This window comes from Pelobates fuscus, chromosome 2 (assembly GCF_036172605.1).
Source record: "Pelobates fuscus isolate aPelFus1 chromosome 2, aPelFus1.pri, whole genome shotgun sequence".
Lineage (NCBI taxonomy): Eukaryota > Metazoa > Chordata > Amphibia > Anura > Pelobatidae > Pelobates > Pelobates fuscus.
Genome location: NC_086318.1, coordinates 274,626,792 through 274,770,970, shown reverse-complemented (window position 1 = coordinate 274,770,970; position 144,179 = coordinate 274,626,792). Strand labels below are relative to the sequence as shown.

The 144,179-nt window shown below is 44.9% G+C and overlaps 1 protein-coding gene across 1 annotated transcript; it reads right to left on the bottom strand.

Moving 5' to 3' along the window:
* Positions 1-90,387: 90,387 nt before the first annotated feature.
* On the bottom strand, positions 90,388-92,992 carry LOC134585345 (uncharacterized). Its single transcript, XM_063440749.1, has 3 exons — positions 92,743-92,992; positions 91,110-91,524; positions 90,388-90,572 (listed from the first exon to the last, which is right to left on the bottom strand). Exons 1-3 carry the CDS (start codon positions 92,773-92,775, stop codon positions 90,388-90,390), a joined length of 633 nt encoding a protein of 210 aa, XP_063296819.1. The 5' UTR covers positions 92,776-92,992.
* Between the last annotated feature and the right edge of the window lie 51,187 nt (positions 92,993-144,179).

The following is a 144,179-nucleotide window of genomic DNA, read 5'->3' as shown; positions in this document are numbered from 1 at the left end:
ATAGGAACAGGATGCGTGGGAGGATGTTCATTTTAACAGAGTTAATCCGTCCGATCCAGGAAATAGGTTTGTCCGTCCACTTCTCTAAGTCTTTGGTCAAAGTTCGAAGCATGGGGTCGTAATTAGCAGAGTATAAGCGTAGAGGGTCAGCCGTAAGTTGTATGCCCAAGTACTTCAAGGCCTCTCTTTCTACTTTCAGGCCGTAGGTCTCTCGGATGTGGCGTATGTCGGCATCTGGCATGTGAATCGGCATAGCACTGGTCTTGTCCATGTTGGCTTTATATCCCGATGTCGCGCCATACTCGCTGATAACATCTTGCAGAGCAGCCATGGATTCCAAGGGGTTGGTAATGGTAAGGAGGACGTCGTCAGCGTACGCCGAAACAGTGAATTCACCGTCTCCCACCCGTACTCCCCGTATGTTCGGATGTTGCCTTATAGCTTGGAGCAGAGGTTCCAGCGCCAGCACAAATAGGAGGGGGGAGAGAGGGCAACCCTGTCTGGTTCCGTTAAACAGCTGGAATGGCGTCGTAGGGGCTCCTGTAATCTGCACTTGTGCCCGTACGTTATGGTACATGGCCTTCGTGGTTGTTACGAATTCGTCCGGGAACCCTAGATGTTTCAGCACCGAGAACAAGAATTGCCACCGCACTCTATCAAAAGCCTTTTTTGCGTCAACAGCGACCACCAGCGTTGGCATATTTGAGGTCACTTGCTTCCAGATCAAGTTGGCGTTCCTCCGAGTGTTCTCAAACAGCTGTCTATCCGGAATGAAGCCCACTTGGTCGGCGTGGACCAGAGAGGCCAGCAGCGGATTCAGTCTGTCTGCTTGTATTTTCGCTAAGATCTTAAGGTCTTGGTTGATCAGTGAGATAGGCCTGTAGTTTTCGGGAGCGAGTGGGTCTTTACCTGGTTTGGGTATCAAAACGATTGTAGCGAGGGCCATGGTCGAGTCCGGCTGGCCCCCCTGCCTGAGATCGGCAAAGAGCCTGGTCAGTGGAGGCGCCAGTTCATCCTTAAATATTTTGTAATAGGAGCCATCAAAGCCATCAGGTCCCGGTGCCTTATTACCTTTCAAGTTGGAGATGGCTCTATGTACTTCCTCCTCGGATATATCAGCAGCAAGAATGCTCACTGCCTCCTTCTTGAGTTTAGTCAGCCCGAGTTTATTGAGGTAGTCGAGTATGGTCTGTTCCTCATTTTCATCACATGTCTGCGTATCTGGAGTATGGTTGTATAATTGCTTATAGAAGTTTTCAAACACCCGAGCAATTTCATCAGACCTCGTTTTGGTCGTGCCATCCGGGTGTCTTATGGCTGTTATATGTGATCGTTCCTGTCTGGGAAGCAGAGTCTTGGCAAGGAGCGAATCCATTTTATTGGATTTTTCGTAAAAAGTCCGCCTCGACCATACCATGGAGCGCGCCGCATCATCTAATAACAAAGTCCGAATATCCCTCCTAACCACCTCCAATCGTTCATAGGTCTCCGTATCAGGAGCCGTTTGGTGTTTCAGTTCAAGGGTCCTCAGCTGTTCCAGCAAAGTTTCCAATCTAGAATGTTTCAATTTCTTTCGTCTGGTAGCCAGCTTTATGAGAGATCCCCTGATGACAGCCTTATGGGCCGCCCAGATCGTGCTCGCTTGAACGTCCGGGGTGTCGTTTGTGTCGAAATATTCCAGTATTTCTAGTCGGATCTGTTCCCTCAAGGCGGGATCTTGCAATAAGGAGGTGTTCAACCTCCAGTTCCATGGAGAGGCCACGCAGAGGTTGCCCAAGGTAATGGTCACATCGGCGTGGTCCGACCATGAGATGTAACCGATTCTCGAGGCGACTATCTTGGGCATTCCCACGGCGTTGGCTAAGAAGAGATCAATCCTTGAGTACGTTCCATGCGGCGCCGAGTAGTACGTATAATCTTTGTCCCCCGGGTGGTGGGCGCGCCAGACATCCATCAGGCCCGTGTCCGTCAAAAACCGGTTGAGCAATCGGTCTGGGCCCCCTCTGCCTTGGGACCTCGGGGTTCCGTCTCGCGTGCTCCTGTCGACGGCCGGGTTCGGAGTGGCATTGAAATCCCCGCCAACATATATCATACCGTAGGGCAATGCCGCAATTTTCTCCTGAATATTCTTCCAGTAGGCCGGATCCGGCTGGTTTGGGGCATACACATTAACGAGATGGATCGTATGTGAGTGCAAGATGCCCGAGACTATAATATACCGACCCTCCGGGTCTGCCTCTTGGGCAGTTTTCCTGAAGGGGCAGCTGTTTCTGACGAGTATGGTCACGCCGTTACGTTTGCGAAGCGACCTGGCTTCATAGGAACCTTTGAAGACATGGTCCTTCAGGCCAAACTTGGCCTGTTTAGGGAGATGTGTTTCCTGTATAAGTGCTATATCTGTGCGTAGTCTCTTAAGTTCCTTGAACAACATGCGACGCTTCCTAGGAGCGTTGAGACCCTTGACGTTCAATGTAGTGATATTAAGTGTCTGGAATCTGGGACATTTGAGTCCCTGCCCCGCGCCCCGCGCCCCCCAGATCCGCACCTCTTAGAGAGAGAACAAAGAGAGAGAGAAAGGAAAGAAGAAAAGGAAGAGAAGAGAAGAGCCAAGGCATCCAAATCCATTCGGATGAAGAGAAGCACTGGTCTCACCAGTAGCCAGTGTATTGCGGGTAGCGTGTTCCCCCATCTCCCACCACAATCATAGAAACATAGAAACATAGAATGTGACGGCAGATAAGAACCATTCGGCCCATCTAGTCTGCCCAGTTTTCTAAATACTTTCATTAGTCCCTGGCCTTATCTTATAGTTAGGATAGCCTTATGCCTATCCCACGCATGCTTAAACTCCTTTACTGTGTTAACCTCTACCACTTCAGCTGGAAGGCTATTCCATGCATCCACTACCCTCTCAGTAAAGTAATACTTCCTGGTATTATTTTTAAACCTTTGTCCCTCTAATTTAAGACTATGTCCTCTTGTTGCGGTAGTTTTTCTTCTTTTAAATATAGTCTCCTCCTTTACTGTGTTGATTCCCTTTATGTATTTAAATGTTTCTATCATATCCCCCCTGTCTCGTCTTTCCTCCATGCTATACATGTTAAGATCCTTTAACCTTTCCTGGTAAGTTTTATCCTGCAATCCATGAACCAGTTTAGTAGCCCTTCTTTGAACTCTCTCTAAGGTATCAATATCCTTCTGAAGATAGGGTCTCCAGTACTGTGTACAGTACTCCAAGTGAGGTCTCACCAGTGTTCTGTACAATGGCATGAGCACTTCCCTCTTTCTACTGCTAATACCTCTCCCTATACAACCAAGCATTCTGCTAGCATTTCCTGCTGCTCTATTACATTGTCTGCCTACCTTTAAGTCATCAGAAATAATCACCCCTAAATCCCTTTCCCCAGATGTTGAGGTTAGGACTCTATCAAATATTCTGTACTCTGCCCTTGGGTTTTTACGTCCAAGATGCATTATCTTGCACTTATCCACATTAAATGTCAGTTGCCACAACTCTGACCATTTTTCTAGTCTACCTAAATCATTTTCCATTTGGCTTATCCCTCCTGGAACATCAACCCTGTTACATATCTTAGTATCATCCGCAAAAAGACACACCTTACCATCAAGACCTTCTGCAATATCACTAATAAAAATATTAAAGAGAATGGGTCCAAGTACAGATCCCTGAGGTACCCCACTGGTGACAAGCCCAAGCTTCGAATATACTCCATTGACTACAACCCTCTGTTGCCTGTCACTCAGCCACTGCCTTACCCATTCAACCATATTGGAATCCAAACTCAAAGATTGTAGTTTGTTGATAAGCCTTCTATGTGCAACAGTGTCAAAAGCCTTACTGAAATCGAGGTAAGCAATGTCTACTGCACCACCCTGATCTATAATTTTAGTTACCCAATCAAAAAAATCAATAAGATTAGTTTGGCATGATCTCCCTGAAGTAAACCCATGTTGTCTCTGATCTTGAAATCCATGTGTTTTTAGATGTTCAACAATCCTATCCTTTAACATGGTTTCCATCACTTTCCCCACTACTGAAGTTAGGCTTACTGGCCTATAGTTGCCCGACTCCTCCCTATTACCTTTCTTGTGAATGGGCACAACATTCGCTAACTTCCAATCTTCTGGGACTACTCCTGTTATCAATGATTGGTTAAATAAATCTGTTAATGGTTTTGCTAGTACACCACTAAGCTCTTTTAATAGCTTTGGGTGTATTCCATCAGGTCCCATTGACTTATTTGTCTTTACTTTTGACAGTTGAAATAGAACCTCTTCCTCTGTAAACTCACGTGTAATAAATGACTCATTTATCCTTTTTCTTAACTGAGGTCCCTTTCCTTCATTTTCATCTGTAAATACCGAACAAAAATATTCATTGAGGCAGTCAGCTAGACCTTTATCCTCATCTACATACCTTCCTTCTTTTGTTTTTAATCTAACTAATCCTTGTTTTAATTTTCTTCTCTCATTTATGTATCTAAAAAAGGTTTTGTCCCCCTTTTTTACTGACTGTGCTATTTTCTCTTCTGTGTGTGATTTGGAAGCTCTTATAACTTGCTTAGCCTCTTTCTGCCTAATCTTATAGGTCATTCTGTCTTCCTCACTCTGGTTTTTTTTTATAATTATTAAATGCTAACTTTTTGCTTTTACTGACAAGCCTAATGCAATTTTCTGTTGCCTTCAGTAGTGCAACTTTTAAATAATCCCATTTCTTTTGGACTCCATTTAAATTGCTCCAGTCTGATAATGACTTCTTTACACATATTCTAATTTTGGAAAAGTCTGTTTTTCTAAAGTCTAAAACTTTTGTTTTTGTGTGGTGTGACTCAGTCACTGTTCTTATATTAAACCACACTGACTGATGATCACTGGATCCTAAACTTTCACCTACAGTAATATCTGATACCAAATCTCCATTTGTTAACACTAAATCTAGTATGGCCTCTTTACGAGTTGGCTCCTCAACGACTTGTTTTAGAGACAATCCCAGTAGGGAGTTTAGAATATGTGTGCTCCTGGCACAAGTAGCTATTTTTGTTTTCCAATTTATATCAGGAAGATTAAAGTCACCCATGATGATAACTTTCCCCTTCATTGTCATTTTTTACTTATTTAATATTTTATTCTTTTTCTTATTATATAAAACATATACAACATCATATGCATTACTATTTCCTCATGTTGCATTGCGTGATACAATTTTCAAGTGTATACATATCTGACATACAATACATTAACTATACATTAACAAGAATTAACAAAAAGTCCAGACTGAGGGCTCTCTTGAGTCAGAATAGATTTTAATTTAGTAATTTTACACTCCTATTATAGCATCAAGCTATCTTTATATCGAATGTAAGCAGGGTTTATCTATAGACTAGTTTTCCTGAATAATACCCAGCCAGTTTTTCAAAGTACTTGGTTCTTTAACTAGCCCTATCTCCATTTTCAACTGATAGATTAATTGTGATTTTACTTCCTCCCATATTGGGGTTTCTCTGGTTTTCCATTTCCTAGCAATTGATATTTTAGCTGCTAACAATATATGGATTATCAAGACAACATATTGATCAAAATTCTGAGACATATATAGTTGTAAGAAAAATAACTGTGGTTTCTTGTCAACATTAATTCCTGTCCATGATTCAATATTCATAGTTACCATAGACCAGAATCTTTTTATTAAACCACATTCCCACCATATGTGTAGCATTCCTGCCTTGTGTTCCCCGCAGCGCCAGCATTTATCCGATGCATCCGGGTACATTTTAGCAAGTTTATCTGGCGTTAAATACCTATTCATGATTTTGTATTGGAGTTCCACTAGGTTCAGACAATGTACATTTTTTATGGTCAAATTCAATGCTTTCGTCCAGTCATCGTATCTTATGTTATTGTCTATTTCCTTTTCCCATTTTGATATTACTAGGCCAATAATTTCTTCCGGGTCTCTTTCGATTAAATTAAAACACTTTGAAACTAACTTTTTAATAATATTATGGTCTTTTAATAATTGTTCCAGTATTAAATGTTTCGCTGAATATTTTTTTAATAAGTGCTCTTTAAGATACCCCTTTATTCTTATATAGGTAAATATCTCTTTAGAATGCAGCTTATATTCGTCTGTTAAAGTGTTAAAATCTTTTATCTTACCATTGTCTATTATATTGTTAATTTTGTTAACCCCTGCATTAATCCAGCTCTGGATGTTCAGGTCCATAATATTTTTTTGTAGCTGTCCAATATCAATGCTAGTAAGCAGTTTATCTTGTAAGTCTAGATCTTTTCTTAATTTATACCATATGGGGATTATATTGTTTAGGATCAAGCCCTTATCATAATTGTCCTGTCTAAGGTTTTTCCTATGATCTGTCTTCCAGAAAAGAGAATATATATCCTCCTTTATTTCATCGTTAAGTAGACTCTGTTCCATTTTAAACCAGATTTGTTCTTTTGCTAAATCGGATTGGGTTTTTATTGCTTGTGCTATATTACAAACTCTCCAAGTATGATTTAATTGTGGAATTCCCAGTCCACCCGATTTTATCTTAAACCTTGAATGGTTTCGACTTAATCTAGGACGTTTTTGACCCCAAATAAATTTATTAATAATTGATTGTGCTAAAGATAGCCATCTTTCTGAACAGTATAGGGGTAGCATGCGGAAAAGATACACCCACTTTGGGTATATATAGAATTTTATAATATTTATTCTCCCCCACCATGATACTTCAATTCCCTTCCAATTATTCAGGGTTTTTGCTGTATCTTTCATTAGCCTTAAAAAATTTTGTTCCATCATATTATTCGGTTCATTAGTAATTTCTATGCCCAAAACTTCCATGGTATTTTTTTCACAATTAAATCCGAATTTGTCAAATAACTTTTGCTTAATATTTAACGTGAGATTGAATGAAAGTGCTGTAGACTTACTTAAGTTTAATTTATATCCTGAATAAAGTGAATATTCCTCTATAGAATCCATGACTTTTTCCATGGATTTCACGGGGTCTCTCAGAGTAAGTACCACATCATCTGCATACATTGTGAGCTTTAATGATTCCTTCTCTAGTTCTATTCCTTTTATAGAGTCATCAGCTCTGATTTTGTGTGCTAATGGTTCGAGACTAATCAGGTATAAGAGTGGGTACAGGGGACAACCCTGTCTTGTTCCATTTGTTAACTGGAACCATTCGGAAGAAAATCCGCTTCCCACTACCCTAGCTGTTGGAGTTGTATATAAAGCCATAATAGCCCTGGTGATATTACCTTGAATTCCAAAGCCAGATAGGGCTTTCTCCAGAAACTCCCACCTTACCCTGTCAAAGGCCTTTTCGGCATCTAATGACAGGGCAAGGAGGGGGATCTTGTGTCTGGTTGCCAGATCTACCACATCTATCAATCTCCTAATATTAGAAGTTGGGGCTCTACTGGGTATAAACCCCACCTGGTCCTGATGAATAATACTTGTTATTACATTAGATAACCGATCTGCTAGAACAGAAGAGTAGATTTTAATATCACTGTTAAGTAATGAAATAGGTCTATAATTTATTACTAGTTCCAAATTTTTCCCAGGCTTTGGAAGTGGAACTATGTGGGCCTTTAACAGTTCGCTGGGGATATTTCCGTATGACATAAAGTCATTAAATAGTTTGGTAAGTGGTTCTATTATATTACCCCTAAAGGTTCTATAAAAGCAATTACTGAACCCATCAGGTCCTGGTGCTTTTTTTGATTTTAATTTTTTAATTGCAGATTCTACTTCATTTTGTAAGATAGGTTCATTTAATACTTTCAGTTGAGCCTCTGTTATACATGGGAGTTTGAGTTCTGTAAAGAATTTGGAAATATCATCAGTACTATTTCCCCCGGGTAGATTATATAGTTCTGCGTAATACTTTTGAAATGCATTACCGATCTTCTCTGGCGACAAAACTACTTCTTCTCCGTTTATTTTTAATTTAGAAATTATTTTTTTAGTTTTTTCCTTTTTTAATCTATTTGTTAGTAGTTTATCCGCTTTATTCCCTTTATAGTACCAGTTTCTTCTTAGACGTTCTAACGCAAGGTTAGATTTGTTTATCAAAATATTATTAATACTTTGTTTTATTTTTTTTAATTCTTTACTTATTTCAAGCGATATTTTTTTTTTATTCTGTTTTTCCAATCTATCATGATCTATATAAAGTTGTGCCAAGTTTTGTAAGTTTCTTTTTTTTCCTCTGTGCCCACTTTTATAAAACTTCCCCTGATTGTACATTTAAACGCACACCAGAGCGTAGATGAGGAGATCTCAGAATTATTATTTTCTCTGAAATAATCTTCTATAGCTTTTTGTATTGTGTCCACATTTTGTTTTTTTTTAACAAGTATTCATTCAATCTCCAGTTAGATCTAGTTTTAACAAATTCTTCTTTTATTTCTAGAATTAGAGCATTATGATCTGACCAAGGGATATTAGTGATCAGAATTTTCTTTACCCTTCTAACAATGTTTATTTCTGTCAATATGTAATCTATTCTTGAATATACCTGATGCGGGAAGGAAAAACAAGTATAATCCCTTTCCATAGGATGCCATATGCGCCAAATATCCATAAGGCCTGCCTTTTTAATTGCCTCATTAAATTTTTGGGAGGATTGTTCTAACTGTCTCTTGTTCTCATTTTTTTTAAATTTATTTCTGTCCATATCAGGATCTAGTATACAGTTGAAATCACCCATATATATTATTTTCCCTTGTTTAATTTTTTCGACTTTATTCACCAGTTTATTTAAGAACCTTATGGGAGCTTTATTGGGCGCATATAGATTTACAATTGTGTATATCTGATTGTTTATCTCTCCAATTATTATGAGAGTTCTTCCTTCGTCATCTGGAACTTGGTGTATTAACTTAAAATCTATCTTCGCAGAAATTATAATTGCTACCCCTCTTTTCTTGTTCTTGGGCATAGAGGACCTAAAAATATGTGGAAATTCTTTTGAGCCAAACCTATCTTTGTCATTTTTTAGCCAGTGTGACTCTTGTATTCCACATATGTGTATTGACTCCTTCCTAATAAAATCGGTGAGGATAACTCTTTTCTGCGGTGTATTTAACCCCCTTACATTCAAAGATGCTATTCTAAGCATAACTTAATTCTATCTGACCCCTTTCCCCTCAGTCTGGACAACCAAAAAATAACATAACATACAAGACATTGCACCCCTACATTTAACATTAAAATAAATGGTTCCTTTCCCATAGGAGCCATAAATATCCCTACGTTCCTTCCCCCTGTGTGTCAGGAGGGAAGAAATTTACAAATTAACCACCCTATATGGTTAGATGATGGGATATACTAACAATTCTGTCAAACGTATAAGAAATCTGCGAGTTACCCTGAGTTCAAGCGAGAATAATAATAAGAGAAAAAAAAAAAAACAGACATTTTCCTTACATTCTTTACCTAAATTCCTTCTCTCTCCTCTCTCTTTTCCCCTATATTATTTATCTTAAGTGCTCATGTCCAATATTATTTACTTGAAGTGTGATAAACTCCCTCTGTTTATTATTTATTTAATTTCCCTGCCCTTCTCCCTTACTATTTATACTAATAATATCTATTCTTTCAGTGCTCAAGTGCACCACTCCCTTGAATTTCTCTTCTCTTTAGCTGGAACTACTATCATTTATTTGTGTGATATTCAAAAGTGTCTTATATTCCTTCACTTCTAACCCCCTTTGTCTTACTCCTCCTCTTCCTCTCTATTTCCTTTCTTTCTATATCTTCTTTTATATTTGTGTAAATTATTTAATCATGTGAAATTCTATTTCTATTTCTCTAATTTTGTTCACCTCGTGTTAGTTTCTATAAAAGGGATTATATTAACTACCCTACTTTCCTAAATTTCTTATTCTTTGTTTCAAAACACGTCTTTACATAAGCTGCTTATCAGTGTTACCATTATATTTCCTTCCAACCAAAGTCTCCCATCAAGGGAAAAAGATAGAGGAAAAGAGCTCACGCGGGAGAAAAAAAAAAAAAACCCACAGAAACCCTTTATAGGGCTACATTAGAGTTACCTCCTCCCGTCCCCAGTTCCGGGGGAGGGGGGGGGGGGGGGGGGGAGTCCAATGCAGATCCTTACATCAATTATTTAACAATTTCCGGAATCCGTTTCCACTTTTTCTCTATACCCTTTGTAGGGCTACTTAGAGTTACCTCTTCCCATCCCTTGTTCAGGGGGAGGGGGAGGGGGAAGTCCAATGTAAGCCCATACGTCAATTATTTAAAAGTTTCGTGTATCCATTTTTGCAAACTCTGAACTTCTCTAAACACTTCCGCTTTTTCTCCATACATGAATCTTAATCCAACTGGGAACAACCAAATGTACTTAATTCCCATTTCTCTCAGTTTAACAGTACATGAGGTAAAATTTCTTCTAGCCATTCTGGTACTTCTAGATAGGTCATTAAATATTTTAATGGATTCATATTTAGAGTCCTGTAGGGATTTGGATCTCATTGCCCTCATAATTTCTTGTTTGAGTCTATATGAGTTTAAAGCTGCAATGACATCTCATGGATGCTGAGCTGGAATATTGCTTGGGTTTGGGATTCTATGTATTCTTTCCGTGCAGTATTGACTATTAATTTGCTGGACCCCCAAAAATTTACAAAGCTCTTGTAGAAATTCCTCAAGTCCTCCTGAAGACACTTCTTCTTGGATTCCTCTTATTCTGATGTTTTTTCTCCTTGCTCTATCTTCGTTATCCGAAATCTTAGCCTCCATTAACGCCATTTTTTTTCCATCTGTATAATTCTTTCTTCATTTATACCTTGTTGTAATTTTATATGATCCATTTTATCTTCCATTAGATTTATCCTGCCCATTATTTTGGCTATCTCTGTTTTGAATTCCCCCATCATTAGGTGTATCTCTTTCTTTATGTTTTCCAGTTGCGCTTGTAGGCACTCGTTCAAGAGATCTTTTCCAATCAGGCCAGTGTCTTTACTTAGAGGGTCCAACGTTTCGTGCTCGGGATTCATTTGTATTATAGGTTGCATTATGGGTTGGGCTACTCCATTTATACTATTTCTTCTTTTTGCCCTCTCCTTGTCTTGAGGTGGGAAATAATTTGAAAGTCTTTTTTCATTTCTTTGGTCGGACTTCTTTTCTCTTTTGTTTCCCAGCTTGAGTTCACCTTTTTTGTTTGCCATTCTTGCGCTTTATTGCGCATACGTGTCAAAAGGTAAAAGGGAGAAGAAAAAAAAGCGTTTTTTTTTTCCTTTTTCCTTTGTGTTATTCAGTATTTCTTTCGCTTGATTTTATCCGATATCTTAGGTTCAGATGCTAGTGACTAGGGTCTCACAGCGTTCCACGGCTTTCAATTTTTATCTGGCGTTTTATCCTTAAGCTCCAATTATACAATTGTCTTAACCTTCAATTAGTGAACATTAGAGCGTTTAGAAAGGAAAAAAAATAATATTTTATCCAATTAATCCACAGGTCACCAGATGACTCCAGGACATTTACAAAATAGTACTTTTTCTTCTTAAAAGACTATTTTAACCATATGCAGTGAGGGTTAAAGATATTCCATATTATTCCATATATTCTGCATTATTCCATTTTTTTTTATATCCGTCTTAGCTATTTTATATATATCTATTAGATTAACCGCGCTTATCCAGAAAATACAACTCTCTCAACCAAATTTCGTTTGAAGCCTTTACACGCTTCTGTTAACGGAATTTTCAGTGGTAATAAGTTAGTCATATATGACGAATCTCTCAGCCGGGATTGATTTGGAGCCTCTCCACGCTCCTACTTATGCAGTTTTTTAGTGCGCCTATATACCGGTATATATCAGTATATCTTAGCTGAAATTGGTTTGGAGCCTTTACATATTCCTATTAATGGAAATTTCTATAAGTCTATATAGCCATATATAACAGGCATGTGTCCAGTATGTTCTCTGTATGCCGGTGGAGGGCTAGAAATGCAGTTTTCTATTGGTTCTATTAATTATGCAGACTTATTCAGCTTGTTTATATGCTTGCTTATATGCTTATATGCAATTTGTGTACTTGCGGTTATGCTTGCGGTTAGGCTATCCTCTGCCTGCTGATACCGCCATCCTTTTTTTCCCGGCCTGCCGCCGCACTGGACGTTATACTGTTATACTGTGCTCGTCTGTCCGTCCACCTCGCGCATCTGCTCTTTTCGTTCCCCTCCACTGCATCGGCTCCAGCTTCAACCCTCACTCTGTCCTGGATCTCCACGCCATCGGAGACTCTCCTGAGCCGCCTCCTGAGCCGCCTGGGTACTGGGTACTGCTCACGGTATATCCGTTCGTCCGTCACCGGCCACCGCCATGGATCCTCGGCCTCAGGTACCTCGCAGCTTCTCTAGTTTTTTCGCGGCTTTTCCCCTCACCATCCGCGGGACGTGACCAGCGTGCGGCGTCACGTCATCGCCCCTCCCCCCCAGTTGACCCTTCATTGTCATTTTAGCTATTTCTTCAACTAGTAGATTATCTAACTCTTCAATTTGTCCTGGGGGCCTATAAATCACACCTACACGAGTTACTGTGTGATTACCAAATTCTAACGTAACCCAAACTGACTCTATGTTCGCCTCACTAACCTTTATTAGGCTAGATTTTATGCTATTCTTTACATACAGGGCCACCCCTCCCCCTTTCTTGCCTTCCCTGTCTTTTCTATATAAAGAGTACCCTGGTATTGCTATGTCCCAGTCATTTTTCTCATTATACCATGTCTCAGTAACAGCGACTAAATCTACACTATCAGTTGCCATTATTGCCACAAGTTCATGGATCTTATTCCCTAAACTGCGAGCATTTGTAGACATGACTCTAAGCTTATCATTTTTTAACACACTTGCTACAGGCACCTTCTGTCCTTGTTTTGGGGGACAATTGGATTGATGTTTTATCACCCTTTTGCCCCCCCCCCCCCCTCCTAGTTTAAATACATCCTCGCAAAACCTCTGAACTGCTCACTGAGAACATTTGTTCCCTTTTGAGAAAGATGCAAACCATCTTTTTTGTACAGTTTATTTCCATTCCAAACAGAGCTACCATGAGCAATAAAGCCAAATCCTTGCTCCCGACACCATTCACCAAGCCACAAGTTAAAGTCCCTAATACGCATCCGCCTGTCATTCTGAGTGTTATGCACAGGCAGAACTTCAGAGAATGACAATGTGGAAGCAACCTGCCGTATATCATTGGCAAAAACACTAAAAACTTCCTTAACCTCTGAAACCTCATTGCAAGCCAAGTCATTTGTCCCTAAATGGACAAGTACATCCAATTCCCCTTCCTGCTTTGCTTGCTTAACAATATTACCGATACGTCTCCTGTCTCTGTGAGCAGTAGCTCCGGGAAGACACCTCACAAGACCATTGTCTATCTCCACACCTCTTATGATGGAATCCCCCACCAACAACTGCTTTCTATTAGGCCTCACCAAGCCTCTCTGCACAACACCACTAGCCTCAGTGCCTCTCTGCACAACACCACTAGCCTCAATGCCTCTCTTCACAACACCACTAGCCTCAGTGCCTCTCTTCACAACACCACTAGCCTCAGTGCCTCTCTGCACAACACCACTAGCCACAGTGCCTCTCTGCACAACACCACTAGCCTCAGTGCCTCTCTGCACAACACCACTAGCCTCAGTGCCTCTCTGCACAACACCACTAGCCTCAGTGCCTCTCTGCACAACACCACTAGCCTCAGTGCCTCTCTGCACAACACCACTAGCCTCAGTGCCTCTCTCCACGACACCACTACACTCTGAAAGTGCAGAAAATGAATTATGTAGAGCAACAGACTGTGCAATATGCCTTTTATCCACAACTCCAAGTCTACCAGATCCTACAGTAATCCATCTGCCATTCCTAGTATGTCTCTGCGGCAGTGGCTTTGCAGCAGTTCCAGCCTGAGTTTGTTTACCAGATAATTTACAAATCTCAGACTTCAAAAATACAATCTCCTGCCGCAAAATAGAGAACTGTCTACAGATTAGACAACAACCAAACCTCCAAAAAGTGTAACGTGAAACAAATGCAAAGCAACTATTACACTGAACTAAGTCTGCCATTCCAATGAGGTGAATAATGTAAATCAAACAAACCTTAACTTTTTATTTATCCTCCTGAATACCTCGGATTACCTCCAGGTTATCTCCAGAATATCTCCAACCACACACACACTTAGAAGCAACACTCTCCAGAATATCTCCAACCACACACACACTTAGAAGCAACACTTAGATGAAGCAACCAAGCTCTATTAGCCAAGCTAATGACAACTACCCTTATATACTCCTAAAATCACCTCCCACTAGGAATGTTTAACACCTGGGTAGGCCTCTGCTTATTGGCAAACAATAGCTAATTTAAATAGCAATCAATAGCAAGTAGCTACCTAATCCAATCAAATGCCTTATAATTACCAACAGGAAATCAAACCTTGTGCAGTCAGTAACCTTTTCCTACAGATGAATCTTACCTGTAACAGTAAAAAAGAACTCTTAGCACAGCTCTTAGACAGTTGAAGCTTCTGTAAAACTCTCCAGAATATCTCCAACCACACACACACTTAGAAGCAACACTTAGATGAAGCAACCAAGCGATAAGGGAGCAAGGATCCCTGAGCTCACACTCCATCGCGCCCCCAAAACCTATATAGACCTAAGTAGGACCCCATCCTGTTATAAGTCGAAAAGAATCGGGAAGTCTACCCCTGGGTTCCCCTGTCCTGTCCCTGTTCTACCTCCCGTCAATGGGGCCCATGTGGCCGCGTCAACCCACCACCCATCTAGGGCCTAAACTAGGTCAGGTCGGGTCACCTCTTGACGGCGAGACTCGGTGTCGGATCCCAAAATCATCTCCCCCCAAGGAGATCTACCTGTCTCTCCGTAACAGAGTAACTTCTATAGGTAGCTCACCGTAAATAATACATCAAATCGGAAATATGGACCCCATCGGAAGTAAGTACAAGTCAGAAATATATACATATGCCAAACATTGGGGACAGTGCGTATAGCGCAAGTACATAGGTACGGCTGCTACTAGCCTCATGCGTTGCATGGTAGGTGAAGCGCCACCGCCAAGCGAGGGGGGGGAGGCAGAGTTCGCCCCACAGGGAGCATCCCGTGGACCGCCACGCCCCCCAGAGGAAAAACCCAGTAGGGCGAAAGATTTAAAAAAAAACAAACAAAAAAAAAACAGGGGGTGCAAGGCGCCCCCCCCCCCCCCCCACATGCCAGCGGCGCCACCGTAAAGCGTGTCAACCCTATTAATATAGGCTGAGGTATGCCCGATGACAATGAAGCAGCAATCAGGTGCGCATCGGCAATTTACAAACTGTAAGTCGGAGGGATCTTATGACGTCCTCCTATCTCTAGAGTGAGGTGTATCTTAGAGCTATATACAAAGCTAGCCCATGCTAAAAGCCATGTGTAAGAGTTTAACACTAGTCGTCTGGAGGTCCATCTACAAATGCCAACATTCTAGTCAGATCTGTTCCCCCATGTGTCTTTTGTTTGTTTTTCTCAGTCTATTTAAAGTGTTTGTTAATATACATTTCTCTTTTTTGTTTTTCGTGTCAACTTCGTATGACTTAGCATATAGGCTGAGTGGTTTGAAAAGGTGGAAAGAAACTCGTAAAATCAAGGGCACTATCAATTGTCCCATTCTAACTTTTGTTCTCTCTTTTTATTTTTTATACTTTTATTTATTTATTTATTTATTTATTTTTGATTTTTCAAAATCCTTTTTTTTTTTTTCTCATATATTGTCTTTTACCATACGCTTCTCTTTTTTGTTTTACGTTTCAATTTGGTAAACTGTAAGTAAACAGACTGAGCGGTTATCAAAGGCAGAGAGAAACATGCCAAATTAAGGGCACTATAATTTGTCCCTTGTGAACTTTTTATTTTTTTTTAATTTTTTTTTAAACCGATATTTTCAGTTATATGTTTTTAATAATAATAACTTTATTTATTTACTTTTTTTTTATTTTTTTTAAAATTTAACTGTTTCTAGTTATTAGATTGACCACTCTTAACTTCCTGTCGCCCCTGTGTATGGAGGTATTTTAGGACTGTGTTGGAAGAGAAGTGTACCATAACCCTCTTCTGAGGCAATTATACTCTTGAGGGGGAGGGGGGGGAGATGAAAAAAGGGAGGGGAGGGGGGGAGGGAGGGGAGGAAAGGGGGGGAGAGGAGAGGGGGGGGGGAGGGGAGGTGTAGGAGGGGGAAGGCGAGGGCCAAGGGAAAGGTACAGAGAACTCATATCATAATCGATATTTCAACACGTTAACAGAGTGTCCATAATAAAACAAGGCTGGATCAGGTCCATCCCGATGTAGCACGACTTAGGGATGGTGAGGGCTGTGGCAGGTTGCCCAATAGACTAGCGACCTCGGTCCAGCACCCTAAGCCCATTGAAAAAAACGAGTGCCAGGAGACCCCCAGCCCCAATCCCTCCCAAAGCATTCGAGGGGCTCCCGGGCGGCTAAGGAGATAAAATCCCCCAGTCCATGACAGAAGTGGCAGTTTCAAACTCAGGGAGAATAACGAAATGGGGGCAATAAGTATACGTGCGGAGGAGTCTGGCAAGGAAAAGCTTTAAGTAAATGCAGAAGGGGGTAGATAGTCCCATTGAATCTGGACCCAGCCACAGCTTTTAACGCCCAGCAATGACCCCATCCCTACAACCCGTTCCCCGACCCAAATAGAAGGCGGCAACCACCCTGGCCCATGTAGACCCCCCCATCAAGCCCCCACCCCAAGTGAGGACGCAAAAAGACATCCCTCCGGGGCCGGCCCCAACAGGCCCACCGTGTACGGTGTGAGGAAAGCATACGATACCCTCCGGTCGTCAGCGATGGCTCCTGGCTCCGGCAGCACTCCAGTCGTTCGGCAGCTGAGGGAGGTCATCAAGGTACAGGGAGACATCTGGAATCTCTGGGGGAGGTTGCACTCCCAGGTTCCGCAGGAAACGTTGAGGGTCGCCACCTGGTGTCAATATGTGCGCCCGGTCACCCCGGAACACCAGCAACTTAAAAGGGAAGCCCCAGGCATACTTCAGGCCTGCTCCTCTTAAGGCCTCAGTGATCGGCCGCCACTCCCTCCGGCGTTGCAGTGTAGATGGTGCAAGATCGTGGTAGAGGGAAATAGACGCCCCGTCGTGCCGGATGGGCCCATCACGGCTTTTTCGCATGAGGGCCTCCTTAGTGCCAAAGTATAGAAAGCGCACGATGACGTCCCTCGGGGTGTTGGTGACAGCCCTCTGAGCTCGCAGGGCTCTGTGCACCCGCTCAACGTGCCACTGCTCTTCAGGGAGGTCTGGGAGGAGAGGCCGCAGGAGGGAAAGCAGGGTCTCCCGCAGATTCTCGTCCCGCACTTCAGGGAGCCCCCTAAGGCGGAGATTGTTTCTTCGGGACCTATTAGCCATGTCTTCCAGAGCCAGGTCAGTCTCAACCATATGGGCCGCCATCCGGTTCACCCTATCGATTACATCGCTGTGGGCCCGTGCGGTAGTATCCATGCGGTCCTCCAGGGCTGCAGTGCGCTCTCCCAAGGCCCCTATGTCTGCCTGGAGCACGGCCGTCGACCTGGCTATTTCTCCAGCCAGGAAAGCCCTGACTTCAGCCAGTTTGGCCAGGACAGTGTCCTGTTCAGTGGTCGACGCCTCAGTGTCGGCCCGATTCGGGGTGCGCGGGGATCCTCCGTCGCCATCTTGGCTTCCCGTCCGACCATGCCGCTGCATGGCGAAGTGATCGAGGACGGAGCCCCCGGATTCCGCGGTTTTTTTCACCTGCTTCTTGGATATCCTCCTCTCCATGGTTGGGGACCCTTTGTGGGGTGAATAATATCAGAATTAGGTCGCTTTTGTGTGCTTAAGGGCGCGAAGAGTGCGGAGCTCTACAGAAGCACGTCTAGGCTCATCGACGGTCCGGCCACACCCCCCTCGTTAGTACCATTTCTAAGTCTGCTGGTGTTGGATCAAAAAGCCTCACAAATTCTTGACACTCCCAGGGAAGGGCTTCTATTACTTTAGCAATGTGTTCTGGTGAGCCCAAGACCAGAGGCTGTTGAGGTTGGCGTAGCGTATACCAGAACAATATCCTTTGAGCTACCTCTCTAGGACCATCGGCTGGCCTCATCGTAATATTAGCTATTTCTTTCTCAATGCTGAGTAAATAGAAATTTGTTGCAGCAATTCTTCCTGCCTGATCAGACACACTGTTATTAAATCCAAATAGTCTGCTAGACAAAGGACCCATAGCATATTCTAACAGTTCTGTCCATTCTTCTAAGTTAAGACCTCCTTTTTTCGCTCTATTTGCTCCCCTCATAAACCAATGTGTAAAGGTGTTAGTCGTCAGTTGGCATACTTCCCCACCATTTCTGGAAATTATCTTTGTCTGTGATTGACATAGTCCTTGTCTGTCTAGAGAAGCTAGTAGGCATTTCTCTTACATTAAAATGTTCAGTTATTATTATAGGGGCTTGTGGGACACAATTCACAATTGGCACATTTCCATTGTGTTTTGTTCCCACTACTGGATCTTTAATAAAATAAGACTGGCCTGGGCATACTCTAGGAATCTCCTTATCCCATTTATTTGTGTTTACTTTAATTTTCATTTTATATTCCATGACTAGGTCTTGGAGTTCACTGATCTTAGCACTATATGCATCTCTCTGTTCTATTTCTCTTAACTCCTTTTCCAACCCCTCAATCATTTTGTTTGTTCTTAGGGCAGCTATTTTAACCCCTTAACGACGAGTGACGGACGAGGTCTGTCACTCAGGGTATTGCCTTAACGACGAGTGACGGACCTCGTCCGTCACCCGTTAAAATTAACCCCAGATCGCCGCAATCGCGGCGATCGTGGGGTTAATGGTGCTCCGGTCTGCCTCTGCATTAGAGGCAGACCGGGAGCACCGGATCCGGCTGTCCCAGTACATGTGCCCTCTATACTCACCTCCGCCTCCCTGCACTTCCGGGTTCAGTGTGAAGTGCAGGGAGACGGATCAGTGCTGATCCTGCCCCCTGGTGACAAAACAATAAAGTTGAATTAAAATCCCACCCCCCTTTACCCATTTTAATAAAAAAAATTAACCCCTTCCCTGCCAATTGATCACTGACTACAGTGATCAATTGGCAGGGATTACATTTTACTATGATCTGATTTTTTTTTTAACCCCTGTGGGTTAATTATTATTTTTTTTTAACCCTCAGGGGTTAAATTTATTTTATTAATTAATTTAAATATTTTAAAGTTATACATTTAGCTAGCTGGGGAGGGTGGAAGTTAGTGGGGAATTGGGGGATTTAGTATTAGGCTAACTAGGGGTTAACGTTAAAAAAAGTTAAAAAATAAGCTTTAAAAAGTTAAAAAATTAAGTTAAAAAAAAGTTTTAATAACGTTTAAGTAAAAAATTTAAAAAAATAAACCCTTTACCCAGTCCAAATAAAAATTAACCCCGTCCCTGCCAGTCGATCACTTCCTACAGTGATCAAAATACAGATCACAGTATTATACTGTGATCTAATTTTTTTTTAACCCCTGACGATTAACTTTTATTTATTTTTTAACCCTCAGGGGTTAAATTTATTTAACTAATTTAAATATTGTATAATTAAATATTTTGCTAGCTGGGGTGGGTGGGAGTTATGGGAAAATTGGGAATTTACTGTTAGTGCTGCTTACTGCTAGTTAGGGGTTAACGTAAAAAAAAAGCTTAGAAAAATGTTAAATCTGTAAAAAAAAGTTTTACGAAAGTTTAGGAAACTGTTTTAAAAAGTAAAAAAAGTTTTAAAAAGTAAAAAAATACATTTAATAATGCTCATTACCACTACACCTGGTACAAGCTAGCGGAAAAATGATCCCACGCTAAGGTTCAAAATATGCCTTTTGAAATACCCTGGGATGTCTTCTTTAAGAAATGGTATGGCTTTATGGGGTATTTGGATTATATAGCCTGGTAAAATACTCTAAAATGGGACATGGGCACAGCGTAAAAATTGAAAGTTGGAAAATAAAATGGAATGGCTGTGTCCCAAATGTGCCCCTCCGATGTCCACATATACCTGGCAAAGGTACATACGGGGGTATTTTTGTACTCAGCAGACATAGCTGAGCAACATATGAAGTATTATACAGTGGTAGTACACATATGGTTTGCAAAATATACTGTGCAAACTCACTTTGTGTGTCAAAAAGGCAGAAAAAAAACGCTTATTACCACTACACCTGGTACACGCTAGCAGAAAAATGATCCCACGCTAAGGTTCAAAATATGCCTTTTGAAATACCCTGGGGTGTCTACTTTAAGAAATGGTAGGCCTTTGTGGGGTAGTTTGAATTTAAAACCTGCGAAGATGCTTGGAAATTGCACTTAGGCCCGGCGTCAAAATTCAAAGTTCGGTAAAAACTGATATGGCTTGGTCTCCTATATGGCACTGTAGCTTCACGAAATAGTGCCATAGACATACAATGGGGGTGTCCTTTTACTCAGAAGACTTAGCTGAGCATAATTTGGGGGGTTTGAACTTAGTGGCACATATGAAATATACAAAATGCCCAGCAAAAATGCAATCCGTATGTAAAAAATGCGCAAAATTATTTTTTACCACATACTTTGGCATGTAATGGTAAAAAAATGGGGGCATGTTAAGGCACAATATGCACCTTATGAGATACCCTGGGGTGTCTACTTTTACAAATGGTAGGCCTTTGTGGGGTTAAACTGTTATAGTAACCCAAATGGAAGCATAGGCTCATTAAATCCGTCTCTCAAAATTCTACTGTGAATACTGAAAAGGACAGGTCTCCTGTATGGCACTGTAGCTTCACGAAATAGTGCCAAAGACATACAATGGGGGTACCGTTGTACTCCGCAGAAGTAACTGAACACATAATAAAACTCTGTACAGGAATAGCACACACCAACTTTACAAAATACACATGAGAAGTTCTTTGTTATAAGTGTGCGAAAACCCCCAAAAAACACAATTTTACTCCAATATTTAGCAGAGGTTGGCGGTAAAATGGCTACGTAGAAAGTGTCAAAACAACCTTAGGTAAATAGCCTGTGGTGTCTACTTTATATAAATATATACTTTTGTGTGGCAATTTTGTTTTCTTTTATGGCTATAAAGCTTACAAGACAAACATACCAAATTCTAAAATCGCTCCATATTAAAAGTTTATTTTACTCCTTGTGCTTTGTGACCTGTAACTACCAAAAAAAAACTGAAAATCCCAGACACATTATATATTCTGTAAATCAGAACAACTAAATGAATTTATTTTTAATTACTTTCCTTAACCTGCACTAATTAGGCACACATTATTATTGCAAAAACTGTAAAAAAAAAATCAAACAGTTTCATTTTTTTTGCATTTTTTTATAATAAATAAGCATGTATATATATATATATATATATATATATATATGTTACATCAAATGAAAGCCCTTTCTGTCCTTTAAAAAACGGTATATAATATGCGTCGGTGCAATAAATTAGTCAAATGCAAATTGCAGTTGAACGCAAACAGCAAAAAATGCCGTTGTCACAAAGTGAAAGACAAGCTTCCGAAGCTCTGTCCTTAAGGGGTTAAAACAATCTCTTTCATCAAGAGCATCTTCCATTTTAGTGGTTACTAAATTAGCTTGCTGCAATTCGAGTACCATGCTTGCCAAACCCCCTATTGCAGCAACAACCGCTTGTGCCACCAAGCTTTTCCTTTTCTTAATATTGCACTTTTTATTCGTAACAATCTGTGTCAAAACATCCATAAAACCTTTATATTTTCCACAATTGGGGCCTGCTGGTTCTGGAAGCTCATATGGTCCACCATGTTTGTCAATGTCATTCTTGAAGTACTCTACTTCTACAGAAAAATACTTAGTACCCAGAAATGACATTTTAAAACTGAGCTCTCCCTGAGTCTTTAACAATGGGATTAATAAAAAAAAAAAATGAAACTGGCTCCAAAGAGATTAACCCCTTAAGACCGCAGCTAAATGTACGAGTTGTGATCCAAAAAAACCGTAAACAAAACCTGGCATTTGCGCTACATGTCTGTCCAACCGTAATTCACCTCTTTCATATTAAATGCACCCACACTTATTATATATCATTTTATTCAGGGGAAACAGGGCTTTCGTTTAACATCAAATATTTAGGTATGGAACATAATTTAATATGAAAAAAATATTACAAAAATGAGAGAAAATAAGATTTTTTTTAATTTTTTTAGTTCTACGTGTCATTCTAACTGTGAATGTCATAATACTGTTTGCTTTTACTGCAATACAATACACATATTTGTATTCAGCGATGTCTCACGTGTAAAACAGCACCCCCTATGTATAGGTTTTATGGTGTTTTGGGAAGTTACAGGGTCAAATATAGCATGTTACATATTTCAGTTTTTTCACATTGAAATTCGCCAGATTGGTTACGTTGCCTTTGAGACCATATGGTAGCCCAGAAATAAGAATTACCCCCATGATGGCATACCATTTGCAAAAGTAGACAACCCAAGGTATTGCAAATGGAGTATGTCCAGTCTTTTTTAGTAGCCACTTGGTCACAAACACTGGCCAAAGTTAATGTTAATATTTGAAAATGCAAAAAACTAATTTGAACGCAAATTTTGGCCAGTGTTTGTGACTAAGTGGCTACTAAAAAAAAAAAAAAAACATACCCTATTTGCAATACCCTGGGTTGTCTACTATTGCAAATGGTATGCCATCATGGAGATAATTTTCATTCCTGGGCTACCATACGGTCTCAAAGGCAACCTGGCGAATTTTAATGTGAAAAAACTGAAACGCAAACCTTATATTTGACTCTGTAACTTTTGAAAACACCATAAAACCTGTACATGAGGGGTACTGTTATGCTCAGGAGACTTCACTGAACACAAATATTAGTGTTTCAAAACATTAAAACGTATCACAACAATTATATCGTCAGTGTAAGTGCCATTTGTGTGTGAAAAATGCAAAAAATGTCACTGTCACTGACGATATCGTCGTTGTAATATATTTTACTGTTTTGAAACACTAATATTTGTGTTCAGCGAAGTCTTCCGAGTAAAACAGTACCCCCCATGTACAGGTTTTATGGTGTCTTGGAAAGTTACAGGGTTAAATATAGTGCTAGCAAATTAAATTCCCTATAGTTTCAGCATGGGTTGTCAGGCAGGTCCCGCTAATTGTAATTAATAAAATGACCTAATTATGTAAAATTATTACATAAATATATGCGTAGAATTATTATATATATAGGTGTGTGTATATATATATATATATATATATGTGTGCATATATATGTATATAATTTTTTTTATTTTTATTTATATATAGGTATATATTTAGTGATATGTACGTATATACTTATGTATATAGATATATATTATTTCGTTCTACATGTATTTTGATATCAATATATATATATTAATTTTAAAATACAGTTAGAACGAAATTTTGCATGTTTATATATTTTTTATCTATTTATTTTGTATTATTTTTGTATTTTATTTTTTAACGTATTTATATATTTATTTATTTTTATTATATATAAATATATATAATAAAAATTATATATATATTTAATCAATATCATTGTACGTGTATTTTGATATTAATATATATATATAATTATGTATATATTAATATTAAAATACATGTAGACAGTGTATGTATATTTATGTGTATATGTGTATATGTGTATATATATATATACTTAGATCATATATATAATAAATATATATATATGATCTAAGTATATATAATCTTATTTTTACACTGTTTTAACAGATTTTATTTGAACTTTCAGACAGCAGGGGGAGTACCTGTCATTACAGGCACTCCCCCTGCTGGCACTGCCTTGGACGGCTATGCCGTCCATGTGATCGCGGGGTCCTCGCAAGGACCTCGCGAACACATGGCCCTGGGGGGCCGAAGAGGACGGAGGGGGACTCCCTGGGCTCCCAGGTAGGTCCCCCATACCGCGATCGCCGGTGTGGGATCGCCGGCGACCGGGTAAGTACATAAGACCGCAGGACGTTCTATGCCGCCCTGCGGATTTTAGAGCCATCTAAATAAGGACGGCATAGAACGTCCTGCGGTCTTAAGGGGTTAAACCATTTGAGAAACTTAATTACATTAACCTATTCAAACAAACTCTTGTCTTTTAAGAAAAAAACTTCACAGTTTCAATACAACAAATGCCCACAGAAAGCAACCCACAAAACCACCCTTTTGCCTTTGTTTAAGTGCAGTAGGGGGGAGGAGGAGGGAGTTACAAATAAACAGAATGATTTAAAGGAAGAGATGGGAACTGGAAAATACCTGACTGTAACTTCAGCACAATGATAATTCCCAACCATATAACAATCTAACATAGGCACCTTTACTTCATAATATTTACCTCAAATACAAACTGTTCATTTTCTATTAAACACACTCCAGTGTAAAAATGGAAATGTTAACCTGGCTAAACAATAGCCACCACACTGTATTAGCCCCAATACCTTTATCATGTAAACACAATGCAAATTATATTTACCTTAGTATGGTGAAGGTAATACTTGCTAATTAACTTCAAAACCAGTAAATTAGCCTAAATTAGCATATTAAAATATAATAGCAAGGCCTGGAGGGTAGGAGTTATACCTAAACTAGATTATTCAAGACACAAAAAAAGTATAAAGTATGGAAGCCTATAGTGTATTAGAATGCAGGCCTGAAAAAAAAAATTAACTTTTTTTTTTTTTTTTTTTTTAGGCCTGTACTATGATAGCCAAAACACAACAAAACTCAACTCAAATATATGAAACACACAAAAAAACAATAGTATGTTCAAAATTGAGGCCTATGCTGGTAGTGTATTAAAATAAAATAAAACGAAGGCCTGAGAAACTACTAGGCCTGAACTATGGTAGTCAAAACACAACACACTCAGGTATTTGAAACACACAAAAAAAAACTAATCAGCATTCGAATACAAAAAGAAACCGCATGGAAGCCTACTATAGTGTGTTAAAATGCAGGGCTAGGCCTGTACTCTGATAATGAAGGCCTTAAAAACTACTAGGCCTGAACTATGGTAGTCTAAACACAACACACTCAAATATTTAAAACACGCAAAAAGACTAATACTCTATTCAAAATTGATTCCTGATGCCCAAGCTTGTATAAAGAATCAAATCAGCATTCAAATACAAAAAGAAGCAGCATGCAAGCCTATTATAATGCAGGGCTAGGCCTGTACTCTGATAGCCAAAAACCCAATGTAGTGGAGAGCTGATTTCTCGCAGCTATTCTCCACTTCGGATCCTAGGAAGGCTCAGGAACAAGTCATTAGTAAATCCACAGCAGAGTTTCCAGCAGGTAAAAAGGTACAGCAATATCCCCACAGCACTCCCAATAACTGGACGACACACAGTTTCAGGAGTAGAACTGACAATCGTTTATTCCAAGGTTTCTTATAAAGCCTGCTCCCATGCAAGGGAGGGATTTACCGTAATTAGGACAGTAACCAATACAGTGCTTGTTACCTCCCACACATCTCCTCCCCTCAGAGTGAGTCATATTCCCCTTAACTGGCACAGTAATTTACCCCGAACCTGGATGTACCCCATAATATTAGGGTACCGCTAGGTAGCCCTGATCTGGGTGACTATAATATCCAAAATTCACCCAGATCGGACCAGTAGTTCGGTAGTTACGGGGAGGTGAAGTTTGACCGACCGCCCACGAGTTGGTATCCGAAAAGGGTTCCATAAGATTGGGCCCTGCGGTCGGTCTCCGTTCGGCAGTTAAAACATACATTTATAATTGCCATCCACACTTAAATTCACATAGATGTTGGTTCCCTCATTCGGTACTTTGTTTCTACCGAATGGGGATTCGTTAGGACTCTACGTTCGGCAGTTACGGAGCTCTGGAGGTCTCAGCGGTGTTCGGTTGTTTGAGTGTCCGATTTGAGTTCCAGACACTCGACGACCAAACACCGCTGAGATTTTCATGCGTAAGATGCCCGCCGCCACGTGTACGCATGCCGAATGGCGGCCACCCAGATACAATGTTAATGAGCCGGTTAACTTGCGGTTTAGAAGGAATGTGAACTTTAATTGCTGGCACACTTCTCTCTGGGGTGGTCCCTCAGTTCGGTAGTTTCCATAAGCATATGGTACGGATGGAAACTACCGAATAACATACACTTCACATAGTAAATATTCGAATGCAATTTAAACACAGGCAAAAAATAGAACGAATACAGTCACACAGGCATGTTATAGGACAGGCTTACTGCATTCCGCTACACTGCTCCCCCTTGCCCACAAGCCGGCATACACAGTCTGATCCCACACGGATCGGCTTGGGGATGACCGGGGTGCTCACGGATCATTTCTCCAGATCAGTTTGTCGTGACAACCCGTCGGCGTTTCCAATTTGCTTACCCGGGCGGTACTGAATGTTAAAGTCAAAAGGCTGCAGCGCCAAACTCCAGCGCAGCAGCCTGGCATTGTCCCCAGCCACCCGGTTCAGCCAGACTAATGGGTTGTGATCCGTGAGCAGAGAAAAAGCCTGTCCATATAAATAGGGTTGCAATTTCTTCAAGGCCCATACCACAGCCAGACATTCCTTCTCGATGGCGGCGTAGCTTACTTCCCGGGGTAAAAGTTTGCGACTGATGTAAGCTACGGGGTGTTCTCCGCCATCGGCCCCGACTTGGCTCAGTACTGCCCCCAATCCAAACATAGAAGCGTCTGTGTGAACAAGAAAACGTTTAGTTGGATTGGGAGCGGCCAAGACAGGGGCATTAACAAGTGCATCTTTCAAGAGTTGCCTGCTCACACTCCGGGGTCCAGGTTACTTGGCGGGGAAGGTTTTTACGTGTCAGGTTAGTGAGGGGTTTGGCCAGGGCACTATAATTGGGGACAAACTTCCGGTAGTACCCTGCTGTCCCTAGGAAGGCTAACACCTGGGTTTTAGTTTTCGGGGTAGGCCACTGTGCTACTGCCTCTACTTTGGCTGGTTCCGGCTTTTGTTTACCGCAGCCCACTCTGTGGCCCAGGTACTGTACCTCGGCCATCCCAATGCTACATTTAGCTGGTTTTAGGGTTAAACCAGCCTCCCTGATCCTGTCTAGAACCGATCCTACATGGGCCAAGTGCTCCTGCCAGGTATCGCTAAATATGGCAATATCATCGAGATATGCTCAGGTATAGTCTTGGAACCCATCTAGGAGGCGGTCCACCATCCGCTGGAAGGTAGCCGGCGCGTTTTTCATCCCAAACGGCATGACCTTAAATTGGTACAGGCCGAATGGGGTGACAAAGGCGGACTTAGGGATGGCGTCCGGGGCTAAGGGAATCTGCCAATACCCCTTACACAAATCAATCGTGGTAAGGTATTGTCCCCTGGCCATCCGGTCCAGTAACTCATCTATCCTAGGCATCGGGTATGCGTCGGATACTGTCTTCTCATTCAATCTCCTGTAGTCCACGCAAAAGCGGGTCGTGCCGTCCCGCTTTGGTACGAGGACCACTGGAGAAGCCCAGGGGCTATCTGAGGGTTCAATCACTCCTAACTGAATCATCTCCTCAATCTCTTTGCGCATATTCTCCCGTACCGCTTCAGGGATGCGGTACGGGGTCTGGCGCATGGGAAGTTGTCCTGGGGTTTCTACTCGGTGGGTAGCCAGAGGGGTGTATCCAGGTACATTAGAAAAGGTCTCCTGCTTCTCTTGCAGTAGTTGTTGTACCTCGATACGCTCCTGTGGGCTCAACCGATCCCCCAATACAACTGCTCCTAAATCCCCAGCCAGCTGTCCGTCTTCTAACAGATCGGGGAGGGGTAGGCTGTCGCCTTCTTCAGAGGTGGGTGCGCAGATAGCTGTCACCTCCTCTGAACGTTCCTGGTAAGGCTTCATCATGTTCACATGGATCATGCGTCGCCCCCCAGTCCCTGCGCAGTGGCCAATTATATAAGTGGTGTCACATCGTTGTTCTACCACTTTATAAGGGCCTTGCCAGGCGGCATGTAGCTTATCGTGTCGGACAGGTTTTAAAATTAAAACTTTCTGCCCGACCTGAAAGCTGCGGTCCCTGGCGCCCCTATCGTACCAGGTGCGCTGACGCGTCTGAGCTGCCTGTAGGTTTTCCTTTACCGTCTTTGTGAGTGCTTCCAGGCGATCTCGGAGGGCCAACACATATGGTACAATAGGGGTGCCGTCGGCGCTACGGTCTCTCTCCCAGTGTTCTCTAATCAAGTCTAGGGGTCCCCTTACCCTCCTCCCGAATAGCAGTTCAAAGGGGGAAAATCCCGTAGATTCCTGCGGCACCTCCCTGTAAGCAAACAGTAAGTGCGGCAGGAATTTTTCCCAGTCTCGGTGAGTCTCTGCGAAGGTTCGGAGCATCTGTTTTAAGGTGCCATTGAACCGTTCGCAGAGCCCATTAGTCTGGGGGTGGTATGGGCTTAACTTTACAGAACTTCCAGAGCTGTTGGGTGACCTCTGCCGTGAACTGAGTGCCCTGATCCGAGATGATCTCCCTGGGTAACCCATCCGGGAGAAAATCTGCATCAGCGCCTCAGCCACCGTCTCGGCATGTATGTTAGTTAAGGCTACCGCCTCGGGGTAGCGAGTGGCGTAGTCCACTACGGTCAAGATATACCGTTTGCCCGATGGGCTAGGCTTCCGGAGGGGGCCTACAATATCTACTGCGACCCTATGAAAGGGTTCCTCGATTATGGGTAGTGGGTGCAGCTTCGCCTTACGCTTATCCCCCCTCTTTCCTACCCTCTGGCACGTATCGCAGGTGTTACAATATCTGCGCACCTCCTGGCTAATCCCTGGCCAGAAGAAACTTTGGGTCAGCCGATATCTGGTACGGCTGACCCCCAAATGTCCGGATAGCGGAATATCGTGCGCTATCCGGAGTAATTCGGTTCGGTACCTCTGAGGTACCACCAGCTGCCTTGCAGCAATGGGGTCTGACCCAGCTATCTGTTTACTCGTCTCTCGGTATAATAACTGTCTGTCCCACACAAATCTTTCTCCCTCCGCCCCCGGTTGGTTAGAGGTGACCTTGTCTCGGTATACTTGTAAGGTAGGGTCAGTGATCACCTCGGCTACAAACTCGTCAGGAGGGGCCCAAGGGATACAGTCTAGGGAAGGGGAGGAATCTCTTACCTGGACCTCCGGCAGTGCGTTGTTGTGCTGGGTGCGGGCCTGTTGCCTGGTGACTACTGGGTGCGCTTCCTCAGTAGTTTGGGGCTCAAATGCGGAGGTGAGTTTGCCCAGATCATTCCCCAGGACCACCTCAGCAGGTAATTGCGGCATTAGTCCCACTTCTACATTCCCGAACCCCGCACCCCAATGCAAGTGTACCCTGGCTGTGTCTAGCCGATACACGGCTCCCCCTGCGACCCTGACAGCCACAGTCTTATTCAGTTTGGCCTTGTCAGAAACCAAATGACTTTGAACCAGGGTGATGGTGGCTCCTGAGTCTCTGAGCCCCTGCATAGGCTTCCCTTCTAGATACACGGTCTGCCTATGGTGCTGTCGATTGTCCGCCATGTGCCTGTAAGGGGTTGGCCTCATGCAGCACTTCCCACTGTTCCACAGTCGTGACTGGAACTGCAGAGCTGTAGGGAAGTGGTACCTCGTCCTGGTAGTGGTGCGCTGCTGCTCTCGGTGGTGGTGGTGGTGGCCCTGGCCGGATCCAGGTGGTGCGGTCTCTAGACTGTCGACAATCTCGCTGGAAATGTCCCCACTTCTGGCACCGGTGGCATTGCACAGAAGCAGGTGTGCGGTATCTCGGTTGTGCGGCTGCTGGTGCTGGTGGAGGGAGTTGTCTTGGTGGGGGTTGAGGGTTAAGGGAGAAGGAATTTCCTCCCAGCGGCCGCATGGCAGGTTTAGTACTCACTGCCTTGGTTTGTCTGCGGGCATCCATAAAATCATCTGCCTTTTTGGCAGCCTCGGTGAGGGTGGTGGGGTTACGATCCCTCACCCATTCCTGCAGTTCTGTGGATATCCCCTCATAAAACTGTTCCAATAGTAGCATTTGTAACAAGTCCTCCATGGACCGCGCTTTACTCGACTGCATCCACCCAAGGGCTGCCCTTTCTAGTCGGCAAGCCCACTCTGCGTGCGAGTCTTTGTCAGCCTTTTTCAGTTCCCTGAAGCGCCTCCGGTATGCCTCTGGTGTTATTGCATACCGGGCCAGGATAATCTCTTTTACCCGGCTATAGTTCCTAATTTCAACATCTGGTACAGTGCGGTAGGCTTCAGCTGCCCTTCCTGACAGCCGTCCTGCTAATATGGGTACCCACTCTTCCCTTGGTATGTTATGCAGCGTACATAGTCTCTCAAAGTCTTGGAGGAAGGCATCTATATCCTCCTCTGCCTCCACATACGTTTTAAAAGCTTGATAGGGAATTTTGGGCTTACCCTCTTGTGTCACAGCTCCTGCTGCACTTCTTTCCGGTGTTTGTGGTCTCCTTTTGCTCATCACAAACTCCTACACCTCTGTCATGGTTTTAGAGATGATCTCTGTTGGTGGGTTTTCCCCATAAAAGACCAGTCTGAATTGTAAATGCCTTTGGAACTCCTCCTGTTCTGTTTCAGGTCTTTGTTCCGTGGCCTGGACCTCCTCTGCTCTGTATTCTGCCATTACTTCAGTGATAAGCGTTGCTTTGGATTTTCTGCTAGCTGAAACACCTTTCGCTTCCAGAAGTTCTTTCAACGTGGATCTCTTTAGAGTAGAAAGGTCAATCTCCATTAATCCTTGTTCCTCTGTGAGTCTGGATCCCAGCGCTGCCAACCAATGTAGCGGAGAGCTGATTTCTCGCAGCTATTCTCCACTTCGGATCCTAGGAAGGCTCAGGAACAAGTCATTAGTAAATCCACAGCAGAGTTTCCAGCAGGTAAAAAGGTACAGCAATATCCCCACAGCACTCCCAATAACTGGACGACACACAGTTTCAGGAGTAGAACTGACAATCGTTTATTCCAAGGCTTCTTATAAAGCCTGCTCCCATGCAAGGGAGGGATTTACCGTAATTAGGACAGTAACCAATACAGTGCTTGTTACCTCCCACACATCTCCTCCCCTCAGAGTGAGTCATAATCCCCTTAACTGGCACAGTAATTTACCCCGAACCTGGATGTACCCCTAAACCATCACATAACATTAATATTAGGGCACCGCTAGGTAGCCCTGATCTGGGTGACTATAATATCCAAAATTCACCCAGATCGGACCAGTAGTTCGGTAGTTACGGGGAGGTGAAGTTTGACCGACCGCCCACGAGTTGGTATCCGAAAAGGGTTCCATAAGATTGGGCCCTGCGGTCGGTCTCCGTTCGGCAGTTAAAACATACATTTATAATTGCCATCCACACTTAAATTCACATAGATGTTGGTTCCCTCATTCGGTACTTTGTTTCTACCGAATGGGGATTCGTTAGGACTCTCCGTTCGGCAGTTACGGAGCTCTGGAGGTCTCAGCGGTGTTCGGTTGTTTGAGTGTCCGATTTGAGTTCCAGACACTCGACGACCAAACACCGCTGAGATTTTCATGCGTAAGATGCCCGCCGCCACGTGTACGCATGCCGAATGGCGGCCACCCAGATACAATGTTAATGAGCCGGTTAACTTGCGGTTTAGAAGGAATGTGAACTTTAATTGCTGGCACACTTCTCTCTGGGGTGGTCCCTCAGTTCGGTAGTTTCCATAAGCATATGGTACGGATGGAAACTACCGAATAACATACACTTCACATAGTAAATATTCGAATGCAATTTAAACACAGGCAAAAAATAGAACGAATACAGTCACACAGGCATGTTATAGGACAGGCTTACTGCATTCCGCTACACCCAATAAAACTCAACTCAGATATTTGAAACATATATTCAAAATTGAGGCCTGATGCCTAATCTGGTATATTAAAATGGAGGCCTGATGCCTAATCTGGTACATTAAAATGGAGGCCTGAACTAGACTCCAAACACAATCCGCCCTGGATTTCCCATGCAGAGGATAATTAAACAAAGTACTTTTTTTTTTTCTTCCTCCCCAGAAAGTAAATCTGACTATCTATTAATGTGTTATTACCTCATAAATAACCTTTGTAGAAGTCTAAAATTCGTTGGTCACCATATGTGGTGTATCACCAAATTAATATAAATATTACACAAGGTTCGTCTACATTAAAAGGTATTTATTTAGAAGACAATAACACAATACTATAAATGTATCACAAACACACAGCCCAGACCCACGGAGCAACAACCCTTTTAAATCTATCTATCTATCTATCTACCTATCTATATAGTAATCCCCTTCCCCACACGTTTGATCTCACCCACGGTTAGGCCTTCACATCTAGTAAATGGCTCACTGCTGCAAGTCCAACATCACATCCACCAAGGAAGAAAAGGAAGCAATAGAGTATAACATGGTTCACCAAGATAGCACATGGCGTCTGCACATCTGCTCAGTAGCACAGCCAAGAAGGAACAGAAAGGAATGAGGATAGAGGGGGGAGTGGCTCTTTCCTGACTTGTAAATTACCATATCAATTACCATATCAAAGTAAAACTTATCCCCCTGTAAGAAAGATCTACATGAACTTGATCACATGACCCCTGGTCACCATGCTAGTTTGATGACAGAATGTCACCACACCACTCATATCTGGTGTGACTATAGCGTGCCTTTAAAAAGTAAAAACGTTTTTCACTGTAAGCTAATAGCAGTCAGTGTCCTTAAAGCGGGTGTCAGACCTTCAGCGTGTACTCTGCCAACCTCTGCCAGTCCACATTGCCACTCATATCTGGTGTCACAATAGCGTGCATTTAAAACCAAAATTCAATATAAATTGAATAGCAGTTAGTTGTCTTCAAGAGGGTGTTTCAGGCCTACAGCGTGTACTCTACCAACCTCTGCCACTGCACAGTGCCACTCATATCTGGTTTCACAGTAGCTTGCACGCATAGTACCACTAATTCAAAAAAAAATGACAGGCCGAGGCAGGCCACCCTGCAGGGGCCATCGTGGTCGTGGTGCTGTGATTCCCTTTGGCCCTAGAATAATGCCCAGTTTTCAGAGGCCACGTACCCTGAATTTGAAAAGTTCTGAGGACATAGTTGACTGGCTAACACAGGACACCCAATCTTCTACAGCTTCCGCTCGGAACCTTGACGCACCATCCTCCTCCAGCTTAGCTTCGGGCACCTCTCAAGATACCATTCACCCGCCTGCCGCCACCACCAACACTAGCACCACAGCCGCTTCACTTGGTATGTCAGAGGAGTTACAACTCATTGAAGAAATGAGTGATGCGCAACCATTATTGCCAGAGGATGTAGATAACAGGGATATGTCTCAGGCAGGCAGCATTACACACATGGACGTACGGTGTGATGATGATGATGTTGTACCCGCTGCTGCTTCCTTTGCTGAGTTGTCAGATACAAGTGAAGCTGTTGATGATGACGATGCGTCCATGGATGTCACGTGGGTGCCCGCTCGGCAAGAAGAAGAACAGGACGAAAGTTCAGATGGGGAGACAGAGAGGAGGAGGAGGAGACGAGTTGGAAGCAGGGGGAGGTCGTCGCAAGTCACAGTCAGACAGCATGCATCGGCACCCGGGGTCAGCCCGACAGCACACAAATCAACGCATGCTGTGTCCACCACCAGAATGCCGTCATTGCAGAGCTCAGCAGTGTGGCAATGTTTTTGTGTGTCTGCCTCTGACAACAGCGATGCCATTTGCAACCTGTGCCAAAAGAAACTGAGTCGTGGGAAGTCCCACAGCCACCTAGGTACAACTGCTTTGCGTAGGTACATGATCACACATCACAAACACCTATGGGATCAACACATGAGTACAAGCAGCACGCAAACTCAAAGCTGCCATCCTCCTCCTGGTCCAGCATTTTCAGCCACGTCAACCACTGCTGTCCTCCTTGCCCCCTCTCAACCATCCGCCACTCCGTCTCTCGCCTTGAGCTGTTCCCGCTCATCTGCCCACAGTCAGGTGTCTGTCAAGGACATCTTTGAGCGTAAGAAGCCAATGTCAGAAAGTCACCCCCTTGCCCAGTGTCTGACAGCTGGCTTGTCCGAACTATTAGCCCGCCAGCTTTTACCATGCAAGCTGGTGGAGTCTGAGGCGTTCAAAAAATTTGTAGCTATTGGGACACCGCAGTGGAAGGTACCCGGACGAAATTTCTTTTCACAAAAGGCAATCCCCAACCTGTACTCGATTGTGCAAAAGGAAGTAATGTCATGTCTGGCACACAGTGTTGAGGCAAGAGTCCATCTGACCACTGATACCTGGTCTGCAAAGCATGGTCAGGGCAGGTATATCACCTACACTGCGCATTGGGTAAACCTGCTGACGGCTGCCAAGCATGGAATGCGTGGCTCTACAGAGGTGTTGGTGACACCGCCACGACTTGCAGGCAGGCCTGCTGCCACCTCCTCTACTCCTCCTACTCCATCCTCTTCCATAACCTCCCCGGCTGAGTCCTCTTCTGCTGCTGCAACTTGCTCCACATCAACGGCACCCCCCCAGCTCCCCAGGTTCTATTCCGCATCCCGGATACGGCCGTGTCACGCCGTCTTGGGTTTGACTTGCTTGAAAGCAGAGAGTCACACCGGACAAGTACTCCTGTCCACCCTGAACGCACAGGTGGAAAAGTGGCTGACTCCGCAGCAACTGGATATCGGCAAAGTGGTTTGTGACAACGGAACAAATTTGTTGGCGGCATTGAAGTTGGGCAAGTTGACACATGTGCCGTGCATGGCACATGTGTGTAATCTGATCGTACAACGCTTTGTGCATAAGTACACAGGCTTACAGGACGTCCTGAAGCAGGCCAGGAAGGTGTGTGGCCATTTCAGGCGTTCCTACACGGCCATGGCGCACTTTGCAGATATTCAGCGGCGAAACAACATGCCAGTGAGGCGCTTGATTTGCGACAGCCCGACACGTTGGAATTCAACATTTCTAATGTTCGACCACCTGCTCCAACAAGAAAAAGCCCTTAATGAATATTTGTATGACCGGGGTGCTAGGACAGCCTCTGTGGAGCTGGGAATTTTTTTGCCTGTAGGCTCATGCGTCCTTTTGAGGAGGTGGCAAACCTAGTCAGTCGCACCGAAGGCACCATCAGCGACATCATACCATTTGTTTACTTCCTGGAGCGTGCCCTGCGAAGAGTGCTGGATCAGGCCGTAGATGAGCGTGAAGAGGAAGAGGAAGGATGCAGCATTTGGAAAATAAATTAAAAAGTATGCTTTACACAGCGTATAAGGGTGATGTCACAGCACAACGGGAATCTAACAGGGAGAAGAGGTGAAAGTCATCCTCCTCCTCCCACGACCACGCCGGCAAGGACAGGACACTTTAAAGACGTGTTGTTGATGGAGGAAATGCGGAGCTTTTTAAGTCCTACGCATCGCCACAGCCCTTCGGGATCCACCCTCAGAGAACGACTCAACTGACAGGTAGCAGACTACCTCGCCTTAACTGCAGATATCGACACTCAGAGGAGCGATGAACCCCTTGACTACTGGGTGTGCAAGCTTGACCTGTGGCCTGAGCTATCCCAATTTGCGATAGAACTTGTGGCCTGCCCCGCTTCAAGTGTCCTGTCAGAAAGGACCTTCAGTGCAGCAGCAGGTATTGTCACTGAGAAGAGAAGTCGCCTAGGTCAAAAAAGTCTAGATTACCTCACCTTTATTAAGATGAATGAGGGATGGATCCCGAAGGGACTGACACTGGGCGATACATTCGACTAAAATAGGCCTGATGAGATGAGCTGCTTTGGGCTAAAAATGGTCCACACGCTGCTGTATTTTAGCTCTGAATGCCGGTTGACTTGCGTGACTTATCCGCCACCAACTAGGGTTCAAGCCGCAATGTTTTAGGGCACTTTCTGCCTGGGAAACAAACATCAATTTTTATGGCTGCTGCTACAGCAGCGGCTGCAACAGCACCTAATTTTTCAGGCATGTGTACATGCCTAATTTTTCGGCCCTCTGGTGCTGCACTGTGGCTTCAAAAACCAAACCAAAAAAAGGCACATAACAGGGATTAAACTGATAGGACTAGTACTACTTATCACACCACTCCTATCTGGTGGCACATTAGATTGCACGTAGGACTTAAAAAGCTCCGCATGTCCTCCATCAACAAAACGTCTTTAAAGCATCCTGTCCTTGCCGGCGTGGTTGTGGGAGGAGGAGGATGACTTTCACCTCTTCCCCTGTTAGATTCCCGTTGTGTTGTGACATCACCCTTATATGCTGTGTAAAGCATACTTTTTAATTAATTTTGCAAATGCTGCATCCTTTCCGACTTGTTGTAATTCGGTAACATTTCCACCACTTTCTGCTTATACCGGGGGTCTAGTAGCGTGGACACCCAGTACAGGTCGTTCTCCTTCAGCCTTTTTATACGAGGGTCCCTCAACAGGCACGACAGCATGAAAGACCCCATTTGCACAAGGTTGGATGCCGAGCTACTCATTTCCCGTTCCTCCTCCTCCGTGATCTCATTGAAGGTATGTTCTTACCCCCAGCCACGTACAACACCACGGGTACCAAATAGGTGACAACGAGTGTAACTGATCACCTGGCACCCCGACTTGGTACCTCCGTTAATGGATGCTCCTAGTGCTTCCTGAGGACTCCAAGCACTCTGGCAGACACCACAATCACCGAATCCGAGAAACCTTTTAAATTCTCCCAAGTAAACTGTCAAGGCAAGATGTCATATCCATACAATATCACTTGCACATCATAATACCTGATGAATAAGCAAAGTCTACAGATCTTATGAAGACCTAGTATCTAGTATGTACCTAAACTAAAAGGCATTGACGAAACATAATTACAACACAAACATGATGAATAAAAATGCACACAGACAATCATCACCAAATAATAGAAATAACCTTTTGTAACGGACCGTTTCACTTACAAGAGGATAAAACCCAGTTTAGGCGATAATCCCCTTTCCAGATGCACAGGCAGCTACTGCAAACACCATTCTCCCGACTGGAGACACACGAACACTGGATCCGAGAAACCTTTTAAATTCTCCCAAGCATATGAATGCTGTAGACCATTGAATAGGAACCATACGAATAGGCTTGTACTCCTAGCAGTCAACTGGAACAGCATGCAATAAATCCTTCCCCCCAATAATAAGACGACACATCACTTTGAGGGTTAAGCAGGAACTCTGGACTGGCACATCCAGCCTGGCCTTTATTTCAAACTCACACATACAGGCCACACCCAGGGGGAGGCATAAAAGAACCAATGACATAGATGTTACCTCCCACACATCCCCTCCCCTTAGTGTGACACATAATCCCATCATGCATGCAGTTTAAAATATACTTTTACACAACTTTCCTAACTCTAAAACCATACATCACATTCACATAAAAAATACATATCCACAATCAATCCATTCAGGGGAACAACATATTAAAAAATGGCATGGATCAGACCAGGGGTTCAAAAGTTAGTAAAGTATCTTTTAAAACCCCTGGCTTTCCAGCTCAGACTGTTTTTTTTACAGAGCCTTCTCTGTGCTGGAGAAGTAATCTAATTATCTCCAGCACAGAGACAGACTCCATTAACCACATGGTTACAGAAAGACATAAAACACTTTAAAATACAGAAAGTTACTTTTTATCCATAACACACAGACATCTCACATATCCCCAGATAGCTGGGATCTGAGCGCATAAAACTACCGAATAGCGCGCAGATCCTATTCACACAGTACAATTGCCATGAAACTAAAGTCTTTCCCATAGTCTTTCATTATATGAATAGGCTCCATGGTATAGCTATCTGGGGTATCACATTCCCATAAAGTCTGGTCCATAGTCCAAAGGCAAGAGGCGGGCAAACAGCCCCCTCCAAGGACACGTGGCGAGGTCGGTTTCGCCACACCTTTATTATGTAAAACAATGCATTCACAAAACATAACTATATCCCCAATTAATTATAAGACCCAAAACCAGGGAGGGAACGTAAGAAATGGGGGGGAAATATTCGCCTCCTGTCTTTAATAAAATTTAGATTATTCCCTCACCGAGGCTAGAATAATCCCTAATTTTATGGCAGGACAGGAGGCTTCATATTTGCAATTTTAACGCCCAAATAGTAGAACCAGAAGCAATATGACATGGAGGACTGAAATAAAAGGAGAATGGAAAACCCATTCCCTAACCCAAGCAGCGGTGTATAGAAAAAGTAGAAACAGTCCAAAACGTCCGTACGCAGAAATCAACAGCTGTCCATGAGTAGATGGAGGAAAGAACCAGATCCTGGATCTACATGGTCGTGTACAACCTGTCAACAGAGCCGTGGCCTATCCGGAGAATAGGGGTACAACACAGAGAACGAATAGAAATGAAATATGTGTGGAGCAGAAACCGATGTACTGAACGGCAAGAAGGAAGAAGACACTACGTCGATACCATGACGTCAGAACGCCATGAAATACAAGATGGACTGGGGAAAACCGTAAGCGGAAAAACTGGCGCAAGGCAAGTCCTTGTCATCAGGTCATTCCTCATGGAAATGCAGAACACACGATACCACTAGACTTGAGGAATAGCAAGAGATAGGGCTCCCGTAAGGTATACTCCTCTTGGTAGACTGCAGACCACGAGATCCTTACCAATGCCAGAATCTTGCGAAAACGCACATGAGTCGTCCTCTAGCTGACATAGGACGTGGATGGCCCCATACGATCCTACCCTGAGAGGGCAGCTCAGCCAGACAATGGGGACAGCCATAGGGACCCAAACATCTCTCCAGACACCAGTCATGGCAGGCCACCCCTGTGGATCCCACACAGGACATGGAGACAGGGAGTCATAGATTGCCTTCCCACGGCAAACTCCAGCAAAAGGGGAAAGCACGGAGGACTCCTCCGAAGTGGTGTGGCCAGGCGAAACGACACTCCCAGGAATTCGGTCTGAAGCAAAGCCCGAAGTATCCTGGAGGTAAAGAGGATGCGTACGCCCCGAAGGAGACCAAGCTTGGAAAACGCATCCCTCGCCTTGCTGAGGGTCCGGCAGCCAGCTGGAGAACCGCTTCGTATGGCAGTTCGCACCGAATTTAATCATGCCAGTACTTGAGACCCCGGAGGGTGAGGCAACCAATCACTGGGGTCTCTCCATGGTCGGATGAAGCCGTCCGCCACATGAGTGTCTCGTCCCGCAAACATTGTCACAAATGACGAATACTTGTCCAGACGCTATTGTCAGGATCGGGACAGGGATCCAACACGCAGAGTACAAACAGTAGCCAGATACGTATACCGGACCTTAGAATGGCCGGACTAACGTAAGTAGTACAGTATAGAATGGTCAAAGACAAGCCGAGGTCGAGGGTAACAGAAGACAGGTAAGCGAGAGACAAGCCGAATCAAGGGTAACAGAGATAAGCAGAGTAAGGTAAACAAGCCGGGTCAAAACCAAAAGGGATAATAGAATACACAAGCACTGAGTGACTAGAACAAGCTAGAACCACGACAGGGCAATGAGCTAATGAAAGAAGCTCTGTTAAATACCCTGTTCAGAGCAGTAACCACGCCTCCAAGGCGTCCTGATTGGTCCTGCAGCAATTGAGTGACAGGTCGTTCCGGAGGAGTGTCCTGATGACAACTTCCTGCCTAGATGCTGTAAAAGGCAGTCACTCCCTCGCGGCCGGCCTTGCATGACCGGATAGACCGTGGGGAAGGGAGCCATCAGGCCGTCTGGATGGAGGAACAGCTAAGTCTCTACCTCTTTCGGAGGTAGAGACCACAGGTACCCTGACAGCTATAGATAGCGATCCTACGTGAGATCCGACTGCAGTCCAAAGTGGGCAACCAGTGATAAGTCCAGGCCGGAAGGTAGCGAGCAGTACTACTTCCCCTGAGGAAGCTGTAAACGTTGAACAAACCTGCAGATAGTTCCATGCAGTTGGCGTGAAGAGGTTCCTCCTTTGAACTCCAGAGTCCAGGCCGAAGTTGGTTGGGGTCCGAAACTCCTAGGTAGGCCAGGTCCCCCTATGTCGGAGTCATCAATTAAGTTTTAGATGATCTTCGTCCGACGGTCACATGATATGGTCATACCAGGCCGAAGACCCGAGAAATGCGTCACGCTGGAGCGGCTGATAGTACCGGATCCTGGAGGTATGGCCTCGATGGCGAATAACAACTGGTCAATCGACCGAGTTGGGCCCCTAAGTGTGACCCGCAGGTTGCGGAGCATATGCCTGGCATTTTCCTTGAAGACAGACATCTTGGTCCTCGGGTGGCGGAGCATGCCTGGACCGAATATCCTATGAAAGACCAGAAACTGGGTTGACTGGGAGTGAGTCAGATTCAATATGTCTATGTTGATGGCAAAATCCATGTGGGTTCCTCTCATGTCCAGTTGAGGGAGAGAACCATTCATCCACGCCGAGCAGCTCTGAGGGGATGAGTGCCCTCCGTCTCAAAGTGTCCGCAGGCGACATATGCATTGGGAGCATGTAGGATGGGGATGGGGCGGGAGTCCACTCCGCCGCACACTTCGCCCAGCATGGCAACTTCGGAATGGACGCCTCTTTTGGTCATGCGTATTGCTCATGGAACGGTCCAAGGTTCTGTAACCTTGATCCCCGTTTTGCGGTTCTCAGGGGTAGAAATCAACTAGGCGATACCTATAAGTCATATAGGTACATTCCAAAAGGGAATTTAGTATTATTCGCTTTCCAAGCTCTAACGTGCCATTTGTCCCGAGGAAACATCTGTGTCCGCGTGTCGTCGACATCCAGTGGTTAGTCCCGGATAGAGTGCAAACCCTGTATCAGGTGTCTGCGGGGACCTTTCCGGACTCCGTCATGAAGACTGATCCTCTAGATAAATCCATCCGTTAGCCAACGCGTGCCAGGGGTGCTTGGTGTAGCGTCTAGGATGGCCGGTGGAGTGTCCCCTGTAGGGTACCGATGGTTTCTGGCAGTGAGGACAGCGGGGTGGCATGAGGACAGGCCAAGTGACCTTCTGGGCACGGGAGATTTGTCCTTTAGTCGTGATTGCATAACTGTCATAGAGGTAACACTGTTGGAGTGATACCTGGTGAGGCCAGCTGGGGGTCACCCAGCGTGCAAGATGGGGTCACCCAACAAGCACAAGCATATTATGCAGTATAGGCCAGCAGGGGAGGGGGTCACCCTCAGTCTGAACATAATCGGACACTGTAGGTACAGTAGTGCCGTAGTGGTTGGCCTTCAGACGTGATTGCATAACTGCCATAGAGGTAACACTGTCTGAGTGATACCTGGTGCGGCCAGCTGGGGGTCACCCAGCGTGCAAGAGGGGGTCACCCAACAAGCACAAGCATACTATGCAGTATAGGCCAGCAGGGGAGGGGGTCACCCTCAGTCTGAACATAATCGGACACTGTAGGTACAGTAGTGCCGTAGTGGTTAGCCTTCAGACGTGATTGCATAACTGCCATAGAGGTAACACTGTCTGAGTGATACCTGATGCGGCCAGCTGGGGGTCACCCAGCGTGCAAGAGGGGGTCACCCAACAAGCACAAGCATACTATGCAGTATAGGCCAGCAGGGGAGGGGGTCACCCTCAGTTTGAACATAATCGGACACTGTAGGTACAGTAGTGCCGTAGTGGTTAGCCGTATAATAAAAGTAGCCAGACATTGCCAGTCCAGTAGTGCAGACGGCAGGAGGGGGTCACCCTCATATAACCATAACCGGGCATTGCAGATCCAGCAGAGCTGTAGGTAAGAGGGGGTCACCCTCAGTGTGGTATCATAGAGGTCTGTACACCCAGTAGTGCAGTCAGCGAGGGGGGTCACTCTCATTATGGTTATGACAGGACTGTATGTGGGACCGGTAAGGCCCCCTGAGGGGTAGAAGGGTCCATACAGCTAGAAGCTGATGCACATCTACAGACCACTCAGGCATAATAATATTAGGATACATTTGAAGTGTATGTATAGTGGAAATTTTAAGCCCCTTGCAGGAAGGGCAGCAAAACCTTGGCAGGGGAGCTAGGTGCTGAAAACAGACCATATAATGTTTGTTGAGAGAAAGGCTGGAGTAGCAAATATCACATGTGGCATAGTCTTGTTAAACAATGATTTTTAAACAAAGATATTTATTTGAGCAGTAATACCCCTGTAAATCTAAGATTCTCCTTAGTAGCAAAAAGTGTGGCAAGTTTACTGCTAGGATAGAGAACCTAGTCACATTGCATCAGACATCATAGTAAGCTGCAGTGTGAGCTGTGAGAGTGCCTGGGGCAGATCCTGCTATCCAGGATCTGTTACATATGCAGCATGTGAGACAGGCACAGTAAGTAGGGGGATAGCTGAAATATTGGGCTATCTCCCCTTATATAGGGAGAGGGAAGGCTGGCCACATGGCCAGCAGGCAGCAGGGCAGCTCGGTGGGTGAGACCGGGCTGTTTGCGACGCATGGAGCCCATGCGGCTCCAAAAAAATGGCCACCGCGGCTCCAACAAAATGGCCGCAGCGGCCACAAAAAGGACTAGCGCGGCCTACCGCGTGGTGCTCGCGCAGCACTGCCACGGTTGAAAAAATTGCTCAGCAAGCGGCCAGGGGCCGCGGGGAGCAGGTGGGGAATAAGGGAGAAAGGGTATGGGCGACAGAGCCCAGCAGGGGGACCCAGGGAGGGGAAACAGAGTACAGGCAGAGTAAAAGCATCAAAGCAGGGACATCCAGTCCCCATACTGCAGAGTGAGAAAACTGCATGCTACATAGCATGGAGTGGTATAGGAAATAACACAGAATAAACTGCCTAGCTAAACCCAGCAATAGACTGCCTAGATAAACACAGCAAAGACTGCCTAGATAAACACAGCCATAGACTGCCTAGCTAAACACAGCAATAGACTGCCTAGCTAAACACAGCAATAGACTGCCTAGCTAAACACAGCAATAGACTGCCTAGATAAAGCCAGCAATAGACTGCCTAGATAAAGCCAGCAATAGACTGCCTAGATAAAGCCAGCAATAGACAGCTTAGATAAAGCCAGCAATAGACTGCCTAGATAAACACAGTAATAGACTGCCTAGATAAACACAGCAGACAAACTGTTAAAATAAATTCAGCAAGAACCTGCCTAAATAAATTCAGCAGTTCAGCTGCTTAAACAAACCTATGAAATAGACTGATTAAACAGACTGTTCAAATAAGCAAGCAGCATGTAGGATAAAAAAAACAACCCAGAGCAGAGACAACTATGAGTTGGTGAGTGCTAACCTGGAGGCGGCAGCAAAGAAAGAGGAAGTGGAAGAGCCTGCTTATGGGTTTTATACTACTGTTGCTTTGTTCTGATTGGTTGTTTTGAAAAGTTCTGTTAACTGTTTCTTTGCTGCTGGAGGTTTCAGTAAAGAAGGTAAAGCAAATATGAAGCCTCCTGTCCTGCCATAAAATTCCATTGAAATGTTCCAACAATCTTACGTGAAGTTTTCTGATCGTACGTCCTATATATTGGACTCCACACTTGCACTGTAACATATATACCACATACTTGCTCTGACAAATGATAAAATGTTTAATTTTAAAAATGTCTTTGGTCACAGTACTAGAAAATTCCGTAGTCTTGTTCTTCTGGAATTTACATGTACTGCACCTACCACATTTAAAAAAAACACCTTTTGGTTTTTCTGATAAATTAACTTTCTCATTTGTAATTTATTTTTTGGGTAAAACACTAGGAGCTAAGATATTCCTTAGATTATTAGGTCTTCTATATATTACCTTGGGATTTCTAGGTAAAATCTTTCCTAAATATTTATCTTGCAGCAAGATAGGCCAATTATTTTTAATCGATTTCTGTATTAAATCGGCCTTGTTATTAAACTTTGTCAAAAAAGCAAATTCAGAGCATTTCCTTACATCATTCTTATTTCTATTGCTTTTTACCAGAAGGTCTTTCCTCTGTAGACCTTCTACCCCTCTCTGGGTGTTGGACAGAAGTTCTCTAGGATAGTTTCTATCTAAAAATGTCTTATTTAAAATTTGAACCTGTTCCTTAAAAACTTTCTTCTCTGTGCAATTTTTAAAAACCCTCATCTGTTGTCCTTTAGGAATGTTAGCCATTTACGATGATGACAGCTTGAAAATTCAATAAAACCGTTCCCATCAGTTGGTTTAAAAAAAGTTTTACTTTGAATTTTTCCTTCTTTTAAAAACAAAGTTAGATCTAAAAAGTTAATACTCGTGACATGAATCTCTTCTGTAAATTTAAGACCATATGAATTAAGATTAATATAGGCTAAAAACTCAGCTAAAAGACTCCTGCTCCCCCTTCCAGATAATTAGAACATCGTCTATATACCTCCTCCATTGCACCAGGCTCGCACCAAACGGATTATTATGCCAAATATTACTCAATTCCCAATCTGCTACAAAAAATATTGGCATAACTTGGTGCGCACCTGGTGCCCATCGCTGTCCCACACGTTTGAAGGTAATAGACTCCCTCGAACCAAAAATAATTGTGGAACAGGATGAATCTGATGAGATCTAGGATAAAACACGCTTGTTCCAAATTCATCTCAGGATCATTAATCAACACATTTTTCACAGCCTTAATGCCTTTCTCATGATCAATTACAGTGTAAAAAGATGTCACATCCACTGTCACCCAGAGGTAATCCTCTTGCCAATCTAGACCTTCAAATTCTTTAATAATCTGGGCGGAGTCTTTTGTGTATGATCTTGCCAACGTCACATATTTTTGTAAAAAGAAATCTATATATTGCGAGATGTTACTGGTCAATGACCCAATACCACTAATAATAGGTCTCCCTGGTGGAGACTTGAGGCACTTATGTACTTTGGGTACGTAATAAAAGACAGCTGTTCTGGGAGAGGAAATAAAAAGATAATGAAACTCATCCTTATTTATAATATCCTTATCCATACCCAATGTTAAAATATTATGTAATTCCTCTTTAATTTCGCATGTGGGGTTACCTCTTAAAATTTTATAAGTATTAGAGTCCCCTAATATTCTCTGTGACTCTTTGATATAGTCCTCTCTATTTAAAATCACAATACTCCCTCCTTTATCAGCTTGTCTAATCACTATCTCCTTATTGTCTTTTAAGACTTTTAAAGCTTGTTTTTCCATTTTTGTCAGATTTTCTTTGCCTCTATTTTTAGAAAGTTTCTCAAATTCGCTCATTATCAGCGAATTTGAAAATTTTAATTGTTTTGCTGCTAATCTGCTAAATAGTACATTTTGGCGCGTGCACTTCATATCTGACAGTCAAATCGAAGCGTCTATTGTGTGCTTACAGTGCAGTTGTAAAAATTATACTTTTCTGGGTGCTAATCTGCTGAATAGTACATTTTGGGGTGTGCACTTCATATCTGAGGGTCAAATCGAAGCATCGAATAGTGTGCTTACAGCGCAGTTGTAAAAATTCTAATTGTTTTGCTGCTAATCTGCTAAATAGTACATTTTGGGGCGTGCACTTCATATCTGAGAGTCAATTTAGGTCTTTCGGGGGTGGGGGCCAGGGGGGAGGACATTAGGTTTGGATTAAGTAACCAATCAGAGAGTTATGAGTCAAATTACACAGCGTAGGAAAATTCCAAAGAACCTTCCCACGCTGTGTAAAATGACACAGAGCACTCTGATGGATTTCAAACCAACCAATCAGAGTGCTGTGACAGGTAAATGTAGAGACTTACCTGTCAGTCTCTTCATTTACCTGTCAGAGCACTCTGATTTGATGGCTTAAACCCACCAATCAGAGAGCTCTGAGCCTTATTGCGGGGCAAGGCTTTATAAGCCTTGCCCCGCCCTGCAGAGCTCAGTCTGCGCGGAGCCCTCCATGGGTGAAGAAGGATTATTTATTTTTGCGCTCGTTTTTTTTTATATATATAATTGCGTCGGCTATTATGATTCTGATTTAGGGCCCCCATCCGCCGCTCAGGGGTGGGGGCCAGGGGGAGGACATTAGGTTTATTTAGGGCCCCCACCCGCCGCTCAGGGGTGGGGGCCGGGGGGCACTATTTTTATTTTTTTATTTTTAAACAGTGAGCAGCCACAGGCTGCTCACTGTTTAATAGACATGCCCCTATTCGCTGTATAGTGAGTAGGGGCAAAATTTACTAATACTAAGTAATTTTTACTTAGTATTAGTAAATTTGGCTGAAAGACCAATTTAGGTCTTTCAGCCTTTTGGTAGATAACTCCCTAATACCGTGGGAATTAGGGAGTTATCTACCAAGCGGCTGCAAGAGAAGTCCCGAGGTGCCGAAATTCCGAAGTTTCGAAGTGCCGAAGTTGCCGAAGTCTTGAAGTGCCGAATTGCGAAAATCCTGAATTTCGGAATGCCGAACCGAACCAAAAATGTTCCCCATGCACATGCCTACTGCTAATCTGCTGCTTACATTGGAGTTTTAAAAAGACTGTTTTTTTTTTTTTTTGGTGCTATAAAGTATATTTGGGGCGTTCACTTCATATCTGAGAGTCACATCGAAGCGTAACTTTTATTTGAATTTACTACATCGGTCACTTGTAATATTGTTTCACACCTACAACACTTGTTACACAGATCTAAGTAATAGAAAACAGATTTAGATTTTCTACACTAGAAACTACCAGATAACAAGCTGCTATATTTAAACCAGTTATCAATAGCTAAGAGGTACTTAAACAATATTGTAATTCTGGGGCAATACCCTCACAAGTCACACTGAGAGGTCAGTTTATAGGGAAAACTGTTGACTGGATACAATTCTAAAACAATTTCCATATGTCCTGTGCAGACTTTACATGCTGGAAAAACACAGGTGCCAACTGCTGTGGCTTTCTCAGTGTGCATACCGGCAAGGAGGGCAGGGTTGAGGAGTGGGTGGAAGATGATGTGGAGGATGATGAGGTCCTAGACCCCACATGGAATCAAGGTCATGCGAGTGACGTGTGCAGTTTGGAGGAAGAGTCGCTGGTCGCACAGAGGCACCAGCACAGCATAAGAGGGAGAAGGGTGCAAAAGTGGAGCGGCCGTCCTCTAGCGCTCGTCAGCATGTATTAGCTCGAGAATTACCAGTTATCCAAGTAATACATGTAGCGATCAAAGGATCCATAATAGAGTTGAGCGAACCCGAACTGCAAAGTTCGGGTTCGTATCAGATATAACGATCCATTACACTGGCTGGGCGCCAGTCTGACGACCCAGTATGCCATATGTTGAAGTTAGGAGTCACAGTGTGGAATGGATTAGCAGGGTCTGGTGCAGCGTAACCGCACACCCCCTGGTGTTAAGCACCAGGGTTTGTGTGGCCACATACCAGGACCCTGATGCAGCTTCAGTAAAAAGAGTACTGGATACCAGAAGCCATCACCAGACTGTTCCGCAACTTGGAACAGGATGTGACATTCACTGTTGAGGCTGTGCGCGCTTTTGGCGTTGTCACCCTGCTGCTGCTCGCCTGTCTGCGTTGCAGCGTAACTTCAGCCTTCCCGCTCACTGCCTCATGAGAATGTGCGAGCAGGAGCAGGCGATAGTGGAGTTTCAGCTGCAGCATGCACGGGTCAGTGGCTCTGCACCAGACTTCCCTCCAATTGATCAGAGTTAAAGGATTTCAAGTGGACTCATTACAATTACAAAGAGTGCTTTACTGTTATTTGTCGTCACTACCTTCCGCGTCGGGAGTGTGTCATTTGCATGCCTGCTGCCTTCCTTGCATATGGTAGCCATTTCTCAGGGTCCCTGTACGGAATGAAACCCTGATTTCCCGTTACCCGTGGTCACCATGGTAGGAGCAGAAACTGGCATCAAGGTTGATATGGATGACATCCGCATGCAAAGTCGCCGCCACAAGGATGTGCGATTGGCACGAAGTTCTCTAGAGTCAACAATGTGCCTGCGCAACTATAATGTCAACAGCTACTCTGCGGAACAGAGTTGTCTTTTTTTACATGTCCCAATATTTTGGGGGCTACCACAATTAAAAAATGTGTATATATATATATAAAAAACAGTGTTGGCTACCTCATCCTCCTCCTCCACCGCTGCTTCCACCTACACCGCCACGGTCACCACCTCCTCAACCTATGGGTCACTTAGTATAAACTATGTACACATTAGCAGAGGCTTGTGAAGGCCTTTTCTCCATGCATCAAGTGTTGAGCATTTCTCCATGCATCAGGACTGCAAGAAATGCACCGCAGGCCGCAAATGTTTCTTTTTTTCTATGTATCAATATTTTGTGGGCTACCACAATTAAAAAAAACAAAACATAAAACAGTGTTGGCTACCTCATTTTCCTCCTCCGCTGCCACGGTCACCGCCTCCTCAACCTATGGGTCACTTAGTATAAACTATGTACACATTAGCAGAGGCTTGTGAATGCCTTTTCTCCATGCATCAGGAGTTGAGCTCAGTTTGAACAATGAAAGAGAATACCCTGCACTCCAACACTCTCTCAAATGGATAATTCTGGTGATCCTCCTGACAGCCATGCTTTAGATTTTGATTTATGTTCTTCAAAAGCTAAAATCCAAGATTCCACCTAGTGCTATTTTATTGCTCAGCTGTATTTTACATTTTTATGTTATTTTAAGTGATTTCCCTATCCACATTTGTTTGCAAGGCACTTGTCCTACTCTTACCCCCCATTTTACTTGCTTTTGCAGCTCTCTAGCCCTTTCCAGAAGTTTTTTAGAGGCATTTTTGTGGCCAAAAGTTCGGGTGCTCATTGACTTCAATGGGGTTCGGGTTCAGGATCAAGTTCGAGACTGAACCCGGACTTTTTTTCGAAGTTCGGCCGAACCCCCCGGACTCGAACATCCAGGTGTCCACTCAACTCTAGTTATGTTACTTCAAGAGTGCTAGAGCTTGATAAAAAAAAAAAGTATTTCGCCACATTCTTGTCTGACTTGAGAGATCTTGAAATGTGGTGATATGTTTAAATTTCTCGGGGAAATCTTCTTTGCCTCTGAGCAGCTTCAACACCTGTTGTTTGTGTGTAAAGGAGAAAAAGCATGCTATAACGTCTCTTGGATAGTGAGAGGGAATGCCGTTCGGTTTTAGTAGTCTGTGCACCCTTTCTAGTATAGGAAGTTGATCATTAATCTGAAGTCCTGCTTCTTGAAAATATAAAAGTAAAAAGTATTTTAATTGATCCTGGGTGATAGATTCTGATATATTCCTAAAACGAACATTACACCTCCTTGCTCGGTATTCCATATCTCTTAGCTCTCTGTTTGAATATCAGCAGCTTAAAGAATCTTTATTGATCTTCTATTTTGTCAATTTTATCCAGCACTGCACTCAGTTTAAAATTTATTTCTGTCATCTGTTTATCTCTGTCATCTGTATTTTAATTTCATTGGAGCTGTTAAAAATCTCATTGGAAATTTGAGCAAATTGCTCCTCTAGTCTAGCCACCAAAAAATATTGAGTAATATATTGTGATTGCTCTGCAGCTTGAGCATTTATTGTTTGAGTGGTCTGGTCTTGATTTAATAAGTTATTCTCTTTGCCAGATTGCTTCTCTTTGCTTGGTGAAAAGAACCCTGACAATCTAGCCGTGTCATCTCTTTTTTTCTTGCGGCTTTAATTGTTTCTTAGTAGCCATCTTAATGGGGTATACAATTTCTCCTCTCACTTTATATTGCTTCTAAGTTAATTAATTGACAGTTTATGATACTTTAATACTTCTTATATAATATTTTTTGCTTGTTTTTTGTTTATAACAATCTACAAGCTACTATATTCTTCCACATAAACACAGTGCCTTAATCCATTAGTTAGGCGTTGAAATAGGATCCTCTAGACCCTCCAGAGCACCTCAAGCTCGTCCCACTTAATCCAGTTCTATCTTTCCGACTAATGCGATACCTGTATGTGCCGCGTTTTCCTGTTTGTGTTTCAATAGCTTTCTTGTTGTGCTTCGATAATCTTCTGGGTTCTAGCTCGGCGATAGTCTTCGGCTTCATTGAACTCCGTCTCCCTCGCTAGCCCCGACCTCACGCCATGTTCACCAGACTCTGCCTGTCAGGGGCCCGTGGTCCCCTCTTCCCCTACCTGTCGGCGAGCGGCGTCCTCTCTGCTTGACGCGTCGCTCGCGTCCTCCTCCTCTCCTCCCAGCGGCAGCATGTATAACGCTGGGAGCCGGCACCTTTATCCGACCGCCGGGGTCACTCACGTGATCTGCCGTTAAAGCAACAGCACAATAATCACAGTGGGAGGTGTAAATACCTCCCACGTGTGATTGTTAATACTGATTGGAAATTATCCAATCAGAATTAAGCACAGGAGTTATATACTCACCTTTCCTGTCTCTCAGTGCCCTGTTGTGGTCTTTTGATACCTGTATTGCAGTTTGCTCGTGTGTCTCTCTCTGGTTACCGACTATTTGGCTTGTTATTCCGATTTTCCCGTATTCTCCATTCCTTTGACCTCGGCTTGTTTCTCGTTCTGTTTTCTGGCTCCCTTTACTTGGCTTGTCTCCTGACTATTCTTAGTGTGCTTAACCCGGCCACTCTAAGGACCGGTATTGCACCCTTTCCTTCTGTGTCCTGTTAGCGTGTTTGGTTCCCGAATCATGACATTACAACAGGGCCATAATGGAACCTGCTGACATTCCACAGCTATTAGTTAATCAGGAGGCTAGAATGGACGGTTTAGACCACCATATGGATCAGTTTGCTCAAGCTTTACAAACCATACTGGCTCGTACTGCACACTTGCAACCTGCCGTTCAGGAGGCTGCTGCTGCTGTGCCCGAACCCATTCCCAATCCAGTACCCGTTCCTGCTCACGTAGCGGTGATCCAGCATTGTGTTGTGGTTTCCTCAACCAAATTGATATCCATTTGGTGATGAATCCACGTTCCTACCCCACTGACAGAACCAAAATTGCTTTTTTAGTAAACCACTTGTCCGGGAAAGCTTTAGCATGGGCCAACCCCATGTGGGAGAATACATCTCCTATGTCCTTTGCAGAGTTTTTGACAGCTTTCAAACGCACGTTTGATCAACCCGGTAGGGTTGCCTCTGCTGGCAAAGCTCTGCTTAGGGTTCGACAGGGTAACAGATCTGTAGCGGATTATACTATAGAATTCCGCACTCTAGCAGCTGAAGTGGTTTGGAATAACGACTCCCTCGTAAAGGCCTTTCAGGGGGGTTTGGCCGCTTACATACTGGATGAAATAGCATCCAGGGAATTGCCTGTTCTTCTGGATGATGTTATAGACTATATCATTCTTATTGACAACCGTATTAGAGAGAGGCGTAGTCAAAGACGGATGAATACTCAGGTGTTACCTGCTCTACCTAGTACTGCATTACTAGCTTTACCCCCTCCTAGTCAACCAGCCCCCGAACCCATGCAATTGGGTGCTACGGGGTTAACCTGAAAGAGCGTATCGTAGAAGGGAGGGGTTATGCCTTTATTGTGGAAGAGGGGGCACCTCTGTAGGACCTGCCCTAAATTGCAGGAAAACTTCAGCACCTAAGGCCTAGAGAGGGGTCGGCCTCAGGTGTTATGACTTTGGACCCTCATGTGTCCATCTCTAGACCGTTTATCACGGCTTCTCTTTTGGTCAATAAAACCATTATAACTACCAAAGCCTTGATCGATTCAGGTGCGTCAGACAACCTTATGGATGAGAACTGCAGCCTTGACTTTGATCCAAAAGGCCACACCCTTAGCCGTTGAGGCCATAGATGGTAGACCACTTGAGAAACCTCTGGTGACCCATGAAACCCAAGAAATGGTTATGTCTGTGGGTGCTTTGCACAAGGAAAGGTTAACCTTCCAAATAATTGACTCCCCTACAGCTCCCATCGTTCTGGGCTTTTCCCTGGTTAAACACAACCCAGTACTTGATTGGGGTTGTTTAGATATACTCTCCTGGGGGGAATCTTGTCAACGAGACTGTATGGCCCATGTACGTCCTGTTTGTTTACTCAATGTGCCCACGGCTAAACCACTTTCTGTTTCTGTCCCTTCTGTGTATGCAGACCTTGCATTGTTTTTTTAAAAAAAGGGAGGCAGATAAGCTACCTCCACACCGTGACTATGACTGTGCCATAAACCTGTTACCGGGTACTATGCCTCCTAGGGGTAAGGTCTACCCTCTTTCTGAGAAAGAAAATCAGGTCATGGAGGAGTACATACGTGAATCCTTAAGTAAAGGTTTTATCAGAAGGTCCTCCTCTCCTGCTGGTGCTGGTTTCTTTTTTGTTGCCAAGAAAGAGGGTGATTTGAGGCCATGTATCGACTACAGGGGTCTGAACAATATAACGATAAAAAACGCCTATCCTATCCCTCTCATCACTGAGTTGTTTGATCGTGTTAAAGGTTCCAGATATTTTACCAAACTAGACCTCAGGGGGGCTTATAACCTTGTTCGTATTAAGGAGAATGATGAGTGGAAAACAGTGTTCAATACACGCAGTAGGCATTCCGAGTATCTAGTCATGCCTTTCGGACTGTGTAATGCTCCTGCTGTGTTCCAGGATCTCATAAATTATGTCCTTAGGGATCTACTGCATATCTGTGCTGTGGTATACCTTGATGACATACTTGTATATTCTCCTGATTTAAAGTCACAACATAAACATGTGAGGATGGTGCTTAAGAGATTGTTGCAGAACGGTCTTTATTGCAAATTAGAAAAATGTTTGTTCGACCAGTGTTCTGTACAATTCCTAGGGTATGTCATTTCTGAACAGGGATTCAGCATGGATCCTTCTAAATTGGAAGCCATATTGTCTTGGCCTCTTCCCCAAGGACTTAAGGCAATACAGCGCTTTATAGGGTTTGCCAATTATTATCGAAGGTTTATCAAAAACTTTTCATCTATTATTTCTTCTATCACAAAACTGAATAAAAAAGGGTTGCACCCCAGGGTTTGGACTCCTCAAGCCCTTGAGGCCTTCGAGACTCTCAAAAAGGCATTTGCCACTGCTCCTGTGCTACACCACCCAGATCCTTCCCTTCCCTTTGTTATGGAAGTAGACGCTTCTGAATCAGGTGTAGGAGCAGTGTTGTCACAAAGACAATCGTATGCCGAACCACTCCATCCCTGTTCTTACTTTTCTAAAAAGTTGTCTGATTCAGAAAAGAATTCCGACGTCGGGAACAGGGAACTATTGGCTATTGTGATGGCTTTTAGAGAATGGAGGTACTTATTAGAGGGAGCTAGACACAAAATCTTGGTTATAACTGATCATAAGAATCACTCCTATATAGCAGATGCTAAAAGGTTGTCCTCCCGGCAGGCTAGATGGTCTTTATTTCTTTCACGCTTTCAGTACATTATCACATATAGGCCTGGATACCGTAATGTGAAGGCTGATGCTATCTGCCGATTGGAGTCGATTGCTCCCGCTCCTGAACCCAGTGTGCCTACATCTCAGATAATAGCTGCTACCCGTTTGGTTATTTCATCTCTTTTCCTTGACAGTATCAAGGCATACCAATCCCAAGCACCCTCTCAGACACCTGTTGGTAGACTATACGTGAAAGTAAAAGACAAAAAAGAGTTATTAGCTTTATTTCACACCGCCAAAACTGCTGGTCATCCAGGGGTTACCAAAACGTAAGGGTCTCCTTCAACAGTTTTGGTGGCCCTCACTTAAAAAGGATGTGGTAGATTATGTGCAGGCTTGTCGTGTCTGCACACAGTGTAAGTCCCCTAATGTTAAACCCCTGGGACTCCTTATGCCCCTATCTGTACCCAAGACACCATGGGCACACTTATCCATGGATTTTATTGTGGATCTTCCTTCATCTGATGGACAGACAGTAATTTTGACTGTAACCGATAGGTTCTCCAAAATGGCGCACTTTATTCCACTTAAAAAGCTACCTTCTGCGGTTCAGTTGGCTCAGGTGTTTGGCAAAGAGGTGTTCCGCTTGCATGGTATACCACAGGATATCGTATCCGACAGGGGCCCTCAATTTGTCTCTCGGTTTTGGAGGGGCTTTTGTGCTGAGATGGGGGTCTCCTTGTCGTTTGCTTCCTCCTATCATCCACAATCTAATGGAGCTGCCGAACGGGCAAATCAGTCTGTGGAGTTGTATTTACGCTGCTTCACGAATGCGCACCAGGACAACTGGTCTCATCTCCTTCCCTGGGCTGAATTTGCCAGGAACACTGTGACTCATTCATCTACTGGCGTAAGTCCTTTTATGGTGGCTTATGGGTTCCAACCCTCTGTCCTTCCCGGTGTGTTCTCTGACAAGGGAATGCCCGCTTTGGATGAGCACCTCGCCTCCTTACGGAAGATGTGGGATCAGGTCCATGCTGCTCTCTCTCGTGCTGCAGTTACTCAGAAGAGATTCGCTGATTGTCGTAGGTGTGCGGCTCCTTCTTATGCTCCGGGTGATAGGGTTTAGTTGTCCTCTAGGAATCTCCGCCTCAGGGTTCCCTCAATGAAATTCGCGCCCAGGTTCCTTGGTCCCTATAAGGTATTACGTAGAGTTGGTCCCGTGTCCTACTCCCTGGCCTTACCTCCTTCCATGCGTATACCTAACACTTTTCACATCTCCCTTTTGAAGCCCTTGCTCTGTAATCGGTTTTCTGGGTCTCTCAGGCGTTCCGATGCCCTCCGCGCGGTCTCTGGTACGAGGTGGCTGCTCTCCTTAATTCTCGTTTCTCTCGAGGTCGGTTACAGTATCTGGTTGATAGGAAGGGTTACGGCCCTGAGTAGTGGTCTTTGGTTTCTGTCTCTGATTTGGACGCGCCCTCTTTGATCCGCTCCTTTCATGCGCGGTTTCCTTTGAAGCCTTAGACTTCCCGCCCTCCGGGCGGTCCTCGAGGGGGGGTTATGTCAGGGCGGTCCCCTCTTCCCCTACCTGTTGGCGAGCGCCGTCCTCTCTGTTTAACGTGCCGCTCGCGTCCTCCTCCTCTCCTCCCAGCGGCAGCATGTATAACGCTGGGAGCCGGCACCTTTATCCGACCGCCGGGGTCACTCACGTGATCTGCCGTTAAAGCAACAGCACAATAATCACAGTGGGAGGTGTAAATACCTCCCACGTGTGATTGTTAATTCTGATTGGAAATTATCCTTTCAGAATTGAGCACATGAGTTATATACTCACCTTTCCTGTCTCTCAGTGCCCTGTTGTGGTCTTTTGATACCTGTATTGCAGTTTGCTCGTGTGTCTCTCTCTGGTTACCGACTATTTGGCTTGTTATTCCGATTTTCCAGTATTCTCCATTCCTTTAACCTCGGCTTGTTTCTCGTTCTCCTGTTTTCTGGCTCCCTTTACTTGGCTTGTCTCCTGACTATTCTTAGTGTGCTTAACCCGGCCACTCTGAGGACCGGTATTGCACCCTTTCCTTCTGTGTCCTGTTAGCGTGTTTGGTTCCCGAATCGTGACACTTCCACTTCGACGTCTCCTACATCATCACGTCTCAAACTTTACTGTAATAGCTGATTGTTATTGTTTATGTTTGTCTGTGGATAAATGTATACGTATTAAAAACTTAAGAAAATAATTTATACTAAAAAAATAAAAAAGCAACATAGAACTCACTACGGAAATACTTGCTATATAGTCAGTAATTAAAAGCATATTAGCAACCTTAAGAGATGGGAGAAGGAGCTACACTGTGTGCAGAATTATTAGGCAAATGAGTATTTTGACCACATCATCCTCTTTATGCATGTTGTCTTACTCCAAGCTGTATAGGCTCGAAAGCCTACTACCAATTAAGCATATTAGGTGATGTGCATCTCTGTAATGAGAAGGGGTGTGGTCTAATGACATCAACACCCTATATCAGGTGTGCATAATTATTAGGCAACTTCCTTTCCTTTGGCAAAATGGGTCAAAAGAAGGACTTGACAGGCTCAGAAAGTCAAAAATAGTGAGATATCTTGCAGAGGGATGCAGCACTCTTAAAATTGCAAAGCTTCTGAAGCGTGATCATCGAACAATCAAGCGTTTCATTCAAAATAGTCAACAGGGTCGCAAGAAGCGTGTGGAGAAACCAAGGCGCAAAATAACTGCCCATGAACTGAGAAAAGTCAAGCGTGCAGCTGCCAAGATGCCACTTGCTACCAGTTTGGCCATATTTCAGAGCTGCAACATCACTGGAGTGCCCTAAAGCACAAGGTGTGCAATACTCAGAGACATGGCCAAGGTAAGAAAGGCTGAAAGACGACCACCACTGAACAAGACACACAAGCTGAAACGTCAAGACTGGGCCAAGAAATATCTCAAGACTGATTTTTCTAAGGTTTTATGGACTGATGAAATGAGAGTGAGTCTTGATGGGCCAGATGGATGGATTGGTAAAGGGCAGAGAGCTCCAGTCCGACTCAGACGCCAGCAATGTGGAGGTGGAGTACTGGTTTGGGCTGGTATCATCAAAGATGAGCTTGTGGGGCCTTTTCGGGTTGAGGATGGAGTCAAGCTCAACTCCCAGTTTCTGGAAGACACCTTCTTCAAGCAGTGGTACAGGAAGAAGTCTGCATCCTTCAAGAAAAACATGATTTTCATGCAGGACAATGCTCCATCACACGCGTCCAAGTACTCCACAGCGTGGCTGGCAAGAAAGGGTATAAAAGAAGAAAATCTAATGACATGGCCTCCTTGTTCACCTGATCTGAACCCCATTGAGAACCTGTGGTCCATCATCAAATGTGAGATTTACAAGGAGGGAAAACAGTACACCTCTCTGAACAGTGTCTGGGAGGCTGTGGTTGCTGCTGCACACAATGTTGATGGTGAACAGATCAAAACACTGACAGAATCCATGGATGGCAGGCTTTTGAGTGTCCTTGCAAAGAAAGGTGGCTATATTGGTCACTGATTTGTTTTTGTTATGTTTTTGAATGTCATAAATGTATATTTGTGAATGTTGAGATGTTATATTGGTTTCACTGGTAAAAATAAATAATTGAAATGGGTATATATTTGTTTTTTGTTAAGTTGCCTAATAATTATGCACAGTAATAGTCACCTGCACACACAGATATCCTCCTAAAATAGCTATAACTAAAAACAAACTAAAAACTACTTCCAAAAATATTCAGCTTTGATATTAATGAGTTTTTTGGGTTCATTGAGAACATGGTTGTTGTTCAATAATAAAATTAATCCTCAAAAATACAACTTGCCTAATAATTCTGCACTCCCTCTATATACATAAAGTGTCTTGAGTTTGGATAGTTTGGAAAACTGTAGAGAGACTGTATATACTTTGGTTGTTTTGTTTTTTTTCCCTTTGGCCTCCTTTTTTCCCCTTAATTATTTAAAGGTACAAAATGGCGGCTAAGAAAGCCCAAGAAAAAAAAACACACACAAAAAAAACTGGAGGGTAAAAATGAACCACTGGAGAAACGTTTATCTTTTTTTTTAACCTCAATCTTTGAAAATAGGGGATCAAAGTAATGAAGCAATGAAGAGTGTGGATCATGAGAGAGCAGAAAAGGCTGTGATAACAACCGAATTCCAACAGGTGACGGTAGACCTACTCAACAGCGATCTGGAAACTCAATTTATAAAGCTTGAAAATTAAATTCAACGTCTATCAGAAGACTTTAAAGAGGAGTTACTCATGATCAATGGAAAATTAAATGAAAACTCTGAAAACATTTAAAAAATTGCAACAAGGCCTGCTCCAAAATCAAAATGTCATGGAACAATTAAAAAACAAATTTGCTCAGATGGAACAAAAACAAGCAGATCTGGAAGATAGATCACTCCGCAATATATTAAAAATAAGATATCCTGAAGAAGTCACTGCGGGGAAATTAGAAGAATTTTTAAATACTGTTTCGCCAGTTTGAATATAAACGAAACGTATGGCCCTTTAATGGAACGATGGCACAGGATGCCAAAACATCTGTCTACGAATATCCCTAGAGATGTAATGTTGTGCTGCTCATCAATCCAAATTAAAACAGCTATAACTAACTAATTAGAGAGGGAAAAATACAAGCTCCATATAAAAAACTGGCAGTTTTCCCAGATTTATCGATTTATACAGGAATAAAAAGATCTTTTACAAAATTTACAGAAATTCTAAGAGCCAATAAAATTCAATACAAATGGGGTTTCCCAGTGAGACTTTTGATTCATAAAGATTTAAAAATGTATGCAATTGACTCCCCAGAAGAAGTGAAAGCATGGCTACAAGAGAGACATTTGACTCCAGGAATTATTGATTAATAACCGAATAAGTAAGAAGGGAAGTTAGAAGGAGAATAAAAAGGAACATATACAACCATGTAACAAGAAATGTGGAGGATGGAGGAAGGAGACGGAAGGAGGGAAAGAAGAACATGAAGAGGAAGAGAGAGACTATTTTTTTTTTTTTGCGATCATATAAGTAGAGACACTTGACACTAAAATATTAAACCCGTTATACTTAATGTAATGGTTTGAAGGGTAAGAAAAGAGAAGAGAAAGAAACAGAAAGGTAGAAAGGGCTAAAAAGAAATGTACACCATATTAAAATATTTTGAACAAATCATTAATTTAACGGATACAAAAAAAATAATTTCCAAAACCAATCTTTTACTATATAAAATGGAAAATAAATGTTTTATAACAGTTATAACTAAATGGAATAGAGACTTAGGTAAGCAAATCTCTCTTAAAAAGTGGTGTAATTAAATCTCCATTCTAAATAGAAATCTCCATTGTCTGAATCTGAATGAATTGCATTATAAGATCCTAAACAGATGGCACTTAGTACCCAAAAGGATCAACAAAATATTTCCAAATCAATTTTCTGAATGTTGGAGGTGTGGGGCAAAAGAAGCAGATTTGTTACATGTATGGTGGGAGTGCCCGAGAAATATGGCAGGATGTTGAAAGACATATAAAAAAATATTTTTAAGTGTATGATACCTCTAAGACTAGATCTGATGCTTTTATATAATAACTTACCTAGTATTAAAAAAAATGATTTGTTGATACTACTCCATATATTGACAGTAATTAAGTTGATCATAGCCAGGAATTGGAAAAATCCATCAAAACCTGACTGATGTCTGATCAAACATCAAATATGCCATCAACTAAAAATGGAAAAATATATTCCGACTCCTAATAATAAAAGACTCAGATAAACAGTTTTTTGGGATGAATCGAGAAGATTACTAAACATGACATAATGAAAAATAGATAATCCAAGGGAAGACTGATAAAAATTATAAGAACCCTCCCTTCCTCTCTATTATCCCCCGTTCATGAGCTATTCTTTTATTATTTTTGTATTTCTATTTGTATTTTTTATTTTATTTAATTTTGTTGTCATATTGTGTGAAAGGCATTTTTTAAGGACTAGCACTATTTATTATTATATATAGGCACGTTTGACTATAGATACTTTAAAATTGTGTTTAACCCCCTTAAGGATGGCGGGCGTGCTATGCCTTACTTGGGCACCCGGCTCTAAACGCTGGGGGCGGCATAGCACGTCCCCACCATTCTATTTACTTACCCGGTCGTTGGCGATCCCACGCCGGCAATCGCGGTGCGGGGACTCACCTGGCAGCCCAGGGAGTCCCTCTCTGTCTGTTTCACCACCCCTCCCCTGTTTCGGCCCCCCTTCCTCACTCTACTATCAAGTTTCTCTCTGTAGAATACTGGAACACTGGCTTTGTGCTAAACAATGCCTCCTGGTTGCGGCTAACAATCTCTGGTCAGCGTATTTTTCAGCTGAGCACCTCCCTCTGACATATCCAGAATTTTCAGCCCCCTGGAGTACCTGAGGTTTCCTCCTTAATGAGAGTTGCCTCTGCGTCTTCCTCCACTGTACTTTCAAAACTTCAAACTGGCATAATTTTACCGACACCCTGACTCCTACCTCGGTACTCCAGTTTCCTTGGGGCTTGCCTCCTCCAATTCCTCAGCTACACACCCAGGACTCTGGCTCCTTTTTACTTCGACCGCTTCTCCGACCACCACTTCTGGGCCGCTTTCCAAACTGAATCCTCCAATCCCTCCTTCCTTCTCCCCTGCTCAGTGTAGACGCCGCTCCGGTCAAACACCGCTTACAACCTCATTCCTCCCCGCCATACGCCGACGCGCGTCCGTTTACATCATCACTATGCTCAAAGGAGAGATGGTATCCCCAATGTATTCTATCGAATGCCTTCTCCGCATTCAAAGTAAGAAGCGAAGAAGTTGTGCGAGACATCCTAATATAACCCTCCACTGGTACCCCTCTAAACCTTGAGATTGTTGCAGTGCCTCATGTCTTCAAGCATGGCAAAGCGCTGGTCTGAAAGTGCTTGCTGTTTCTTCAAAGTTTGCATTTCCAGCTAGAGATCTACTCAGTCACAGAGCTTTCCATCTCCCCCAGGCGGCCGACCAGGCCCGTGAGGTCACTGCGCAGCAAGGCCATGTCTGCCTGCAAGTCTTTCTGGAGGCTGCCCAGCATCTCCCTGAGCATCGCTGCTGTCAGCTGTTTGTTTTCTTTGGGTTTCAAGGTTGTCTGTTCTATGGCGGAAGCCTGCTTGGACCCCCATTCAGGTCCAGGTCCTCAGAGGAGTCAGTAAAGTCCTTGAGATTGTCGGCCATCTTGGGCCCATACGCGCCTTGTGCTCGCCGGAGGAGATCTCCAATATTCATGCCTGTTTTAGGTTTGTCCAGGTTCTGTTTTTTAGTATTGTGGCCCATGGTGAGTGGTGGCTTCGTGTGTGGGTTTTCCGGTTGTTGGTACTGCTGAAATCCGCTATAATATCGTTAGTATCTATGGAGCCCATCGAGTGGGCGTCCGACTTGTTTAGTGGCTAAGCTCCGCCCCCTAATAATAATTTTTAAATGCTTTAGCTATGGTTTCTGGGGTCATATATTTATTTTGTACTATTTTAACCCCTTAACACCGCAGCCAAATGTACAAGTTGTGAACGAAACAAAACGTAAACAAAACCTGGCATTTGCGCTATATGTCTGTCCAACCGTAATTCACCTCTTTCATATTAAATGCACCCCCCCTTATTATATATCATTTTATTCAGGGGAAACAGGGCTTTCATTTAATATCAAATATTTAGCTATGAAACATAATTTAATATGAAAAAAATGGGAGAAAATAAGATTTTTTTTTCGTTCTTCATGACATTTTAACTGTCAATGTCATAATACTGTTTGCTTTTACTGCAATAAAATACACATATTTGTATTCAGCAAAGTCTCACGTGTAAAACAGTACCCCCTATGTACAGGTTTTATGGTGTTTTGGGAAGTTACAGGGTCAAATATAGCGTGTTACATTTGAAATTGAAATTCGCCAGATTGGTTACGTTGCCTTTGAGACTGTATAGTAGCCCAGGAAATAAATTTACACCCATAATGGCATACCATTTGCAATAGTAGACGACCCAAGGTATTGCAAATAAGCGATGTCCAGTCTTTTTTAGTAGCCATTTGGTCACAAACACTGGCCAAAGTTAGCGTTTGTATTTGTTTGTGTGTGAAAAATGCAAAAAACGCCAATTTTGGCCAGTGTTTGTGACTAAGTGGCTACTAAAAAAGACTGGACATACCCCATTTGCAATACCTTTGGTTGTCTACTATTGCAAATGGTATGCCATCATAGGGGTAATTTTCATTCTTGGGCTACCATAGGGTCATAAAGGCAACGTAAGCAATCTGGCGAATTTTAATGTGAAAAAAATTAAACACAAGCCTTATATTTGACGCTGTAATTTTTGAAAACACCATAAAACCTGTACATGAGGGGTACTGTTGTACTCAGGAGACTTCGCTGAACACAAATATTTGTGTTTCAAAACAGTAAAAAGTATTGCAGCAATAATATCGTCCCTGTAAGTGCTGTTTGTGCGTGAAAAATGCAAAAAACGTCACTTTTACTGGCGATATCATGGTTGTAATACATTTTACTGTTTTGAAACACTAATATTTGTGTTCAGCGAAGTCTCCCGAGTAAAACAGTACCCCCCATGTACAGGTTTTATGGTGTCTTGGAAAGTTATAGGGTTAAATATAGTGCTAGCAAATTAAATTCCCTATACTTTCGGCATGGGTGGTCAGGCAGGTCCCGCTAATTGTAATTAATTAGGATACCTAATTATGTAAAATTATTACATAAATATATGTGTAGAATTAATATATGTATATATATATACATATGTGTATATATACGTATATATATATATATATTTTTTAATATTTTTATTTATATATATAGGTATATATATAGTGATATATACGTATATATTTATATATATAGATATATATATTATTTCGTTATAAGTGTATTTTGATATAAATATATATATATATTAATATCAGAATACAGTTAGAACGAAATAAAACACATCTATATATTTTTTAATATTTTATTTTTAATTATTTTTTTTATTTATTTTTTTTTACGTATTTACATATTAATTTTTTTATATTATTTATAAATATATATATATAACAATAATTATATATATATTTAATCAGTATCAGTCTACGTGTAATTTGATATTAATATATATATATCATTATATATATATTAATATTAAAATACACCTAGACGGTGTATGTGTATGTGTGTATATGTGTATATATATACTTAGATCATATATATATATAATATATATATATATATGATCTAAGTATATAATTTATTTATTTTTACACTGTTTTAAAACATTTTTATTTGATTTTCAGCCAGCAGGGGGACCAACTGTCATTACAGTTGGTCCCCCTGCTGGCAATGCAGCAGGCAGCTATACCGGCCATGTGATTGTGAGGTCCTCGCAAGGACCTCACTCTCACATGGCCGGGAGGGCTCCTGGAGGGCGGACGTGCCGCGGGGGGCTCCCTGGGAGTCCCCCGAACCGCGATCTCCGGCGTGGGACCGCCAGCGACCGGGTAAGTTACTAAAAACCGGAGGGCGTACTATTACGTCCGGCGGCGTTTAGAGCCGCTTTTAAAAGGACGTAATAGTACGCCCTCCGGTCTTAAGGGGTTAATACAGTTTATTCTATTATTATCTGTCTGTTTTTTTTGTTGTTGTTTTTTAACCATTTTAAGACACTATTATTTTCATAATAATAATTTATTGTTATCCTTTCAAGATTTTTATTCATGTGTTCCGTTTCAAAGAAAAATAAATGTTGAATCTCCGAGAGCAGACTTAGCATTTTGTTAGTTACTTGACTTTTGTTTTTATTAGATAATTTATTTTATTTTTAAGTTTGATCAGATAACCTCTTATGACGGCTTTAAAAGCATCATTGTTTGGGACATTCTTTCAGTCACATTCTCTTTAAAATATAATTCCATAAGATTTTTTAATGTGTCCTTGATTCTCAGTTTTAGAAAGTATACTATCATCAAGGAGCTATGTACAAAATGGCTTATATGATTTAGAGATATAACTATAGTCTGCTAATGGGTTATCTTTTATCAAAATTTTAGTAGTCTGCTACACTACAAAGCTGTTTTCTCCTAGTATCAGGTCAATTCTAGAGAAAACAAAAGACAACAAATACAGGGTGCGCTAAATAAAATAAAGGGAGATGAAAAAGTCTTTATAGGTACAATGTGGACCTTGAGTGAGTGTTCTTATGTTCTTTCTTTGGGATCTCAGTAGTCGAATATGGAATACAAAAGCAGAGAGGGGAGACCAATAGTGCAAAACCGTAATGCGGAAAGGATCACGAACAACACAGACGTGGAGAAGTGCCAACTTACAATTTAACCCCTTAAGGACCAAACTTCTGGAATAAAAGGGAATCATGACATGCCACACATGTCATGTGTCCTTAAGGGGTTAAAGAGCTAAGCCCAGCTCTAGGTAAAACAGCATACAGTGGTATTTAGTACTCACCACATGTAGGATATTGCTGGACAATTGGAGGTGTCTTCACAAGATTCTTTACACCATCCCAGACAGACGTCAGCATATAAAATATATAAAAGATGGAAAAACCCAATGGTGCAATAACTGTGGTAATACTGCAACAACAGACAACACTGAGGTCCTAAGAGTGCCAACTTACAATTTAAAGAGCTATGACCAGCTCTGAGTAAAACAGCATACAGTGGTATTTTAACTCCCCACGTGTAGGATATTCCTCTAATGATGCTTGCAGTGCCGGTCTTATGAAAATAAAATCACAAGAGAGGGCCCATAGTGTTTTCCATATATAAAATGACAGTGGAATAAAAATGAAACGTACTTACAGTGTTCAGAGCAGCCACACTGCTCTATGAACCAAGCGTGGGTGGAATAATCCCCACCATGGATTTCTTTTGAAGTACTGGATCTTGTTTGAAAAAAAATCAGCCAGGATAAAACAGCAACATATAAAGTAAATGTACTAACCAAAGATAAGTGGTATTCACAAAATACTTTAATTAAAAACAAAGTAAAAATACACAACGCGTTTCGCCAAACAGTAGGCTTTTTCACTTAAAAACAAAGTAAAAATACACAACGCGTTTCGCCAAATAGTAGGCTTTTTCACTTGAAAAAGCCTACTGTTTGGCGAAACGCGTTGTGTATTTTTACTTTGTTTTTAATTAAAGTATTTTGTGACTACCACTTATCTTTGGTTAGTACATTTACTTTATATGTTGCTGTTTTATCCTGGCTGATTTTTTTTAAACAAGATCCAGTACTTCAAAAGAAATCCCTGGTGGGGATTATTCCACCCACGCTTGGTTCATAGAGCAGTGTGGCTGCTCTGAACACTGTAAGTACGTTTCATTTTTATTCCACTGTCATTTTATATATGGAAAACACTATGGGCCCTCTCTTGTGATTTTATTTTCATAAGACCGGCACTGCAAGCATCATTAGAGGAATATCCTACACATGGGGAGTTAAAATACCACTGTATGCTGTTTTACTCAGAGCTGGTCATAGCTCTTTAAATTGTAAGTTGGCACTCTTAGGACCTCAGTGTTGTCTGTTGTTGCAGTATTACCACTGTTATTGCACCATTGGGTTTTTCCATCTTTTATATATTTTATATGCTGACGTCTGTCTGGGATGGTGTAAAGAATCTTGTGAAGACACCTCCAATTGTCCAGCAATATCCTACATGTGGTGAGTACTAAATACCACTGTATGCTGTTTTACCTAGAGCTGGGCTTAGCTCTTTAAATTGTAAGTTGGCACTTCTCCACGTCTGTGTTGTTCGTGATCCTTTCCGCATTACGGTTTTGCACTATTGGTCTCCCCTCTCTGCTTTTGTATTCCATATTCGACTACTGAGATCCCAAAGAAAGAACATAAGAACACTCACTCAAGGTCCACATTGTACCTATAAAGACTTTTTCATCTCCCTTTATTTTATTTAGCGCACCCTGTATTTGTTGTCTTTTGTTCTCTCCATTCTTTGAAGGGTTTGAGGGTTACCCTTCCTTTCAGGTGTGCAGCTCTATCCCCCCTTGTGATCAGTACTGTAGCGCTGTTCCCCTCCCTTTCTATTTACTACAATTCTAGAGAAAGATTGGAGTACCCTGGAAAAATGCATGCAATCTTTTTCATATGTGTAAGGCTAATAAATTATTTTCTTTCATAATGTTATATAACCGTTTAGTGACCATTTTTCAATTTTCTTACCGTTAAGGACCAGGCCTGTTTTTACATTTATGTGGTGTTTGTGTTTTGCTCTAATTTTCCTCTTATTCATTTACTGTACCCACACATATTATATACCGTTTTTCTCGCCATTAAATGGTCTTTCTAAAGATACCATTATTTTCATCGTATCATATAATTTACTCTAAAAAATTATAAACTATGATTACATTGTAACACTGTTATCTGTCATAAATCTCTGAATCACACCTCGCATATTTTTTTAAAGTAGACAACCCAGGGTATTCAATATGAGGTATGTCCAGTCTTTTTTTAGTAGTCACTTAGTCACAAACACTGGCCAAATTTAGCATTTATATTTGTTTGTGTGTAAAAAATGCAAAAAAACATGAACGCTAACTTTGGCCAGTGGCTACTAAAAAAGACTGAACATACCCCATGTGACGGACCCTCCGGCAGTCGGTGCTTACCAAGGACCATCTGCACCGCACCAGACACCATTAGCACCGCAGATCCCACAAACCGCCACAGCTTGGTTGGGGTCTCGCCGTCCTCCACCCACCCTGGACCCAAGACCAGGATCCAGCTCCCAGTGGGTAGGCCTCTCCTAGTCCAGAGAGCGTAGCAGGAACAAGCACTCAAAAGAGCTTAGTAATTATAGCCATGGGGACTATACAGCGTATAGCAATCCCCAGTGTAGATGCAGCCTTTTCCCCCACACATGAGACGAGGCTCTATGTTGAGGGTAAAACAGAACTCAGCAGTCTGGGGGTTTATTGTCTCTTTTATACAGGTTTTCCCACAAGATTACCACCCACGTGGACCTTGTGGAACATAGGATACAAAGTTACAAAGCCAATCAGGACAGTCTTGTATAGTTAGAGGTACACAACCCCTCCCCTCTGCTTGGGAGATAATTAAGCAAGATACTGTAATTAACATTTTTCACAAAATACAGAAAACACCCCCAAAGCACCACATATCCCCATAAATACATCCCTGGATAGCCCTGATCTGGGTGAACAACATATACAAAAATCACCCAGATTAGAGCAGGGGTTCAGGAAATTCCTGGAAGTTATATTTGACCGACCGCAAGCATGGCTTTCATGCCCAAAATAGTTCCAGGGATTTAGGCTGTGCGGCCGGTCTAGTTCACGTAGTTCAAATGCAGTTTGAATGCACGAACGGGGGCAAATAGCCCAGGTTAAAGTGGCGTTCAAATTGTCGAACACCGTTCGACTCCTGCTGAAGCGTTAAAGTTTCAAATTTGAGTTCCATGAACTCAACGGCAAAACACCTGCTGAACGCGTTCGACCATCCAGCCGTTCGGCAATTAGCTTGCCGTTAACCACCAGCCTGGGAGGTAAACTGGCTGCACAATCCACTTGTGTGTGGTCCGGCTGTTCGGTAGCTTGTTCGGTAAATCCAATTTACCAAACCACATAGTAAAAAGGCATGAACACGCCTTTTTACAGTGAGAAAACAAAGTTTTAGCATATGGGCCATAATTCTGAGGCAAAAGGCTGGCAAACAGGCCCCTCCAAAACCCAGTGGCGAGGTTATTTTCGCCACACCGCATTTGCAATACCTTGGGTTGTCTTCTTTTGCAAAAGTATGCTCTCAAACATAACCAACCTGGAAAAAAATCAATGTGAAAGAACGGAAAATCAAGCCTTATATTTGACCCTGTAACTTTCAAAAACACTATAAAACCTGTACATGGGGGGTACTGTTATACTCAGGATACTTCGCTAAACACAAATATGAGTTTTTCAAAACAGTAAAACCTATCACAACAATGATATTATCAATGAAAGTGCCGTTTGTGTTTAAAAAATGCAAAAAATCCCACTTTCACTGACAATATCATTGCTGTGATATGTTTTACTGTTTTGAAAAACTCATATTTCTATTCAGCGAAGTCTCACGAGTATAACAATACCCCCCATGCACGAGTTTTATGGTGTTTTGGATAGTTACAAGGTCAATATAGGGCTTGCCAATTGCAGTTTACCAGATTGGTTTGCTGACTCTCTGTTGCCTTTTGAGACCATATGGTAGCCTAGGAATGTGAATTAACCCTATCATGGCATACCATTTTCAAAAGTAGACAACCCAGGGTATTTAAAATGGGGTATGTCCAGTCTTTTATAGTAGCCACTTAGTCACGAACGCTGGCCAAAGTTAGCATTTTTAGATGTTTTTTGCATTTTTTTTAAACCAAAAACTTTTACTGGTGATATCATCGTCGTGATAAGTTTTACTTTTTAAAACACTCATATTTGCGTTCAGCGAAGTCTCCCGAGTATAACAATATCCCCCATGTAAAGATTTTATGGTGTTTTGGAAAGTTACGAGGTTAAATATAGGGCTTGCCAATTAAATTATCTGGACTGTCTGCCTGGGTTGTCAGGCAGGTCCCTCAAATAATAATTAATAAAACCAAATAAATATGTAAAATTAATAGTTAAATATATAAGTAGAATGTATGTATATAAATATATGTGTACACACACACATATATATATATATATTTATATATATATATATATATATATATATATAAAAATAGAAAAATAAATGTAAACTTTTTTTGTTACTTATATTATGTATATATGTACAAACACACACACACATATAATACATGTCTGTGTATATGTATGTATGTATGTATATATATATTTATATATATATATATACACACGTAATATATATATATAAATATATATATTACGTGTGTATATAATATATGTGTGTGTGTGTATATACATATATATATATATTTGTGTAAGGGGAAAAGAGTCGTATATGGTATATGCAGTAAGGTTCCAGCATAAGCGTAAGATAGTATAAAGGGAGCAAGTTGGTTGTGGTGTGCCGAGACCGACGATACGGTAGGCCTGTAAATAAAGAGGGCCCACCAAGGAGTAAGAAAGTAAAGTAAATGGAAAGAAAAGAGAAAGTGTTGAAATGAGGAGTGGGTGGGAGGTTCATTCTGATGATGACCTCAAGCAATATGGAGTCAGGTAAGGGGTGTCCCTTATATAGGGGAGTGAATTAATTTAAGCCCCTCCCACAAATACAGGCCAAACAGCCTTAATACTTGTGTAAGGGGCAAATAGCCGTATATGGAGTAAGGTTCCAGCATAAGCGTAGGATAGTATAAAGGGAGCAAGTCGGTTGTGGTTTGCCGAGACCGACAATACGGTAGGCCTGTAAATAAAGAGGGCAAAAAATGAATAATCAAAGATTTAATACAGTCAACCAATATATACAAATTAACCAGACATTTCCTAAAATGCATTGCGGTATTTAATTCCTGGATGGATTTTGAAGGTAGAAATCTAGGACCGCAACTGGACACCATTTGTTGTGGGTAGGATAGTATGTTATCTCTACTGTTGGTGCGTGTTGACTCGTTTCGGAATGTGGTATAGCCAATAGGTAATGATATATGTGTTTACGTACGTGTTTGTCTTGTGGTAACTTGCGTGTATGGATGCCGACTCAAGTCGTATGCCCAGTAATGTGAAGATAGTGTCTGGGCCTTCTGGTTCTTATGGGGTGCTGGGACACCCAAGTGGTCAACCAGACTAAGCTGCCGTGAGGCTTCAAGTGAAAAATATGTTATCTTTGATCAACAAGAAGTGTTGGCCTGTAAGGTCTCTGGATATGTTATCATAACCAGCACAGAGTATCTGCGAATATCGATAGTAGGCTAATCTGTATCCCGAAAGTTGAGAGGGGAAAGGATTGCCCATTTTATGCCATGTAAGTGCCAGTGTGTAGGGTAGATGGTAGCCGTTTACTGCGTTGATGATATTGGTCTTACTTAACCAAGCTTCAACCCATGCTTGAGTGATAGCTGTAAAGGTAGATCAATGGTGCTATATAGTAAGGAAACTCCTCGGAGGGTATGAGGGAGTTGAGACTTGGGGTAGCGGAGGTGTGTGGTGCCAATAAGTCTCTCGTTAGTCTTTGTTTAAGGGAAGATTCCCTTGTGACAATACCAATGTGTTTGTGTTTGGCGCCATGCTGTAAATGGTGGAGATTGGAAAACCCAAGTAAAACCCCTCTGCAAATCTTGGCTATGAGTGTGTTTACAGCCGATGGTTCTGTTGTGCTGACTGTAAGTGAGGGCATGTTATATTCCTTGAAGGTGTATTTATGATACCTTTATGGGAGCCCTTTGAAGCTGCAGGGCTTTAGTAAATTTACTACAAGTCTGGAAAGGTGATGAGTCAGTAGTGTTGAAAATGCATTGGTGTGTATAGCTGGTGAGTACGTTTTTTGTAAGTTGTATTGGGACACATGGTGTGTCATGTGCCCTGAACCATTTGAACATATATGCAACAGTCTATATGCAATGCAACTACTCATACCAATTGCCTCTTGTAGTTCAGAGGTGCTGGTACCTGGAGCCTGAGAGTGCTCGTCCTTTTGTTTGGGACAAATTACATTCTGTATGGGTACCTGCACAAATAAACATCTCTACATATTCCAAATGCCAACACAACCAAGGGCTGGTCAGTTCCCGATTTACCTGGAATCCCTGGATCTGACCATCACAGATACATCGTCATACATAAATATGTCTTGTTTCCCCAATGTGCTGGGATCATATGTGCAGGGTTAATGTCTTGTGTGTCATAAGAATTGATTGTACCAGGTAACCGAGTTTTGTACAGTAGCGTGAGGCCCAGCCTTGTAAAGGCTGTGGTGACCGACTCGAGATTGCCAGTCGTAAATTTTTTGGCTCATGAGTTTGAGTCAGGCTAGCATGGCCTGGGTGTCACCTGAGTTGGTGTTGCCGGGCCATCCCCTGCCTCCGTTTTGTCCGTTGATGTATGGAGGAGTTTGAATAACTCTGCTTTCCTTGCAGTGGCAGGGTAGGGAATTTGCCGCCTCCTTAGCCTCCTTGGGATTGTCCAGGATCTGATTGCCGCTGGACTAGCAACATCTTCTCTGCTTGAAGGTGTATCGATTCTAGCCAGGGTGCTAGGAAGAGGTGTTTCTTCACCATCTTTTTGATAAATACTTAAATAACAATAATGATTGCAATTATTATTTGTACCCAGGGGTCTTGTACTGGGTTGCTAGCCAAGCCATAAGGCGGAACGATTAGGTTTGGTGTTTTTTGGTGACTGGTGAGGCCCTGCTAGTTGCCAAGTGGCTTGAGAGGCTCTATCTATGCTTGGTGCGAGGGGATTTTTTGTAGCCTCTGAACGTTGTGGCAGGATGTTGGCCTCTCGGTGACAGTAACCAGAAAATAGGAAGGGGAGTGACAGGTGAGGCCCTCTCTATGATACAATGCGAGGCGGCTAGCTCACGAGTGGCCTGAGGGGTTTATGCCTCCGAGTGTAATGCAGAGAAAAAAGGTAGTAGTAGTAGTAGTAGTAGTTTAGTAGTAGCTGTAACCTGAATGGATAAAACCGTATGGCATTAGGAAATATGGCATAGACCAAGCTTATCTTAATACGTACAGTATATGTGAAAAGTAAAGTGCCGTGATGTGTAAATATTAAACATCGTAGCCATACTTGTTAAATATGTATAAATCTTAACCCATTAAGTGCCATATGTAAAAGTGAAAAAGTGAAAAAGTGGTCTGTCTCCACCTTGTATATTGTATGTCCCCTTGCTAGGGGAAAGGCTGTTGTGTGAGCAGCGTGCTGTGAAAAATGTATGTGAACTATATTACCAGTTACGTATATACAAATGCTACTGTGTAATAGTATGTGTATTTATACCAGATGTTGATATACTACTTGCTATGTGAATTGTCGTATGTCTTATTGAATGGTAGGGGGTCAGTAAACATGGTGTTGCAAAATGCAAGTGCACTGAAGATCTGCCAAGTGCCCTATAGGTGGCAGTGTAGTTGGATACTGATTGGTATGTGAAATGTTGTTTGTCTGTTGACCTATAGGGGTCAGTGTTTTGGTGTTTGTAAAACCCCATGAAAATTGTGAATGTACTTGACAGACCTGTAGGTTGCAGTGTTGATAGAACCATTGGTCTTGATGTGAAATGTAAATTATTGTGAATTAAACCTGAAGTTGGTCCTGTGCTGGAGTTTAATTTATGGTTTATGGTTATGTTTAAAACAATCTTATGTGTAATTTATATTGGCTGGTAAATTGTATATGACATGTGAAGACAGTTTTTCTGTTGACCAGTAGGGGTCAGAAATGCTGATTGTATGGTAAAAATACCCTTTAATCCAAATGCAAGGTTAACGTGAGATTTTGAGAGTGACCTGTAGGGGTCAGTGTGGTTTATGTGAAACATTGTTCGTGAGCTATGCCCCAGCATTATAGTTGTAGGACAGGGAAACGAACAGTGCCCGTTTGACAATATACAATATGTGAACATAATAGCTTAATAACAGTCATTGTAACAAACCAAAGTTCTGTTCGTGGGTTGTAAACACACGAAATGTGTGTGTAGTACAATAGTAAATGCATGAACTAGTTACCATTTTGTAGAAAATTGCACGAACCGTGAGCCTGGTATGTCAGGGAAACAAAACGAAACGAGCAGTGAGATTCGAAATACATGCACAGAATTGCCTAGAATGTTTAGGCAATTGAAACAGAATGTGTTCCCGTTCGGGAGTATGCTAATGATCGAAATGAGCCAGTGACAGATATAAACAAGTGAGTTTGAACAGACTTAGACAAAATGCAGCCGTAAAGTGAGGACCTGACCTGTGCATGGTGCCGTGGGACTGATGCCTGGCGTAACGGGTAAGTCAACTTACGGTTTGTGAGTCACTTGGACACCATCCACGGCGATGGATTGAAGAAAGAAGGTGGTAGGCCGGAAAAGCGTGTGGCTGGATTCCTGACACAGCTCATCTTAGAAAACCTCATGGAGTAATCAGGTAAAATGGCGTCTGGATGACCCGGAAGTAGAAATCATTCTGATGCGGACTTCAAGCGATATGGAGCCAGGTAAGGGGTGTCCCTTATATAGGGGAGTGAATTAATTTAAGCCCCTCCCACAAATACAGGCCAAATGGCCTTAATACATATATATACGTGTATACACGTAATATATATATTACGTGTGTATATAATATGTGTACATATATTACGTGTGTATATAATACATATATATATATATACACACACACACACACGTATGTATGTGAAGGCATACATAACAATTATGTTATAGGTTTGTTCTCCTACTTTAAGATAAGCACATTATTTTTCATAAATTGGTGCATTAACATATTAAATATATCTTTGGTATGATTGTATATCTATGTACCTTTTTTAGATATGCAAATTGTTGCTTATTATATTGATGCATTTGCAAAATGATATATATCTTTAATTTCCAACATAATGGAATATTGTGAATATACTATTGTAAATATCTCTTTGGTGCCACACTGACACTTCTTTTTTCTCTTCTCGATTATGTATGTAGTATCAAACATCCATCGTTCAATATAAATAAGCACTGCCCGATCTATGTATGGACTTATCTGGTACTTGCCAGTATTAAAGATGATGATCGGGATTAACCGGAAGTGACGTTGCGGCTACTCCGATACGTCACTTACGACTATTACCAGCAGATGGACCAGAAACCTTTCCCTTATATGGGCAGACGGAAATGACGATGTAAGATCACTACAGCCAATAGGAACAAGACTTCCGGATATTTAAATGGAGGGAATCTGATTGAAAAAGCCTTTTCAACAAGGTGAAACGCGTCTCGAACAGCCAGGACTTTTAAATTGACCATTATTATATGGTATTTTTATTTATATTTTTTATATATGTTTATTCAATAAATTGTTTTTATTTTTTTACTGAGTCCTTTTAGCTGCAGCATCTTCTTCCTGCTTTAAAAGAAGAGTTGTGCCCTCGTAAAGGCACAGTGCCTATTATACTGAGAGCCCAGTCCACATTGGCTCTCAATAAGGTGAGCAAGTACTTGCACCAACTTTATTGTTATATTGGTTTAAAGGATAACACACTAGGATTTTGTTCCATTTTTCCTTTCTCCATTTTATGAGTGCCTGGACGTCAATATAGACGAAGTCTGGGATTCTCTCTAAATACCTCTGCGTTTGTGACTTGAGCCTATCCTCCCCAGGCTATAAGCCATGTGAGTTTGTTATATTTGACCTTTTCCACAAAATTATTAAGTTCTAAACATACTACACTATATTGTTCCCATTTATCTCTTTCTCCAGATATTCTTATATCTTAAATTTGTATCCCTTAACATAAGTGTAAGTCGTTTTAAAATTAGCGCTCTACTGGGTCTGTTTGTTGTGACAATCTTGTCCCACTCAAATTACTCCATATTATTGCATGTATTTGTGTTAAGGTTAGAGGTTCCTACACTTGTGTTGAGCTGCTCACCCTAATCGGGTTCTGTATTCTACTTAATTTTAAGCGCCTCATATTTCAGTTTATTTGTATTTATCATCCTAACAACTGGCAAGGGACAGGGGAGGGATTAATCCTTGCTACAGAGACAGCCACGGCTGGTAACGGCATTTCCCGGGGGGGGTTCAGTATACGTGCCGCTTAGGTGCAGCTCCCCCCCACCCCGCCCTTACCCCGCTCCATAAGCACAGGCTATTTCGGTGAAGTTAGCACAGTTGGTGCCACTTTCGGCACTTCCCTGCTTTTCAGGCTCAAACCTGTGTTTCTTTGATGTGTTATTACCTAGGCTGGTTCAGTGTCATACTTTGTTCAAACAGCTAAGCATATCACCACCTTGTGGCCTGTTAGATAATTACGAATACATTTGTTATTGAATTTTAAGGCTTTAAAAAGAGGATAAGGAGGGGCGTGGCTAAGCCATGGAGCGAGCTGGACTCCGCTCCTACAACACTGAATATAGCATATATAAGCAGAAACATCCAAGGGATACTTTACCTAGAATGGACAAAAGAAACCCCAAAAAACAACTAAAGAAGGGGGCTGAAGCCGGACCACAGTAATGGAAATGTTTGGCGCAAAAATCCGGACCGGCAGAAACTCAAGAGGGCGTCGGACTGAACATCGACCAAATACTAAATAGGCCACGTGTAGCAGCCGTCAAAAGGGATAACCCGGGTGCAACCACACAAATACTAGCCAACCTAGCTGAAGTGAGGACCTTCCTGGCAGGCGAAATTGGCAAGTCCACTGCAGTCTTGCAGGCCGAAATGCAGGCCACCTGGAGGAGCGTCTGGAGGGCACCACCAAAGCACACAATGAGGTGGTGGCACAAGTTAACAGACTCACAGCCCGCATGGCCGAAGCTGAGCTTGCAATCGAGGATATAGCTAACCGGTCACGAAGGAACAACTTGCGGGTTCGAGGCCTACCGGAGAGGGACGGAGAAGGGCCATTACAAGACCTCCTGCTGGCCATCTTCAAGCCACTACTCCCGGACCTACCAGACAACCTGTGGCACATGGAAAGAGCCCATAGGGCCCTGCGGACCAGGCGGCCTGACACCAACCCCCTGAGAGATATAATAATCAAGTTCCTGCACTACAAAACTCAGCAGGCCCTACTCCGGAATAGCAGGGAGACCCCCATTAAACACCACAAGGGGAGATTACCCAATACTAGAATCTTGCACCGAATCTTGCATCTATCTGGCCTAGACTTAAATTAAATTACCCAATAGTCCCACCAACATCCTAGGATAGACACAAACAACCGTACACCCCTAACGGGAAGCCCCTCCCCTACTACAGTTTTCAAACCCCCCCACATAAAGGGACGGAGACAAAAGGGCCCACAATGACACCAGTCATAGATCAGGAGGGAGATCCCCCGTAGGCCATCCGAAACCCAACGAGCGAAAATGTTATTCTTTCTTCTGATTATTGCCAACAATAAGGTTCCACAAGACCAAGTTACCTATAGTTTTGCTTCCTCGGTTCAGAACATACCACATTAGAACAAGTATCCCACACAAGATAACCACTAAGGCAGTACAAGAGCAACACAGCGTTTAACGGCAATGGCACATGGACCTTCATTTCCCACAAGCGCGAAGCGCGATGGAGATAGCGGAACCTATCCCACACTTCGGTCTGGCAGTTAATAAGACCAGACGTCTCATCTTTACTCATCGGTATGAACAAACAGTACCTCTTCCTCTCTTTCCTCTATTATTCTTCCTACCCTATTCCTTACCTTGGGGGTGTGTGGGCAGGGGGGCCGCGGGACAAGACCGGCACACAAAATATAGCGAAACCATTGAGCAGACTGACATACTGAACAACCAATGGCGGTGAGGGTTACTTCCTTGAATGTAAAGGGGCTGAATGCACCCAAAAAAAGGCGCCTTATGTTCCGTGAATTAAAAAGAATGAAGTTGGATATTGCTTTCCTACAGGAAACGCACCTACCTAAACAAAGTTTCAATTAAAGGACCAAACCTTCACGGTGACACATGAGGCTCGCACTCATCGCAAACACAACGGGGTAGCGATCCTGATCAAGAACAGTTGCCCATTGCAAATCACATCAACAGACATAGACGGGGAGGGGCGTTTCCTAATGGTATCAGGGACACTACACTCCCATACAATCCATTTAATTAATGTCTATGCACCTAACCGACCATACCCTGGGTTCTGGGAAACCTTCCTAACTAAAATACAAACCTTACCACACGGCATGATCCTAGCAGGCGGAGACTTCAACGCAACACCGAGCCCTCCAATAGATAGAAGCTCACATAAAGGGGTTCCTAAGTTACAGGGTGGGGAGGGACAGGACAAACTACTATACCGCTTTATGAGAGACGCGGGCCTGGTGGACGTCTGGAGGGCGCATCAACCAAGCGAGGTTGATTATACATACTATTCAGCCCCGCACGGCACGTTTTCCAGAATTGATTTCTTCTTAGCAAATGGCAACTGTATTTAACGCGCCACAGAGTTCACAGTGGGGTCTATCACGTGGTCAGACCATGCAGCGGTGACGGTAACCCTGGGAAACCTCTGCTTGGCAACCCCATGGCAGTGGAGTCTTAACACATCACTGTCATGCGACCCCAAGATAGTGGAACAGCTACACAAAGAGATGGGAGATTATTTTGACATTAACTCCACCTCAGACTTACGGATGAGCACCGTTTGTGCGGCTCACAGGGCAGTAATTAGGGGATCCCTTATCTGCATAGCGACAGCATGGAAAAAACGGAAAACACAAACTCTGGAATGACTCCTAACAAACCCTAAAACATTAGAGCAGAGACAAAAATCTCACCCAGATGGAGACACTGTACGACAGGTGGAAGAAGGGAGACGTGCCATAAAAGAGCCACTACTGGACGACACAGAACTAGATGGACACACTGCTAGCTAGGACTCTTAAACCTAGACAGAAACGATCACACATTACGTCTATAAGACATAACGATTGATCTATAAAATCCAACCCCAGAGACATAGCAGAAGTTTTCACGAACTTCTACAAATCACTATACGACCACTCTCCCGGTGATAGAAACGAGGGGAACAGAGACACTGAACTAACACAGAAATTGCAGACCTACGTCTACCCAAGCTGCCATAAGAGGCTATAGCCCACCTGGCAACTGAAATTACAGATGAAGAGATAGATAGGGCCATTACTGGACTGAAAGGTAACAAAGCCCCTGGCCCAGACGGATTCATGAGACTTATTATAAGACCCTCCGGGACGTCCTTACCCCCCAACTATGCAAACTCTTCAATGACATTCGGGGAGCTGGGGTACCAAATCCTGACATGTCACTAGCAAATATAGTACTAATACCCAAGCCAGACAAAGACCCCCTCATGCCCGGGAGCTACAAGCCTATCTCACTGATCAATCAGGACATGAAGATACTAGCTAAAATTCAAGCGGATAGGCTCAACCCATACCTGAAGTCCCTAATAGACTCAGACCAAGTAGGGTACATACCGGGGAGGCAACTCTTCGAAAACACACGTAGAAACATTGACCTCATGTGGAAACAGGTCTATAGAGACTCTATAGGTCTATAGAGACTCTAATAGTCTCTATAGACGCCGAGAAGGCGTTTGACAGAGTTAAGTGGCCATACCTGTTCACCCTACTGACACATTTAGGCTTCCTGACAGAATACATAGCGACGTTAAAGGCTATTTACAGCAATGTACGAGCACAAGTGCAGATTTCTGGTGCCTCTACAACACCCTTCCAACTACATAATGGCACTAGACCTCTGCCCTCTGTCCCCTATACTGTTTGTTCTAGCACTAGAACCCCTTTTACAAGCGCTCAGGCAGCATCCTAAAATACACAGAGTCAAAGATGAGGGAAGAGACTTCGTAGTGGCGCCTTACACGGACGACGTGCTCTTGACGTTAACGAGGCCTGCGGAATCTATGGCAGCCTTCAGAGGGATCAATAGTTATGACGGCGACTGACATTGCAATACACAGCGTACACGCTATACATATAGAACGGACTTCCCTAAAGTACTTGGTGTAACGGATCACCTGGCACCCCGACTTGGTACCTCCGTTAATGGATGCTCCTAGTGCTTCCTGAGGACTCCAAGCACTCTGGCAGACACCACAATCACCGAACCGATGCAGCATATGAACCTTCTCAAGCATATGAATGCTGTAGACCATTGAATAGGAACCATACGAATAGGCTTGTACTCCTAGCAGTCAACTGGAACAGCATGCCATAAATCCTTCCCCCCAATAATGAGACGACACATCACTTTGAGGGTAAAACAGGAACTCTGGACTGTCTCATCCAGCCTGGCTTTTATTACAATAATACACATACAGTCCACACCCAGGGGGAGGCATAAAATAACCAATCACATACATGGTTCAGCCCACACATCCCCTCCCCTCAGATAACATTAAACCCAATTATCCGGTACACTTTTCCAGCCAAGTTCTGGATGTACCCCAAAACCAGGGGGTACACCTTTAAATCCAGCATTGCTGGATAGCCCTTATTCAGGGGGGAAACATATCCAAAATTCAAGTCATTCGGATGAATGGTTCGGAAGATATGGGGTTCCAAAGATTTGACCGACCGCATGGGTAAAGTATCCGAAAACAGTTCCATGCATTTTGGCCCTGCGGTCGGTCACAAACAAGGGAATGAAAACAGACGAATTGCCTTTGTTATAGAGCCTGGAGAGGGTTTGAATGAATTCCCTTGTTTGTGGGGTTCTTTCTACCGAACGGCGGGTCATTCGGTAGTTTCGATACGAATTTCTGGAAGTATGGAGGTCTCAGCGGTGTTTGCCTAGTTAAGTGTCCGATTTTAGTTCCAGACACTCGACGGCAAAACACCGCTGTTCGGTAGTTTAAGATGGCCGCCGCCACGTGTTTGTTTCCCGAATGGCGGCCACCCAGAGGACAAAGAATACATTACACTGATTGCCAATTACCTGTTTGCAACATTGTTGCAAACTGTAATTGGAGGCACACTTATTCCTGGGTGGTCTGGTTGTTCGGTAGTTTCACTCAATATAATGAATGGAGTGATTCTACCGAACAATCAGATGAATGCTGCATACATATCCCAGGTTAAACTCAACACATAAATACATATGTAATATTAAAGGCAGTATACTGGAATATGCTCCACAGTCTTAAAGGGACAGTAGTCCCAAAAGTCCCAATATGTCCATCGCTGATTTTAAAGGGCCAGTAGCAGCAATATAAAGTACAATATGCCCCAAATAACCCAGGGGCCATAGTCAGCAGGTAGGAGGCTAGCAAACAGGCTTCTCCAGAGCCCAGTGGCGAGGTTGGTTTCGCCACACTTGGGGATACACCTAACTGCGGATCCAGGTGCGCTATACAATTACAATTACATACCCCTGTGGAAAACACTAAACAGAGACATAGACCTGTGGATTGATAAGCCCCTATCCTGGATAGGGCGGATCCACTCAGTTAAAATGAACATCCTGACATGAATTGTTTTATTTCAAGCACTGCCAGACCCCCTCACTAAAGCTCAACTTGCACCCATACAACAGATGATAGGAAAATTTATATGGCAAAACAAAAGGCATAGAATATCCAGACACGAACTCTGCCACCCCAAAAAGAGAGGCGGACTGGGCCTCCCTAACCTTTTCTTTTATTATTTAGTGGCACAAACGACACAGGTCGCGATGTGGCATTCTCCCCCAGACGAGAGAAAATGGGTGGAAATAGAGTCGCTCATGTTTGGCGCAGACCTACCCCAATTCATAATATGGGTCCCTAGGGAAGATAGACCTATAGTCCGAGCTACGTACCATGCAATTCTAAACTTCATCAGATTATGGGACTCCTATGGTCTGAAATAGGGCCTTACGACCTCCCCCTCACACCCGTGCTACGCAATAGAGCATTTAGCCCAGGTATGGCAGCACGGGACTTCAGAAACCTAGAAATGGCAGGAATACAAAGGGTGTAGCGGAGGGCAGGTATTAAAGACCACGATCTCCGCTGGTTCCACGAGTAAATCCACAGTCAGCGCTGAAAAGTAAGGCAAGTCCCCAAATCCTCCCAATAACCGGACGAAACACAGTTTGGGAGTCAACTAACTCAGTTTATTCACAAGCTGGCATATTTAAGCAGTTCCCCATGCAAGGGGTTTCCTTACAGATAATTCAGGGGATTTTTCCCAACAGGCATTGCTGCACGAGAAGGATACTCCCACTAAAATGGACGATTAAGTGGATTATCCCCTCGTGCAGCAGAACTGACAATTTACTTTAAAATACATATTTTCCACAATATTCGGTACTTTGAGATGACCGAACGTTCGGTAGATAGCTGGGGTCGGAGCGCACCTTTCGTGAGAATACCGCTCTGATCCCAGCTGAATTGACCCGACGCCGCACAAATATAGCTTCACATAGAAGTTCCCCTCAATCTGTCGAACATATCTAGGGGAACGATTCTACCGAAAACCGGGCTCCCGAATGGCTTGGAAGTGCAGCGGTGTTCGCATCATCGAGTAGCCGTTTTTAGTTCCAGGCACTCGACGACCAAACACCGCTGCCAAATAGACGAATCCAAGATGGCCGACCGCCGCATGGTCGGTAGTCGAACGACGGCCACCCAGAATAGTCTATAATTACCGATTGCAACATTGTTGCAATCGGTTAACAAGTGCCACACGACCATAAGTGTGTGATCTACCAGGGGGGCCCTTATTCGTTCAGCGAACGGCTTAGATCGCCGCTGTTCGCCGAACGAAGTACCTGTATGCTGGTAGCTTACGGCTGCCAGCATGCGAATCAACATAACATAACACATACACAGCAAATATACATGGCACATATTACAGCCTCCAGACAACCTTCCCATATTATAGTTCAACAGTGGCTAGGTTTGCCACCATGCTCCCCCAGAATCAAGCCGGCATACACAGTCTGATCCCAACGGATCGGCTTGGGGAGGTCCGGGAAAGTACTCACAGATCACTTTTCAAGTTCAGTTTGTCTAGATAACCCGTCGGCGTTACCGTTTTGCTTCCCTGGGCGATAGTGTATTGTAAAGTCAAAGGGCTGCAGCGCCAAACTCCAGCGCAGCAGCCGGCCGTTGTCTCCTTCTACACGGTTAAGCCACACCAACGGGTTGTGATCTGTGAGTAGGGAGAAAGGTTGTAATTTCTTAAGGGCCCACACCACGGCCAGGCACTCCTTCTCAATGGCGGCGTAGCTTACTTCTCGTGGTAATAGCTTTCGGCTCAAGTATGCTACGGGGTGTTCGCCGCCATCAGTTCCAACTTGGCTCAGCACTGCCCCCAATCCAAACATTGAAGCGTCTGTGTGGACAAGAAATCGTTTAGTTGGATCAGGAGCAGCAAGTACTGGAGCATTAATTAGTGCAGTTTTTAGTTGTTGGAATGCCTGTTCACACTCTGGGGCCCAGACAACCAGTCGAGGAAGATTCTTACGGGTCAAGTCAGTCAGGGGTTTGGCCAGGGCGCTATAATTGGGTACAAACTTTCTATAGTACCCGGCGGTACCCAGAAATGCTAACACCTGGGTTTTCGTTCTAGGGGTCGGCCATTTAGCCTATGCTTCCACTTTAGCTGGTTCGGGTTTCTGTCGCCCGCTTCCCACCCGGTGGCCCAAGTACTGCACCTCTGCCATCCCTATATGACATTTACTGGGTTTCAGCGTCAACCCTGCCTCTCCAATGCGATCTAGTATGGCCCCTATGTGTTGTAGATGCTCGGCCCAGGTCTGACTGAATATAGCTATATCGTCTAAGTAGGCACAGGCGTATTCCTGGAATCCATCCAGTAGCCGATCCACCATCCGCTGAAACATCGCCGGAGCGTTTTTCATCCCGAATGGCATGACTCGAAATTGATACAAGCCAAACGGGTGACAAACGCCGACTTAGGGATGGCATCCTCGGCTAGCGGAATCTGCCAGTATCCCTTACATAGATCTATAGTAGTGAGATACTGACCCCGTGCCATCTTATCCAGCAGCTCGTCTATCCGGGGCATCGGATAGGCATCAGACACTGTTTTGTCATTTAGCCTCCGGTAGTCGACACAGAAACGTGTCGTGCCGTCCTTTTTGGGTACCAGCACTACCGGCGATGCCCAGGGGCTATCGGAATGTTCGATCACCCCTAGCTGCAACATTTCCGCTATTTCCTTTTCCATGTGAGTCCTGACTGCTTCAGGAACGCGGTACGGAGCCTGCCGCATGGGTAGCTGTCCTGGGGTTTCAACTCGGTGGGTGGCTAGCGGGGTGTACCCCGGCAAATTGGAGAAGGTAGCCCCTTTAGCTACGATCAGCTCTTGTACCTGGGCACGCTCCTGTGGGCTTAGCCGCTCCCCCAGCTGAACCCCCTTGGAGGGCTCGATCTGCTCCTCCTGTTCCAACAGGTCAGGTAGGGGTAAATTCTCCTGATCCTCCAAGGCTGAGGCGCATATCGCCGCCACGTCCTCCATCCTCTCATGGTAGGGTTTGAGCATGTTCACATGGAGCATGCGTCTCTTCCCTATCCCTGAGCATGGGCCAATCACGTAGGTGGTGTCACACTTCTGTTCCATCACCTGGTATGGGCCTTGCCAGATGGCCTGCAGCTTGTCTGTGCGGACAGGTTTGTTGTGCCTAATCATTAAATTCATGAAGCACCAATATCCAAAAAGTAATAATCAATACCTAATAAGGTTTATAGTGATATTGGCGGGCACACAACCCAGTTCGGATAGAGTACATTGAGTTATAGGAAAGAAAAATCACACAGAGACCAAGTTGAATATAAGAATTCACACTACACTTTATTATCCACAAAGGGATCTAAGCAAAGTAAGTTTTACTCTCATTTAAGTAGTTGCATGCATTTACTTCAAACAGCTTAGTATCTAGATATATCAGCTTAAGTATACATCACCATTAGAGAAGCTTGGTTGTCTCCTTGCCACACATGACTGGGGAGAACTCAGGCAGTCACTCGGAAAGACCCTCTCTTCTGGGAACAGCAGAAACCAGTAACAAGCGTCAACAGGTGGGTAGTTCTCCAAGTGAGCGCAAGATTCCCTTAGTCTTATATACCTGTCTTCAAGGACAGACAGTAGTTCCTTATCAGTGCAGCCCAGCAAAAGACCTTGATACAAGCAGCTGGATGTACCTGGCAGTTGGCCAGACTGTTCAGGACCACCAGAACTTATGCCAAGTCTTGTGCGGTTAATTATCGCTTATCTAAGTAATTGTGGCCTTCAAGCCTGCATCTAGTAATATGTGCTATGTGTGCTTATATGCTTACCGGTGCCATCTTAACTATCTATAAATGTCTGAGTTGCTCAATATTGATCAATCAATCATACTTAATTAATATGAAATATTATTATCACATTCCATCCCTTGATCACTCAGTGAGCAAAACTTCACACATTTACACATACCATTCAGGTTATCAGCAGGGGGAAAACCCATTTACCCACTGATTCCCATTATGCTCCAGTCACACCTGGAACCGATTCAAACCTAATTAAAACTCTTCTGGCGCTACACTATGGCTTATTTTTTAAGCTAGCAAAGCTTTGAATGCAGAAAACTGTAATTTTGTAGCACAGATAAATACAAAGTATAATAAAAACACACCATGCAATACCTTTTATTATTTTCAACCCAAGCCCTCCTATCCAGGAACCTATGCCAAATGTCCAGTCAAAGTCTTTTGTAGCATTAGCTAACCAGTGTTCTAAGTCATCTGTGGTTAGTAAGTGCTAAATACTCCTGCACCCACTAATTTATGCCACCAACGACTTAGTTTTTTTTTTTTTGTGTAATATATTTTATTAAGTTTTCATTCTTTATACATGTTACACATTTCCAGGACACAGTTAAACATACAGAAACCATAGTCACAGTATTACATGAGTTCGGTTTAACATACATTCACACATTATATGCATAAATTGTATCATAAGAGGGTATGCCGCATTCCCTATGATAATCTTCATTTACGTAGTTGTGTGTGTCAGTTCTTAAACAGAAGGTCAACTATATGACACCAGCTGTGCCGTCAATGATATCCTTCTTCTATTCCTTTATGCGAACTCTATGGCAATCTTTGTCTGTGTTCCTGGTCTGCTATAACTCAAACTAGTAATTAACAGTGGGGTGGGGGGAATAGGGGGGGGTATGAGTGTACCAGGGTATCAGGGGTTATTGGTCGGTTTCGGTCGGGGACCTGTATTCATTATTATCTGCTAGTGGAATACTCTTTATTTGTTAATCTCCAGGCGTCCCATTTTTCCCAAGCTGTCTGCCAAAATTGTTTCCCTTTTTTCGTCTGCCTTGCGGCTGTTTCATAGGATTTGGTGGTTTCCACCATATCTAAGTATGTGTTAATAGCTGGAGTGTTTACCTTTAGCCACATTTTACTTATAGATGTGAGAGCTGTGACAATTATATGGTAGATGAGGTATAGGTCATTTTTTTGTAAGTCTTGGGGTAACATTAGTAACAGGAAGAGTTCCGGGGAGATTTGTATGTCATTACTGATGAGTTTCTTAATGATATTTGATATGCCTTCCCAGAAGGGTTGTACTTTTGGGCATGTCCACCATATGTGGAGCATTGTGCCGGGTTCCGTAAGACACCTCCAGCAATTCCCCGACTGTCTTTTATCATATTTGTGTAGTGTTTGTGGTACTATATACCAGCGATAGAGTACTTTCCTACTCGTCTCTACATGTGATGTGTTTAGCGTGAGATGTTTGTGAGCCCACATAATTTTTGGCCAGGTGTCGTTGGGCATATTCAAATGTAGGTCTCGTTCCCAAGCCCGTACAAAGGGCAAAGATTTAGGTAGTGTTTGGGGTCTAGTTATCCTATATAAAGTAGATAATAGCTTTTTCGGTTGCTGGTTAGCTACACATATTTTCTCTAGCGGTGACAAGGGGAGTCCCTGGTTGTGTAATTTGCCCTCCATGGTCTGTTTCCGCACCCATGAGTGCAGTTGTAGATATGCGAAATATGCTCTTTTGGGTAGTCCAAATGTTTCGGAGAGTGATTCGTAGGGTGGAAGGCGGCCCTCTGGCATGATCTGGAAAAGGCATTTGATTCTGTGGTCATTCCATAGACCACTATCGAATCCAGGGATAAGCACATAGAGTGCCTGTATTTGCAATGCTGGGGATATATAAGATGCCGGGTAGTGTTTTATCACATGTTTATCCCATGCCTTGAGGGTGGCAATGGTCGTGGGGCAGGTTTGCGTAGATTTTGGCCTTTGATGTTTAGGGATCCAGGCCAGGACTGGCAATGTTAACCCGCCCGTGTTTATCCTTTCAATCTGGTGCCATGGTGGCATTGTGTCGTGATGGAATGTCCCTATAAGGGTACTCATGAGGGCTGCTGTGCAATAACTTGCTATTTCTGGCGCTCCCATTCCTCCGTCTTTGAAAGGTTTATACATGGTGGTCGCTGCCACCCTAGATCTTTTACCTCCCCATATATAACTATTTAGTGTGCGTTGAGTTTCAGTAAAAAATTCTTTTGGTATGCAAATTTGGAGTGTCCTGAACAGGTATTGTAGCTTGGGCAGAATCATCATTTTTATTGCAGCTATCCTGCCCGTCCAGGAGACATATTTCCCTTTCCACCCCTGTAACTGCTGTTTGATGTTGCGTAGTAGTGGGAGATAGTTTGCTTTGTACAATTTCTTGGTCGTTGGTGTGAGGTGAAGCCCCAAGAACGTTAAATGGTCCCGTCTCCAGTCATAGGAGTAGCTATTTTGTAGGTTAGTGAGTTGGGTTGTCGTGAGGTTAAGGCCCATAGCCTGCGTCTTACTAACATTAAGTTTATAATAAGAGCATTGACCGAATTTTGTCAGAATATGTTGCAGGTAAGGCAGGGAAGAGTCAGGGTTTGATATGGTTAGCATCACATCGTCAGCAAACAATGTTATTTTATATGTCTTCCCCCCTATTGTTATCCCCTCTATGTCCGGTGAATCTCTTATTCGCTGAGCTAATGGTTCTAGTGCTAATATATACAAGAGTGGTGAAAGTGGGCAGCCTTGCCGCGACCCATTGGAGACCTGGAAGGACTTGGAGACAAACCCGCCATTGGTTATTCTCGCTGTAGGGTTATCATATAAGGCAGATATCAACATTATTAGAGTCTCCGGAAAGGCAAACTTCTTCAATACAGCCGTTAAGTATCCCCAGTGTAGCCTGTCGAACGCTTTCTCTGCGTCTAAGGACAAGGCCACACTGGGTTCTCCCGATAGTTGAATGTTATGGAAGATGTTAATTAGCTTCCTAGTCCCGTCGGAACCCAATCTGCCCCGTACGAACCCCACTTGATCATCTCAAACTAGTTTAGGTAGGATTGTTCCCAGTCTATTTGCATAGATCTTAGCCAGTATCTTTAAATCTGTATTTAGGAGTGAGATGGGTCTTAAGTTTTGGCATTTATTGGGTGGTTTCCCGGGCTTGGGGAGAGTAGTTATATGAGCTAATAACATTTCCTGTGGTATTTTGCCCGTCTGGATGATTACATGGTAGAGTTTTTCTAAGAAGGGGGTTAGTACATGAGAGAAGGTTTTGTAATAGGCGTTGGTAAAGCCATCTGGACCTGGGGATTTCCCCTTCGGGAGAGTCTTGATAACTCCTGCTATTTCAGTCTGGGTGATGGGTGTCTCCAAAAAGGACCGGTCTATCTGTGAAAGTTGTTGCGTGTTCGCATCTGCTAAGAAATCATCAATGTCTGAGGGAAGTGGCTGATGTGTATGATCATCTTTTTTAAGGTTATATAACCTATCATAGTAGTCTGCTAGCGTGTCATTGATGTCTTGAGGATTATACACCTTATTTCCCAGTTGGTTAAAGAGAAACGGTATTTTTGAGTTTAGTCTCTTCTGCCTCATGAGGTTTGCGAGGGCCTTTCCCGCTCTATTTCCCTGTGTGTATGTGCGGAGTTTTAGCCTGTAGGATATAGTAGCTGACGTGCGGACTTGAATATCATTTAATTGTTTTTTAGTTTGGTCTATGCGCTGCTGAGTAAGCGTTGATGGGTTCGTTATTTGTGAGTATGTGTCTTCCCTGAGTCGTCTCATGAGTGTTAAGTAATGCGCTTTCGCCTGTTTGTGTAAATAAGATGCTTGACTAATCAGAAGCCCTCGGATATAGGCTTTATGCGTCAGCCACGTTGTGGCCATAGAAACCTCCGGAGTGTGGTTTATATCAAAGAACGTTTCAAGTTCCTCAGTTAGTTTAGTGACCAGTTCAGGGTTGTGTAGGAGAGCCTCATTTAAGCGCCACGGTGAAGTGACACGGGACTGGAATTGGTCTGGTAAGGATACCATTACCGGTGCGTGATCCGACCACACAATGTTACCTATTTCACTGCTTAATGCAGTCGGCAATAAATCTCCTGAGACAAATATAAAATCTATTCTAGAATAGGTTCTGTGGACCGAGGAATAAAAGGTGAACTCCTTGTCATTCGGGTGTTGCGCCCTCCACACGTCATATAAGTTATGTTCCATAAGAGTTTTTACTAATGCTACAGCCTGTTTGCTCAGTATTTTGCATCTTGATGAGTCAGCTGTTTGCGTGGTATCTAGTCTAGGTTGTAAGGTGTGATTTAAGTCTCCGCACAAAATAGTGGAGGAGGGATACGTCTGGGGTATTTTATGTAAGACTTTCTGGAGAAAATTTCTCTGTTCCGAGTTAGGGCTATAAATCCCCACCAACGTGTACAAAGCATTATTGATTTTACAGTGTACAATTAAAAAACGGCCTTGTGTATCTTTTTTGAGATGTAAGAGTTCAAATGTGATAGTATTGTGTATGAGTAGTGATACTCCTCTTGACTTCGTGGAGTGGTATTGTATAGGATATTCTTTGCTCGCAAATGCAGGCACCCTATTATGTACAAAATGTGTTTCCTGCACACATAGTATGTCTGATTTATTGCTTTTTGCATCGTCAAGGAGGAGTCTCCTTTTGTGAGGTGTGTTCAACCCTCGGGCATTAATTGACATTATTTTCAACATTTGTGTGTAAGTGTAGAGCAATGCAGTAATAACAATACAGGATATGACTAAATTTCACCTTCATACATTTGATGGAATCATTGCAATAATCCCTCAGCAGATATGCTAGATACGACCTTAAACCAGTGGTTATCAGCCCTGTTAATTTAAGGGAATAGTGGTTGTGGGCTCGTTTCAGATTTAACCCTGTCAGAGTATGCGACTGATCCCTGGAGTTTGGGGAAGGGGGATGTGAACTGGGAAGGGAGTCTATAACTATATACAGAATGTCTCGTGCAGAGACAGTATGTGGGTATACCACATCTGGGGGATAGAATAGAAAACTTTCTATCATAACGTGGCTATTGGGCACCTGTTCGCGCCATAATAGGGTTCATCCACTACAGAATGTTTTGTTATATAATGCCTTGCTTGCTGTTTGTCACCTGTGTATAGATGACTTATATAATCTTCGGAGATTCTCATGTTTTGTAACCAACTTCAGTCGACCCTGCCCTGCCCTGACCGGGTGTTGTTACATGTCTGGTTCAGGCTTGGGTATACCTTATTTTATCATTTTGCTGTGCCCTTCCCTCCTCCCGACATTAACAGATATGCATGTAACTTTATACATTCTAAGTCCTAGTACCTTTCCCATCGCTAGCATCCTCCCCCCTCCATTAAGCCCTCCAAATGACAATCTTTTTATATAACATCGTCCATATACTAGGGGCCTGGGTCACAGGTCCCCTTTACCTCGTGGGCTTATAGAACTCATAGGGTCAGGAGCAGTGGGCACCATCTTGTCATGGGTCAAAGTGCACAGTCCAGTTCTCGGTGCTGGTATACTGCCCGGTAGGTTGTATGTGCATCTCCTGATGGGAGTAATAGTCCAGACACTTGGCCTCCCAAGCTGAGGGTCGCGGAAGAGATCTCGGGTGGGTGAGTTCGGGGATTTATCTCCTCGGCAAACAGTCCAGATCGGGCCATCCCGCGGTATGTCACTGCTCTGCGTACGCTTCGTCACAGCGGTGGCGGAAAAACCCGATCCAGAGTCTCACCGCCACATAAGGTAGTCCAGACAGGAAAGGGAGCTTGATTCCACAATGAGTCGCCCTGTGTTTGGGCTACCCTTGTAATTTAGGTCGAAGCTGGTGAATGTTTATAGTGTCCATTTATTATTTCTTTTCTTAATATCCATGTTTAGACAGGGATGGACGGTCTTAGACCGGTATTCGTCCGGTTTAGTGCTTGTCTCGAGGTTTTTCCCAGTCCCGTTTCAATGTGCCTGTTTGGTTTGTGGAGGTGGTCAGCGGCTCCACCGGCAAGGCCCAGGCTAGCAGTTTTGTCACTCCCGCCTCGGGGGTGTTCAGCACCGTCGTGATTCCATCTTTTGTGACTATCAATTTAGTGGGGAAGCCCCAACGGTATCGAATACCGTGCGACCGCAGGGTGTTGGTTACTTGGGAGAATTCCCTCCTTTTCTTTAGAGTAACGGCTGATAGATCCGCATATATCTTGACTGTTGGGTAGTCCGTTGGAGGTTTTGCTCGTGTTCTACTGTTCTTTAATATGTGTTCCTTAATATGAAAGTAATGAGCCCGGAGTAAAACATCTCTTGGTATAGCCTGTGGAAGGTGCCCGGGCTTGGGTATCCGGTGCACCCTGTCCACCAGCAGCATGTCTGCCGGTATCTCTGGGGCGTGAGCATGCAGCAGATTTCTCACGTAGGCCTGCAAATTATCATTCGTGATTTCTTCCGGTACTCCACGCAGGCGGAGATTATTTCGCCGTGAGCGATCCTCCATATCTGCTAGTTTGCCCTCCAATTTGTTAATTTCTGTGGCCATTCGTTCCACATTCGTGGCCAAGTCATTGTGGGCCGTGGCGAACTCGTCACATTTATCCTCCATGTGCGACGTTCGTTTACCTAGTTCTTGTAGGTCTTTTCGTAGTGAATCCGCCGTATGCTGCCATGTGGCTACAAGTTTGTCGGAGAGAAGCTCCAGGGCCGCATTCAGGTCAGCTTTTGTGATTTGTGCTGCATCGTGCGCCTTTGTTCGGGTAATAATTTGTGCATTGTCGGCCATTTCAGAGATCATGGATTCCGTTGGGGCCTGTTCCGCCGGAGACGCCGGAGATGATTTCTGGTTGAAAAAATTGAGCTTGTCCGGTTTTGCCGAGCTCCTCTTGTTCTTGGGTTGAGACATCGCTAGATAATAGTAGTGGATGTTGCTGTTTTATTTAGGATTGCATTAGATTAGGTGTCCTGATGCCGGAGCAAATTTTCATGCGGCCATCTTGCTCCGCAGTTAGCCACGCCCCCCGACTTATAGTTTTAACCTCACTTTCTCCCATAACATATTTCCACCTGTCTTCTGTCCTTTTTTCATCATTTTCTGTCCCATTAAAATATTCAAAATTCCATCCTGTGAAAAAAGGGGATAATGCCATGGTATTTACATAATGGCTAGGTCGGATAGTCGGTTGGTAGTCCCTGTCTGTATAGTATTTTTGATACACATTAATAGTGACCACTTCCTCCAAGTCTCTAGGGTATTCCCACTCCCCCATGCGCAGCTTAACTGCACCTGGTCTGTCAGTAGTTTCTTCACTTAAGAAGATCTTAAGGGCTTCACTTGTGTCATTTCTTACTAAAAAGTCAAAACCAATGTTATGCCTAATGACATATAGTAAGTCTTTTTTAGTTAAAACCTTAGGAAAATAGGGATACCCCTTGTCCTGAGCGTGTGGAGTATGGCCGCACACCCAACATGGTTTACATAAATCCAGGCTTTTATATACATTAGCTGCTTCCTTAATAAAATGATTATGCTCTTCCCAGGGTGAAAGGTGTTTGTCTGATCTAGTTGTGTCCGAACAGGGTGTCATTGATGTCCTTTGAATTTTTAACAGTAAATACCAAAAGGTGTCAGGGGTGCTGTTAGTGCAGCAGTAGGTTTCACCACTATTCTCTGTAATAGTGTAGGTTCGCTTTGTGCTCTGCTGGTTTGCATAACTTACCCAATATTGGGTAAGTTCTTCTGAAGAAATATTAGAGCTTACAGGCGTATACAGTATGCGGCAGCCAAAGGGCGTTGTAGATTCTAACGTTAACAAACCAAATGATTCATTTGGTAACTTAATATAGGTAATTGACTCAGTTTCATTGTGGCTAAAATAGCCTTCTCCATAGAGGTTCGCTCTCATGTTTGGACAGTTAATGGTCAGGCAGGTTACTCTTATTTCGATCTTTTTCCATCTCATCTCTGCGGAATCACTCTGGTCCCAACCTCCAATCTCATTGTTGGTATCTGAGCCGACCAAAGGGTGTAGAGTAAGCACAGTCATCACAATAACAGCCGGACCAATGAGCTTCGCCTGTAAAGATACAACTCATTTTACTCTCTCAAATAACATTTGCCCGAAGGCACATATTCCCATTTATCATGACCTGACTTGGAAAGTATCACGGTATTGTCATTGCCTGTTGCAATAATATCTGCTGGTTCTGGGGGACCTTTCTCTGTCCTCACCCAGACTTTGGCCCCTGGATTTAGGTTAGTAGAGCCAAATCCCTTATCTCCTCTTACTGTTTGTAAGGTGGGGGCTGTTCCTTTGTGTACCTGTCCCTGGTAAATGGGGATGATAACCAATTGGGCTATTCTGTCCCCTTCTTGCACTAGCAAGTCTTGTGGTCCCTGATTTAACAAAAGGACCTTTATTTCTCCCTGGTAATCAGCGTCTATAACCCCTCCCATTACATGTATCCCTTTAGGGGCGAGGCTAGACCTGGGTGCAATTAGTCCAAAGTGTCCCGGGGGTATCTGTATTCCTATACCTGTGGGGAACATCTGAACTTGCCCTGTTTTAAGTCTTTCTTCCTTTCTGGCTCGCAAGTCTATTCCTGCAGCCTCTGGGGTAGCCCTGTATGGTGCCAAGGCTCCCTCCTCTGTTTCCCAATATGTGATGGTGTTAGTTGCTACATATGGTTTAGCTTGTATATTGGGTGCGATCATTCTAGTGAGGGGGGTGTCATGATCTGAGAGTGGCCTATTGTTTAAGATGTTCACAGCTGTAGGCAAGTTATCTCTCCATTTGACCATTGTCCCTTCACCAAGTTTTCTCAATTGTTGTTTCAACAACCCATTCATCCTTTCAATCAGACCAGCTGCTTGAGGATAATAAGGTATGTGAAATATCCATTCAACATTGTTTTCATTACAAAAATCTTGTACCAATTTTCCTTTAAAGTGGCTTCCATTGTCACTCTGAATCTGTAATGGAAGACCATAGTACTGTATCATGGTTTCCAACATTTTGATAGTATTTATTTGGGTTGCCCTCTTGCAAGGGTGAACCAATAAATACCCTGAATATGTATCCACAGCCGTGCATACGTATTGGCAATTTTTACTCATAGGAAGCGGACCTATGTAATCCACCTGCCATATTTGCCCTGGTGCTTTACCTCTTTTTATTTGACCTCGTACCATCCCTGGTACATGTCTATTCTGCTCATGCTGACACACTGGACATTGCAAAATTACTGTTTTAATTAAATCAAGTGGCACTAAAATGCCTCGCTGTTGTGCCCACCTGTGAGTGGCTTTCTCTCCCAAGTGTCCACATTTCTGATGGGCCCAAGTAGCCAATCCCAAAAGTGAGTTAGAATTTTCAACAGACGCCTCTGAGATCTTGGCTTTCTCGTCTGCAACAGAGTTAAACAGACGATCCAATGAGTCAGTATTGCAGTGAGCATCAACATGAAAGACTGTTACCTCATTTTGATGTACCATCTCCCATATCTGCTCCCACAAATCTTTTCCCCAGACTTCCTTTGAATGAATCATGAACTGATGAGACTGCGATGTAGGCAACCACGTGGCCAGTCCATTGGCAACAGACCAGGAATCTGTGTATATATGACAACTTCCAGGCATCTCTTGTTTCAAAGCCTGAAAGACTGCATATAACTCTGCATACTGGCTACTTTTTCCTGTTCCTGTTGTAGTCAGAATTTTCTTGGTTTCTGGATTGTAAGACACTGCTTTCCATTGTCTTTCATTACCAATGTATTTTGCTGAACCATCAGTAAACCAAGCATGCTTTGCTTGATCTTGTGTTAGTTGCGCAAAAGACTTTCCCCACTTTACTGGAGATTCCACTGGCTTGTCTGCGTCTGGCAGATAACCAGGTTCTTGTATCGGCGCATCTGCAATTTTCTCATGTAGTACAGCCGTACCACTATTTCCTGTTTTAGCTCTATCCTGTATGTACCACTTCCATTTTATGATACTGGACTCTTGTGCATGACCTATCCTATGTGTCTTAGGGGAACTAAGTACCCATTGCATGATAGGTATCTCTGGGCGTAAGAACACAGTATGTCCTACTGTCATCTGTTCAGTATCTACCAAGGCCCAATAACAGGCCAAGAGCTGTCTCTCAAAGGGTGTGTACCTCTCTCCTGCCTCAGGTAACTTCCTTGTCCAGAAACCAAGGGGAACCTTAGTCCTTCCTTGTTTCTGCCAAAGGCTCCAATTAGCCCATTGCTGATTTACTGATACATTTAAGTCTATGTCTCCATCTTGTATGGGCCATAGATCAAGGGCTTGTTGGATAGCCTGTTTAGCTCCCTCAAATGCATTCTGTTGTTCATCTCCCCATTCAAAATCATGTTTTTTCCTGGTTACTTTGTACAAAGGGGAGAGTAACTGACTCAGGTGTGGTATGTGTTGTCTCCAGAAACCAAAGAGACCTATAAAGCTTTGAGCTTGTTTCTTGCTTTTGGGAGTTTGAAACTCTAGCACTTTTTGCTTAGCTTTTGGAAGGATTTCTCTGTGTCCTTTGTTCCACTGTATTCCTAAGAATTTTACTGTTTGAGCGGGTCCCTGTATTTTACTGGGATTTATCTCCCACCCTTTGCTCTTCATGTGCTCCATGATCTCTTCAAGAATCTGCTGACACTGTTCTTCACACTGTCCCTGAATCATAATGTCATCTATATAATGGGATATTTTCACCTCTGACGGTATTTTTACCCCATCAAGATGTTCTGCCACCAGCCGATGACAGATGGTGGGACTATGCAAGTATCCCTGTGGCAACCTGGTGAATGTGTATTGCCTCCCTAACCATGTGAAAGCAAACTGCTCTTGATTTTCTTCAGCTATTGGAATAGTGAAGAAGGCATTAGCCAAATCTATAACTGCATACCAGATCCCTGGATGCTTCTGTATATTTTCTATAAGAGTGACGGTGTCTGGGACAGCAGCAGTCAGTGGAGGTGTGTGTTTGTTCAATTCTCTGTAGTCTACCGTCATTCTCCATGTATGGTCTGTTTTACGTATTGGCCACACGGGATTGTTCCAAGCAGTAGTGACCCCTCGTAGGACCCCAGCTTTTAACAAGTCGTCTATGGTTTCTCCAATTTCTTTGTGGCCTCCTGGGATCCTGTACTGCTTAATATGCACTACTTTAGTAGCGGGTGGTAGTTGCACTGTCTAATCCAAGTCTCCCAGGTCGGGCAATTCCCTGTGTACATACCCGTCAAGTGTTTTAAGTAGCTCACATTGTGCTATCTCTTTCTGCAAGTTAGGGTACAATGAACCCGGGGAAGGAGGGGGTGCACCATATCCATTTCTCTCTTTCCTTTCCCCACTTGCCTCCATTCTTTCCACCAAGTATTGTACCTGCTTGCTAAGTTCACCCAGTCTTTTGAAATTCTTATCCAATTCCTCCCCAAGGTTTCCTGGCAAGCTAACTACCTCTCCTTCTAGCAAGAGGGGTGCTGTAGGAATCAAAGCAGGCAGCTTCGGTGGTTCCAGCACCCGAGAAAAGGATGGTACTTTATCTGGCCATCCCCAAGGGTTTGGGGCATCTGTCCATAAGTCATTTACCTTGACTCCTTTCTTATGAAGTCCCTTTTTTTTTATATAGCTTCCAGAGTGTAGAGGTATCCTTTCCATCAATATGTTCTTTACTTACCCCCTCTCTGAGGAGAGCCAGGAACATTTATTTTCTACTTACCATTAAGTACCATTAAGTACCATTATTTCCATCCTTCGGTATCCCGAATGATCCGAATGTGGATGGACCTGGTTTTGAGGATCCTCCCTCACCAGGGTTTTTGGGCGCCTGGGTCCTGGGTGCCCAGTCTCCCAATTCTCCCAATTGCATAATGGCTTCAGTAACCAAGTGCAATGAGTTTCCTGTTTGATTTATAAGCAGTGTCATTATTACCTGCTTATATGCTGGAGGGGCAGTTTTTATGATCTTATTTCTCATTTGGACTGTCACAGGCATCTCCATCAGCCTATCCAGCTGTTGTGAATTCTGGATAGCCTGTCGGACCATTTCCTGCTTCAGCTTCCTTACTGCATCTGTCAGCCCGTACCATGGTCTGTCGTTATTTGGCCAGTCACTGACAGATGGGTACCTCAGTTTCAACCCTATCTGGACGAGCTCATGGAGGGTGAGTGAAGCTGGACTCCCATCAATTGCGGGAGGTCCATTTAACAACATCCTCCTTACATTCTCATCCTCTGAGATAGTGGCTAACTTAGGTGAGTCTATGGCATCAAGATTAATGCCTCCTGCCCCTGTCTCGGCTAGTCTGACAACCCACTCATCCAGCGGTTCCTTTGGCCGCTGCCTGAAGGGTGAAAGAATATCAGCCATCTCTTGCTGCGTATAGTCTTCCATGGAAGTCCTGCTAATTTGCCCAAGGTCAGTGTACTCCAACTTTCTTCTGACCACAGGCAATGCAGTTACGCCTTCAGACTCTTCATCTGAGCTCCAGATGTTGCCATCCCAAGTTTCAGGATCCCAATCGGGTCCTACTTGTGCTAATCACACCTGCATCTTCCTCTTGCTAATCTTACGAGTCCCAACCTTACCCTTGGCTCTAGTTACTTTCATTACAGATCTTTGCAACAACGTTTCATACAAATGCTTTTCTTTTTCTAACTGACATTTGTCCTTGTGTGTTTGTCTGTAAGCAGTAAGTATTACCCAACCTTTTGTCTGCCACTTAGCTTTGGGAATCTTTTCCAGACAAGCAAGAAGGTTAGTAGGCATGTCAATTTCACTTTTTTCACATTCATGATCACATTTGCCAGCTGAACGGGCCCATTCACTGGCAATGGATGCATATGGCTCATCCTCCCATCCGGGAATGATGGCGTAATCACCCTGTTTCTTATTCTTTTTAAACATTGTGCAAAGCTCTTATGGTTTATTCAGAATATACTTGCACTCCTTGGGGATGTGTGTACTATGTGTTTTATTTAATTTCACTTGAATATGTACTAATCCAGACACCTAGTGTGTGGCTTATTGTTTTATTCTTCACTCAATAAACTTGCACTCCTTGGGGATGTGTGTTCTATGTGTTTTATTTAATTTCACTTGAATATGTACTAATCCAGACACCTAGTGTCTGGCTTATTGTTTTATGCTTCACTCAAGCCTGCCCAAATGACTAATTTGGCGGCAGGTTTGCGCTTCCCGATCACACTGGCTTTCTACACACTCTGTAAAGTGCATAGGGGCATCTATGATCGAGCCAACAGTCTCGCACTTTCAGGAACAGCCGTTTCATTCACTTCCTCAGTCAGCACTGGCTTCCAGCACCTGTTAAGGCGCGTAGGGGCACTTGTTAACTGACCAAGAACAATCACCCATTCGTGTCAGAATCACCCCAAACAATCTTGTGGTTTTGGTGACCTTATCTCAATACCTGGTATTGAGCTTATTAAATTAGCAGCAATTCAGCCTCATTCAGGATGCTAGCCTGTTTGAGGGTAACGCTCCCCAGAAGGCACTGGCGTTCTACACACCCTCAAGGTGTATAGGTGCGTCTACCAACTGAGCACAACATACATTCTTGAATCAATCTTCAGAAGCACTCCTCAATCTTATTAGATTGAGCATTCACTCACCAATCTTGCTCTTGCAACGTCATGTAACTATTTTCAAGTTTACACAATGTTCAAAGAATCTCTAGAAACCGTAATATTTGTTATCTACGACTGCAGCGCGCGGCAGAAACCGATAGCTTTTAAAAAGCTTTTTTCCTCCGTGACGCAGCAGAAATTAAACCTCGTACAATGTTAGTTTCACTTTCCCTTTTACTTAAGATTTACATAGACAGTTCTAACAATTTCTAAACACAATTTTCTTATCTTAACTATTCTTAACAACGTTTTAAACACACTATTATTTTAAACTATTTTAACTTGTTGATTTCAAGTTTCCTTGCTCAATTAATACTCCAACCCTGCTCGCAGCGCCAAAATGTTGTGCCTAATCATTAAATTCATGAAGCACCAATATCCAAAAAGTAATAATCAATACCTAATAAGGTTTATAGTGATATTGGCGGGCACACAACCCAGTTCGGATAGAGTACATTGAGTTATAGGAAAGAAAAATCACACAGAGACCAAGTTGAATATAAGAATTCACACTACACTTTATTATCCACAAAGGGATCTAAGCAAAGTAAGTTTTACTCTCATTTAAGTAGTTGCATGCATTTACTTCAAACAGCTTAGTATCTAGATATATCAGCTTAAGTATACATCACCATTAGAGAAGCTTGGTTGTCTCCTTGCCACACATGACTGGGGAGAACTCAGGCAGTCATTCGGAGAGACCCTCTCTTCTGGGAACAGCAGAAACCAGTAACACGCGTCCGCATTACAGGTGGGTAGTTCTCCAAGTGAGCGCAAGATTCCCTTAGTCTTATATACCTGTCTTCAAGGACAGACAGTAGTTCCTTATCAGTGCAGCCCAGCAAAAGACCTTGATACAAGCAGCTGGATGTACCTGGCAGTTGGCCAGACTGTTCAGGACCACCAGAACTTATGCCAAGTCTTGTGCGGTTAATTATCGCTTATCTAAGTAATTGTGGCCTTCAAGCCTGCATCTAGTAATATGTGCTATGTGTGCTTATATGCTTACCGGTGCCATCTTAACTATCTATAAATGTCTGAGTTGCTCAATATTGATCAATCAATCATACTTAATTAATATGAAATATTATTATCACAAGGTTTTAAAATCAAAACCTTCTGCCCCACCTGAAAGCTGCGGTCTCTGGCTCCCTTATCGTACCAACGGCGCTGGCGTTGCTGGGCCGCCTGGAGGTTGGTGCGTACTTCCTGAGTCAGCGCCTCCAGACGGTCCCGGAATTCCAGTACGTAGGATACAATAGGGGTTCCATCTGGGCTACTCTCTCCCTCCCAATGCTCTCTAATGAGATCTAGCGGTCCCCGCACCCTTCTCCCGAACAGCAATTCAAAAGGGGAAAATCCTGTGGACTCTTGGGGTACCTCTCTATAAGCGAAAAGTAAATGGGGTAGAAAACGCTCCCAGTCTCGGTGTGCCTCTCCAAACGTACGGAGCATTTGTTTTAGCGTACCGTTAAATCTCTCGCATAAGCCATTGGACTGGGGATGGTAGGCGGAATTTATTATGGGCTTAATGCCACATACTCTCCATAGTTGCTGGGTGACCTCGGCGGTGAATTGGGTGCCCCTATCGGATATTATTTCTTGGGGAAACCCCACCCGGGAGAATATTTTCATCAATGCCTCGGCTACTGTCTCGGCATGGATATTCGAGATAGCTACGGCCTCGGGGTATCGGGTGGCATAGTCCACTACAGTTAAGATGTACTTTTTACCGGAGGGACTGGGTTTGGATAGTGGCCCCACTATGTCAACGGCCACCCTACTGAACGGTTCGGAAATAATCGGGAGGGGACATAATTTCGCTTTGTGGCGGTCACCTCGTTTACCTACTCGCTGACATATATCACAGGACGTGCAGTATTGTCTCACATCTTTAGAAATCCCTGGCCAGAAAAATGCATGCGTCAATCTATATCGGGTACGAGTCATTCCTAGATGTCCGGATAAGGGAATATCGTGAGCAATCTTAAGTAGCTCGGGACGGTACTTCTGGGGAACCACTAACTGTTTGGTGGTCACTGTGGCTGACCCCCCCACTCCCCGTTCTGCAGTGCGGTATAGTAGCCACTTTTCCCACGTATACCGCTCCCCCTCTGTCCCCGCTTGTTCAGTGCGTACCCTGTCTCTATACACCTGTAATGTGGGATTGGCTTTTACCTCGGCTTCAAACTTAGCTGGGGTATCCCAGGACATACGTGTCGGGTGAGGGTCTTGGTCTCTTACCTGAGCCTCAGAGTGTGTAGGTGGAGCCGTGGTGCGGGCTTGTTGCCGGGTGGTGACTGGCTGTGCTTCTTGGTAGGGAGCTTGTGGGACAAAAGCAGATGTCATCTGGCCCAGGTCATTCTCCAGTACCACATCGGCAGGTAGGTTTTGCATGAGACCTACTTCCACAACCCCCTCCCCCACACCCCAATTCAAATGTACTTTAGCAGTGGGCAAACGGTACACTGCTCCCCCTGCTACCCTCACGGCCACTGATCCACCAGTGTGAGCGATCCCGGAAACTAGGTGGGGTGCAATCAAGGTGAGTGTGGCTCCGGAATCGCGAAGCCCCTGTAACTCTTTCCCCTTCAGCGTCACCAGCTGGCGATGATGCTGCCTGTTGTCAGTGGCTCTGACCGACATCACCTCATGTAATACCCCTAGTGGTTCCTCCGGTTGAACACTCCACATCTCTTGGGCCGCTGGTTCCCGCTGATAATAGTGGGCTGCAGCCCTTGGTGCTGGATTTGGTCGGGCTTGGTTCCAGGTGGGTCTGCCCCGATTTTGGGTGCATTCCCGGGCTATATGCCCCCACTGTTTGCAAGAGTGGCACTGTATATTGGCACGCCCATTGTACCGGGAAGCAGGTGGTACATTCCCTGGGGCTGTGCGAAAAGGGGTTGTAGTGGGACCCGGGGTAACGGGAACGCTGGGTGACCCCGTGGGTCGCGGGTAACTCTTGGAGAGGGTTATCTGGTGTCTCCTTGCGTCAAAATGCTGGTCGGCCAATTGTGCCGCCTCGGTTAGGGTGAGAGGTTTCCTGTCTCGTACCCATTCTTGGGTCATTGGAGCTAGCCCGTCAAAGAATTGCTCCAGCAGTAGTAACTGCCGCAATCCTTCCATGGTCGTGGCTTGGCTCGCTTGTATCCACCCTTTGGATGCTTGGTCCAGCTTGTGTGCCCACTCGGCATGTGAGTCTTTCTCTGGTTTCTTCAGGTCTCTAAATTTCCGCCGGTATGCCTCTGGAGTGATGGCATACCTTTCTAGTATCGCTCGCTTTACTTTCTCATAGTCTTTGCTGTCCTCGCTGGGTACAGCGCGGTATGCGTCGGCTGCCCGCCCTGCTAGTTTACTTGCCAGCAGGGGGACCCACGTGGGCCGTGCCAAGTCATGTAAATCGCACAGTCTCTCAAAATCTTGTAAAAACCCATCGATTTCCTCCTTTTCCTCGCAAAATACTTTAAATGCTTGATAAGGAACTTTGGGTTTTACCTGGCTGTGGGATGACTCCGTCGTGGTCCCTGCTCGAGATGCTGCATACTGCGGGCTGTGTGCCATCACGTACTCCTGCACATTCGCCATTACTAAGTTCAACATGTCCACTGATATCGGCTGTGGTAAAAATGCCAGCCTGGTCCTCATTTCTCTCTCGTAGAGAGTTTCTTCCATGACTGCTGGGGGTGTAGCGCTGCGGGCTTGGTCTCCCTCCATCAGCTCGGCAATTAGTACAGCCTTAGGTTTGCTGCTGGCTACTTTACCCCTGGCTTCCAGTAGTTCCTTTAGTGTCTGTCTCTTTAATTTAGAATAATCCGTCTCCATTCACTTCGGTAGTCGGTTCTTTCGTTGGATTCTGCTTGCCATTCCCTTTTCCTCATTCGGCAGTTACAATTTGCACGAATTGCGCTCTTTCGGCTGTAAGGTCGGATCCCGTCGCTTGCCACCAATTGTAGCGGAGGGCAGGTATTAAAGACCACGATCTCCGCTGGTTCCACGAGTAAATCCACAGTCAGCGCTGAAAGGTAAGGCAAGTCCCCAAATCCTCCCAATAACCGGACGAAACACAGTTTGGGAGTCAACTAACTCAGTTTATTCACAAGCTGGCATATTTAAGCAGTTCCCCATGCAAGGGGTTTCCTTACAGATAATTCAGGGGATTTCTCCCAACATGCATTGTTCTTTTCCCAACAGGCATTGCTGCACGAGAAGGATACTCCCACTAAAATGGACGATTAACTGGATTATCCCCTCGTGCAGCAGAACTGACAATTTACTTTAAAATACATATTTTCCACAATATTTGGTACTTTGAGATGACCGAACGTTCGGTAGATAGCTGGGGTCGGAGCGCACCTTTCGTGAGAATACCGCTCTGATCCCAGCTGAATTGACCGAACGCCGCACAAATATAGCTTCACATAGAAGTTCCCCTCAATCTCTCGAACATATCTAGGGGAACAATTCTACCGAAAACCGGGCTCCCGAATGGCTTGGAAGTGCAGCGGTGTTCGCATCATCGAGTAGCCGTTTTTAGTTCCAGGCACTCGACGACCAAACACCGCTGCCAAATAGACGAATCCAAGATGGCCGACCGCCGCATGGTCGGTAGTCGAACGACGGCCACCCAGAATAGTCTATAATTACCGATTGCAACATTGTTGCAATCGGTTAACAAGTGCCACACGACCATAAGTGTGTGATCTACCAGGGGGGCCCTTATTCGTTCGGCGAACGGCTTAGATCGCCTCTGTTCGCCGAACGAAGTACCTGTATGCTGGTAGCTTACGGCTGCCAGCATGCAAATCAACATAACATAACACATACACAGCAAATATACATGGCACATATTACAGCCTCCAGACAACCTTCCCATATTATAGTTCAACAGTGGCTAGGTTTGCCACAAAGGGTGTACCAGATATACCAAGGAACTTGATGAGCTCAAACAAGGACATCACTTTACACCGGCCGACTACTTTAGATACCTGCAGGTCAGAGACTTTGCAAAAAATTCATGCATAAAAGAGGCCGCGAAAAAACCTATGATGTTTTTCGAACGTATTTGCACATCAGACATAACCCCAAGGGGCCTGATCACTACACTTTAGGGGAGTGTGGGTGGTCTCCCATACACCGACCAGTGGGAAAAAGATTTAGGAGAGGAACTGGAGGGGATGGAGTGGCAGGAAATCTGGGAAGCTAACAGCACGACATCAGTATGCGTCACCCACCAGAAACAGTTGTTTAAGAGTTAGAACTATACCACATGCGCAAATCCACAACGGACATGTGCTGGAGGGGCTGTGGGGAGAAAGGGACATACTTCCATATGTGGTGGGAATGTCCACGAGTCCAAGCATTCTGGAGTGCTATATAGCACTACTGGCCCAGGTATTTTCAAGAGCACCAGAACTAGATCCATGGGTATACCTCCTGAATAAAACACTGGATGGGTAGACCGGGCAGGAGCAAAGGCTACTACATAAAATCACACTAGCAGCATGACTTGCTATAGCACACACATGGCTAAAACAGGACCTACCCCACACCGCCATTGTAGTGAATAGAATCAAAGAGACTCAGCTGATGGATGACCTGACAGCTACAAACACATTTGAGAAAACATGGGAACCATGGGACAGCAGTCCTTTGGCCTCTTAAGTTCCCCCACTGCTCCCCCCCCTCCCTTCCCCCGAGTTCTATAACCCTTCTCTCTATCTCTCTCTTTTCGGGCGCTCTCCTATGGGGCTCCATTTAACATATACATTAGCATACACTGAGTGGATATTAAGTTCCTGACCTGGGAGGGGTGGAGCCTTGGATGAAGATAACATAGCTTATGGCGGAGAACTTTACCCCAGGATTTACAAAATGCAGACTCGATACTTTTATCCTAACCTGGGAAGTCTCCTCTCGGCACCAACCAACTCCCATACAGGACCTAACTTACCAGTGTATAATGTAAAAAAACCTGTAAGCCAGCCTGTATACAGACATCTAGGCAGAATACAAAAATGTGCACCGCTGCTATCAGATCTTGTACACCCACTTGAAAAGCCATTGTCAACATGTATGTGTATAATGCTGGGGTTGGATAAACCCATGTACAATTGCCTTTATTCTGTGCAAAAAATAAAGAATAAAAAAACAAAAGAGAGGATAAGTGCACATGTGATTAATTTCAAATATAGGTGATACTGGTTCCCTCACTATGATCAATTACGAGGTCGGTCATAAGCATATGTTTACCCTGCTTTTCATTTCATCACTCCATACTCTATAGGTCGGCAATTCGTAAATCAATTGTGTTATCAAAGTCCAAGTCTTCCTTCCTAGTATTGGTATGTGCATTAAACAACTACACTTAATTAATTCTAATCAGCATTGTTCAGGTTATTTATTTCTGGTATATTAATAGGACTCCCTGCACGTTTTAGTGGGTCCACACCTCCTTCCTCTTTCCCTTGGTATACAAACTTACAGTGGTTACATTAAATAGCAAGAAACAATAAGGCGGTGTTACATGTAAATTTGACACTTGTAATATAACGGGCCTCAGACAAATCTTCCTTCTTTTCAGACCACATATACCATTGGTATATACACGGACAGGTATCACTACTGACTCTAACCACTTGGTGTTCTAGACTTTAGCATGGCATATTTTCACTATACAGACGATCATTCAAATGGCTCATAGTATGTCTTGTTATTATTTTTAGACTCTTGAGGGTGTCACAGTGACGCGGCCACATAACTGCTATTTCAAATTGAGAAGTCTTCATTGAGAACTTTTGGAACTGTACCAGGTAGACCTTTTTCTTTTGTGAGAGATGTAATGTTATGGTTACACTTTCTGATTGAGACATGATTCTCCTTCCCACATATCCTTAGGGGTCTCGACTATACAGATACAGCAAACGCTTGGCAAACAACTTTATTCAGTACGTACAGGTACGTTTTCACCCATTAGCTCATAGAGGTTTCCATGTTTCTACCAGTCCGTTAGACTAGTAATAGTACTGGCTACCAGGATAATAGGGGCCATATTTAGCTTTCTCAGGCCTTCTATGCCTAATACTAGTGGTACCGCAAGGCCAACACCCATCCTCATACTCTGAGGTATTCAGCCATCGGTCCAACTCATAGTTAGCCGCCTTGCAAGTTACATAGAGAGGGCCTTACTTATCACTCCAAATTCTATTTTCTCTTAATGTCACAGAGAGGCCAACATCCCACCACTACGTTCCGTGGTAAATAGGCCCTCGGTCCAACTCATAGAGCCTCTCAAGACGCTTGGCATTAGTGAATGTCTTTGCCACTTGGCACTATTTAGCAGCCCTGGAGACATTATTCTAATTACAATTCTCATTTTTAGTATGTCACAAGTTCAAGAAAGGGGAGATGCCGGGACATGGCTGCACATGGGGACCTGGGACCTTCACACAGGGCAACTTATGCTACCGCGAGCAGGACGACTACAAATCAGACCAGCAGCGACCACCGTAGGATGCTCTGATACTATTGAACTCATTGGCGTTGCTGGCCGCCCAAATATGACCTATCTGCATGGACAATGCAGGACAATGGGGGGGGGGGGGTGTGACACACAGTCACCTGGACACTCTGGTTCCCCACCGCGAGGTGATATGCAGATCTTGGGCCATATGGCCTATCACTATACAGACACTGGGACACACGGCGGGAGGGCAACAGGAGAAGGGCAAGGTTATGACAAACATACACCTAAGAAGGGATGGGGAGGAAAGGCGAGCGGGGGGAGGTAGGGAGGCAATGGCAGGCTAGAAGACGGATGAGACAGGCAGGGAGGGGGATAGGATGCAAGACCCACTGAATGGCGGGTGGGGGGATGGGAGAGAGTGGGAGGGTGGTTGGGGGGGGAGGTAAGAGACAATGAAGAATCAGTGGCGTCTCTAGGATTCATTTTTAGGGGGGGCACATGGTGGGCCAGGGACAAAAGTAGGGGGGCACATTTAACCCCGCCCTCACGGCAGTTTGACCCCGCCCCTGTCGCATGTTAATCCCCGCCCCGACACAATGTGTTGGTTTTTTTTTATAATCCTTGGTGGAGAATTCATTATTTTCCACCAAGGATTATTAAAAAACAAACACATTTCCCTTTATACAGTCCATACACACACACACACACACACACAGACTGCTGAGTCCTTACACACAGAGAGACACAGACTGCTGAGTCCATACACACACACACACACACACACACACACAAACACACAGATTGCTGAGTCCATACACACATACAGACTGCTGAGTCCATACATACACACACACACACACACACACACACAAACACAGACTGTTGAGTCCATACACACTTACATACTGCTGAATTCATACACACACACTGCTGAGTCTATACACACACACACACACAGACTGCTGAGTCCATACACACATACAGACTGCTGAGTCCATACACACACAGACTGCTGAGTCCATACACACACACACACACACACAGATTGCTGAGTCCATACATGCACACATACAGGCTGCTGAGTCCATACATGCACACATACAGGCTGCTGAGTCCATGCATACACACATACAGACTTCTGAGTCCATACACACACATACAGACTGCTGAGTCCATACACACACACATACAGACTGCCGAGTCCATACACACACACATACAGACTGCCGAGTCCATACACACACACATACAGACTGCCGAGTCCATACACACACACATACAGACTGCCGAGTCCACACACACACACACACACACACACACACACACAGACTGCTGAGTCCATACATACATACACACATACAGACTGCTAAGTCCATACACACACACACACAGACTGCTGAGTCCATACACACACACACAGGCTGCTGAGTCCACACACACACACATACAGACTGCTGAGTCCTTACACACACACATACAGACTGCTGAGTCCATACAAAGACACAGACTGCTGAGTCCATACACACACACACAAACACAGACTGCTGAGTCCATACACACATACAGACTGCTGAATTCATACACACACACTGCTGAGTCCATACACACACATACAGACTGCTGAGTCTATACACACACACATACAGACTGCTGAGTCCATACACACAGACAGACTGCAGAGTCCATACACACAGACAGACTGCAGAGTCCATACACACACACACACACACACACAAACACAGACTGCTGAGTTCATACACACACACAAACACAGACTGCTGAGTCCATACACACACACACAGGCTGCTGAGTCCATACACACACACACACACAGACTGCTGAGTCCATACACACACACACAGACTGCTGAGTCCATACATACACACATACATACAGACTGCTGAGTCCATACACACACACACAAACACAGACTGCTGAGTCCATACACACATACAGACTGCTGAGTCCTTACACACACACATACAGACTGCTGAGTCCATACACACACACACACACAGACTGCTGAGTCCACACACACACACACACACACACACAGATTGCTGAGTCCACACATACATACACACATACATACTGCTGAGTCCATACACACACATACAGACTGCCGAGTTCATACACACACACATACAGACTGCAGAGTCAATACACACACACACACACATACAGACTGCAGAGTCCATACACACACACATACAGACTGCAGAGTCCATACACACATACAGACTGCTAAGTCGATACACACACACAGACTGCTGAGTCCATACACACACACAGACTGCTGGTTCCATACACACACACACACACACACGCACACACAGATTGCTGAGTTCATACACACACACACACATACAGACTGCAGAGTCCATACACACACATACAGACTGCCGAGTTCATACACACACAAACAGACTGCTGAGTCCATACACACACACACACACACACACACACAGGCTGCTGAGTCCATACACACACATATACAGACTGCTGAGTCCATACACACAGACTGCTGAGTCCATACACACACAGACTGCTGAGTCCATACACACACAGACTGCTGAGTCCATACACACACAGACTGCTGAGTCCATACACACACAGACTGCTGAGTCCATACACAGACACAGACTGCTGAGTCCATACACAGACACAGACTGCTGAGTCCATACACAGACACAGACTGCTGAGTCCATACACAGACACAGACTGCCTAGTCCATACACACATACAGACTGCTGAATTCAAACACACACACTGCTGAGTCCATACACACACATACAGACTGCTGAGTCCATACACACACATACAGACTGCTGAGTCCATACACACACACACAGACTGCTGAGTCCATACACACACACAGACTGCTGAGTCCACACACACACACACACACAGACTGCTGAGTCCATACATACACACACACTGCTGAGTCCATACACACACACACACACACACACACACACAGACTGCTGAGTCCATACACACACATAGACTGCTGAGTCCATACACACACACACAGGCTGCCGAGTCCATACACACACATACAGACTGCTGAGTCCATACACACACACACACACAGATTGCTGAGTCCATACACACATACATACTGCTGAGTACATACACACACACATACAGACTGCTAAGCCCATACATACACACATACAGACTGCTAAGTCCATACACACACACACACACACATACAGACTGCTGAGTCTATACACACATACAGACTGCTGAGTCTATACACACATACAGACTGCTGAGTCCATACACACACACACACACACACACACAGGCTGCTGAGTCCATACTCACACACACACACATACAGACTGCTGAGTCTATACACACATACAGACTGCTGAGTCCATACACACACATAGACTGCTGAGTCCATACACACACACACACAGGCTGCCGAGTCCATACACACACATACAGACTGCTGAGTCCATACACACACACACACAGATTGCTGAGTCCATACATACACACATACATACTGCTGAGTACATACACACACACATACAGACTGCTAAGCCCATACATACACACATACAGACTGCTAAGTCCATACGCACACACACACAGAGACTGCTGAGTCCACACACACACACACACACACACACAGGCTGCTGAGTCCATACACACACACACACACACATACAGACTGCTGAGTCTATACACACATACAGACTGCTGAGTCCATACACACACACACACACACACACAGGCTGCTGAGTCCATACTCACACACACACACATACAGACTGCTGAGTCTATACACACATACAGACTGCTGAGTCCATACACACACACACACACACACACAGGCTGCTGAGTCCATACTCACACACACACACATACAGACTGCTGAGTCTATACACACATACAGACTGCTGAGTCCATACACACACACACACACACACACACACACAGATTGCTGAGTCCATACATACACACATACATACTGCTGAGTCCATACACACACACATACAGACTGCTGAGTCCATACACACACACACACACATACAGACTGCCGAGTCCATACACACACACAGATTGCTGAGTCCATACATACACACATACATACTGCTGAGTCCATACACACACACATACAGACTGCTGAGTCCATACACACACACACACATACAGACTGCCGAGTCCATACACACATACAGACTGCTGAGTCCATACACACACACACAGACTGCTAAGTCCATATACACACACACACACACAGACTGCTGAGTCCATACACACACACACACACACACACATGCTGTTGAGTCAATATACACTGCGGCGAAACCGACCTCGCCACGTGTCCTTGGAGGGGGCTGCTTGCCCGCCTCTTGCCTTTGGACTATGGCCCTGGGAGATTGGGCCCTTTTACAAAACGTATTCGGCCCTAACAGAGTGCATGTCACTCTGGCCCTTTAAACACAGTGGGGCCATTCGGTACTTGCCCTGTGTGAGCAGTGATACCCCCAGATAGCTATGCCGTGGAGCCTATTCATATAATGAAAGACTATGGGAAAGACTTTGGCTCCATGGCAATTAAACTGTATTTGTGTGGTCTGCGTGCCATTCACCTAATAATGTGCACGCAGACCTGAGCTATCTGGGGATATGTTACATGTCTGTGTTTAATGTATAAAAAGTAACTTTATATATTTTAAAACATAATTCTGTATTTAGGTCCCCACATGTGTAATGGAGTTTTGTCTTTGACCTGGGAGATAATTGGATTACTTCTCCAATTATCTCCAGGGCAGAAGGGAGGAAGCCATGATGCATTGTGGGGATGTTTTACTTTCCATGCTGCCAGCCAGGGCCCAAAAGATACTTTTACTAACTTTTGAACCCCTGGTCTGATTCATGCCATTTTTTAATATGTTGTTCCCCTGAATGGATTGATTGTGAATATGTATTTTTATGTGAATGTGATGTATAGTTTTAAAGTTACAGTGTGTGTGTGGAAAGTATATTTTAAACTGTATGCATAATGGGATTATGTGTCACACTAAGGAGAGGGGATGTGTGGGATGTAACATCTATGTCATTGGTTCTTTTATGTCTCCCCCTGGGTGTGGCCTGTATGTGTGAGTTGGAAATAAAAGCCAGGCTGGGTGAGCCAGTCCTCAGTTCCTGTTTAACCCTCAAAATGAAGTGTCGTCTCGTTCTTGGGGGGAATTGGATTGTAAGCTGACTGCCAGGAGTGTAAGCGGATTGTATGCTTTTCTTGTTCAGCTGTTCCAGTTTGGAGTGTTATCTTGTATCAAGTTCTGGAGTTTGGTGTTCTGCAGTAGCTGTGCCTGTCTCTCAAAAAGAGGATTATCGCCTAAACTGGGTTTTATCCTCTTGTAAGTGAAACAGTCCGTTACAATTGGTGGCAGCGGCGGGATCGTTCCTACAACCAGGACAGCTACAGGTAACACCATCCCCTGGATTTACAAAGTGAGGGCAACGCCAGTACCCATACAGCGTCCCCACCAGCAGTCATGTTCTATCGATATGAAGGCGTAGATTTTGATACTGAGGTACTGTGGAGAATAGCCAAATATGGCCCGAATCCCCGGAAGGAGATTGTTGATGCAGCTGTGCAGCAACTACTTCAAGAGAACCAGAGGTCACGTGATCTCGAGCACGATTTCATCCTGGTCATGGTGAGACATGGTCAAGGAAATGAGGTAGCCGCTATCCTCCTCCAACACAAACCAGAGAAACCCAAAGTAGAGGACTGCATGGAGTGGTACTGGAAAGGCCCCCAGCAGGCAGGTGGAGATGGGACCGAGGTCTCTCTACCGGCCCTACAGGGATGCTGGGCAGTCGGCCCAGATCCCCAGCGGCAGTGTGTGTCCCAGGAGACGTAGGTGCCGTCCTTCCTCCCCAGCGGCAGTGTGTACCCCAGGGAGCTGATGGTGTCGTCCATCCTCCCCAGCGGCAGTGTGTGTCCCAGGGAGCAGAAGGTGCAGTCCTTCCTCCCCAGCGGCAGTGTGTACCCCAGGGAGCTGATGGTGTCGTCCATCCTCCCCAGCGGCAGTGTGTATCCCAGGGAGCTGAAGGTGCAATCCTTCCTCCCCAGCGGCAGTGTGTACCCCAGGGAGCTGATGGTGTCGTCCATCCTCCCCAGCGGCAGTGTGTGTCCCAGGGAGCAGAAGGTGCAGTCCTTCCTCCCCAGCGGCAGTGTGTACCCCAGGGAGCTGATGGTGTCGTCCATCCTCCCCAGCGGCAGTGTGTAACCCAGGGAGCTGATGGTGTCGTCCATCCTCCCCAGCGGCAGTGTGTAACCCAGGGAGCCGAAGGTGCAGTCCTTCCTCCCCAGCGGCAGTGTGTACCCCAGGGAGCTGATGGTGTCGTCCATCCTCCCCAGCGGCAGTGTGTAACTCAGGGAGCTGATGGTGTCGTCCATCCTCCCCAGCGGCAGTGTGTAACTCAGGGAGCTGATGGTGTCATCCATCCTCCCCAGCGGCAGTGTGTAACCCAGGGAGCCGAAGGTGCCGTCCTTCCTCCCCAGCGGCAATGTGTACCCCAGGGAGCTGATGGTGTCGTCCATCCTCCCCAGCGGCAGTGTGTCCTTCAGGGAGCAGAGACAGTCAGTCTCGCACCCCAGCAGCAGGACAAGAGAAGGAAAGGGGAGACAGCTGGTCTCCCTTTCCACCAGCAGAGAGAGTGGCAGGGAGAGGAGCCTGCTAACCCCCCTCCCCAGCGGCAGTTTACCGTCCAGAGAGAGGAGCTTGTTACACCCTCTCTCCAGCGGCAGCCTAACCCACCAAGGGGAGATGTTAAGCCCCACATCTGTGCAGATGGGACCGTAGTCTCTGCACTTACAGCACCAGGGGTAGGGACGGTCGGTCCTGTCCCCCAGCCACAGAGCGATATATCCAAAGGGGAGACAGTCGGTCTCCAGCAACCAGGCTCCAACCAGGCTACTTCCGCGGTAGTACTGGCACCAGGGCAGAGTACTGCTGGTCTCTGCCCACTCAGCAACCCACCAAGGCAGACTACCAGTCCCCCACGCAGCCGTGGTGAGACACCTGGACCTGGACAAAGTTCTCCTCTACCCAGGTGTAGTAACCAGTTATTGTGGGTGGGCTGTACTGCTTTTTCTGTTTTGTGGGTGGGTTGCTGGACTAACCAGGGCACTGACCGGCAGGAGGTCAGATACCCTGTTAGTCTGGGGGGTAAAGGGGAGAAGTGTGGCGAAACCGACCTCGCCACGTGTCCTTGGAGGGGGCTGCTTGCCCGCCTCTTGCCTTTGGACTATGGCCCTGGGAGATTGGGCCCTTTTACAAAACGTATTCGGCCCTAACAGAGTGCATGTCACTCTGGCCCTTTAAACACAGTGGGGCCATTCGGTACTTGCCCTGTGTGAGCAGTGATACCCCCAGATAGCTATGCCGTGGAGCCTATTCATATAATGAAAGACTATGGGAAAGACTTTGGCTCCATGGCAATTAAACTGTATTTGTGTGGTCTGCGTGCCATTCACCTAATAATGTGCACGCAGACCTGAGCTATCTGGGGATATGTTACATGTCTGTGTTTAATGTATAAAAAGTAACTTTATATATTTTAAAACATAATTCTGTATTTAGGTCCCCACATGTGTAATGGAGTTTTGTCTTTGACCTGGGAGATAATTGGATTACTTCTCCAATTATCTCCAGGGCAGAAGGGAGGAAGCCATGATGCATTGTGGGGATGTTTTACTTTCCATGCTGCGAGCCAGGGCCCAAAAGATACTTTTGCTAACTTTTGAACCCCTGGTCTGATTCATGCCATTTTTTAATATGTTGTTCCCCTGAATGGATTGATTGTGGATATGTATTTTTATGTGAATGTGATGTATAGTTTTAAAGTTACAGTGTGTGTGTGGAAAGTATATTTTAAACTGTATGCATAATGGGATTATGTGTCACACTAAGGGGAGGGGATGTGTGGGATGTAACATGTGGCGAAACCGACCTCGCCACGTGTCCTTGGAGGGGGCTGATTGCCCGCCTCTTGCCTTTGGACTATGGACCAGACTTTATGGGAATGTGATACCCCAGATAGCCATACCATGGAGCCTATTCATATAATGAAAGACTATGGGAAAGACTTTAGCTCCATGGCAATTGTACTGTGTGAGTAGGATCTGCGCGCTATTCGGTAGTTTTGTGCGTGCAGATCCCAGCTATCTGGGGATAGGTGAAATGTCTGTGTGTTATGTGTAAATGTGACTTTATGTATTTTAAAGTGTTTTATGTTGTTTTGCAACTATGTGGTTAATGGAGTCTGCCTTTAGTCCTGGGTAATTGGATTACTTCTCCAATTAACTCCAGGGCAGAAGGGAGGAAACCAGGGTGCATTGTGGGGATGTTTTTCTGCCAGCCAGAAAGGAACAAAAGATACTTTTAGTAACTTTTGAACCCCTGGTCGGATTCATGCCATTTTTTAATATGTTGTTCCCCTGAATGGATTGATTGTGGATATGTATTTTTATGTGAATGTGATGTATGGTTTTAAAGTTATGAAAGTTGTGTAAAAGTATATTTTACACTGTATGCATAATGGGATTATGTGTCACACTAAGGGGAGGGGATGTGTGGGAGGTAACATCTATGTCATTGGTTCTTTTATGCCTCCCCCTGGGTGTGGCCTGTATGTGTGAGTTGGAAATAAAAGCCAGGCTGGATGAGCCAGTCCTCAGTTCCTGTTTAACCCTCAAAATGAAGTGTCGTTTCGTTCTTGGGGGGGAATTGGATTGTAAGCTGACTGCCAGGAGTGTAAGCGGATTGTATGATTTTCTTGTTCAGCTGTTCCAGTTCGGAGTGTTATCTTGTATCCAGTTCGGGAGTTTGGTGTTCTGCAGTAGCTGTGCCTGTCTCTCAAAAAGGGGATTATCGCCTAAACTGGGTTTTATCCTCTTGTAAGTGAAACAGTCCGTTACAATTGGTGGCAGCGGCGGGATCGTTCCTACAACCAGAAGGACAGCTACAGGTAACACCATCCCCTGGATTTACAAAGTGAGGGCAACGCCAGTACTCATACAGCGTCCCCACCAGCAGTCATGTTCTATCGATATGAAGGCGTAGATTTTGATACTGAGGTACTGAGGAGAATAGCCAAATATGGCCCGAATCCCCGGAAGGAGATTGTTGATGCAGCTGTGCAGCAACTACTTCAAGAGAACCAGAGGTCACGTGATCTCGAGCACGATTTCATCCTGGTCATGGTGAGACATGGTCAAGGAAATGAGGTAGCCGATATCCTCCTCCAACACAAACCAGAGAAACCCAAAGTAGAGGACTGCATGGAGTGGTACTGGAAAGGCCCCCAGCAGGCAGGTGGAGATGGGACCGAGGTCTCTCTACCGGCCCTACAGGGATGCTGGGCAGTCGGCCCAGATCCCCAGCGGCAGTGTGTGTCCCAGGAGCCGAAGGTGCCGTCCTTCCTCCCCAGCGGCAGTGTGTACCCCAGGGAGCTGATGGTGTCGTCCATCCTCCCCAGCGGCAGTGTGTGTCCCAGGGAGCAGAAGGTGCAGTCCTTCCCCCCCAGCGGCAGTGTGTACCCCAGGGAGCTGATGGTGTCGTCCATCCTCCCCAGCGGCAGTGTGTATCCCAGGGAGCTGAAGGTGCAATCCTTCCTCCCCAGCGGCAGTGTGTACCCCAGGGAGCTGATGGTGTCGTCCATCCTCCCCAGCGGCAGTGTGTGTCCCAGGGAGCAGAAGGTGCAGTCCTTCCTCCCCAGCGGCAGTGTGTACCCCAGGGAGCTGATGGTGTCGTCCATCCTCCCCAGCGGCAGTGTGTAACCCAGGGAGCCGAAGGTGCCGTCCTTCCTCCCCAGCGGCAGTGTGTACCCCAGGGAGCTGATGGTGTCGTCCATCCTCCCCAGCGGCAGTGTGTAACCCAGGGAGCCGAAGGTGCCGTCCTTCCTCCCCAGCGGCAGTGTGTACCCCAGGGAGCTGATGGTGTCGTCCATCCTCCCCAGCGGCAGTGTGTCCTGCAGGGAGCAGAGACAGTCAGTCTCGCACCCCAGCAGCAGGACAAGAGAAGGAAAGGGGAGACAGCTGGTCTCCCTTTCCACCAGCAGAGAGAGTGGCAGGGAGAGGAGCCTGCTAACCCCCCTCCCCAGCGGCAGTTTACCGTCCAGAGAGAGGAGCTTGTTACACCCTCTCTCCAGCGGCAGCCTAACCCACCAAGGGGAGATGTTAAGCCCCACATCTGTGCAGATGGGACCGTAGTCTCTGCACTTACAGCACCAGGGGTAGGGACGGTCGGTCCTGTCCCCCAGCCACAGAGCGATATATCCAAAGGGGAGACAGTCGGTCTCCAGCAACCAGGCTCCAACCAGGCTACTTCCGCGGTAGTACTGGCACCAGGGCAGAGTACTGCTGGTCTCTGCCCACTCAGCAACCCACCAAGGCAGACTACCAGTCCCCCACGCAGCCGTGGTGAGACACCTGGACCTGGACAAAGTTCTCCTCTACCCAGGTGTAGTAACCAGTTATTGTGGGTGGGCTGTACTGCTTTTTCTGTTTTGTGGGTGGGTTGCTGGACTAACCAGGGCACTGACCGGCAGGAGGTCAGATACCCTGTTAGTCTGGGGGGTAAAGGGGAGAAGTGTGGCGAAACCGACCTCGCCACGTGTCCTTGGAGGGGGCTGCTTGCCCGCCTCTTGCCTTTGGACTATGGCCCTGGGAGATTGGGCCCTTTTACAAAACGTATTCGGCCCTAACAGAGTGCATGTCACTCTGGCCCTTTAAACACAGTGGGGCCATTCGGTACTTGCCCTGTGTGAGCAGTGATACCCCCAGATAGCTATGCCGTGGAGCCTATTCATATAATGAAAGACTATGGGAAAGACTTTGGCTCCATGGCAATTAAACTGTATTTGTGTGGTCTGCGTGCCATTCACCTAATAATGTGCACGCAGACCTGAGCTATCTGGGGATATGTTACATGTCTGTGTTTAATGTATAAAAAGTAACTTTATATATTTTAAAACATAATTCTGTATTTAGGTCCCCACATGTGTAATGGAGTTTTGTCTTTGACCTGGGAGATAATTGGATTACTTCTCCAATTATCTCCAGGGCAGAAGGGAGGAAGCCATGATGCATTGTGGGGATGTTTTACTTTCCATGCTGCGAGCCAGGGCCCAAAAGATACTTTTGCTAACTTTTGAACCCCTGGTCTGATTCATGCCATTTTTTAATATGTTGTTCCCCTGAATGGATTGATTGTGGATATGTATTTTTATGTGAATGTGATGTATAGTTTTAAAGTTACAGTGTGTGTGTGGAAAGTATATTTTAAACTGTATGCATAATGGGATTATGTGTCACACTAAGGGGAGGGGATGTGTGGGATGTAACATGTGGCGAAACCGACCTCGCCACGTGTCCTTGGAGGGGGCTGATTGCCCGCCTCTTGCCTTTGGACTATGGACCAGACTTTATGGGAATGTGATACCCCAGATAGCCATACCATGGAGCCTATTCATATAATGAAAGACTATGGGAAAGACTTTAGCTCCATGGCAATTGTACTGTGTGAGTAGGATCTGCGCGCTATTCGGTAGTTTTGTGCGTGCAGATCCCAGCTATCTGGGGATAGGTGAAATGTCTGTGTGTTATGTGTAAATGTGACTTTATGTATTTTAAAGTGTTTTATGTTGTTTTGCAACTATGTGGTTAATGGAGTCTGCCTTTAGTCCTGGGTAATTGGATTACTTCTCCAATTAACTCCAGGGCAGAAGGGAGGAAACCAGGGTGCATTGTGGGGATGTTTTTCTGCCAGCCAGAAAGGAACAAAAGATACTTTTAGTAACTTTTGAACCCCTGGTCGGATTCATGCCATTTTTTAATATGTTGTTCCCCTGAATGGATTGATTGTGGATATGTATTTTTATGTGAATGTGATGTATGGTTTTAAAGTTATGAAAGTTGTGTAAAAGTATATTTTACACTGTATGCATAATGGGATTATGTGTCACACTAAGGGGAGGGGATGTGTGGGAGGTAACATCTATGTCATTGGTTCTTTTATGCCTCCCCCTGGGTGTGGCCTGTATGTGTGAGTTGGAAATAAAAGCCAGGCTGGATGAGCCAGTCCAGAGTTCCTGTTTTACCCTCAAAGTGATGTGTCGTCTCATTATTGGGGGGAAGGATTTATTGCATGCTGTTCCAGTTGACTGCTAGGAGTACAAGCCTATTCGTATGGTTCCTATTCAATGGTCTACAGCATTCATATGCTTGGGAGAATTTAAAGGTTTCTCGGATTCGGTGATTGTGGTGTCTGCCAGAGTGCTTGGAGTCCTCAGGAAGCACTAGGAGCATCCATTAACGGAGGTACCAAGTCGGGGTGCCAGGTGATCCGTTACATAACATCTATGTCATTGGTTCTTTTATGCCTCCCCCTGGGTGTGGCCTGTATGTGTGAGTTGGAAATAAAAGCCAGGCTGGATGAGCCAGTCCTCAGTTCCTGTTTAACCCTCAAAATGAAGTGTCGTCTCGTTCTTGGGGGGAATTGGATTGTAAGCTGACTGCCAGGAGTGTAAGCGGATTGTGTGCTTTTCTTGTTCAGCTGTTCCAGTTCGGAGTGTTATCTTGTATCCAGTTCGGGAGTTTGGTGTTCTGCAGTAGCTGTGCCTGTCTCTCAAAAAGGGGATTATCGCCTAAACTGGGTTTTATCCTCTTGTAAGTGAAACGGTCCGTTACATACACACACACAGACTGCTGAGTCCACACACACACACATACAGACTGCTGAGTCCATACACACACACACATACAGACTGCTGAGTCCATACACACACACATACAGACTGCCGAGTCCATACACACACACATACAGACTGCCGAGTCCATACACACACACATACAGACTGCCGAGTCCATACACACACACAGACTGCTGAGTCCATACACACACACATACAGACTGCCGAGTCCATACACACACACATACAGACTGCCGAGTCCATACACACACACAGACTGCTGAGTCCATACACACATACAGACTGCTAAGTCCATATACACACACACACACACACAGACTGCTGAGTCCATACACACACACACATACAGACTGCTGAGTCCATACACACACACACATACAGACTGCTGAGTCCATACACACACACACACATACAGACTGCTGAGTCCATACACACACACACATACAGACTGCTGAGTCCATACACACACACACATACAGACTGCTGAGTCCACACACACACATACAGACTGCTGAGTCCATACACACACACACATACAGACTGCTGAGTCCATACACACACACACATACAGACTGCTGAGTCCACACACACACATACAGACTGCTGAGTCCATACACACACACATACAGACTGCTGAGTCCATACACATACAGACTGCTGAGTCCATACACACACACATACAGACTGCTGAGTCCATACACATACAGACTGCTGAGTCCATACACATACACACACACACACACACACTGCTGAGTCCATACATACACACACATACAGACTGCTGAGTCCACACACACACACATACAGACTGCTGATTCCATACACACACAAACATACAGACTGCTGAGTCCATACACAGACACAGACTGCTGAGTCCATACACACACAAACACAGACTGCTGAGTCCATACACACATACAGACTGCTGAGTCCTTACACACACACATACAGACTGCTGAGTCCATACACACATACAGACTGCTGAGTCCATACACACACACAGATTGCTGAGTCCATACATACACACCTACTGATACCGGAGAAACTGACTGAAGCCAAGCACAGAGAAGTGGACACAGGTTTCTTCAGGAAGGAAGAGATTCTTTATTCGATTCACCGACCGGGGCTCAGAGTGACTAATGTCACCAAAATACAACAAGATCTGAGCCCAGAACTGACTGTGTAAATGCATAATATAGACATATAGCTCCTCCTATAGTTAACTCTACCCACATATACTCTTTACCCAATCAGCTAAACAAAGCCTAACTTCCCTTACCTGTTAGACCAAATGGCTCACCCAGAACAATGGAGGAGGGGAAGTGTTTTCAGTTTCTACATTCCTGCACTTGCTCAATACAGTGTTGATTGTATCTTAGCTACGTGTAACTGACTAACTGATACACCAACATTTACACATATGCCACATGGCAATCTTGTCCTAGTAAATTTATTTTTACTGAGATTCCACCACATTCCCCCCTTTGATGCTTCTGATATTTCACAATTCCAGATGCATCACTTAACCATAGTTTGCTTACACCTCAGGTTGCCATGAATCAGAACAGACCTCGTAAGCATCCTAGCATCATTACAAATTCCTTCAGCACTCCTCATTCTGAATATATTCTCTCTGGGCTAAGGGTTCATACTTGCAAACAGCCATTACATGCGCAGCTGGTTTCCTTTCTGTCGTGCTCTCTATGACACTCTGTATGGACTTAATTACCAATGGAACCAAACATGGTAGAAAGAGACACACTATAATCAACATGACTCCTCCTACCAATGTATTGATCCCTCCAAGCTGCTCGTACCTACTTCCAAACCAACTACTAGAATTGTACCCGTTCCAGGCTTAAGTCGGTACATGCGTCAGTTTAGCCATGTGGCTTGTGAGATCAGCCACTGCCTGCCCTTCATCATCTATGTGCAGACAACAGTTGCTGAGATTGAACTTTCCACATACACCTCCTTCTATTTGCACTGGAAGTGAATGGAGGACTTTATCAACAGCCCAACTGGTTTACCTGGTAAGAAGGCTATGTGCTTTACAGAGGAATCCATAATTGCCTAATGGTAGAATGAGGCTTGAATCCCTGTATTAGAATACAATAACACTTCATGGGCATACAGTTTGGCTGTTAACCAGTTCCCTCACATATTACATGTGGCGAAACCAGCTTCGCCCCTGTGAACTGGAGAGGCCTGGTTGCTAGCCTCCTGCCCGCTGACTATGGCCCCTGGACATGTTGCACTTTAAAAACTATATTTGGGCATGTAATAATTTATATTGCTGCTACTGGCCCTTTAAAATCAGCGATGGACATTTTGGGACTACTGTCCCTTTAAGACTGTGAAGCATATTCTATTGTACTGCCTGTATATTGTATATGTATTCATGTGTTAAGTTTAACCTGGGTGATATGTATGCAGCATTCATCTGATTGTTCGGTAGAATCACTCCATTCATTATATTGAGTGAAACTACCGAACAACCAGACCACCCAGGAATAAGTGTGCCTCCAATTACCGTTTGCAACAATGTTGCAAACAGGTAATTGGCAATCCATGTAATGTATTCTTTGTCCTCTGGGTGGCCGCCATTCGGGAAACAAACACGTGGCGGCGGCCATCTTAAACTACCGAACAGCGGTGTTTTGCCGTCGAGTGTCTGGAACTGAAATCGGACACTTGACTAGGCAAACACAGCTGAGACCTCCATACTCCCAGAAATTCGTATAGAAACTACCGAATGACCCGCCGTTCGGTAGAAAGAAACATACGAACTAGGGGATTCATGCGAATCCCCCTTAGTCTCTATAACCCAAGTAATTCGTCTGTTTCATTCACTTGTTTGTGACCGACCGCAGGGCCAAAATGCATGGAACTGTTTTCGGATACTTTACCCATGCGGTCGGTCAAATCTTTGGAACCTCATATCTCCCGAACCATTCATCCGAATGACCTGATTCTTGAATATGTTGTCCCCCTGAATAAGGGCTATCAGGGGATACCTGTTTTGGAGGTGTAGCATATGTATTTGGGGTACATCCAGGAATTGGGGAAAAAGGTGTACGGTATAATTATGTTAAGTGCTAATCTAAGGGGAGGAAATGTGTGGGAGGTACATCCATGTGATTGGTTAAATTCATCCTCCCCCTGGGAGTGTCCTGTATGTACTTGGTTGTAATAAAAGCCAGACTGGGTGTCCCAGTCGAGAGTTCTTGCTTAACCCTCAAAGCGATGTGTCGTCTCGGTCTTTGGGGGAATGGGATTGTATGCTGACTGCCAAGAGTGTAAGCCGATGTCTGCTTTTCTTGTTCAGCTGTTCCAGTGTTCGTGTGGTTCCAGTCGGGAGAATGGTGTCTGCAGTAGCTGCCTGTGCATCTGGAAAGGGGATTATCGCCTAAACTGGGTTTTATCCTCTTGTAAGTGAAACGGTCCGTTACATTACATCCCTCCTATTGGCAATGAAGCGCGCTAAGGTAGCCAGTGCCACTCATTATCTTCCCAGCTACCTACATTCAAGGATGCTAGCTTCTTTTTATGATTCACATCATAAACTTTAACTCCCAAGGTCTCTCCTGTTTCAATTGGCAACAAGAAGAAGGATGGTTTGAGCATACCTAATACACATGCCCCTTCCCAGTCCTGTGGTAACTCCAAATAGGCTTTCTTACCACAGATCCAGTACAAATTTGCTGGGGCTTTCCAACTAGATGTAGCAGATAGGTCAAACCACACATCCTTTAAATTGGTATAAATTGCAAACGGATTAGGTGGTTCTGAGACATTTGAAACTGACCACCAAGTTGTATCTTTTGTACTATCATTATAAGCTTTTTGCCCTAGACAAGTCAATTCTCCCACAGATGTATTAAACATTATTCTTTTCCTTGCTATGCAAACATAACCTATAATGGAGGTCTTTAATCGCCACTCAGATTTACCTCTAACACTCACTTGATAATCAGTTTGAGAAGATATTAACTGTCCATACACACACACACATAGACTGCTGAGTCCACACACACACACACACAGGCTGCTGAGTCCATACACACACACACAGGCTGCTGAGTCCATACACACACACACACAGGCTGCTGAGTCCATACACACACATACAGACTGCTGAGTCCATACACAGACACAGCCTGCTGAGTCCATACACACAGAATGCTGAGTCCACACACACACACACACACACTGCTGAGTCCATACACAGACACAGACTGCTGAGTCCATACACACACACTGCTGAGTCCATACACACACACTGCTGAGTCCATACACACACACATACAGACTGCTGAGTCCATACACATACACATACAGACTGCTGAGTCCATACACACACACATACAGACTGCTGAGTCCATACACACACAGACTGCTGAGTCCATACACACACACACACACAGACTGCTGAGTCCATACAGACACACACACACACTGCTGAGTCCATACACACACACATACAGACTGCTAAGTCCATATACACACACACACACAGACTGCTGAGTCCACACACACACACTGCTGAGTCCATACACACATACAGACTGCTGAGTCCACACACACACACACACACACACACACAGAGAGACTGCTGAGTCCATACACACACACATACAGACTGCTGAGTCCATACACACACACAGGCTGCTGAGTCCACACACACACACACACACACACACACAGAGAGACTGCTGAGTCCATACACACACACACACAGACTGCTGAGTCCATACACACACACAGGCTGCTGAGTCCACACACACACACACACACACACACACAGAGAGACTGCTGAGTCCATACACACACACATACAGACTGCTGAGTCCATACACAGACACAGACTGCTGAGTCCATACACACACACTGCTGAGTCCATACACACACACACACACACACACACACTGCTGAGTCCATACACACACACATACAGACTGCTAAGTCCATATACACACACACACACAGACTGCTGAGTCCACACACACACACACACACACACTGCTAAGTCCATATACACACACACACACACACACACACAGACTGCTGAGTCCATACACACACACACACACACACACACATGCTGTTGAGTCAATATACACACACACACAGACGGCAGAGTCCATACACACACACATACAGACTGCTGAGTCCATACACACACACATACAGACTGCTGAGTCCATACACAGACACAGACTGCTGAGTCCATACACACACACTGCTGAGTCCATACACACACACACACACACACTGCTGAGTCCATACACACACACATACAGACTGCTGAGTCCATACACACACACACACTGCTGAGTCCATACACACACACACACACACACACACACACACTGCTGAGTCCACACACACACACACTGCTGAGTCCATACACACACACTGCTGAGTCCACACACACTGCTGAGTCCATACACACACACATACAGACTGCTGAGTCCATATACACACAGACTGCTGAGTCCATACACACACATGTACAGACTTCTGAGTCCATACACACATACAGACTGCTAAGTCCATACACACACACCGACTGCTGAGTCCATACACACACACAGGCTGCTGAGTCCACACACACACACACACACACACAGAGACTGATGAGTCCATACACACACACATACAGACTGCTGAGTCCATACACAGACACAGACTGCTGAGTCCATACACACAGACTGCTGAGTCCATACACACACACACACACACACACATACACTGCTGAGTCCATACACACACACACAGACTGCTGAGTCCATACACACATACAGACTGCTAAGTCCATATACACACACACACACACACACACAGACTGCTGAGTCCATACACACACACACACACATGCTGTTGAGTCAATATACACACACACACAGACGGCTGAGTCCATACACACACACATACAGTCTGCTGAGTCCATACACACACACATACAGACTGCTGAGTCCATACACAGACACAGACTGCTGAGTCCATACACACACACACAAACACAGACTGCTGAGTCCATACACACATACAGACTGCTGAGTCCTTACACACACACATACAGACTGCTGAGTCTATACACACACACAGACTGCTGAGTCCATACACACACAGACTGCTGAGTCCATACACACACACAGACTGCTGAGTCCATACACACACACAGACTGCTGAGTCCATACACACACACACACACATACAGACTGCTGAGTCCATACACAGACTGCTGAGTCCATACACACAGACTGCTGAGTCCACACACACACACACACTGCTGAGTCCATACACAGACACAGACTGCTGAGTCCATACACACACACTGCTGAGTCCATACACACACACACACACACTGCTGAGTCCATACACACACACATACAGACTGCTGAGTCCATACACACACACACTGCTGAGTCCATACACACACACACACACACACACAGACTGCTGAGTCCATACACACACAGACTGCTGAGTCCATACACACACAGACTGCTGAGTCCATACACACACTGCTGAGTCCATACACACACACTGCTGAGTCCATACACACACACTGCTGAGTCCATACACACACTGCTGAGTCCACACACACAGACTGCTGAGTCCATATACACACACACAGACTGCTAATTCCATATACACACACACAGACTGCTGAGTCCATACACACACACTGCTGAGTCCATACACACAGACTGAGTCCACACACACTGCTGAGTCCACACACACACACTGCTGAGTCCACACACACACACACACACACACACACTGCTGAGTCCATACAAACAAACATACAGTCTGCCGAGTCCATACAAACAAACACAGTCTGCCGAGTCCATACACAAACACACACAGACTGCTGAGTCCATACACACACACACACTGCTGAGTCCATACACACACACACAGACTGCTGAGTCCATACACACACACTGCTGAGTCCATACACACACACTGCTGAGTCCATACACACACAGACTGCTGAGTCCATACACACACACACATACAGACTGCTGAGTCCATACACACATACAGACTGCTAAGTCCATACATACACACACACACACACACATACACAGACTGCTGAGTCCATACACACACACAGGCTGCTGAGTCCACACACACACACACACACTGCTGAGTCCATACACACACACACATACAGACTGCTGAGTCCATACACAGACACAGACTGCTGAGTCCATACACACACTGCTGAGAACATACACACACAGATTGCTGACTCCATACACACACAGACTGCTGAGTCCATACACACACAGACTGCTGAGTCCATACACACACAGACTGCTGAGTCCATACACACACACACACACACACACACTGCTGAGTCCATACACACACACACACACACACACACATACACAGACTGCTGAGTCCATACACACACACAGGCTGCTGAGTCCACACACACACACACACACACTGCTGAGTCCATACACACACACACATACAGACTGCTGAGTCCATACACAGACACAGACTGCTGAGTCCATACACACACTGCTGAGAACATACACACACAGATTGCTGACTCCATACACACACAGACTGCTGAGTCCATACACACACAGACTGCTGAGTCCATACACACACAGACTGCTGAGTCCATACACACACACACACACACACACTGCTGAGTCCATACACACACACTGCTGAGTCCATACACACACACACACACTGCTGAGTCCATACAAACACACACACACTGCTGAGACAATACACACACACACAGACTGCTGAGTCCATACACACATACAGACTGCTGAGTCCATACACACAGACATACAGACTGCTGAGTCCATACACACAGACATACAGACTGCTGAGTCCACACACACATACAAACTGGTGAGTCCATACAAACAAACATGCAGTCTGCCGAGTCCATACAAACAAACATACAGTCTGCCGAGTCATAAACAAACACACACAGACTGCTGAGTCCATACACACACACACTGCTGAGTCCACACACACACTGCTGAGTCCATACACACACACTGCTGAGTCCATACACACACACTGCTGAGTCCATACACACACACTGCTGAGTCCATACACACACTGCTGAGTCCATACACACACACAGACTGCCGAGTCCATACACACACACAGACTGCCGAGTCCATACACACACACTGACTGCTGAGTCCATACACACACACAGACTGCTGAGTCCATACACACACACTGCTGAGTCCATACACACACACATACAGACTGCTTAGTCCATACACACAGACTGCTGAGTTCATACACACACACACATACAGACTGCTGAGTCCATACACACATACAGACTGCTAAGTCCATACACACACACACAGACTGCTGAGTCCACACACACACACACACACACACACACACACACACAGACTGCTGAGTCCATACACACACACATACAGACTGCTGAGTCCATACACATACACAGACTGCTGAGTCCATACACACACACTGCTGAGTCCATACACATACACACACACACACACTGCTGAGTCCATACACACACACACACACACACACACACACACACACACATTGCTGAGTCCATACACACACACACACAGACTGCTGAGTCCATACACACATACAGACTGCTGAGTCCATACACACAGACATACAGACTGCTGAGTCCATACACACACACTGCTGAGTCCATACACACACACTGCTGAGTCCATACACACACACTGCTGACTCCATACACACACACACACACACACACACTGCTGAGTCCATACACACACAGACTGCTGAGTCCATACACACACACACATACAGACTGCTGAATCCAAACACACACACACTGCTGAGTCCATACACACACTGCTGAGTCCATACACACACACTGCTGAGTCCATACACACACACTGCTGAGTCCATACACACACACACACACACACAGACTGCTGAGTCCATACACACACACTGCTGAGTCCATACACACACACACACACAGACTGCTGAGTCCATACACACACAGACTGCTGAGTCCATACACACACTGCTGAGTCCATACACACACACTGCTGAGTCCATACACACACACTGCTGAGTCCATACACACACACTGCTGAGTCCATACACACACTGCTGAGTCCACACACACAGACTGCTGAGTCCATATACACACACACAGACTGCTAATTCCATATACACACACACAGACTGCTGAGTCCATACACACACACTGCTGAGTCCATACACACACTGCTGAGTCCATACACACAGACTGCTGAGTCCACACACACACTGCTGAGTCCACACACACTGCTGAGTCCACACACACACACTGCTGAGTCCACACACACACACACACACACACACTGCTGAGTCCATACAAACAAACACAGTCTGCCGAGTCCATACACAAACACACACAGACTGCTGAGTCCATACACACACACACTGCTGAGTCCACACACACACACAGACTGCTGAGTCCATACACACACACTGCTGAGTCCATACACACACAGACTGCTGAGTCCATACACACACACACACATACAGACTGCTGAGTCCATACACACATACAGACTGCTAAGTCCATACATACACACACACACACACATACACAGACTGCTGAGTCCATACACACACACAGGCTGCTGAGTACACACACACACACACACAGAGACTGCTGAGTCCATACACACACACATACAGACTGCTGAGTCCATACTCAGACACAGACTGCTGAGTCCATACACACAGACTGCTGAGTCCATACACACACACACACACACACAGGCTGCTGAGTCCACACACACACACACACACACACACACTGCTGAGTCCATACACACACACACATACAGACTGCTGAGTCCATACACAGACACAGACTGCTGAGTCCATACACACACTGCTGAGAACATACACACACAGATTGCTGACTCCATACACACACAGACTGCTGAGTCCATACACACACAGACTGCTGAGTCCATACACACACAGACTGCTGAGTCCATACACACACACACACACACACTGCTGAGTCCATACACACACACACTGCTGAGTCCATACACACACACACACACTGCTGAGTCCATACAAACACACACACACTGCTGAGACAATACACACACACACAGACTGCTGAGTCCATACACACACAGACTGCTGAGTCCATACACACACAGACTGCTGAGTCCATACACACACACACACACACACTGCTGAGTCCATACACACACACACACACACACTGCTGAGTCCATACACACACACACTGCTGAGTCCATACACACACACACACACTGCTGAGTCCATACAAACACACACACACTGCTGAGACAATACACACACACACACTGCTGAGACAATACACACACACACAGACTGCTGAGTCCATACACACATACAGACTGCTGAGTCCATACACACAGACATACAGACTGCTGAGTCCATACACACAGACATACAGACTGCTGAGTCCACACACACATACAAACTGGTGAGTCCATACAAACAAACATGCAGTCTGCCGAGTCCATACAAACAAACATACAGTCTGCCGAGTCATAAACAAACACACACAGACTGCTGAGTCCATACACACACACACTGCTGAGTCCACACACACACACTGCTGAGTCCATACACACACACTGCTGAGTCCATACACACACACTGCTGAGTCCATACACACACAGACTGCTGAGTCCATACACACACACACACACACAGACTGCTGAGTCCATACACACACACTGCTGAGTCCATACACACAGACTGCTGAGTCCATACACACACACTGCTGAGTCCATACACACACACTGCTGAGTCCATACACACACACAGACTGCCGAGTCCATACACACACACAGGCTGCCGAGTCCATACACACACACAGACTGCTGAGTCCATACACACACACAGACTGCTGAGTCCATACACACACACTGCTGAGTCCATACACACACACATACAGACTGCTGAGTCCATACACACAGACTGCTGAGTTCATACACACACACACATACAGACTGCTGAGTCCATACACACATACAGACTGCTAAGTCCATACACACACACACAGACTGCTGAGTCCACACACACACACACACACACACACAGACTGCTGAGTCCATACACACACACACACACACACACTGCTGAGTCCATACACACACACACACACACACACACACTGCTGAGTCCATACACACACACACATTGCTGAGTCCATACACACACACACACACACACACACACACAGACTGTTGAGTCCATACACACACACAGACTGCTGAGTCCATACACACATACAGACTGCTGAGTCCATACACACAGACATACAGACTACTGAGTCCATACACACACTGCTGAGTCCACACACACATACAAACTGGTGAGTCCATACAAACAAACATACAGTCTGCTGAGTCCATACAAACAAACATACAGTCTGCCGAGTCCATACACAAACACACACAGACTGCTGAGTCCATACACACACACACTGCTGAGTCCACACACACACTGCTGAGTCCATACACACACACAGACTGCTGAGTCCATACACACACTGCTGAGTCCATACACACACACTGCTGAGTCCATACACACACAGACTGCTGAGTCCATGCACAAACACACATACAGACTGCTGAATCCAAACACACACAGACTGCTGAGTCCATACACACACAGACTGCTGAGTCCATACACACAGACTGCTGAGTCCATACACACACTGCTGAGTCCACACACACAGACTGCTGGGTCCATATACACACACACAGACTGCTGAGTCCATATACACACACACACACACACACACACACAGACTGCTAAGTCCATACACACACACTGCTGAGTCCATACACACACACTGCTGAGTCCACACACACACTGCTGAGTCCACACACACACACACACTGCTGAGTCCACACACACACACACACAGACTGCTGAGTCCACACACACACACACTGCCGAGTCCATACAAACAAACACAGTCTGCCGAGTCCATACAAACAAACACAGTCTGCCGAGTCCATACACACACACACACTGCTGAGTCCAAACACACACACACTGCTGAGTCCATACACACACACACAGACTGCTGAGTCCATACACACACACACTGCTGAGTCCATACATACACACTGCTGAGTCTATACACACACACACTGCTGAGTCCATACACACACACACTGCTGAGTCCATACACACACAGACTGCTGAGTCCATACACACATACAGACTGCTGAATCCAAACATACACACACAGACTGCTGAGTCCATACACACACACACACACAGGCTGCTGAGTCCATACACACACACACACACACATACAGACTGCTGAGTCCATACATACATACAGACTGCTAATTCCATACACACACACACCCACACAGACTGCTGAGACCATACACACACACAGGCTGCTGAGTCCACACACACACACACACACACACACAGACTGCTGAGACCATACACACACACACAGGCTGCTGAGTCCACACACACACACACACACACACAGACTGCTGAGTCCATACACAAACACACACAGACTGCTGAGTCCATACACACACACAGGCTGCTGAGTCCATACACACACACACACATACAGACTGCTGAGTCCATACATACATACAGACTGCTAAGTCCATACACACACACACCCACACAGACTGCTGAGACCATACACACACACAGGCTGCTGAGTCCACACACACACACAGGCTGCTGAGTCCATACACACACACACACACATACAGACTGCTGAGTCCATACATACATACAGACTGCTAAGTCCATACACACACACACACACACACACACACACACAGACTGCTGAGACCATACACACACACAGGCTGCTGAGTCCACACACACACACACACAGACTGCTGAGACCATACACACACACACAGGCTGCTGAGTCCACACACACACACACACAGACTGCTGAGTCCATACACAAACACACACAGACTGCTGAGTCCATACACACACACAGGCTGCTGAGTCCATACACACACAGACTGCTGAGTCCATACACACACATACAGACTGCTGAGTAAATACACAGACACAGACTGCTGAGTCCATACACACACTGCTGAGTCCATACACACACAGATTGCTGAGTCCATACACACACAGACTGCTGAGTCCATACACATCCAGACTGCTGAGTCCAAACACACACACTGCTGAGTCCATACACACACTGCTGAGTCCATACACACACACTGCTGAGTCCATACATACACACACATACAGACTGCTGAGTCCATACACACACAGACTGCTGAGTCCATACACACACACACACACATACAGACTGCTGCATCCATACACACATACAGACTGCTAAGTCCATACACACAAACACACAGACTTCTGAGTCCATACACACACACAGGCTGCTGAGTCCACACACACACACACACACACAGAGACTGCTGAGTCCATACACACACACATGCTGCTGAGTCCACACACACACACACACACACAGACTGCTGAGTCCATACACACACATACAGACTGCTGAGTCCATACACAGACACAGACTGCTGAGTCCATACACACACTGCTGAGTCCATACACAGACACAGACTGCTGAGTCCATACACACACTGCTGAGTCCATACACACACACACTGGGAGTCCATACACACACACACACACTGCTGAGTCCATACACATACACACACACACACACACACACACACACTGCTGAGTCCATACACATACACACACACACACACACACACACTGCTGAGTCCATACACACACACAGTCTGCTGAGTCCATACACACATACAGACTGCTGAGTCCATACACACAGACATACAGACTGCTGAGTCCATACACACACTGCTGAGTCCACACACACATACAAACTGGTGAGTCCATACAAACAAACATACAGTCTGCCGAGTCCATACAAACAAACATACAGTCTGCCGAGTCCATACACAAACACACACAGACTGCTGAGTCCATACACACACACTGCTGAGTCCATACACACACACTGCTGAGTCCATAAACACACACACTGCTGAGTCCATACACACACACTGCTGAGTCCATACACACACACACACACTGCTGAGTCCATACACACACACACTGCTGAGTCCATACACACACACACACACACACACACACTGCTGAGTCTATACACACACACACAGACTGCTGAGTCCATACACACACACAGACTGCTGAGTCCATACACACACACTGCTGAGTCCATACACACACACATACAGACTGCTGAGTCCATACACACAGACTGCTGAGTTCATACACACACACACATACAGACTGCTGAGTCCATACACACATACAGACTGCTAAGTCCATACACACACACACAGACTGCTGAGTCCACACACACACACACACACACACACACACAGACTGCTGAGTCCATACACACACACATACAGACTGCTGAGTCCATACACAGACACAGACTGCTGAGTCCATACACACACACACACACACACACACACACTGCTGAGTCCATACACACACACACACACACATTGCTGAGTCCATACACACACACACACACACACACACACACAGACTGCTGAGTCCATACACACACACAGACTGCTGAGTCCATACACACATACAGACTGCTGAGTCCATACACACAGACATACAGACTACTGAGTCCATACACACACTGCTGAGTCCACACACACATACAAACTGGTGAGTCCATACAAACAAACATACAGTCTGCTGAGTCCATACAAACAAACATACAGTCTGCCGAGTCCATACACAAACACACACAGACTGCTGAGTCCATACACACACACACTGCTGAGTCCACACACACACTGCTGAGTCCATACACACACACAGACTGCTGAGTCCATACACACACACTGCTGAGTCCATACACACACACTGCTGAGTCCATACAAACACACATACAGACTGCTGAATCCAAACACACACAGACTGCTGAGTCCATACACACACACTGCTGAGTCCATACACAGACTGCTGAGTCCATACACACACAGACTGCTGAGTCCATACACACACAGACTGCTGAGTCCATACAAACACAGACTGCTGAGTCCATACACACAGACTGCTGAGTCCATACACACACTGCTGAGTCCACACACACAGACTGCTGGGTCCATATACACACACACAGACTGCTGAGTCCATATACACACACACACACACACACACACAGACTGCTAAGTCCATACACACACACTGCTGAGTCCATACACACACACTGCTGAGTCCACACACACACTGCTGAGTCCACACACACACACACTGCTGAGTCCACACACACACACACACAGACTGCTGAGTCCACACACACACACACTGCTGAGTCCATACAAACAAACATACAGTCTGCCGAGTCCATACAAACAAACACAGTCTGCCGAGTCCATACACACACACACACACTGCTGAGTCCAAACACACACACACTGCAGAGTCCATACACACACACAGACTGCTGAGTCCATACACACACACACTGCTGAGTCCATACATACACACTGCTGAGTCTATACACACACACTGCTGAGTCCATACACACACACACTGCTGAGTCCATACACACACAGACTGCTGAGTCCATACACACATACAGACTGCTGAATCCAAACATACACACACAGACTGCTGAGTCCATACACACACACACACACACAGGCTGCTGAGTCCATACACACACACACACACATACAGACTGCTGAGTCCATACATACATACAGACTGCTAAGTCCATACACACACACCCACACAGACTGCTGAGACCATACACACACACAGGCTGCTGAGTCCACACACACACACACACACACACACAGACTGCTGAGACCATACACACACACACAGGCTGCTGAGTCCACACACACACACACACACACACACACACAGACTGCTGAGTCCATACACAAACACACACAGACTGCTGAGTCCATACACACACACAGGCTGCTGAGTCTGTACACAAACACAAACAGACTGCTAAGTCCATACACACACACACAGACTGCTGAGTCCATACACACGCACAGGCTGCTGAGTCCACACACACACACACAGACTGCTGAGTCCATACACACACACACACATACAGACTGCTGAGTCCATACATACATACAGACTGCTAAGTCCATACACACACACACACACCCACACAGACTGCTGAGACCATACACACACACAGGCTGCTGAGTCCACACACACACACAGGCTGCTGAGTCCATACACACACACACACACATACAGACTGCTGAGTCCATACATACATACAGACTGCTAAGTCCATACACACACACACCCACACAGACTGCTGAGACCATACACACACACAGGCTGCTGAGTCCACACACACACACACACACAGACTGCTGAGACCATACACACACACACAGGCTGCTGAGTCCACACACACACACACACACACAGACTGCTGAGTCCATACACAAACACACACAGACTGCTGAGTCCATACACACACACAGGCTGCTGAGTCCATACACACACAGACTGCTGAGTCCATACACACACATACAGACTGCTGAGTAAATATACAGACACAGACTGCTGAGTCCATACACACACTGCTGAGTCCATACACACACAGATTGCTGAGTCCATACACACACAGACTGCTGAGTCCATACACACACAGACTGCTGAGTCCATACACATCCAGACTGCTGAGTCCAAACACACACACTGCTGAGTCCATACACACACTGCTGAGTCCATACACACACACTGCTGAGTCCATACACACAAACACACAGACTTCTGAGTCCATACACACACACAGGCTGCTGAGTCCACACACACACACACACACACACACAGAGACTGCTGAGTCCATACACACACACATGCTGCTGAGTCCACACACACACACACACAGACTGCTGAGTCCATACACACACATACAGACTGCTGAGTCCATACACAGACACAGACTGCTGAGTCCATACACACACACACTGGGAGTCCATACACACACACACACTGCTGAGTCCATACACATACACACACACACACACACTGCTGAGTCCATACACATACACACACACACACACACACACACTGCTGAGTCCATACACACACACAGTCTGCTGAGTCCATACACACATACAGACTGCTGAGTCCATACACACAGACATACAGACTGCTGAGTCCATACACACACTGCTGAGTCCACACACACATACAAACTGGTGAGTCCATACAAACAAACATACAGTCTGCCGAGTCCATACAAACAAACATACAGTCTGCCGAGTCCATACACAAACACACACAGACTGCTGAGTCCATACACACACACTGCTGAGTCCATACACACACACTGCTGAGTCCATACACACACACACTGCTGAGTCCATACACACACACTGCTGAGTCCATACACACACACACACACACTGCTGAGTCCATACACACACACACTGCTGAGTCCATACACACACACACACACACACACACACACACTGCTGAGTCCATACACACACACACACAGACTGCTAAGTCCATACACACACACAGACTGCTGAGTCCATACACACATACAGACTGCTGACTCCATACACACAGACATACAGACTGCTGAGTCAATACACACACTGCTGAGTCCACACACACATACAAACTGGTGAGTCCATACAAACAAACATACAGTCTGCCGAGTCCATACAGACAAACATACAGTCTGCCGAGTCCATACACAAACACACACAGACTGCTGAGTCCATACACACACACACACACTGCTGAGTCCATAAACACACACACTGCTGAGTCCATACACACACACTGCTGAGTCCATAAACACACACACTGCTGAGTCCATACACACACACTGCTGAGTCCATACACACACACACTGCTGAGTCCATACACACACACACTGCTGAGTCCATACACACACAGACTGCTGAGTCCATACACACACACAGACTGCTGATTCCATACACACACTGCTGAGTCCACACACACAAACTGCTGAGTCCATATACACACACACAGACTGCTGAGTCCATATACACACACAGACTGCTGAGTCCATACACACATTGTGACGAAACCAATCTCGCCACATTGTATTGGAGGAGCCTGGTTGCCCGCCTGCTGCCTCTGGACTATGGACCGGCAGCTAAAGGGTTAATTTTACTGTGCAGAAGGATTTATTTCTCCCTTTCTGCACAGCGGTAGATTTCGGTAGATTCCATCTACCGAACAAACAGCCGTTCACCAACATCCCCAGAGCCGTGGGAAGCCGGACGGCGTTGTTAATTGGCCACCCAGAAGCTGGAGTGTGCTGCCAATTTACCTCCCTGAAGCTGCGGTTAATTGCCTGTTAACTGTGTGGCCGCTGTTACACTTAGCGGCCGCTAGGTGGCGCTGGTCTGGAGCTCCCCGGGCAGCCAGCACTTTTCTGCCCGGCTTTCATGCACCAAAATCGGACACTTTTACGTGCAGGCACCGCTGAACCTCCAGCCCCTGGTTCTAATTCGTATGGATTTGGTGAATGCAGGGAAATTCGGTAGTTTGTTTTATGTGAACTGTAGTAACCCAGATAGCCTGCCATGGAGCCTGTTCGTATAATTAAAGGCTTTGGCTCCATGGCAATTAAAATGTATTTGTGTGATCTGGGTGCCATTCACCTAATAATGTGCACCCAGACCTGAGCTATCTGGGGATATGTTACATGTCTGTGTTTTGTGTATAAAATGTGTCTGTATGTATTTTAAAGTGATAGTCTGTTTCTGTGTCACCATGTGCATAATGGAGTCTGGCCTTTGTCTTAGGAGATAATTGAATTACTTCATTAATTATCTCCAGGGCAGGGAGGAGGAAACCAAGATGCATGGTGGGAAAGTATTGTGGCTGTGTGTACGAAAATGATACATGTCTGTCTGCTGTTTCAGTCTTCCATCTGGTCCCCTAGGGGAGTGTCCACCAGGTGGGAGACCTGCATAAATACAGGGACAGGTAGCCCTGAATAAACAGACCACTGCTTGACCCTCAACACAGAGCCTTGTCTCGTTCTTGGGGGGGATTCACTGTATGCTGTTGGAGATTGATTGCTAAGGAGTGTAAGCTGATGTTTGCTTTTCCTATTCGTCTGCTAGCAGCTATTTGTGAGGTTCCAGCTTGGAGTGCTATCTTACTCCCTGGTATGCAGTTCTGGAGTTTGATGCATTCACCTCTATCCAATTCATGAGTTTTGATGTTCTGCAGTAGCTGTGCCTTTCTGTTAAAAGGGGATTATCGCCTAAACGGATTTTATTCCCTTTTATGCTGAAACGGTCCGTAACACACATACAGACTGCTAAGTCCATACACACACACACACACAGACTGCTGAGTCCATACACACACACACAGGCTGCTGAGTCCACACACACACACACACTGCTGAGTCCATACACACACACTGCTGAGTCCATACACACACACTGCTGAGTCCATACACACACACTACTGAGTCCATACACACACAGACTGCTGAGTCCATACACACACACACATACAGACTGCTGAATCCAAACACACACACAGACTGCTGAGTCCATACACACACAGACTGCTGAGTCCATACACACACAGACTGCTGAGTCCATACACACACAGACTGCTGAGTCCATACACACACACTGCTGAGTCCATACACACACACTGCTGAGTCCATACACACACAGACTGCTGAGTCCATACACACACAGACTGCTGAGTCCATACACACACACAGACTGCTGAGTCCATACACACAGACTGCCGAGTCCATACACACACACATACAGACTGCTGAGTCCATACACACACAGACTGCTGAGTCCATACACACACAGACTGCTGAGTCCATACACACACAGACTGCTTAGTCCATACACACACAGACTGCTTAGTCCATACACACACACACTGCTGAGTCCAAACACACACACTGCTGAGTCCATACACACACACTGCTGAGTCCATACACACACACTGCTGAGTCCACACACACACAGACTGCTGAGTCCATACACACACACATACAGACTGCTGAGTCCATACACACACTGCTGAGTCCATACACACAGACTGCCAAGTCCATACACACACACAGACTGCTGAGTCCATACACACACATACAGACTGCTGAGTAAATACACAGACACAGACTGCTGAGTCCATACACACACTGCTGAGTCCATACACACACAGATTGCTGAGTCCATACACACACAGACTGCTGAGTCCATACACATCCAGACTGCTGAGTCCAAACACACACACTGCTGAGTCCATACACACACTGCTGAGTCCATACACACACACTGCTGAGTCCATACATACACACACATACAGACTGCTGAGTCCATACACACACAGACTGCTGAGTCCATACACACACACACACACATACAGACTGCTGCATCCATACACACATACAGACTGCTAAGTCCATACACACAAACACACAGACTTCTGAGTCCATACACACACACAGGCTGCTGAGTCCACACACACACACACACACACACACAGAGACTGCTGAGTCCATACACACACACATGCTGCTGAGTCCACACACACACACACACACACAGACTGCTGAGTCCATACACACACATACAGACTGCTGAGTCCATACACAGACACAGACTGCTGAGTCCATACACACACTGCTGAGTCCATACACAGACACAGACTGCTGAGTCCATACACACACTGCTGAGTCCATACACACACACACTGGGAGTCCATACACACACACACACACTGCTGAGTCCATACACATACACACACACACACACACACACTGCTGAGTCCATACACATACACACACACACACACACACACACACTGCTGAGTCCATACACACACACAGTCTGCTGAGTCCATACACACACACAGTCTGCTGAGTCCATACACACAGACATACAGACTGCTGAGTCCATACACACACTGCTGAGTCCACACACACATACAAACTGGTGAGTCCATACAAACAAACATACAGTCTGCCGAGTCCATACAAACAAACATACAGTCTGCCGAGTCCATACACAAACACACACAGACTGCTGAGTCCATACACACACACACACACTGCTGAGTCCATAAACACACACACTGCTGAGTCCATACACACACACTGCTGAGTCCATAAACACACACACTGCTGAGTCCATACACACACACTGCTGAGTCCATACACACACACACTGCTGAGTCCATACACACACACACTGCTGAGTCCATACACACACAGACTGCTGAGTCCATACACACACACAGACTGCTGATTCCATACACACACTGCTGAGTCCACACACACAAACTGCTGAGTCCATATACACACACACAGACTGCTGAGTCCATATACACACACAGACTGCTGAGTCCATACACACATTGTGACGAAACCAATCTCGCCACATTGTATTGGAGGAGCCTGGTTGCCCGCCTGCTGCCTCTGGACTATGGACCGGCAGCTAAAGGGTTAATTTTACTGTGCAGAAGGATTTATTTCTCCCTTTCTGCACAGCGGTAGATTTCGGTAGATTCCATCTACCGAACAAACAGCCGTTCACCAACATCCCCAGAGCCGTGGGAAGCCGGACGGCGTTGTTAATTGGCCACCCAGAAGCTGGAGTGTGCTGCCAATTTACCTCCCTGAAGCTGCGGTTAATTGCCTGTTAACTGTGTGGCCGCTGTTACACTTAGCGGCCGCTAGGTGGCGCTGGTCTGGAGCTCCCCGGGCAGCCAGCACTTTTCTGCCCGGCTTTCATGCACCAAAATCGGACACTTTTACGTGCAGGCACCGCTGAACCTCCAGCCCCTGGTTCTAATTCGTATGGATTTGGTGAATGCAGGGAAATTCGGTAGTTTGTTTTATGTGAACTGTAGTAACCCAGATAGCCTGCCATGGAGCCTGTTCGTATAATTAAAGGCTTTGGCTCCATGGCAATTAAAATGTATTTGTGTGATCTGGGTGCCATTCACCTAATAATGTGCACCCAGACCTGAGCTATCTGGGGATATGTTACATGTCTGTGTTTTGTGTATAAAATGTGTCTGTATGTATTTTAAAGTGATAGTCTGTTTCTGTGTCACCATGTGCATAATGGAGTCTGGCCTTTGTCTTAGGAGATAATTGAATTACTTCATTAATTATCTCCAGGGCAGGGAGGAGGAAACCAAGATGCATGGTGGGAAAGTATTGTGGCTGTGTGTACGAAAATGATACATGTCTGTCTGCTGTTTCAGTCTTCCATCTGGTCCCCTAGGGGAGTGTCCACCAGGTGGGAGACCTGCATAAATACAGGGACAGGTAGCCCTGAATAAACAGACCACTGCTTGACCCTCAACACAGAGCCTTGTCTCGTTCTTGGGGGGGATTCACTGTATGCTGTTGGAGATTGATTGCTAAGGAGTGTAAGCTGATGTTTGCTTTTCCTATTCGTCTGCTAGCAGCTATTTGTGAGGTTCCAGCTTGGAGTGCTATCTTACTCCCTGGTATGCAGTTCGGGAGTTTGATGCATTCACCTCTATCCAATTCATGAGTTTTGATGTTCTGCAGTAGCTGTGCCTTTCTGTTAAAAGGGGATTATCGCCTAAACGGATTTTATTCCCTTTTATGCTGAAACGGTCCGTAACACACATACAGACTGCTAAGTCCATACACACACACACACACAGACTGCTGAGTCCATACACACACACACAGGCTGCTGAGTCCACACACACACACACACTGCTGAGTCCATACACACACACTGCTGAGTCCATACACACACACTGCTGAGTCCATACACACACACTACTGAGTCCATACACACACAGACTGCTGAGTCCATACACACACACACATACAGATTGCTGAATCCAAACACACACACAGACTGCTGAGTCCATACACACACAGACTGCTGAGTCCATACACACACAGACTGCTGAGTCCATACACACACAGACTGCTGAGTCCATACACACACACTGCTGAGTCCATACACACACACTGCTGAGTCCATACACACACAGACTGCTGAGTCCATACACACACAGACTGCTGAGTCCATACACACACACAGACTGCTGAGTCCATACACACAGACTGCCGAGTCCATACACACACACATACAGACTGCTGACTCCATACACACACAGACTGCTGAGTCCATACACACACATACAGACTGCTGAGTCCATACACACACAGACTGCTGAGTCCATACACACACAGACTGCTGAGTCCATACACACACAGACTGCTTAGTCCATACACACACACACTGCTGAGTCCAAACACACACACTGCTGAGTCCATACACACACACTGCTGAGTCCATACACACACACTGCTGAGTCCATACACACACACTGCTGAGTCCACACACACACAGACTGCTGAGTCCATACACACACAGACTGCTGAGTCCATACACACACACATACAGACTGCTGAGTCCATACACACACTGCTGAGTCCATACACACAGACTGCCAAGTCCATACACACACACAGACTGCTGAGTCCATACACACACATACAGACTGCTGAGTAAATACACAGACACAGACTGCTGAGTCCATACACACACTGCTGAGTCCATACACACACAGATTGCTGAGTCCATACACACACAGACTGCTGAGTCCATACACATCCAGACTGCTGAGTCCAAACACACACACTGCTGAGTCCATACACACACTGCTGAGTCCATACACACACACTGCTGAGTCCATACATACACACACATACAGACTGCTGAGTCCATACACACACAGACTGCTGAGTCCATACACACACACACACATACAGACTGCTGCATCCATACACACATACAGACTGCTAAGTCCATACACACAAACACACAGACTTCTGAGTCCATACACACACACAGGCTGCTGAGTCCACACACACACACACACACACACACACACAGAGACTGCTGAGTCCATACACACACACATGCTGCTGAGTCCACACACACACACACACACACAGACTGCTGAGTCCATACACACACATACAGACTGCTGAGTCCATACACAGACACAGACTGCTGAGTCCATACACACACTGCTGAGTCCATACACAGACACAGACTGCTGAGTCCATACACACACTGCTGAGTCCATACACACACACACTGGGAGTCCATACACACACACACACACTGCTGAGTCCATACACATACACACACACACACACACACACTGCTGAGTCCATACACATACACACACACACACACACACACACTGCTGAGTCCATACACACACACAGTCTGCTGAGTCCATACACACACACAGTCTGCTGAGTCCATACACACAGACATACAGACTGCTGAGTCCATACACACACTGCTGAGTCCACACACACATACAAACTGGTGAGTCCATACAAACAAACATACAGTCTGCCGAGTCCATACAAACAAACATACAGTCTGCCGAGTCCATACACAAACACACACAGACTGCTGAGTCCATACACACACACTGCTGAGTCCATACACACACACTGCTGAGTCCATAAACACACACACTGCTGAGTCCATACACACACACTGCTGAGTCCATACACACACACACACACTGCTGAGTCCATACACACACACACTGCTGAGTCCATACACACACACACACACACACACACACTGCTGAGTCTATACACACACACACAGACTGCTGAGTCCATACACACACACAGACTGCTGAGTCCATACACACACACTGCTGAGTCCATACACACACACATACAGACTGCTGAGTCCATACACACAGACTGCTGAGTTCATACACACACACACATACAGACTGCTGAGTCCATACACACATACAGACTGCTAAGTCCATACACACACACACACAGACTGCTGAGTCCACACACACACACACACACACACACACACACACACACACACACACAGACTGCTGAGTCCATACACACACACATACAGACTGCTGAGTCCATACACAGACACAGACTGCTGAGTCCATACACACACACACACACACACACACACACACACACACACACACTGCTGAGTCCATACACACACACACACACATTGCTGAGTCCATACACACACACACACACACACACACACACACACACACACAGACTGCTGAGTCCATACACACAGACATACAGACTACTGAGTCCATACACACACTGCTGAGTCCACACACACATACAAACTGGTGAGTCCATACAAACAAACATACAGTCTGCTGAGTCCATACAAACAAACATACAGTCTGCCGAGTCCATACACAAACACACACAGACTGCTGAGTCCATACACACACACACTGCTGAGTCCACACACACACTGCTGAGTCCATACACACACACAGACTGCTGAGTCCATACACACACACTGCTGAGTCCATACACACACACTGCTGAGTCCATACAAACACACATACAGACTGCTGAATCCAAACACACACAGACTGCTGAGTCCATACACACACACTGCTGAGTCCATACACAGACTGCTGAGTCCATACACACACAGACTGCTGAGTCCATACACACACAGACTGCTGAGTCCATACAAACACAGACTGCTGAGTCCATACACACAGACTGCTGAGTCCATACACACACTGCTGAGTCCACACACACAGACTGCTGGGTCCATATACACACACACAGACTGCTGAGTCCATATACACACACACACACACACATACACACAGACTGCTAAGTCCATACACACACACTGCTGAGTCCATACACACACACTGCTGAGTCCACACACACACTGCTGAGTCCACACACACACACACTGCTGAGTCCACACACACACACACACAGACTGCTGAGTCCACACACACACACACTGCTGAGTCCATACAAACAAACATACAGTCTGCCGAGTCCATACAAACAAACACAGTCTGCCAAGTCCATACACACACACACACTGCTGAGTCCAAACACACACACACTGCTGAGTTCATACACACACACAGACTGCTGAGTCCATACACACACACACTGCTGAGTCCATACATACACACTGCTGAGTCTATACACACACACTGCTGAGTCCATACACACACACACTGCTGAGTCCATACACACACAGACTGCTGAGTCCATACACACATACAGACTGCTGAATCCAAACATACACACACAGACTGCTGAGTCCATACACACACACACACACACAGACTGCTGAGTCCATACACACACACACACACACAGGCTGCTGAGTCCATACACACACACACACACATACAGACTGCTGAGTCCATACATACATACAGACTGCTAAGTCCATACACACACACACCCACACAGACTGCTGAGACCATACACACACACAGGCTGCTGAGTCCACACACACACACACACACACACACACACACACAGACTGCTGAGACCATACACACACACACAGGCTGCTGAGTCCACACACACACACACACACACACACACACACAGACTGCTGAGTCCATACACAAACACACACAGACTGCTGAGTCCATACACACACACAGGCTGCTGAGTCTGTACACAAACACAAACAGACTGCTAAGTCCATACACACACACACAGACTGCTGAGTCCATACACACACACAGGCTGCTGAGTCCACACACACACACACAGACTGCTGAGTCCATACACACACACACACATACAGACTGCTGAGTCCATACATACATACAGACTGCTAAGTCCATACACACACACACACACCCACACAGACTGCTGAGACCATACACACACACAGGCTGCTGAGTCCACACACACACACAGGCTGCTGAGTCCATACACACACACA

Coding starts and splice junctions, on each gene's coding strand:
- LOC134585345 (XM_063440749.1), bottom strand. CDS start 92,775: ATGTGGACACTTGGGAGAGAAAGCCACTCACAG. Junction 91,525..92,742: donor GGAGAGAAAGCCACTCACAG/GTGGGCACAACA, acceptor GTATCTTTACAG/GCGAAGCTCATTGGTCCGGC. Junction 90,573..91,109: donor CACTATTACAGAGAATAGTG/GTGAAACCTACT, acceptor CTTTTTTCACAG/GATGGAATTTTGAATATTTT.